General features: G+C 42.7%; 14 protein-coding genes across 18 annotated transcripts; 9 read left to right on the forward strand and 5 right to left on the reverse strand.

The window, feature by feature from the left end:
- Window positions 1-1,577: 1,577 nt before the first annotated feature.
- Window positions 1,578-5,224, reverse strand: LOC124468048 (guided entry of tail-anchored proteins factor 1-like). Its single transcript, XM_047020608.1, has 5 exons — window positions 4,805-5,224; window positions 4,004-4,169; window positions 2,628-2,695; window positions 2,344-2,458; window positions 1,578-1,876 (listed from the first exon to the last, which is right to left on the reverse strand). The coding sequence occupies exons 1-5, from the start codon at window positions 4,892-4,894 to the stop codon at window positions 1,800-1,802; spliced, it is 516 nt and encodes a 171-aa protein (XP_046876564.1). The 5' UTR covers window positions 4,895-5,224; the 3' UTR covers window positions 1,578-1,799.
- Window positions 5,225-5,367: 143 nt separating this feature from the next.
- si:ch73-1a9.3 (non-histone chromosomal protein HMG-like) lies at window positions 5,368-8,672 on the forward strand. The gene is made up of 6 exons (XM_047020609.1): window positions 5,368-5,560; window positions 6,884-6,910; window positions 7,090-7,119; window positions 7,239-7,280; window positions 7,380-7,487; window positions 7,657-8,672. The coding sequence occupies exons 1-6, from the start codon at window positions 5,543-5,545 to the stop codon at window positions 7,717-7,719; spliced, it is 288 nt and encodes a 95-aa protein (XP_046876565.1). The 5' UTR covers window positions 5,368-5,542; the 3' UTR covers window positions 7,720-8,672.
- A 777-nt stretch (window positions 8,673-9,449) lies between these two features.
- On the forward strand, window positions 9,450-16,886 carry mipepb (mitochondrial intermediate peptidase b). Its single transcript, XM_047020361.1, has 19 exons — window positions 9,450-9,832; window positions 10,031-10,204; window positions 10,306-10,394; window positions 10,495-10,581; window positions 10,705-10,768; window positions 10,969-11,151; window positions 11,359-11,515; window positions 11,659-11,707; window positions 11,795-11,855; window positions 11,952-12,004; window positions 12,250-12,403; window positions 12,559-12,636; window positions 12,781-12,985; window positions 13,177-13,286; window positions 13,759-13,833; window positions 13,948-14,064; window positions 14,564-14,685; window positions 15,198-15,271; window positions 16,189-16,886. Exons 1-19 carry the CDS (start codon window positions 9,695-9,697, stop codon window positions 16,278-16,280), a joined length of 2,082 nt encoding a protein of 693 aa, XP_046876317.1. The 5' UTR covers window positions 9,450-9,694; the 3' UTR covers window positions 16,281-16,886.
- Window positions 16,887-17,176: 290 nt separating this feature from the next.
- LOC124467875 (tumor necrosis factor receptor superfamily member 19-like) lies at window positions 17,177-25,894 on the reverse strand. Of its 4 annotated transcripts, XR_006956125.1 has the most exons (12): window positions 24,783-25,894; window positions 24,255-24,356; window positions 24,028-24,118; window positions 23,163-23,282; window positions 22,988-23,060; window positions 21,861-21,984; window positions 21,482-21,720; window positions 20,760-20,842; window positions 20,498-20,605; window positions 19,370-19,770; window positions 18,166-18,327; window positions 18,043-18,061 (listed from the first exon to the last, which is right to left on the reverse strand). XR_006956125.1 is itself a non-coding variant. In XM_047020362.1 (9 exons), the coding sequence occupies exons 1-9, from the start codon at window positions 21,486-21,488 to the stop codon at window positions 17,439-17,441; spliced, it is 1,002 nt and encodes a 333-aa protein (XP_046876318.1). In that variant the 5' UTR covers window position 21,489; the 3' UTR covers window positions 17,177-17,438. The 4 variants fall into 4 exon arrangements, 3 of the variants coding, with proteins under 3 accessions (XP_046876318.1, XP_046876319.1, XP_046876321.1); XM_047020362.1 differs by lacking the exons at window positions 21,861-21,984; window positions 22,988-23,060; window positions 23,163-23,282; ... (1 more) ...; window positions 24,255-24,356; window positions 24,783-25,894 and adding exons at window positions 17,177-17,595; window positions 17,690-17,783 and having other exon boundaries at window positions 17,936-18,061; window positions 19,370-19,455; window positions 19,592-19,770; window positions 21,482-21,489; XM_047020363.1 differs by lacking the exons at window positions 21,482-21,720; window positions 21,861-21,984; window positions 22,988-23,060; ... (2 more) ...; window positions 24,255-24,356; window positions 24,783-25,894 and adding exons at window positions 17,177-17,595; window positions 17,690-17,783; window positions 20,960-21,246 and having other exon boundaries at window positions 17,936-18,061; window positions 19,370-19,455; window positions 19,592-19,770.
- A 499-nt stretch (window positions 25,895-26,393) lies between these two features.
- Window positions 26,394-28,365, reverse strand: rps25 (ribosomal protein S25). The gene is made up of 5 exons (XM_047020366.1): window positions 28,276-28,365; window positions 27,851-27,940; window positions 27,502-27,685; window positions 27,309-27,404; window positions 26,394-26,880 (listed from the first exon to the last, which is right to left on the reverse strand). Exons 1-4 carry the CDS (start codon window positions 28,276-28,278, stop codon window positions 27,310-27,312), a joined length of 372 nt encoding a protein of 123 aa, XP_046876322.1. The 5' UTR covers window positions 28,279-28,365; the 3' UTR covers window positions 26,394-26,880; window position 27,309.
- A 163-nt stretch (window positions 28,366-28,528) lies between these two features.
- slc37a4b (solute carrier family 37 member 4b) lies at window positions 28,529-34,301 on the reverse strand. Its single transcript, XM_047020847.1, has 11 exons — window positions 34,224-34,301; window positions 33,220-33,430; window positions 32,846-33,016; window positions 32,494-32,726; window positions 30,957-31,203; window positions 30,661-30,816; window positions 30,481-30,566; window positions 30,239-30,352; window positions 30,053-30,118; window positions 29,768-29,906; window positions 28,529-29,666 (listed from the first exon to the last, which is right to left on the reverse strand). Exons 3-11 carry the CDS (start codon window positions 32,991-32,993, stop codon window positions 29,500-29,502), a joined length of 1,356 nt encoding a protein of 451 aa, XP_046876803.1. The 5' UTR covers window positions 32,994-33,016; window positions 33,220-33,430; window positions 34,224-34,301; the 3' UTR covers window positions 28,529-29,499.
- A 14,941-nt stretch (window positions 34,302-49,242) lies between these two features.
- b3gat1b (beta-1,3-glucuronyltransferase 1 (glucuronosyltransferase P) b) lies at window positions 49,243-63,124 on the forward strand. Its single transcript, XM_047020812.1, has 6 exons — window positions 49,243-49,494; window positions 53,848-54,102; window positions 59,888-60,030; window positions 60,411-60,922; window positions 61,071-61,367; window positions 61,680-63,124. The coding sequence occupies exons 3-6, from the start codon at window positions 59,919-59,921 to the stop codon at window positions 61,764-61,766; spliced, it is 1,008 nt and encodes a 335-aa protein (XP_046876768.1). The 5' UTR covers window positions 49,243-49,494; window positions 53,848-54,102; window positions 59,888-59,918; the 3' UTR covers window positions 61,767-63,124.
- A 191-nt stretch (window positions 63,125-63,315) lies between these two features.
- LOC124468192 (beta-galactosidase-1-like protein 2) lies at window positions 63,316-69,795 on the reverse strand. Its single transcript, XM_047020811.1, has 19 exons — window positions 68,800-69,795; window positions 68,186-68,371; window positions 68,019-68,087; window positions 67,336-67,431; window positions 66,786-66,894; window positions 66,603-66,695; window positions 66,414-66,495; window positions 66,214-66,278; window positions 66,003-66,087; window positions 65,767-65,904; window positions 65,567-65,647; window positions 65,334-65,443; window positions 65,063-65,209; window positions 64,905-64,976; window positions 64,685-64,763; window positions 64,507-64,594; window positions 64,311-64,422; window positions 64,038-64,154; window positions 63,316-63,826 (listed from the first exon to the last, which is right to left on the reverse strand). The coding sequence occupies exons 1-19, from the start codon at window positions 68,889-68,891 to the stop codon at window positions 63,740-63,742; spliced, it is 1,908 nt and encodes a 635-aa protein (XP_046876767.1). The 5' UTR covers window positions 68,892-69,795; the 3' UTR covers window positions 63,316-63,739.
- A 971-nt stretch (window positions 69,796-70,766) lies between these two features.
- Window positions 70,767-75,638, forward strand: ei24 (EI24 autophagy associated transmembrane protein). Its single transcript, XM_047020747.1, has 11 exons — window positions 70,767-70,925; window positions 71,770-71,903; window positions 72,219-72,364; window positions 72,471-72,531; window positions 72,659-72,725; window positions 72,832-72,956; window positions 73,088-73,207; window positions 73,325-73,436; window positions 73,544-73,655; window positions 73,771-73,845; window positions 73,942-75,638. Exons 2-11 carry the CDS (start codon window positions 71,862-71,864, stop codon window positions 74,102-74,104), a joined length of 1,023 nt encoding a protein of 340 aa, XP_046876703.1. The 5' UTR covers window positions 70,767-70,925; window positions 71,770-71,861; the 3' UTR covers window positions 74,105-75,638.
- Window positions 75,639-76,046: 408 nt separating this feature from the next.
- On the forward strand, window positions 76,047-82,039 carry stt3a (STT3 oligosaccharyltransferase complex catalytic subunit A). Its single transcript, XM_047020068.1, has 18 exons — window positions 76,047-76,129; window positions 76,954-77,076; window positions 77,265-77,325; window positions 77,421-77,542; window positions 77,782-77,927; window positions 78,078-78,168; window positions 78,267-78,373; window positions 78,475-78,639; window positions 78,889-79,069; window positions 79,348-79,503; window positions 79,657-79,748; window positions 79,916-80,071; window positions 80,262-80,450; window positions 80,548-80,664; window positions 80,790-80,892; window positions 81,015-81,203; window positions 81,338-81,453; window positions 81,698-82,039. The coding sequence occupies exons 2-18, from the start codon at window positions 76,989-76,991 to the stop codon at window positions 81,734-81,736; spliced, it is 2,118 nt and encodes a 705-aa protein (XP_046876024.1). The 5' UTR covers window positions 76,047-76,129; window positions 76,954-76,988; the 3' UTR covers window positions 81,737-82,039.
- A 4,242-nt stretch (window positions 82,040-86,281) lies between these two features.
- si:ch211-266i6.3 (cytoskeleton-associated protein 2) lies at window positions 86,282-90,495 on the forward strand. Of its 2 annotated transcripts, none has more exons than XM_047020069.1 (7): window positions 86,282-86,386; window positions 86,645-86,699; window positions 86,819-87,603; window positions 87,730-88,087; window positions 88,344-88,404; window positions 88,514-88,787; window positions 89,836-90,495. In XM_047020069.1, the coding sequence occupies exons 2-7, from the start codon at window positions 86,661-86,663 to the stop codon at window positions 90,110-90,112; spliced, it is 1,794 nt and encodes a 597-aa protein (XP_046876025.1). In that variant the 5' UTR covers window positions 86,282-86,386; window positions 86,645-86,660; the 3' UTR covers window positions 90,113-90,495. The 2 variants fall into 2 exon arrangements, with proteins under 2 accessions (XP_046876025.1, XP_046876026.1); XM_047020070.1 differs by having other exon boundaries at window positions 87,730-88,072.
- A 251-nt stretch (window positions 90,496-90,746) lies between these two features.
- thap12a (THAP domain containing 12a) lies at window positions 90,747-94,169 on the forward strand. The gene is made up of 5 exons (XM_047020067.1): window positions 90,747-91,245; window positions 91,503-91,623; window positions 91,756-91,857; window positions 91,948-91,984; window positions 92,072-94,169. Exons 1-5 carry the CDS (start codon window positions 91,151-91,153, stop codon window positions 93,859-93,861), a joined length of 2,145 nt encoding a protein of 714 aa, XP_046876023.1. The 5' UTR covers window positions 90,747-91,150; the 3' UTR covers window positions 93,862-94,169.
- A 587-nt stretch (window positions 94,170-94,756) lies between these two features.
- si:dkey-250d21.1 lies at window positions 94,757-106,318 on the forward strand. The gene is made up of 11 exons (XM_047020124.1): window positions 94,757-95,057; window positions 95,550-95,670; window positions 96,101-96,214; window positions 96,428-96,464; window positions 96,568-98,387; window positions 98,502-98,529; window positions 99,113-100,899; window positions 101,115-101,163; window positions 101,399-103,197; window positions 103,346-103,382; window positions 103,565-106,318. Exons 1-11 carry the CDS (start codon window positions 94,957-94,959, stop codon window positions 105,058-105,060), a joined length of 7,389 nt encoding a protein of 2,462 aa, XP_046876080.1. The 5' UTR covers window positions 94,757-94,956; the 3' UTR covers window positions 105,061-106,318.
- A 5,236-nt stretch (window positions 106,319-111,554) lies between these two features.
- Window positions 111,555-120,391, forward strand: wnt11 (wingless-type MMTV integration site family, member 11). The gene is made up of 6 exons (XM_047020752.1): window positions 111,555-111,766; window positions 113,043-113,227; window positions 114,342-114,586; window positions 115,849-116,126; window positions 116,273-116,565; window positions 119,284-120,391. The coding sequence occupies exons 2-6, from the start codon at window positions 113,145-113,147 to the stop codon at window positions 119,456-119,458; spliced, it is 1,074 nt and encodes a 357-aa protein (XP_046876708.1). The 5' UTR covers window positions 111,555-111,766; window positions 113,043-113,144; the 3' UTR covers window positions 119,459-120,391.
- Window positions 120,392-122,701: the final 2,310 nt, after the last annotated feature.

Consider the following 122,701-nt stretch of genomic DNA (forward strand, 5'->3'; position numbering starts at 1 on the left):
TTATTCTCTTCCAAATTAAAAGGAAAGGTTCTCCTTGAGATCATTTTTATACCTTACAGTTCAGAGCTTTTCCATCAGGGCGGTGTGTGGCAGGCCTCTTTCCCTCTTTTGAATTTAGGAAGGACCAAGCCAACCGAATGACATACCTCATCTTTCTCATGGATGATCTCTAGCACTACACATTGGCATGAAAGAGTACTACAACAGCCCTGGAGAAAACGCATGCATCCAATGCATAGACATACAGTCTATGATATAATGGCACATATTCAAATACAGTCTATGGTTAGGATATAAATATAAACGTATATATTTTTTAACACTACATGCATGACATAGTTAACCCCAATAACCCCCTCAGTTGAGAGAGTGAATGTCAATCCTATCTCAGTTTACATAAAAGACAAAGAAATAGGATGTTAAGTCTGTGAAATTCGAATGTGTGCTCATTTAAATAAAGGGTCTGCTGACCGCATCTGAATGGGCTTTGTCACACAACACAGGCACAAAAGGCTACAGTATGATGTTCGATATGATGTCACTAGACCACAAGAAGAAAACAAATTCAAAAAGCACAACGGCGGCCATCATGGAAGCGAGGCCCAGCCTACAGCCAGTCTGGCCCTTCAGACAGCCAACGTATAGAGCTGGAATGTCTCCAGACACAGCTGGTATTGTACGGGGAAAGGAGAGCAGACAACCATGAAAAACAGGAAGTAGATAGTGGGGGAGGGGCGGCAGTGGGAGTCCCCTCCATATGGCGTGTGCACAGGAGTAATGAGTCCTTTCCGCCATTAGACCTCCTGTGTCCTAGAGAGCATACGTTAGAAGCCTTAAAGCCTAGCTCTCCCATTGTCTCGTAAGGGTTGACTTTGTATCTTTGCTTTGCTGTTCTGTTGCCTCTATTGAGAGTTAGTCATTAAGAATCAGCTATGCTCTATCACCCTTCATTCACAGGCTAACGAAGCAACGGGAGTGGTCCTACTGCCAGACAATGATCTCAATAACAAAAGGAGAGACTATCAGGGAATGCGCTGTTGTGTTTTGTGTGTGTGTGCATTCATTTAATTGGAATAGTTATCATGCTGATCAATAGTTAGAAGCTAGTTATGCCCCGGGCTTAGCTGAGGGTCATTCAGCCTGCTGCAGGCCAGGACAGGGGCTTTCTAGTCTCTACTGAGGTTATTGTCCCCAGCTAACTGAACTGCAAAGGTCTGATTCTCTATGAGCTGTACTGCCATTTCAAAACTGCGACCATGCTCTTATCTGTATTGAACTAAAGGTTTTACAAATGTGCTTTTCATAGGTATGTTGAAATGAAGGCATGGAATGACATGGGTTAAAAAAAAATGCAAGGATATGGGCGCTGTAAATAAACATTCTAACCATAACATCACAAATAAAAGACTATAAACTTTCTTAAAAAAAACTCAGTTTAGTCATAGCAAAAATACTTAAATAGTTGGTGGCACATGGTGACACACAGAATCTTGTTAGTTTCTTCCATTTAGTCCAGAGACACAAAAAATTACTTAGTGAAACTTCAGATATTAGAAATCAAAACCAAAATACACATCTATGTATGAAAATACTTTATTTAAACACTTTCATATCAAATGACATACATGAGAACAATTGCAAATATTTATTTAGTGCATCATTTGGTCACAATAGACAGCAAAATGGCCCTTTACTCTCCAGTTTCTCCACAGGAAGTGCTCATCCACAGGAAGTGCTCATCCACAGAAAGTGCTCATCCACAGGAAGTGCTCATCCACAGGAAGTGCTGAGTCCTCAGCTCATCGCCCCACAGCTTGGAGCACAATGGCGACCACCTTGTTACATACAACGAGCCAGCAGGTGACTCCAACCCCACCTGAAAAACATGAGAAGAGGTTTCCACAACAGCCCCATTACAATGACACTAGCACATTTGAGACACAGCTAAATGTTCAAAGACAATACGGTATTTATAATATGGAGAACATCAATTAAGACCAATTTAATCCAAAACATGTTTTTTACCCAGCTCACAGAAAGAGATTTAATAAAAGGAACAAAAAAAACTCCCCGGATCTGGTAGTGTACGTAATATCGTTGTAAACCCTCATTTGAAGGTTAAAATACCTTTCAGCTCAGGCCAGGCACTGTCGTTTTCTTGCGAACAACATTGCATTTCTACCAATGATAATCCTTCACGTAAATAGCTACAGCCTAATAGTGTGTAGCGTAGAAATGGTAAGCATAAACACTTATGTCACTGTGTGTGTGTCCTTGAATGGTGACCCTGAGCCACTGGTGGTTCATACAGCCCCTCTCAAGGCAGGCAATAATCTGGCTTACCTGCCACTCCAGATGGGAAGGCCACCATTCGCTCCAGAGGAGAAATCCACTTACTGGGGAGCACAGTCACTGGGTCAGCACAGTAGTGCCAGATCAAAGAGATCATCAACACGGCCTGGGAAATAGAAAAATAAAGGGATTGTAGAGAGAGTAAGAGACATAGTCACACTCCCGCCCCTCTCCCCCACTATCTTCTCACGATCCTCATTGAGGAAGTAGTGTGTCGAATGAATGTTCAAATTACTTCCCACACATTCTTTATATTTCAGTGTGACATCGCATACCTGTAGTAGATAGTACACAATGTTAACAACCCCTTTTGTTTTTGCTTGCTGTGCTGTTCTGGACTTCACTGTAAACCAAAAGGGAGAAGACAACTTCAGCGTAATGTTTGTGTTAAGCTGTCACACGCACACACAGTAAGGCTGTTTATCACAGGAGTGCTGGAGGACCAACAGGTGAGACTGAATGACAGCTGGCTAAGAGGGTGGGGATAGAGAGAGATGGGAAAAGTTGCCCCTCCTCAAAAGAAGCTTTGGTCAAGCCACAGGAAATGTGTCATGTCAGAGGTCACCTTTGCCTTCATCCTCCTGGTGCTCTACAAAGGAAGATTATGGGAGGTCTTTCATCCAATCCCCTCCACAGATACGCCTTTCACTTAGTCACACCGCACCTCTTATAATGCAATAACTTTAAAAACACAAATTTCACACAGTGTCGTCTAACATTTCAACATTAATGCTAAGTGTTGGAAAAAACATGCAACTTGGCCCCTTTAGAGTTCTGCTTTTCATAGTGTTTGTATAACAGTGAGCTGAGTGTGGACTTGGATAAGTTATTAAACTGTGGCAGGGTAGGTAGTTTGTAAAGAATAGAGCGTTTCCTGAAATGGAGACCCCACTCCCTACTCCTTATGGTCCTGTCAATGCCCAAGAGTCTGGGCGGGAAAATTAACCAACGAGAGAGAAACAAGAGTGAGAGAGAGAGCGAAGGAGGGGTGGACTAGAAGCTGCAGCTGTAACGGTAGCCCCCCCATGTCAACGCGCCACTGTTATCTAAGGCCCGCCCACAAATCCCACTTTTTTCCTCTATTCTTCCCTCCTTCCTTCACATACATTTGCCGCCTAGTGACCCACAGACAGATGGTGCAATGTGTATGTTAACGCCGGACTTTTCCCGCCTACAAACCCTGACGAGAGAGGAGTAATAATCACAAAAACAAATATATTTCAGTCACTTAAACCTACAAGGAATATAAAAGGCAGGCTCGGGTAATATGATGATACATATTTACACAGTTATACAATTTGACACAACTACCCAAGCGGAATACAAATCTGTCTGGATGGACTCACTTTCACCCTATGGCATTAGGCAATATAAAGGCTAAACTGGTCCACTTGTTTATGACTATTAAGGACATTAAAGGGTCTGCTGGAGAGGATATTCCATGTAACACATGAGATGTGGGGTATACAACATCACAGAAGGAAAAGAACAAATATAAATCTATTCATTTAGCAGACACTTGCATCCAAAGTAAAGTAGGTGGGGGGGCGGGGGGATTACACTCTCTTGATCTGCAGTCAAATGCTCAACCACTGAGCTACACCTGTTTTGTGAAATAACATGGTTAGGCACAAAGACCTGTGTGTCTTACCAAACGTTGTCAACTGGTCGGTCATCTTGTTGATCTTGCGCTCGAGTCGCGCGTACCTAGCAAAGTCGTCCATCATACTGATCGATGAAAGCTCCTTCTTCATGTCCTGAATCTTGCCCCTCATCTCCACCTCCTGCTCTGCATTCCTCTGAAACACTCTGGATAACTGACATAAAAAGGGAACAGGGAAAAACATATTTAATAGTAAATATTTGTTGAAAGGAACAGTGAACTGCACAGAGGTGTGACATGCATAACATGAAGGTTAAGGATTGATTTATAGAGACTAGAGGGATTAGAATGGATCCTTTGCAGATTAAGAGGGATTAATATATGCTATAGTAATTGACCCAAGGGCAGCATATGCTACTTTTGTGTTTCTATGGACAGTTAACCTACACTATACACTAATCTTAGTCCATTAGGTATCCTAACCATGGTGTTTATAGGCTGGCTTTCAGACATCATCTTGAATGCATTTCCTGCACATGATTATCTTGCCTTTTAAAACAGCAACTAAATTAGGTTTTGGGGCTAAATATGTATGTTTAATGTATAACAATCGGACTATATAATGTCTACTAGTTAAGGGTGCAATACGCACTCAACATGGTACAACGACGACATTGCTATAAATAGTTGACATGTTTAAACCGAGAGACGTTGAAGTAATTCCCACACAAGCAGAAAAATGAACATAATGTCCTAATACAGACTGGCCGACATTGCAACTGAGCAGTCACGGATTTAAATGGTCAACGAGCTACATTAACCGTCTCGGTGTAAATATAGACTACTCACATGGGAGGAAATGGACGGCAACATTATTTTGACGAGGTTGCACAAGATCACAGATCCTAAAACCAGTAACCAGACATACCCGGTCGCCATTTTCCCCCGATTATTTACACCAGCCGTTGCTACTACAGCAGCACATCCCCTGTCTTAACCGGCATTTTAGCCATTTTCGTTTATGTCTTTAATGCCACGTCCATTATTTTTGTATGATAAATGCGCATCCAAGGCATGTTTGTGTCGCACTTTGAGCTGGATGTGTGATGTTATTTTAATTCTCAAATATAATAATAAACAGGTCGTTTACATCAAACAATTGGACACGGTTTGACGCAGTAGGTTACAATATCTCCCAAAAAATTATAAATGAGTCGGTCCGGTTCCCCATACACCCAAAGGTTGCACAGAAAGGACAAATAAATATAGATCTGATTGGCATGTAAGAATACCCACACAGGTATCTCGCTAAGATTTGAAAACGTGTTGACGACTCCTCAGACCAATCAATGGCTACCCAGGGGCGGAGAGAGCCTTGTCCATCAGGTTGGGGCTATAATGAAATGAATAGGGAGGGAGGGGGAGAATCCAATCCGGTTTGAGCTAGTTTTTGTTCCAATGGAACATTAACGTCTTGCTACGCCGTAATAGAACGTACTGTTTGAATCTTTTACTGAACATTGAACGGTATTTTCTTGCTTCTCTCTTTTGCATTTCTCTATTTTTTTATACAAACGCAAGCCAGCCATGCCTAAAAGGAGCAAAGTGAGTAAAATAAGATCGTTAAAATAATGCATCTATAGATTATAATAAATATTTCATGAAATACTGTATTTAAGCGACACGTAGGCTGTAGTTGTTCAAATGTAGCAACAATGTGGTCTATTTTGGTTTGCGCGCAATGGCAACATTGTTGCACTGCTCTATGCACGTATCGGTTTAAAACGTATCCCTCTGTTTTGATCCGGGAAGTGGCGGGTTCTTGTTCATGCAGTGATTTTATACTTTGATAAGTATGACATGTAAAATATATAAAAAATGTTTTACGGCAAGTGGATTTTTATAAACGTTTATTTTCCACTGGCAATGTCGTGGTTGTTTACAAATAAGACTTTAGCTTGTAACCAGACAAAGAGGCGTAGGTAGCCGCGTCGTGAGATGGCATTTCTGCAGAGAAAGTTGGAGGCAGCGATTATTTAGTGAAAAGAACGTCGCATGTATGTGTTCATGAGTTTAGTTTTTAGAATGCCCTTCTGCACAAACCTACATGTGGAATAGCCGTTCCAGATGCAATCTAATTTCTGGACAGTACTGATGTCCAATGCATAGTAGGCGGAGAACCAAGACTGACTCTAAGGCTCTTCTCAAAGGGCATGAAGTGTTGGTGTCATGGCCACCCTTTTGAGAAAGATGAACACCCGACGACTTATTTGTCAATAGGCTAACCATTGCAATTTTCAGATACATTTTAATGAATGCATGTCAATGCACAAGTGCACACATTTGCATTTATTTAAATCATAATATTATCCCGTGCTTTCATTAGAGTGCCTCTTCGTGTTTTTGTTTGCTCGTGCCAGTTCGGGGTTATGCAATGGCGAGTCTACGACATCACAGCGCCGCTCTTGTTGCTGGGGATTCTAGTCGATTCTGTAACCATTCGGAGAATCGCTGAGGGTGTCGGAGTGCGAAATTCGAATGAATGGCGGGAACAGATATCACACTGGTCGGTGTGGAGCTAGTCTGGCAAGTCCCATTTATTACAAGCGAACGAATGCGTCGGTAGGAGGCGGAGTCGGTGTTCCCCTCCTCTTCAAAGCGAGCAGGGAGGGCTTGTTGTAATCTAATCATTGGCGATTGGGTAAATTTTTATCTAGGAATAGCATATCCGTTTTTATTGTAAATGAGTGATATCTGTGGAACCACTTATGAATTTTTTAAATAATTTTCCTGGTATTTTCTGGTTACGTAGCCTGTTCATTATACGCGACCATTGGCATTTAAACGGCCCCTCCCCCTTCAGTAAACTCGCTGTTAAGATGCTGTAGTCTTACAATTATATTAATTGTATTTTTTTTATTATCACAGGCTAACAATGACGCTGAGGCAGTGGAGGTAAATAATCAAAACCGTTATTAAATTTAATTATTTGCATTACATCTGTGAAGACTGTACTTTGTTGTTACCAAGGAAGCTTTAACTTACGATACAATACAACAACAACTCCACTAGAGGTCAGCATCAGCCCACTTGATAACTAAACTTTCCAAATGTTTTTTTGAAATATTTTGCAGCCCAAAAGGAGATCGGAGAGGTTGGTAAATGTAAGTATATTCCCAACATCTAAGATTAATTTAGAATCAACTTCCTCTTCTTTCTCCTCATACTCAATGATGACTATGATGGAAGTCAACAAAACGTTTTTTTTATTTTTTTATTACAGAAACCCACAACCACAACCACAAAAGCAGAGCCAAAGCCAAAGGTAAAATAAGTCTTTGTATTAAAATAGTTACTCCTAAGAGATGGTTGAAAGTCAAAGGCCAAGATCGTGTTTCAACTTTTCAAACATGTACACTTGCAGAAGGCACCTGCTAAGCCCAAAAAAGCAAAGGAGGTAGAGAAAGCTAAGCCTGAGGAGAAGAAGGAGGACGTTCCCGCTGAGAATGGAGAAGCCAAAGCCGAAGAAGAGGTAAGGGGCTTCTGGGATTGTAGTTTTTAGTTTGTTATTGAAAATTTGTTTTTGTTAAAAGTTATTCTCAAACGTTAATTTGACAATACAAATCACAGATCTTGCACAAGATAGTCACGGTAAGGCACATAAACTGTTGCAGAAATGTCATCGATGTTTGTCATTTTAGGCACCAGCCACGGAAGAAGCTGAACAGAAAGAAGAGGAGGAGGAGGAGGAGGCAGCAGAATAGCATCTCTTAAACCACATCTTTTATCAGTGCTCCCTGTACCTCTTTTTCTTGTACAATTCAGGGGAATATTTTTATCAACTATTTTCTAAAAGCAGGTTTTTTAGTAGTTTGATTGTAGAAACACATTTTTTTATGAAACAAAAAGTACATTTGGAGACGGGGGATTTCATCGCATCCCACATTTTTTGCATCTCCAAAACAATTACGGTCATTGTAAATGTCAATGGTTTTATTTTCAATGTTGGGGAGGGAAGGGACTGGTTGATGCATTAAGAACAATGCAAGCCCATCGTTTACAGGAGTCTGAAACAACTGAGAGAGCTTGCCTGAGAGACTAACATTCCATAGGCTATATGAGGGACGGTAAATGTAACCTGTATTGTAGAGGGCGGGGCGGAATTACTCAAGGGGAAACGCATTGTTTTATTGTTTATAATGAGGACAAAAAGTGTTTTAGAATGTTTGTAAGCTGTGTTCCATATGTTAAATCTTGTACTCATGCAGTTTTTTCTTAACCATTCTGCAAAATAAACCTATTCCCTAGTACTGGATTTCTCCCTATATCAGGCCTGTGCATTGCGTGTATTAGTTTTGTCTCCGTTCTGTGATAGCATCGCAATAAATTTGTATAGCTGCTGTGAAAAGGGTTTTCAAACTTTCTAAATGCAGTGTGTAATGGTACATTATGAGGATGGTTAAAAAAAAAAAGATATGTGTTTTTAGCCAAGATAATGACGTACATAACAGTGTGAAACATACCGTGAGTTCCTCAGATTCCATGAGACAAACTGTACATCCACCTGACCTGTCAGATACACATACCAGCAGTAGCAATATTCATGTGGGTTTTTAGGTATAAAGTACAAGTGTACAGTTTTTCCTTTGTTTATAGATGTTTCTCTGTGTAATGATTGGTATGAACAAAACAATAAAATATTGTAATTGTTTGCTCATTGTGTGTCATACATGAATTGTGTTAATAGTATCTACAAAGGTTTCTGAGTGCTAACCCATAACTCAGAATATACCCTCTTGTGGAGATCGGAAATATAGTGTTAACTGAGTTGTTGATTAAAGAAATTGTATCTACACATTTTAAAATACAAAACTTGACTGTCTCAGCCTATAATTAATGGGATACCCTACCGAAGGGGATAGTTAACTTTAGCATTGTTTCAATCAGATCTGTTGACCATTTCCATAGCCTATTTTAGTTAATGTAAAGTCACACAATTCCCCTAAAAAAATGCATGTTTTTAGATCACCACTCTCGGATATCCACTAACATCAGCACCAAGGACAGCACCCCCAACTGCTTCAGCCAACTTAAGAAAGTTATAGCACAGTTTAGTTCAGGTTTGGGGGTTCTTGCTAATTTTCATTAAACGTCTTTAAATGTCAATTTATTTACGATGACACCGTTGCAGCTGTAAAGTGAACCTATATTTGTAAGCTTTTGTACATTTCGTCATGTGTTGGGGGCATTCCCGAGACAGCCTACGTCATATAAGTAAAATAATTTCCGCAGTTTTGTTGCTTTTGTACAAACTCGTTGTATGTATTTGTGACTAAAGAACAATGAACTGGTTTATGTTTTCATTTTATTTTAGGACTATGTTATATATATTTTTATCGTGACAACCAGCCGCATTGTCTTTAATGTTGTTGGCCAGGTTGAACTAGCGAAAGTACTGGCTAGAATAAGAAAATACCTTTATGTGGATGTAAACACGACTCGGTGACCTGCGTTAGCCAACCTTTAGTGTAGTAATGAATGGGACCTTAAATGTAAATAACTAAATACGCGTAACAGTCCACACTTTCTCATCATAGCTAGTTATCTAAGGGAACAACAGCACCAAGCGCAAGCGTGCATAATATGTGCACTGCATAGGCTATGCATAGCCTACAATGTTAGATCTTACCCATGAGAACCCAATGAGAGCCAGGGTCATCACGATTTGATATTTGAAAAATGTTGGTTTGTCAAAGCTTAGTTAGTATTCTGAGGAATAACACAAGGACATTATCACGACATGTCACAACGTGGTCCCCGGTCGGAGCTGCTTTCAATGCACAGCAGAGGAGATCCGAAGTGTCTCAGAAAAACGTGGTACGTTCTCTCTCAACACAGCGTCGGAGTTTCAAAAAGCTGACCAGCTACATGTTCCAGACAACAGTGCACTAGCCCACATAGACGTGGACCTGGGTTTCCCCATTTGTCGAGTAGGCTACATCACTCATTAGGTCGGACGAGGAAGTTATCATTGACCTTTATAATTTAATTTAGGCATGCATTTCCTTTGCTCAGGGATTGTTTGGTATACCAGAGTTGAGCACCCCTGAAGGTTTCCAGGTGGCCCAGCAGCGAGCACTCAAAGAAACGGAGAAACTGGTTGACAGAGCCTGCCGCTGTCCAACAGGTGTACTTACAGTGGAGTCCTTCGACCAGTTGTCAGACAGCTTGTGCAAAGTAGCAGACTTGGTAAACGCAACATTCGACATTCTCAAAAAGTACCACTTTTACCAATACATAACCTCCGTTACGACAAGTATATTGTAACCTGCTGTTTGTACTCCTTGCAGGCAGATTTTGTCAAAGTTGGGCATCCAGATCCTTCGTTTCGCGATGCTGCTGAGAAAGCATGCTTAAACATTGGTACAGTCGTAGAAAAGTATGATCCTGCCCCGCCCAGTCCAGTAGCCAAATCAGACTGATTACAAGCAACTTTTGCAAGTGTTTGTCATGATGTTTCATGTCTCCTCTCATGATAGGTTGAACACAAATGTTGAGCTGTGTAGAAGTCTCAAGAACCTATTGGATAACAACAAGGTTCTGGAGTCCTTGGATCCAGATACGAGGTGTGTAGGCCTACTATACGTTGCTAACTTGTCTTCATTGTAATACTTGTCTTGGGCATAAGTGGGCAAAAACATATTAAAAGGAACATCTAAAATGGTGTTTTGTCTTCTGATATTTTTCAGGCGAGTTGCAGAACTGTTCATGTTTGATTTTGAGATTAGTGGAATTCACCTGGATGAATCAAAGGTTTGTAACAATCACAAACAGTCACAACAGTGCACAGTATATTCTAATATACCATCGGAATACCTCATCATACACATGGATATGCAGTGGAATTCCTCTGAATACCAATGCTCTGCTGAACAGTAACTAACTCACCAAAGCTCATTTTGTCGCAGAACCTGAACATTACCTCCCATTGTTTTTTGTGTCTTTTTTAACAGAGAAGCAAGGCTGTCAATCTCAACGTCAAACTCCTGGATCTAAACAATGAGTTTTTGAATGGCTGTAATATGCCCAACAGGGTAGAGAAGAGTGTTCTTCCAGAGCATATCCGACACTGTTTCTCCATAGATGGCAACTGCATCCAGATAGGAGGATTCCATGCAGACTCTCCTGATGAACTGGCATGTGTCTCTCCATTGGGTTCCCATTCATTTAGCTGTTGTTGGTGCTAGGTTTGCATGTGGCAAATAATTGAAATTGCATCTAGTTATGCTTAATGGCCCATTAACTCACTGCATACTGGGTGTTTAAGACCTTCAGCCTTCACTTGTTAGTAGTTAACAAACGTTGTCCGAAGCTGCTATCTTTGTGCGTGTTCTTTTTCATAGGTCCGGGAAGCTGCATATAAGATCTTTCTGTACCCCAACCCCAGTCTGATGCTTTGCCTGGATGAGCTGCTAGCTTGTAGGGATGAGCTTGCCAAGCTAGTGGGTTATGAGTCATTTGCACATAGGGCCTTGAAGGGAACCATGGCTAAGAACCCAGGTAAATGGACCTCTGGGCATGTTTGTGAAGGTTCTGTCACTTGTAAAGGATGGAGATGGAAGTCAACAGCAAGTGGAGATGTGTATAACATTTTGGATATTTCAATGCTGACGAGTATTTTCCATTTTGTGTTTCGTTTTCAGAGACTGTAATGAAATTCCTTGAATTGCTGACAGACAAACTCTCAGACGGGTATGTTATTGTGTCACCAAGAAGCACTGACACAATCTCACTGAAAACCTGCACTCTCGTGTGACATGTTCAATTTCTCTGCCACAGAACTGCCAAAGATTTCAGTATGATGAGGCAGGTGAAGGTCAAAATGAACACCAGAAGTACGGTGAGTCTTCATCCCATGTAGACAGCTTTCAAAGTAATGTATTAGAAGATGTTGGACAACCAGGTTATTACAGTTTCTAAATATGCTTTTTCCCAGGAGCTAATGCCATGGGACCACCCCTACTTCAGTTGTGCTGTGCGAGCGGAAAGGTAAACGATCAGTGATGAGTTGTTCTGTTGTTTAGTTCGTTTCGTTTGTTTATCTGAGGTGAAAGGCAGTTTGTCAGAAAACTGAAGAGTATGTTGGAACCACCTGTCTTTGAACTCTAGAGGGGGCTGCGTTGCTTTAAGTCTCCGCTATGTTGTTAGGACTCCTTAGCAACCCTCTATCAACCCGTGTTACCAAATATTTGCTGACGTAGCATGACCTGGTGTAACGTCTAATGTCATTGCAGGTATAATATCGAGCCCAGTCAGTATAGTCCCTACTTTTCATTGGGGGCCTGTATGGAGGGTCTTAACGGCCTGTTCAGCCAGCTGCTGGGGGTCTCCTTCCAGACACAGCAGCCCATGACTGGGGAGGTGTGGAGCGAGGACGTCCGCAAGCTGGTGAGACCACATATCCGTCGAACAGCAACTCACTCACTACCACTCCCTGCCCAGTCCTGAAAAATATGCTTAAAATATGCTATGGACAGCAGACTCATTTCTACCCCACGACCAGTCGTCCACAGTGGTTTCATCCCATTGTCCAAACCCTACAGGCGGTGGTTCACCAGACAGAGGGAATCCTGGGATACATCTACTGTGACTTCTTCAGGAGGTCTGACAAACCAAATCAGGTAAGAGACAGGCTCCTGTCTTAAGGTTCTACAGGTGAAGGAAAGTTCCTTAAAACAAAAAAAAACATGCTTGGGACTGAGGGAGTGACATCTGTCTCCCTCTCTCTCCCCACATATCCCCCTGTCCCGGTGTTACCCCCCCAGGACTGCCACTTCACCATTCGAGGGGGGCGGTTGATGGAGGACGGGCAGTACCAGCTCCCCGTGGTGGTGCTGATGCTGAGCCTGCCCCCTCCCACTCGCAGCACCCCCACCCTGCTCACCCCGGGCATGATGGAGAACCTGTTCCATGAGATGGGCCACGCGATGCACTCCATGCTGGGACGCACACGCTACCAGCATGTCACAGGTCAGGACTTTGTCATATGACCGCGGAAGCTTGCACAGTCATTGGTTCACCAGAAATATTGGACGTTTTCATACATCATTTCTAACAGGAAATCATTAGATTTTTTTGGTTCATTAGATAACGTATGTGGTTTTGGTTATGTAACAATGAGCTACATTAATACCATCTGCTTTACCCACTTCTTCCTCCAGGGACTAGATGCTCCACTGACTTTGCGGAGGTTCCCTCCATCCTCATGGAGTACTTTGCCACAGACTATCGTGTTGTGAATCAGTTTGCACGCCACTATCAAACTGGACAGGTGGGACACGCACACATACACGGTTATAGGTATAGGAATACGGGGATAGGTATAGCTTGGTGGTAGCGATTTACCTGCAGTTCAGGAGGTTGCAGGTTTGAATCCCCCCTACCTGACTTTGAATAAATGCGTCCGCTTAAATATATACATTGTTATTATTATATGTTAGGCCCTCTCCCTGTCTTGTATCTCCTAAAACTCCCGTTAACTCACATTGTAATATCTGTTGGTGTGTTTACTGAATGTGTGTACTGTATGTGTGTTGGTTAGGGCTGGGGTTAGTTTATCCTAGTAGACTCACTTACAAACGTGTCCTTAGTTGTTCGAGGGCTCTGTTGTCTATGTCTCTGTCTATACGGCATCCACCTCAGCCCCCATCCAACCCACCAAGCCATCTCATGGAATGGTGTGTTCACAAAGATTTGACTGCACGTTAATGACAACATTTCCTGTTTCGTGCCATCTCTTCCAGCCACTGCCTGAAAGCATGGTGTCTCGCCTCTGTGATTCAAAGAGAATCTGTGGAGCTGCAGACACTCAACTTCAGGTAACTACATAATACAGTTATTACGTCAAGTAGACACACTAGCTTGCTACCAACTACAGCAAATGTAATGATGAACGTTCTAAGGTGAGGCAGAAATGTGTGTGGTTTTTGTAGGTTTTCTATGCAGCTTTGGATCAGGTGTACCATGGAAAACCCCAAAACAGGTCTACAACAGACCTCTTAAAAGAGGTGCAGAAGAAATTCTATGGACTTCCATATGTTCCAAACACTGTAAGTTGATAACACTGTATGTACAGCAAATACTCATAACACTTCTACTGATGAAGGCCTCTTGTGTTTTCCAAGCTAGGGGGACATAGTTACAGTGACTGGCAGGAGCCTCAAGGAGACTATCTTATGACTGTTGTTGCTCCTTCTTGTCTTAAGATCTAAAACCATTCCACTGCCCTGCTGTGAGATATCATGTCCACTGACAAACTGATAAAAAATGTTGGTCCCTTGACATTATTTAAAACCTCAACTGACCAAATAGTCCCAATGGACTAAATGATTTTCTTTATCGCCGTCCATTAGCTGGATGGAATACTATAGCTCACACAAAGGTATACTTTAGAACATAGCTCATATTTTCCTAGTAGAGGTAGAGAGAGCAGACTGGATAAACCAAACATAAAAAAAAAACCTTAAGTTAAAAAGTAATGATATATTAGACCATGTTGCTGTATGTACCAGTGTCGTGTTTTTCGATAATACCTTTTTTCCCCTGCAGGCCTGGCAACTGAGATTCAGCCACCTGATTGGCTACGGGGCTAAGTACTACTCCTACCTCATGTCCCGTGCTGTGGCCTCCATAGTGTGGAGGCAGTGCTTCAGCAAGGACCCCTTTAACCGGTAAGACAGGGTGACATGATTAAATACTTATGTTCCAGTGTTTGTCTCTCTTACTGGGCATGCAATACATCTGTTTGGGGGGCTGTCAGGTTGATCCCTGATTTAGACATAACACTGTCAGCATTTGTAGTCTGAAATCACACCAAAGATCAGTTCTGACAGGAAAAGGAGAACTGTGCATTAGAGGAATGCCAAATCACCTCAGATATCCCTGTGACTCGGACTTGGATTGCACGTCAGAGGATTTTTTATGTTTTAGATATCCAGGATTGATTTGCCTGGAGTGTTATGTCTGCCCCAGCACCGTGCTTTTTGTTTTGTTTGTTGTTCTTTTGCGGGAGCTTGACGCGTGAGGTTCCTATCACTGGCAGTGAAAGCTTAAGCCCGAGTTATCAGCCAAACCACTCTGCCGAGGACGTACGGATGTCTGTACTGGAGCTGACAGAGAGTGCAGGAGCCTTTCATCAACAAGCCTAAACTCTGGTTCCCACACCTTGTCTTTGTGCCTGAAGGGAAATGGGAGAGCGCTACCGCCAGGAGATGTTGGCTCATGGAGGCAGTAAGGAGCCCCTGCTGATGGTGCAAGGTAACACGCTCTCACTCTCATCCCTCCGGACACTTTGCTCCCTCCTTGCGCAATCTGTCGATGAGACACAGGGCATGTAGAGTCAAGTATCTTTTTGTTGTATACTTTTGACTTTCAAAGTCAGCAGAGCTTGGCTGACGCAACCAAATCTGTTGGACGCTCTCGCGTAGCACAGCCGGGGTAAAGTTGCCTTGCTTGTGAAGGGGTTGTATTTTCATAATGATCCTGATGCACAATATTAATTTTGCCAGTGCATTAAGATGAGGCCCAGGCATTGATTGCTTCATGATTACTGTGTTTTGATGGCAGTTGTTCTGCTCTTGATGGGTAAGAACATGTAATAGCTGTATCACTGCTGTAATACTGGTAATCACTATCTCCATATTCCCCCCCCGCCCGCCCCCTGTATTCAGTGTTGGTACTGAGTGACATAAATTACATTTCATAATTATGAAAGGGTAAGACAAGTTGCCAAACCCTCTCTCCCCCCCTAGGAGTCAGTTAAAGCTTTCGCAGTCAATCCTCTATTTAATGCAGTAATTCTCCATCTGTTTCTCAAAGTGGGAGTGAGATGGAGATTCAGCTGTACTTCTGTTCAGAATGGCACATAATACCAGTACTTTCCAGCACTATTTTACTGAAAGCATAAGGGGATTTGGCACCACACTCAGATTACAGTGTCCAATCTAAGTGGAAAGTCTGACCAATTACAACCACTCTAGTAAGACCTGTTGAACTCCTTTCATGACTTGTCCATCAAAGGTAGATATTTGTTCAGGAAAAAGTGTTTGAATCAAGAATAATAGACAGCTTTTCAGAGTAGTCTTTGTTCGTAGAAAATACTTTGCACTTCAAGTAGGTCTTTTGCATAATCTCCTTCTCCCATCTCTCCCTTTCTGTCTTGGGCTACCTTATAGGCATGTTGCAAAGGACCCCTACCATGGAGGAATTGGTAGATGCTTTGGTAGCAGACCTGGATACAACTGAAACCTTGACCGATTTGTCGTGACGTGATTAGACATGCTTTTTTTTTTTTTTTTACTGAACTCTGTCCTCTTTGACCTCATTACACAGATTAACCCCTTAGTGACCTTATCCTGTGTGGACATTTGAAGAGTTCTGAGACTCAATACTTAAGTGCTTGCTATTACTGTTTTTAACCTTTTGACCTCATCTGTAAGGGACACTTCTGTCAAGTATTCAGATACATCCTCAGGAGTGAAGATAACACATTGACATACAGTGGCTCATAGTTAGGCCTGAATGAAATATATTGACTACAAAAGTTTTTTTTTAGGTAAAATGTATTATGCATGGAGTGAGAATGAGGAAATTGGTTCATATAATTTAGTGTGAATGCAGTTCTATATGAAGTTCCTATCCACCAGAATATGAATACAATGGATTGAAATAAAACACATTTTATGTGAAATATAAGAAACTTCATTGACTCCGTTGACAACACTTGGAAACAGAAAACCCTATCAAGGAAGACAGAAGTAAAATGGGGGTATGTGGAGTGGCAGTTCCCAGACTGGCTGTCACCCTGCCAGTGTTTTTGACATGGAGGATAAGGAGGCATCTGTGTTGTGTCTGAGGGATCCTGGAGGGATGGCAGGTAATCAAGACTCACTGGAACGGAGATGAGAGGAAGCGGTTTGCCTCTGCACCTCAAAGAGCTTCACTCCACTGGGATAGAATCAAGCTTCACTCCAATCATTGATTCACCGAATGCAAAAGGTCATTATTGAAAACAGCCTCACAAGTGGGCCTGCATAAGGGGGAAATAATGCCAGGATAATGCTAAAACTGGGGGAAAAAGAAGATATACAATATGCGTCTGTGACATTAACCTTATTGCAGAATCTTTACCTTATCATAACCAATAAATTACACTACTCCAAGATGAGTTAAATGATTTATTGAAATGTATTTATCAAATTAAATGTACTGATTACTGTGAGTGCAGCGATATTTGCCAAAGCATTTACGTTTCCTGGTGACATTTTGGTCTGCTCTCAAGGTAGTCAAGGATCTTCAACTTTACCCTTTTAATCAAATACATCATCTCTGCCCATTTTAAATCCCCAGATCTCCGATACAGTAAGATCAAATCTACTAGTGTGTAACCTCCAGCACCTGACCTCACTAGCTGACGAATCATCCTCTAGTCTCTTAGCTCCTCTGTGGGAACATCTTCAGGCTCCTCCTGGGAATGGTGGTTCCCCTTACACAGTAGAGAAGTCTCCAGTAGTTCCATCTGTACCTCCTTGCCAGGGAATCTCTGACATCCAGAGAATGTCTCACTCCCTGGATTAGAGAGGCTTGAGACAAGAGGATGAGGTGAGGGCTAGACATGGTGCATCTACCAAACTTAACATTTGACATGAAATACACTGAAGACAGGTGACCTCTTACCTGTCGTCATGGCTGATCTGAGAACAGCAGAGACAGTAGCTATTGATATGACCCACACTGCAAGGCTCATCACAACACAGACAGTGCAACACTCCTTAACGAGACAGGAAAATAAGCACACAAAAGAATACTACCATGTTAATGTGGTTTTGAACTTGAATCAATGAGAAATTGAATCAAGGAAACTTGACAGTGTTGCCTATTGATGGATGAGGAAGTGTTGCCTAGGACAGAGAGTTATCCTACTGGAGGTATGGCCCCAGACATGGTAGCAGTTGCAGATGTTCTGTTGGTAAGAGTCTGGCAGGTGCTGGACCTGGATATGTTCCAAGCAGGAGAACTCTGCATCACAGTGTCCTTCCTGGCAGGGCTCTGAAGAAGAAGAAAAAAAAAGTGCACGCAAAAACAAATGTTCACTTAATCATCCTCGCACCATCTGGTTGGATGGTGAAGAATGAGGGAGGGGCCTGAGGTACCGTGAGGTTTCCTCTCCAGGTGTCTCTTGCAGTAGATGGCACAGAGCAGCAGCAGTGCCAGTAGGACCGAGGCCAGGGCGCTGCAGATGACCGCAGCCAGAGCGTTGTCATGGGGACTGGACACCACAGACGACAGGGGGACCAGGTTCATTCTGCTGGTGCCTGTGTATGCAGACACACACACACACACACACACACGGAAGATGATTCAAAAGTGTTATTTCTCTAAATAAATCTCAGGTGCAATATGAGGCACCACACTCCACCCACTATCAAAGTATATACTGTGTATGTATAGTTATAGATATATAGTAGATCCCACAGGAAGGTAGTGTAGGTTCAGTCTGTAGATGAAAGACATGCACAGGTAATTGTGTATTAATCAACACGTGAACTGAAATGCTGTGTCCCTTATGAACCATCTTGACAGTACAAAATGTAACTTTGTTCTGTGCTTCTGTGGAGACAAATTAGGTAAGTAGTTCTCAAGACTTTCCCACATTTCCACTATGAATCAAATACTGTCCAGGTATGTAGGGACACGCAGTGAGACTACAGCTCTGGAAGGCCCCTCAGCTCTGGGATATAACAACCTATTTGTTTCATAAGAATTTCACATTTCAACTGCAGGAGTACAGCGGGGCAAAGTGAAAGAATTGAAAGAACATTCAATTCTTTCAAGTGACATTGAAAGAATGTATCAACAGGAATCTCTCTTAACATAATTAATTGTATAAAAGTTATTGTTTACTGTGATGAGATGCCCGCATGAGTCCACTCTGAAAATAATAATAATAATACTTTTCAATAATACCTTAATTATTGATTGTTTTGAAGCAGTTGTAGGTGAAAATACTGAAGTCTAATTTTTGTATTCTAACACTAAGAATATCTATAGAAACTGGCACATTACACTAGCTTGTGAGATCTGAGAAATGCGTATGTTTTCCCATGTCCAATTATTGTGACTGCCAAGATACACAGAGGTTCAATTCCCAGCCAGTTCACACTCCATTACCAAACAGTCACTGAGTTTAGCATGAAGAATGAAGAATGTGAGCCTATACAAATATGATACACATACATATGTCACAAAAAATAACTGAAAGATGGTTTCATGAATCTTTGTACAATGTCCATCGAGTGTGGTGAGTATAGTCAAAGACAGAACATATGAGATTACGGATCCAAACACAGGACTCACATTGAGGCTCATTAGCAGGGGGGGGGTCTCCACAAGGTATACACTCCATGTCCTCAAACCCACTCAGCCTGGTTCTCCTATAGAACCTGGAGAACATGAGGAAAATACCAGCGCAGTTTCTGTGACGTGCGAGTACAAAAACATCTAGGATATAACACTGGCACATATCAACCCTCTACTGCGAGGACTGAGTTGATTTCATTGTCGCTGGTTGCCTCTCACCCAGACAGACAGTCGCCACACACAGCATTGATGGTGGCGCTGCAGTTGGAGGTCTGGAGGCGACTCGCACGGCCACATGCCAGGCAGGGTTTGCATTTCTGGACGCCAGAGTTGTCCTTAAAGCGCCCAGGTCTGCAGGGCACACAGCGGGCACCCTCTCCGAAGCCAAAGCCACATTCCTGGGGGGATTAACACAGAGGACCCAACAGTTGAGGATGGGCTACAGGGTGGGGGGTTAGGAGGGCACCGACAAGGAACTCAGGGTCCTTTGTTTGACAGGGACTGAAAGAAAACGAAATAAAAGATACAAAACAGATGTGCTACTAATGTTGGCTCTACTTGTGACGTGCGTTCTATCTCGCATCAAACCACATTGTTCCTCTCTCATACACACAGGATACCTTAGGATAAAATGTTGAGTGAGCAATCAAAAGAATGAATCAGCAGCTCAAAAATATGCTGGGCAGTTTTGACTTTTACAAGGTAAAAACATTTTTTTGAATGAGCCTCTACTTGTTGAAGCTGAAATCAGATAATAACGATCCCTTTCAGTGCTATCTTTACACTATAAAAACCTGTTAGGGGGTCTGAAACAGCCCCTATGACTGTTTGCAGGAGCTAGTCATCTGTGACAGATCTGACTAAATCTATGACAGGAACAAAAAACTATTATTCTTTTGGAGAAGTTTACAGTGGTACCCTAGACCTTCCTGTACTGGGCTATGTGCTGGGCTAAATAGTCTAGGATAGGGTTGGCAGTTTTGAAATGTTTAATAATCTGAAGACTTCCTAAGAGTTTATCAACTGACATTGATGGACAACAGAAATAATATGAAGTGTCACGGTTTGAAAATGATTGTTCAATAAGCCTTCACAAACACTTCAGCAATGTCATAAAGCAATTACCGTGGATAACTCCTGTCCTGGGTCACACTGTATGCAGGGTAGACAGTTCCTAGCTGTTCTGTACTCGTGCTCCTTACATTGTCTGGCCTCCTCTATTGCATCAAGATCCTGACCACAAGTAGAAAAAAACACTTGAGTAGCATACACACAAAGGTGCAGTCCAGTTATTAAAACCCAGCGTCTTTTGGATATGGTTTGTAGTGACAGTGAATGTGTTTGCTGGTATCTAAATGTGTACACGTTTATTTTGAAGAGCACTTACCATAAAGCAGTACCACAATATTGTCAGTTCCAGTAAACGGGCTCGATGGTTCCAAGGTTTCAAGTCCATGTGTCTAATGAGTTCTGAGAACGTGCAGAGACGAAACCAAATAAGAGTTGCGATAGCACTTTCATCGGACCCAAATACGCACCAGGTTTACCGAAAAACTGTATTGAAAACTGAAATGTGGATCGTTTTACCTTTAATATTAAAATAGAAAGTTACTTAAAATGTTCATATAACTGCCTTTAACCTACACGTAGTCCATATAAAAAATGTAATGGTCCATTTCTACAGAGCACCTACGCATATCTAGATACTACATATCTAACCCTTCTCACATGTGCCAACTATGAATACAATTCCGCAAATGCGCAACCACTATGTGGTGATATTCTCTGACGACTTGTCTAGCACAGCACTACCTCAACCTTCCAAATTATACGAAGTAGCCCAACTATTTTGCTCACAAACGACTCAAATGATCACCAGCAAAACATCTTGATAGAAACCCTTCTACAGTGAACGAATACGTTTCGGAATATTGTCTTCACAAATATCCAAGTAAACGATTTTTGGTGCATGTGACATTCACATTCAAGTAGTTAAACACAAAAAAGTAAATAACCCAATTCACTTACGAATTATTTTTTAGTTTTTTTGGGGAGGATAAGCTCTTTATTAAAATATTTTCATTCTTTTTTCCATTTATGGCAACTTACTGCTCATGAATGTCATCTTCATGCCACAGTGATACAGGCATGTTGTCCACAGTGTTGCTTTAACACTTCCCACTGTACTCATGGCAGGTGGAAGTGAGTCCAGCCTTAGAGGTATACAGCCTCCCATCCGGACAAACACACACTTCATAGAGCGGCTGCTCCTCCTCTTGTCCTGTTCCTTCTGCCTGTCCACTCACGGGCAGCCTTGGCAGTCGTACCCACTCAGCATCCAGAACCAACTGATGGAAACACGGAGAAGAGGTCGGTCACTATCAGTAGGCCAACTTATTCTATATGTCTTTAGTGAAAATAACATGGATTCTGGGTTGGATTGTATCGGTCGAACGTTTTGCAGTGCTACATTGAAACCTTTGCGTACCACTCCGTCCGTGGACAGTAGGGAGATGTCTGTGTTGGACAGGGCCTTGGTGCTACCGGACTCAGCATTGATGTGGACACCCTTAGGTGCATCCATGTAGAGGGACCGGGTGGGGGCTTCTAGACTGGACCATACAGGTGGAAGGGGGGGAGGGTAGTGATAATAGTGACATTGATGATGCAAAAGTCACAGCTATACAAAAATGAAACGAAACAAACAATGATCAGTGCTGTGTAGTGAATGGTCAGGAGAAACGATCTGAATCCACACACATTTACCTGTTGGTGGCAGCAAAGATAAACAGTACATGGAGTAAACATTTTGTTTCCTCTACTTGGCCTCGAGCTATTAGAATTTGGAACACGCTTGAATGACATTTCCATGGATTCTGGAACCTTCCGGCATACATTAAGCCACTGTGTGCTCTCACAGGGCTTCTTTACCTCTCGATATGAGCCAATGACATGGATATTTATGCCTGGCGCCTCCATGCAGTTGCTATGAGACCTCTGCCTCCATCTAAATTAAGAAAACAGCTTAACATCTCTTTGAGGGTTTATCTAAATTAAATATGTAAATTGGATTTCCTTTTTTTTTCTCATCAGCATTGGTGATATTTTACTTTGTCACTACAGCCAGCTTTTACATAACTCCTGGCTTGCATCCGCCTACCTGCATAGCCTGCCCACGACAACAGAGCACTTTGTTTTGTAATAGAATTAGGTAGACACACAACGTGTGCTATGGAAGAGTGAGCATGGTTAATTGTGAGGGCCGCACACTGCGAGAACAACAAGCTGGAGGAAGAGATAACATGCAGTCTGGGAAACAGGTGCTCAGGTCAGGGGACCGTGCGTATGTGGACTTCACTGCTGATCCTGCATGATGGCTCCATTTATATTCTGGACACAAGGCTCACAGAGACTGTGCTTCTGCTCTGTGTATACTGCTGTGAATATGAAATGGCCATCGATTTTTGATTGGGACAGTAAACGCTCCACGTACGGAACATTGAGAATGACTCAAATCACAGTATGACGTTAATCTAACCGCTCACGAATGAAATATGGTCTGCACTGTCCTCAAATGCTCGATAAGGAACAGGGTCGTTACATTTCCTTGTTTACCTGAGGTGTTTGAAACCTTCAGCCCTGACTAGTGGTGTCTCAATGGAGTGACCACACTCAGCACCATCTTCACCTGCAAAATACAGATAAGAATATTCATATGTACCAGATTTTCTTGGCGGACTTGGTGAGATATAAAACAAGGCCTGCATGGCTGACACTGTGGTGATAGTACCTGTAACTGTTAGCTTCCCTACTCCAACTACGGAATGTTCTGGACCGGCAGAAAACAGACGTGTCCCAGTGTTAGACATCACCTCAAAGCGTCTGCCTGTGATTTCTATGGACTGTGGACCTGAAAAAGGAAATACAGTAGAAATGTATTATTTTTCTGACCCCTTAGATATCCAGCTGTGTATCTAGGGTGGGGGGGGGGGGCACACACAGTGATCATTTGGATGTGATTGCAAAAACCTTATGGGGTTGTAATTTAACCACACAGAACATGAAGCTGAAAAAGCCAAAGGCTGCACTAGGACGGTTTCCATTGCGTTTGCTAATTAGGGAACAACATATTTAATTTCATTCAGACCCGAGAGGTGCACAAGGAGCAGTTGCAGACATTTAAAGAGCAGTGACCATGAATATATTAAACTTGGAGATAATTAATGTTAGCATCTGCTCCCACCATCGTTATCGTATGACATTGTGAGACCTAAAAGATGTGTAGACCTTACACACACACACACACACACACACATTTTCTATGTCTCTCTAACACACACACACACACACAAAACAATGGGAAACGTTTTCCTAAAATGCAATAGAATTGTTGAGTTATAACCTGAGAAAATATTTGATCCAGGACATTTCACAGATCTGATTGGAATACATTAAACTCATCCATTTAGATTTGTCCAGGAACGTCCCTTGTCTTATTGACGCATCAGTCTTTCCCATGAATCTAAATGGATCAGTCCCACGGGTCTAAATTGAATAAACCTATCAGATCATAAAATCAAAAACGGTTTTAACCATTTTTTATTCATTCAAATGTTATTCTCATTTTTATCCGGTCCTACCAAGAAGAATCTCACCCAGAGTTAGGCTGCTTGACACGCCTCCTCTTCGGTTAATGGACTTTATTGAGACATTGTGAGTCTCCGAGTGGACGAGAAGAGATGTCTCCTAAAAATTGACATACCGAGTGAGAGCTACATCCCTCTCCACAGTAGACACATGCAGTCATTTAGAATCAAATCAAGCTATTCCAACACAATCAACGAGTCAACACAATTATGCAAAATATGATACTTCAACATACCTGTTTTGAGCCAATCTCTTGAGCAAAGAGGGGGAAGAGAAACTCAGACACTCCATCAAGCCTCACCCTGCCTGCCCTTATCCTCAGTTGTCCCATTCCCTCCTGCAAATGGGCCAAATCAACATGTTTATCTTCCATACAAAACCCCACAAGCCATTATCTATTCTGATTGTGTGGAGCTGATGCTCTTTCAGACAATGTCTCTTTACCCTCTTTGAAAGGTTTTCTGAAATTGAGAGACTTTCAATTATAGAGGTATCCTCTTTATTTATTCAGTGTCTCTTTATAGATAAAAGCATTGCTGAATGCGTGATGGGAAAAAAGAAACCCTCAACCCCTTCCCAAGACAGCTCATCGAGGCAGTCAAGCTAGGTTTCCAACATTTAGTTTAGACATTGTGGGGTCATGTTTAGTTCAAGTTCATCTCATTTTCCCATACATAAAATCAAAGAATTGGTGGAAAGACTGTGTAGCAAGTCTTACTTTTTTTAATTTTTAAAAGGGATGAAGAACCAATCACACACTCACAGTATTGAGGCAGGTGACCCTGAGGATCCAGACAGTCAGAGCTAAGTTGATGACCAATATGGAAAGCAGTAGTATCACCAGCAGGTAGAGGCTGCGCTTCCTCCATCCATAGATCCCCAGTCTGTAGACATACTGCTCTTCTGTGCCCTCCCCATCGGCACCCCCTGCTGGCGAGGCAGATTGTGCCTGGACCATCAGCTAATGGATGGATATTACGGACGCCGCTGTTATATATCACAAATGTTCCTTGCCTGAATAGTTGAATTCAGCTATCAACTATGCATCCCAATCCCAAGTAAAGTGGTAAATCTTGAGATTAATCTTTCGTCTGGGGCTGAAAATACGATTTATGTTTGGTGTGTACTCCCAGTTCAGGATACAAAATTTGCAGGCAATGATGAGAGACGGATGGGATGATACCAAAACGAAAGATTTCAAGTAGAAATTCTAATGAAACATCCTGATGTACAGCTGAACTCCTATGAAGTTTTAATTATTCAGGTAAACTCCTTTGCGAATCTTGCCAACCATTCATATTTAAAACGTAGAATACATTCCAACTTGCCGTGTTGGCAGCCTGACTGACAGTTCGAGGAAAACAAGCTGTTTTTAAGATAATTTTTGAGATTTCAAAAGCGATCATTGTGGTGGGAGATTCTACGAAGGCTGTCTAATTATCAAATTAACTTTGTCTCCCACCCGAAAATATACAATATACACTATTAATAGGCTATAGGCTAATGCCAATAAATTAAGATGATTTCACAAATGTTCGCAGTTGTCATAGTTGAGGAGTCTCTCTTACCTAAGTCTTAGGACTCTTTCCTTCAGTTTCTTGTGATGCCGATTCCTCAGACCTGAGGTATTTGACATCAAGATGCAATGAATCGGCACAGGCTTGGAATCTTTCCTTTTTGGAGGATGTTCACTCTCTCTCCCTCGCTCATGAGCTACATCCCAACTCTGCCTACCCATTCTCCCCTTTTCAGCAAGACTTGCAAAGGCATCCATTGAAAACCGAGGTCATTACTCCTTGTAAAAAACTTTTTTGCAGTGGTAGAAAAATCTGATCAATTAGGAACAGGCTAAATGATTGACAAGGTTCTACAACAACTCGTAATCGTTTATAGGACAACCCATCAATTAGGTCTGAGTATGTTCTTAGATACAATTAATTGTATTAGTAAGTGCTGGTATGTGAAAGCCTACAGCCGAGCCATGTTGCATATCCCTTTTCAATACATAAGAACAATATAATGCATAACAAATTAGCCTAGTTGTCTGAGCGCAGCCGTTGTGGCCTATACCATTATAACCAGGTGTAAATCTAGCTACAATACTCCAAATCCCAGACTAAAATACTTAAATTTAACTTATTTAAAACCCACTGTCATATGTCCTGGCTCACTTCCTGTGTGACACAATTTCTCTTTATACTGAACAGTAATGAACAGGAATTGAATAACAATCACGATCGTTTACAAGTAAAGCTCCCCTCTCGTCTTCCTATGAATAATTGACAGAGTCAATATTTGTCCATTTGCAGCCTATTCTAATTGTTAAGCTCTTATCAAGACAGTATGCCACTCCAGGGAGGAGCGATGTCACGGATGGACAGGTACATTTGTTTTGTTTAGACGTTTCACAGAGCACACTTAAGACGTTACATTCATTTGAAGCGATTTGTCCAGTTCTACACACTCATTTTGACTCAATCTAGGTTACACACATTCTACTAGGCCTATAGGCTATTTCTTTATGTCATGATTTATCCAATTTGAAGTTACATACATAAAAACATTAAGTCAGTTTCCATGGGCTGCGCATTGGGTACATAATACTTGTTGAAATACCCAACCACAGCTACTTACAATATCAAAAGCTACTGTGTACATTAGTTTGTGTGATTATATCCACCGTAGAAATTACAGTATATACACATTTATAAACTTCAAGCCTAATGGCTAGTGTTTCCTTGGTTCGTTTATATAATTAACAGCAATTACTATGCACAAGATCTAAAAAATAAAATAAAAAGACCATATACAAGTGATTTCCTTGTTTATTTTACAAATAACTTGATTCCAACAAGCAGGACCTGGAAGACAAGAGAACTAAATCAGAATCAAACATTGACTTGCTTGTTGGATGTCTGATATGTTATTTCAATTGATCAGTTCAAACTACAGGACTGAAGCCAACTGGACGTGTAAAGGATATGTTCTATAGAGCTAGTAGGCCAAATATCCCACTGAGAATTTAAGGCAGGGGTGGGCAATCCTCGTCTTCAAGGGCCACTGTCCTGCATGTTTTGGCTGTTAACCTGCTCCAGCACACCTGTTTCAAATGAATGGGTTGTTATCAAGCTCTGTGGAGGCCGGGTAATAACCATTTATTGGAATCAGGTGTGCTGGAGCAGGGAACCATTTAAAACATGCAGGACAGCGGTTTGTGGACCAGGGTAGTCCACCCCTGATTTAAGGTGTCCAATAGCTTACATAGCAGCATAGCCAAGTAGGGGTTCACCTTATGCCTTCTCCTCTGGTGCACCCTCCTCTGTGCCCTTGGTGTTCCGCGTGTAGATCACCTGCGCTCTGTGCTTGGATACGAGCTTGATCATACCTGTTGAGTGGAAGGATGCAATCAAGAAATGCATATCTACTGGTGTGCATTTAAAGTTTAGCTGACTTGTTTACATCCAGGAAAACTAGGACTTTACCTTTCGATAGCAGTTCCTGGAGGGATGCCCTCGCTAGAGAGCCTCTGATCTTTAGCCTCTCAGAAACAACTGCAGGTGTGATGAGTTTATAGTTGGGCACTTCCTTGTACAGCTTTTCGTAGGTGGCCTTGTCGAAGAGGACCAGGTTGTTGAGCTTGTCCCTCACCTTTCCTTTGGACCACTTCTACTCGAGACAGATAATGTACTGGATATGAAAATTGCAGTGCTGGGAAACAAACTTGGCACATTAGAGTACGATGATCTTGGGAGTGAGTAAATAAACTTGAAACGATATCAAAAATAGTACATTGCCAACTTCATCATTGCCTTGCTAGCTAACGGTAGCTACCTTCTTCTTGGCTTTGCCTCCAGACTTGTTAGCGGGGTCCTTGTCCTTCTTAGCCTTCCCCGAATCCTTCTTCTTATCAGTCTTGGGAGGCTGCAAAAAACATAATGTAGTTTCTGATCAAATGCACTGCAAATATTGTTCACTAGCCAAGTACAATGCTGATCAACCCGGTTGTGGCTTGGACTGTACACATGCATAGTTCGCCGCTGTGGGAGCTAGTCAAGTACAACGCTAACAGCTAAGCTAGCAGGCCGCACCACATCATGACTGCATAAATATTATCATTTCCACGTTTAAACGTTTTGTACGTATTAACCGTTAAAAACATGTATTTGTATTTAAACATCATGTAACACAAACCCGTTGTGTATTTGCTGCATTTATGTGGCAAAAAGGGATCAATTCACTGTAGCACGCGTTTTTACCATGTTGAGGCCGCGCGAGCTGGTTCAGAGAGAACTCCCTGAAGCGCACGCTCTGCTAATTGCAAATGTGTAGTATCCGGTATATCTTCCATGTGATTCTGGGAAATTGAGTTTCTTGTTTGTATTATATATTTTTTTACTGTGCAGTATTAAATTGTCCGCTATAATGTTGTTCGTAGGATGTCTTAACATCTATAACAATTATCCGTGGGTATTCATAGTCATAATAAAATATTGATACTTGATTGATAGACCCAATTATTTATTTTTGATTCCAGTACATTAAAACATGCCCGAATTGTAATACAGAGTGAGATTATGATTACTTCCCTTGTTAAAACTAGCAAATTATTGGAGATGGTGTCAAATTAACACAAGAAAAAAGTACGCAGATTTAAGCCTCCAGTTCATTTCAAAATGTTCTAGCAACAATGACAATAACAAACTGAATGGTATTAAGTAACAAACAATACAGAATGTTTTCCTTCATATCATGTACACGTTTTTAAAACTGAGATGTTGAATTAGTTTTGATTAAACTAAATAAACCACATACAAATCTCATATTAGTCCAGTCTGATAGTGCTCTTTTAAGAAAATACCTAAAAATTTGATGTGCATAGTTACTGAAAACATGTAACACAGTGGCGTTTCCTTGAGACACTGAATAACTCCAAGACAATTGGCCTCCACTGAAGGCAAACTATGCAATAACTAGCACATATTTACAGTGTACTTATATTTCAGCTAGTTCATCATCTGTAATGTCTCTTGTTAAACACAGTAATAACAATAATTCTTCAATAAGCAGGAGGACAGAATGTCCTTCTCAAGCACCACTAGAGGAAATAATACAATAAAATATAACCTTTGTCCGTGCCAGTTAACAAACTTTACTTTCTTTAACTATTTACAAACAAAAACATTGCCTTGTGGCTTTTTAATACAACTGTGTGGTGTTCAATGTGTAGACTTCAAACTTAGTTTTCATGTGTATCAAAAGTGATTCAAAAGAGGAACATTTTGAACATCTACAAAGTTAACATTCTTACTCAAGTGACTTCTAGAGATTAAAACATTTACAATCGTGTCTTGAGATGAGATCACATTGACAGTGTTGTGCCTTGAGGAGCAAGAAGGGTTTCATACGGTAAACAAGTATACAGCCCCACTAGGCTGACCATCTCATAACATTGCCATGTCACCGGAGACAGTAAAATACAATCAGTCAATCTTCTCGGGTATCCGCCCCATTTTGGTTTGCATGTTGCGCAGGAAGAAGAAGCTGACAGTCATCAGGCCACAGGCCACCTCAGCCACCCAGAAGGCCATGTCCCAGCTGTGGTGTTTAGCAATGGTGCTGAATGGGAGTCCGGCCAGGAAAGCCCCAACTATGATCAACAGAGTTGCATCTGTTACTGAGTGTCATGCTAATGCCAAAGTTCACCCAGTATGTGCTTTAGACATGTAGGACGCCAAGCTAGAGACTCACCATTGGCCATGAGTGCTACAATGGCATGGGATGTTCCGCAGTAGTTTGATGGAGCACTCTCATTGGCTATAACACCAAACAAAGCTATTGGTCCATAGCAAGAGAATCCAAACATGGCACCCAAAGAGAGGATCCAGATCTAGATATGAGAGTAGGATAAAGTCGATAGATGAAGTAGATGTTTTCCTCTAACACCGGTCAGGATTAGAAACGTCCGTGTATACACAAAATCTAATGCACATCTAATACATTTGATCAAATCAAATCCCACATTTAATCAAGTACCTCTTTCTCTGACAGGCCAATGAGCACAGATATAGGATGAAGTACCTGGGCCCAAATAGGAGCTTCCTGTATGAACAAAAACTCACGCTTAAATAAAGATAACAATTGAACATTTAGTCAAAGTAAGCCTCAATTTGTCACTGTATAGTACTGACAGATATTTCAAATGAGTTTGACCTGTGTTACCTCAGGATCCTTTGTTGTGATTGTGACCCTGAACAGGTACATGGAGACAAACGTGCCAGCCATCATGGACAGCAACAGGCCATGGCGAGGGTTTCCATGGGCACTCAAACCTTTCTGTGGAGCATGATAGGGACAGCCCAGAAAATCATTAGACAGCATTAAGGAGACATGTTTTCAGGAAAATTAGGACATTTTTATATAGAAAAAAAAAGATGAAATGTGTGGTTTGTGTGATGGCTTACTTTAGCTACAGCCCTGTCAGACAATAGGCCGGCTGCAAGACTTCCCACGAGACCTCCCATCTCAAGGGCACTCATGTAAGAGCTGCCTGTGGAAGACATTTTGTCATGAGCATTGAATCACAAGGATAGGCTCCACCTGGACTTTCCCCAAGAAAGTTGTATTCAGTTCAACTCTCTTACTCATGAGGGCAGTCTGGCCCTTCTCCTGGATGAGGAAGAGCTGACCCCAGTCGGTGGCAGCCGTCTTTACCCCAAACACCACCAGGTAGCCCAGGGACAGAACCCACAAGTATGGAGAGAGCAGGAACTCTCTCAGGGTGCTTTCACTGTTGACCACTACAGGGAAGAAGATAAGGACATGGATGTATCTTCATACAGAGACACTACCAATGACTTTCCTGGAGTATGCTCACTGGTCGACATGTTATAACACACAAGCTAACATGAGGAGTTTACAGGCTCCACGTTCTCCTTACCCCCCTTGCCCCCCTTCTTGACAGCAGCCTCGATACTGGGCAGACCCACATCTTTGGGCTCGTTCTTAACAAACACCAAGCAGATGAATGAGAAGGCAGCACAGAAGGTGCCAGACATGGCCAAGATGGCCCTCCAGTCATAGTACTGCAGCAGGACTGTTGCAAGGAGAGGCCCCAGGCATCCCGCCAGGTTCATGCTGCAGGACAACACCGCCCACCACGTCCCAAACTGGGAAGGCTCAGACCACTGAGAACAAACAGAAACACAGCGAGAGGACACATGTTACCATTTAATGAACTTGAATTGTATTACTCAGCCTAGCTGATCATGTTAGGATGCAGAGTACGTGTGAGATGGGTTGTGATTCTGCCATAATGAGTGAGATGAAATTAAACAGAGTACTCTTGCCAGAAGATACGACTGAAGAGGATTTAAAGATCGGAACACACTCTACTTTTCATCATCATGATCAATAAAAAAGTCTAAAATGCGCTCACTCGATATAATGCCTACATATCATGCATAGATCAGGTTTTCTATACTAATCCCACTTCACTATTCCCCACTCATAATCCTGCATGGAAGTTGATTTAACACATTGATCCTAATTGATGAAAACAAATCACTTTCACTGCATCTCACTAGCATCTCATGTACTGTGTTGAAACAGTCACTCGTCATTGTTCCACTTCTTTCATACAAAATATACACCTTTGTGTGTCAGGGGCCTCTGAAAATACCATTACTTGTAACCCAATCCTACTCTCTTGCTCCAGGACACACAGTGAATGCCAACGCCTATTTTCTCTCCTATCTTTAAACACTTGCACTTTGACGGTCGTTTCTCAGGGACTGCAGCTGTCTCAGCTTGATCTGTAGCACAAAAGTTTGCACTGAATAGTTGTTAGTCGGAAGCCATGTATTCAGTCACTTGTTTCATTTTGAGCAATTCACAAGAGTTATTTCCTACTCTCTGAGTTATGTATTCTTCAAACCCAGACAACCCCTATATTTCAGTCATTTGGAATATGTTTTTGTGGGAAAGACAAATGGGCAGTATGACATGTGGACCTGTGTTCCTAAATATTAAAGTCTTGGAAAAACACCCACCGCTTTATTCCATACCAAAAAACATATAATGTAGGTAGCTAGAGCGGTCTAGAACTGACCATGGTAAACAGCTCAAGTTCTCTTGCCCAAAAGGTCAGGGACAGGGGTCAAAATTCCTGACCATTCTGGTACGGTCCCAAATGGTAAATGACAGGTGCACTCTCCCGTTATTGAAAAAGGCTCAGGCGCATAGCATAAACCTACGGATCGTAGGAGCCTGTTACACAAGGGGCCAATGCTGTGGCCATGCATCACCTTAAGAGGTGTCAGTATCTTCTCAGAATGTTTATGTGTATATTTCTAAAGTTACACTGGCACTGAAGGCTTTCTTTATGAGTGCCGGTGGAGGTTTTCTTTATCACAAAAGTGTAGCCCACACACTCCAGAACCTAGGGTTTCCATTTCTCCAGAGTGCAGCAATGTTACCTTTCGCAGCACCTTCCCACATGGAGGCCAGCCCAGGCCCTGGCCTAGACCATTGATGAACCACAGCACAGAAAACATGGCCACAGTAGAGGACCAGGAGAAAGCCACGTTGATTACTCCCACCACAAAGAGTCCAATGGAGAAGAGCCAGCGGGCACTGATCTGGTCTGACAGCACACCACTGATGAACTTGCTGATGGCATAGGCCATGGTTTGGCTACTTGCAATCAAGCCTAAAGAAACAGGAGTGAAAGTGTGTGCGGTTCAACAGGACACCAATACTGAAGAGATGGATGTTAACATAAATCCTTGACTTAGGTAAACACGTTTGGTAACATGACCGTGCTCTTACCCAGGTCATCCTTGTCCAGTTCGATCTCCTCCATCACAGAGGGCATGACGAAGGAAAAGGTCTTCCTGTTTAAGTAGTACAATGAGTAGCCAATAAACATAGAGAAGAAGATGACCGTGCGGTAGTATCCATAACCTGTGGCTCCCATATTTCCAGATGTAGAGGTAGTATCTGGGGTAAAAAATATATATATATAAAAAAAAATACTAAACAAAAAGGTTGTAGAAAATGTCCTTTCCTGATTTTGGGCCCAATTCTTCTTCAATGAGCTTCTGAAATAATTTGGTGCCTGGGGCTGGTTCAAGAAAAGAGTGATGCTCCATTAACATGAGCAATGGCTCAATGCAAACTTTTCTCTGAGTAGAGAAACATACATTTTTATAGTAAGATAAGTCTGAGGTTAAGGCATGAGGCTGACAGCTGATTGGAGCTCTTTGACAGCCAAGTCAGTCACACAGAAATGTGTTGGTGTTTCCGGTTTATTGTTGGTATTCTCCACTGTGGATGTTACTGGGTTTGGTAGAGTGTATTCTCTGCACAGACCAGTTCTTCATAGGCGCAGCAGGTCCAATTTGTGGAGATTCTCTGAAACAGAGGACAAAAGGTGAACCCTGACACCAAAGCCTAGATAATCAAACAAAACAATAAGAGTGTAATGAGCATTTTATTAGGCCTGCCTCATTTCTAATTGAAAGTAAAATACTTACTGGTCTTCTATTAGATTTTAGTTTAAAAACTATATATAGCTAACAGCTAATACCATTGATTTGATCTTCTGTATTATATCAATGGATTTGTCACCCTTCATAGAATATAAAGGAGCAGATCAACTGTGTGGCTCTTTAATTGCCCAGTCTATCTGTTGGTATGCTTCCCAGACGACCTTTTAAAATTGGAAACCCATCGAGAAACTTTAACCTTCATCACCAAGGCAAACGGCAAATCCCTGAAAGAATTTCTACAGCTACAATCCAATAAACGGAAACTTTACGTAATCCATGTTTAATCAACTGCAGCCCATTTCGCGATAATGTGGAATATTTGGCATCACATGTTATAAATACGATAAACATGAATACAATATGAATATAGTATTCCAAAACACTATGTATTTTCTCTTAAAACCAAGTATTAACAACAATTCTGGTTGATATTAACCTGACACTTAAAATCACGCATCTCCATCTGTTACAGCTGCTAAAGTCACTGCAGGCCTATGGAAGTACAATTTCGCATCTTCAATCAGGAAGCAACATCGTTCACTGCATCCTACATCATTTCTCCAATCACAATAGGAATAGATTACATTAGGTACATTTTTGGTAAATTGTTAAATTATCGTTAAAGTGTATCAAAACATTGGATATGTGGCTGATACCTTGTGAGTCGGACCCCAAATCCCCCTCAGCGTCCAGACAAAACCGCAACAGGAACTCCTGCTTTCTTCTGCACCTGGATTGGTCCGTTGAGATGCCATTCGCGTAGTCCGTGGCAAGAAGGCGTTCCTCACGCAGCTTTGATTTGGAAATGTGAGCTACGTCATGTAGAGAGCGTACATTCCCCATCTGTGCTCAGTGTCCAGCTACTGTTTCGAATAACTGAAGCCTACCCACAGGCCATTTGAGTGTATGAAGGACGAGGTTACATAGCCTACGTAAACACATTTAATGAGTACATTTTCGGGATGGAGGTTGTCCAGGTTGCATTGACATGGACACGTTCCAACATTTTGGCCGACTGAAACATTTGTGATTCAGTCTGCTGCCATTGTAGCAATTGATGCATAGTTTGAATATTTGCCAGCAGATGGCGTTAGAGGAACACAACTCGAACTTTAAGTAGGCCCAGTTACACACATGCAAATTGCTGAATTCCCAGGCTGTAGTTTTGTTAATTAACTTGATGTTGCTAGCATGAGCTATTCAAAGTAAATTAAGTAGGAAATATATCTCTTATAACAAATAGCATTCAGTTCCATCAAAACACGAACATGATAATAATAGAGGCAAGGACGCTGTGATGCTGTGAGACAGGCGTCCTGCAGCTGGCTCACCTCTGTCTCTTCACTGCACTGCAGATGGGAAGCCCAGAGCACAGACCAGATGGCAATGGGGCGGCTGGGACATGCTCAACATGAGTGGAACTCTCCACATCCCTACTTGTAAAACAGAGCAATTAAACCGTACGTGAGAGGGCGTTAGATTACAAAATCATGTTATGAATATTATGAAGTGTTGTGCAAAAGGATCTATTATTCTTATCTTCAGGAAAGACGCGAGAGCGACAACATTCTGATAGTGGCACGGTGTTCTTGTTCTGTTTCTTTCAACAATTTTACACTTGTTTGATCTCGCAGTGAATGTTATTATTTTCAAGTCTACATTTGTGTGGTTGGGCTCACAACAGTGTATGTTTTTCAACCCATATATGTACTAAAGTTCAGACTATAAAAACGACCTTGTCAACTCCTCTCCATCAAGAAACACAGAAACGACATTGAACTCTGAGGTTTGGGCTCAGTCGGTTACTTACTGTCCTGTCAAGCATGAATTCCATAGACATTTCTGTGGTCAGTAGTCTTCTTGTTCTTCACGACAAAAGAAGAATATGTACCGGGCAGTGCTGCCGAAAGCAGCCAGACAAGCCTTGGCAGGAGCAGCAGAGAGAGAGGCCAGGCCTGCCAGTCAGCACCCCGTGAGAGAGCACATCCACAGCATCTTTGCCCTCTCTCAGAGAGCACAAGCCCAGTGATGCCAGGCCACTGACGGAGATGTGGATTCTACCAATACATACGGTTGGCAGTTTGACAGCTTAAGTGCCAAACAGCATTGATTATTAACATAATATGCAGCCAAGTAGATAGTTGCCCATCTGGATGAATGGCACAAAGCTGCTGTCTTCCATCCAAAAGTGGTGGACTCCAATGTCTGAATATAGTTTTTGATTCCAACTCAATTTAACTTAATTAATTAAACCAAAATAGAGGCTTCTATTATTTAAAGTCACACTGTGCTCATACTTCAGTGCATCATGTAATATTCAGTCTTCCGAGGTCTTTTTAAAATTCATAGACAACTGTGATTACCCATTAAATAATCCTCTGACAAGGAATACAAGCAGTATCATGCATGATTGCATACAAACGCATTTCCTTTGTGACACACTATGCGTTGATTTGTGGGTTTCCTATTGGGTGTCTTTATTATATGGCATAAGCCTTTTCTTCTTTCTTACCTTCATGTTGGTTTCCTGTGTTTCTCCCACAATAAACATGTTGCTCATCTTAGGAACGGTACCCATCTGTGAGTGAATGAACAAGCCCATAATCACACCTTAAGCCTATAAAGAACATTTGTTGTGTGGCCCAAAAGCTGCTGGGACTCTTTGAATAAATGCAAACAAATTGCTAGGCTAGTACTCCGATTTAGGGAAATCGGAAATAAATTAGAAAACCAATTTGGTTATCAATGGCCCTCAGCTCTACTGGCAAACATCCTTGTTGAAGACAAAGAAAATCTGAATCAATTTGAATCACTTGAATCAAAATATTCATGCAAGTAAGCAGAATACATCCATGCTTGGTGTGTGAGTGTGTTTGTATACATGTGTGTATGTGTGTGTATGTGTGTGTGTGTATGTGTGTGTATGTGTGTGTATGTGTGTGGGGGGAGGTGTCAGGGAAGGTGGGAGGTCAAGTCAAGAACTGTTGGTATAGTGAGAATCAAATATTGAGTTTTTTTAATTTCTCTCATCACTGGCTTCCATCCTTGATAGCCCTTGAGCCTCTGAGGAGAACCCAATTAAAACAGGGTGACAACAGGGTAAGTAGACAGGCCATGGTGTCCTCTCTGTGTTAGCAAAGCATCTGAAGTGCTCTCTAATTGCATCTGTTGTGATGCGAAAAGACAAGGTTGAGGGTTACCGCCAGATCTCATTACCACTGTTCAACGCTCTGCAGCAGTCATAATGTACCACAGTGGGTTGCGCATGGAAATGTGCGGGGATGCATTCCGTTTCATGGCATCAGCGGAACGCTGATGATGAATCATTGAGGCACTCGGATCATAAGGGTTTAAGTTGAATAAAGGAATAATAAAAACACTGAGGGGCCTTCGTTTCTCATCGGAAAGCTCCAAGGCAGACATTTTTGCTGATGTTGTTTTCTGTTTTAGCATCAGCTTTCATTATGTAAAGTCCATGACAGATTGACATTTTCCTCGTTCTAAAAGCTTTATTCATGACAGAACAGGCTTTATGATGTCTGTTTTAAACATCAGAATGACAACATGGATCAGTTTCCATGGATTTGACATGTATATGTCACATGGAATTAGTCAGATGAGCTGATGAGATCCAGGTTTAATCCTTGGATGGTGAACTCTGTGTTCCATTTCAGGTTGAATCTTCATGTGGAGAAGTAACTGAAGTGTGCACTTCAGACACTTTACATATCCAGAGGACTCAGCTAGATGCAGGGTACACAAACTGAGCAGGAAACCTTGTTTTTATTCTCGTTTAATATTTCCTCCTTCTTCTGTCAGGCACTGCCTGACTGAGTGTTCAAGTGTTCAGACACTTGTGGTAGGCAGCACACAAAAACACCAGTTTGGATGGTTGAAGGGGTGCAAAATCTCCCAGAATCCCACTGCCTTGGCATACACGTACAGCATTCTTTGTCACACTCCATATCACTAGTCACTGCAGCACCAGCCTGTTATCAAGTCATAGGATGCTTCCTGTCCTTCTTCATTACTGGGTATTATTGGTATTGGTATATTATTATGTGGGTTCATTGTGTTCCGTTCATTGTATTCTAACCTAAAGGTTTGACAAATGTGTCAGCCATGCCAAAATAGACAGGAAGCCAATCCAATTATTTTTTCAAGCGAGATGTTTTATTTTATCTGCTTTATCTATAGTTCTGTTGCCAGGCAACTCAGTGGCTGCGCTGCTCTGGGGAGTGGTGGGGAAGGTGGGATTGGTGTGGCAGACAGTGTCAGGTAGATAATTACCTCAGAGAAAGGCTGGAGGAGGTAACGCAGGGGGAGGTCTCAGGAAGCCTTGCTACACCCCCTTCCCCCTCGACTGCTGTTTCACCCAATACCTCTGTCAACGAAATGACGCCACAACTGAATTAACCTTGTGTTTTAACACAAGCAAAAATACATTTGCAGTTAATGTCTTTGGTGCCAGTGTGCCAGAAGAGAGAATGTTGCTATCACAAGTATGCCATGAGGAACAGGGTAAATGGGTTTTCTCTGGCAGCTGTTTGTTTTCCCTTCCTAAGCCATAAAAAGATGCTTAGTTAGTAGGATATTTCATAGTGTAGTGCCAGTGGGATATTAATTGTATATGACTAAAACTAATAAAAGGTTTACATGACAGTGATATTTTTGGCAATGTGTACAGAATTGAAACATGAAAGTCTATGAAGATGTGTTTTGAGATTACAGCCCAAAAGTGATGTTGGCTCACAGCTTACAACAAGGTTGGTATAGGAAAGATTTCTCTGCTGTGGCACAGACTCAGTCCCTCTTCTGAACGTCCAATGGGAGGGCGCCTAAACTGACACAGCACAGCTAGCCGACAGGACAGTCTATCCATCATGGCCCACACTGCGGCTCCAACGTGTCCAATAACAGATTGGACAGGAAGAGAAAAATGACAACGATATAGGGATGAGTCAGGGAGCATCATGACGATGGAGATAGGACACTGGGTAATTACCCTCGCTAATTCCCCATCGGCTCACCAGTGGCAACAAAGCTGGGCCGCCAGGGGAGCCATGGGAGTGGAGGCAGTGTACGGCGGAATGAGCTCCAAATTTCAATTAATGCATCTGATTCAACCCCCTGCTGTTGGAACTTGGCAGGCTATTACAACTTCCTTTTCCCCTCCAGCGCCTTCTTTCTTTTGAATGAACGAGAGCCCCCAAGGTTTTGAGACAGATTTCCTGCAGATCCAATTTCACCTGTGTGGAGCACTGTGTCATTCTGTCAGCAAAATTCCCCCCCCCGTTTTCACCCCTGGACTCGTTTCTCTTGTAATCAACGTCTTGTTTGATGGATGGAATGCTGCAGTCCTCAGAAGTTATACATGTTTATGCATAAGACTTGGGTACAAAGTGTAGCCTACATTCAAGAGGGTTTCAGTAGTGAGGAGGGTGTCTGTTGTGTGTGTTTGTGTGTGTCTGTTGTGTGTGTGTGTGTGTGTGTGTGTGTGTGTGTGTGTGTGTGTGTGTGTGTGTGTATGTGTGTGTGTGTGTTTATATGAAGGGACACTAGGTCATATGAGCTGTCCTTCCCTCCTTCCTTTATACAAAAGCTTTCTGTCCTCAAATCAAGCTTGCGGCTTCTATTTGAGAACTTTTTGCTAATACAATTTCTCAATTTACTCTGTATCACAGTCTACCACCAACCAGGAAATCATATAAATATGTAAAGAGTTAAAACAGACAATTAAAAAATGTGTTTAATGACATTTGCTTTTGTAGGATTGTACAAGCAGTGAGCATCAAGGTTTATTCATTGTTTGTTAAGCAAGGGCAAAGAGCTGTTGGGATTCCAAAGTTATTTAACTCCAGTGTGTTTACATATGAATGCCTCCCAATTCTAGTGACACAAAGATGGATACTTACATCCATGCTACACCAATTTCCATTAACAAAGGGTGGCCAACCATCCAGTGATAAGCTATATAAATATGGCCGCCAGAAAGAGCCAATAGACTGGAGGCTCAGAGTGAGTTGACCATTAAGACTACATATTGGTGTCCTCTTTTAAACTGATTTGGCATACATGTTATTACAAGTCAGCGACTAGATTTTTGTAATAGGGCACAGGCACAAGCTAAGTTAAACCGTGCTTAGGAATCGTTGGTCTGCAAGTTTAAGGTTAAAAGAGAACGCGAGAGAGCCAGAATAAAGTGAAAGAGAGAGAAAGAGTGAGTGCTCCTTTCCTAAATAAACCATATATATTCCAATTTTTTAAAGTAGTTTCACAGTTGTCTCACGGACTAATGGAAATGCATGAAAGTAGAACCCATTAGTGTAACTGTACTAAATAGTCAGGTCAACTCCAAGCCCCTCGACATCCTCTAAACCTCTCAGCTTCCATTCACCAGCACTGAAGTACCACAACTCCCCTTAAATCTCTCGTCCCCTCCCCCTGAAAAAGAGGTATTATCTATCACACTTATCTATCCTCCATGGCACTACTTGTTACGTGTGTCTTTGTATTAATCTGACCCCCTTTTGTCTCCCTGTCTGGGCTGGATTTGAATAAATGAATGAAACTGTTGATAAGAGACAACAATCACACTTTGCTACCTCCTAGCTCAAGAAAGGGAAAATTCCATAACCTCCTTGAGTGAGGCTCAGTTCAACATCCCAGGCAATCCTGTTGAACGCCTACATTAAGGTTTTCCACCCGTCTTCCCTCTGCTCATTCAGCTAGAACATGAGCGGTACAGAAAGCAGCCATACAATCATACTTTGGCCTGGTGTCACGAGGAGGTCTGAGGAGCCACAGCAGGTTATGTCACGCATCAGAGAGACTGTTTACCAGGCGTTTTACCAGCTAAAACCTTCCGTAAAGATTTTCCTTCAGACCATTCTCTCTTAACCTACGGTTTATCATCAAGAGGTAATGGAGGTGAATGAGTCAAGACAGTTTTCTGGTTAGAGTAGATAGATAGATAGAGTGACAGGTAAAATTGATGTAAAAGTGGCTGATGTTGCCACATTAGCGTGCCCTAAAGTGTGTGGACTACTCCATCACGGATCCATCTGAAATACATTTCATGTGGCTTCGGGGAAATTGCATAATCATGGTATGATTTGAGAAAACAACACAGCCTCAGAACCGGTAACACCTGATTCAACAGACAGCTACTGCTTTGTACAGCCATCTGCTTATGCCACAGACGGCCATTTGAGCTGTGTTTCCCAAGCCCAAGATGAGGCCAGTGCACAGTCAATGGGGTCCAGGTGGTGCAATGTGGTGGTGTCTTCCATCACAGATCATGACAGGTCGTACAGTCACCTCTGGCAGGGACTCTGGCTCTCTGAAGATGGATGGGAGGGCAGATCATGTGTAAAAAAACATGTCCCAACATGACATACGAGTGGGGAATGGAATGCTACCTTTCTCATGGATCTGGACAGTATTCCCCCAGGGCTGTCACTTTTCTTGGAGACAATATCTAGTAGATCTCCTCCCTCAGTCACCTGACTGTTCTCTCAAAATACATGGAGCAGACCTATGAAAAATACACCAGGCTGATGGCAGGTTTAAAAAAAAACATCTAAAATAACATAGAAATGTCCATACTTCGACTGTCTACAAGAATGTAATTTCTTCTCCATCTCTGGTTATGTTCCGAGGAAAGTCGTCCTCCACAGTCAAGACAGGTTATCTTTCCAGGTTGATTCTGATGCCAAGCACCACACTGACTGCATATGAATGGGACAGATGATAATGAAGCAGTGGATCTAGGGACATACAAATTAACATTGTGATAGATAAGAGCTCAAATTTACATAGCCTCTAGGCAGTCAGTCAAAGAATATCTGTATGCATTACTCATTGTATGGAAGGGCATCAAATCCACCGATGGCTACAGTGCCAAGGGCAAAATGTACATGGAGAAGCATTCCTGACGAATTTGACATTGGCAGGTCGTTTCTGCATTTTGGACTCTTGAGGGAACCTGACATGTTTTCTTGCCCTGGAGCTCACAAGAATGTATAGTATTGAAGTAATTATCATGAGAGGAAAGATTCCTGTCTCCTGTGTTTCTGAATGAAGACCAGAAGGTGCAGGACTTCTGTGAGACAACGTGTGTGCATGTGTGGGTGTATGTGTGAGTGAATGTTAATATGATTGCCGACCCTGTCCTATGTACCGCGCTCCACATCTCCAGCGCGTCCTCTTTCTTGACCTTCTGCGCTCTTTACATTTACATGTATTCATTTAGCAGACGCTTTTATCCAAAGCGACTTCCAAGAGAGAGCTTTACAAAGTGCATAAGTCACTGATCATAACAACAAGATAGCCCCAAAGCATTGTGGGTAGCCAAAACAAGAAGCACACATTGTGAACAACCAAAAAATAAGTGCCAAAGGGAGGAACCATCAGAGCATGTAGTTGGGCAAGTTACAATTAAACAACATGAATCTCCAAGTGCAAGTGTGCCTGTAGAAAAGCAAGCAACAGTAAACAAAAATATGTATAATAAACTAAAATAGAATATTTCGCAGAGAATACAACAGTTTAAATCAGTTACCAACAGGAGCAACAAGACTCTAAGCAAGAGTCATTGTGATCCTTGAGGAAACCAGCATAGGGTCTGTGTCTCTGATGGATCTATCTAAACTCTGAATTTAGTGTGGTCAGGGCCCTCCCCATCCTGGATGTATAAAGAAATTACAAATCAAATATGACAAGGGGATGAAACCAACCCACTGCTTTTGAGAGCTGGTAAAGAAGTTAGGAAGTCAGAAACAGGGCTTTTCCGCGGAGCTGAGGGCTATTCTGTTTTTGCAATTTTCTGGCCTAACTATAAACCTAAATACTCATGATCTAAAGCCACTTACACGTCTTCCAACATTCTCTTGAACTGAGATCAGAAAGAAAGGAAAGTGAGGAATCCAGAGCATGTACAGACATGGACCGATTCATAAAAGCTAAAAGAACAAAAAGGATTGATCCAGTCAACATAAGATAACTGCTATTGTATGACCGTGTGTTTATAAATAGATATGATCAATAAATCCTGCTTTGCAAGGCTTCTATGCAATACCATACTCTGACCTGTCCATGGTCCTGAATGTGCTATTGTAGAACTGGCTGTTGTCCATGGTGCTGCTGTAGCTTTGCTTCCACACAAACTCTTCCAGAACAATCCTTAGTCTTTATAAATTGGATTCATGAATATGTCAAGTTCACTGTTTAATAAACCTTTTTGACATTGAAATCCTTTTGGCACTGACATCTGTAATGCATAGCTTTTCCCTGTCAGCTGCTCACCAGACATCCGTTGTTGATCACAGTGTAAAGTGAGACGTGTGCTGACTAGAGGAGTCAGAGAAGTGCAACAGCGTTGAAGACAGCACCACAATGGGAGAAGCAGAAAGAGCTTGAAAATGTTATTGTGAGGCTGTGACAGGAGATTCAGAAGGAAAGGGTAACTAAAGTATGATTTCCATCCAGTAGCAAATCAGTCATTGCAGGGTCACCTTTGTGGCTGCTGTGAAAAATAATGGCTTTTTTCCCTCCACTAGCTTGTGTGAGGAAGCACACCAAATTCAGGGCAGCTTTAGGGGCACCCCGGTGGCACACTGGATGAATGTTTGTACCATGTCAACAGAAGCCTGAGTTTATATCCAGCCTTGGCCCTTTTCTGCATGTGTTTTCTCTCTGCCAGCCTTCCTAGTCACACTTCACTTGAAAAACTGTCCATTAAAGCATGAAAATGCCCAAAAATGTAGCTCACATTTCTTTTACAGCAATTCTTTTGAGCTATCGTCTCTGTAGAACAGTGACATTGACTTTCTGAAACATTCTTTATTTTCTCTTACCTTGGAGATAATTCTGCAATATAAATATAACCATACCATGTGTTCACTTCTCACCTGAGACCCATCTACTACTATGTTTTATTGATATTTGAACGGAGAGCTTCATATCCACCTCATTATGCAACTCCCTTCAGACTTCAATACGAGAGAATGATGGACAAAGAGCCCACAATTCAGGCTTTTCTTTTACCTCCGTTGTACCATAAATGTCCATGTCAGAATAATGCATGGTTAACTAAATAGGTGAGCTGTATAACTTAAGGATTTGTTCAGCCCTTGGAGCTGTGCTCCTTCTTCAAGGTCAGTGCATTATCATCACAGGGACCTGAGCTTAGGGTAAATCAATCCCAGAGTTCTTCACGTTTTTATTCAACGCTTTCTCACATTTCTCACAAGGAATTTTTGATATGGTAGATAAATGGACAAAGGGTTTGTTTGATGGCAATAAATGAGCCTTCAAAATGTAACTCTTTTATTCAACATCTTATAACCTTGTTGAAAATATACTTCACATTTGTGTAATAGGTATTCTTGCAACTGCTTAGAGGAATCTCCTTCATCAACCTTTAAATGAAATCAGCATTTTAACACTACACAAAGGTTAACACCAAATCTGACCGTAGTCATAACTGCATTTAATCACATTCCTTAATTATTCGGTGATGACATGACAGTGTCCTTGAAGAACAGCCGCCTTACAATTTTCCAAAGCAAGATGTATTTTTATGATTTTCTGTAAGACCATCATTCCCCCATTTGGTACCCTTACCCTCAAAATGAAAGTGTTATTTGTCATGTCGACTTGTGCTGACTTAGAGCGATTGGTCTTGCAGGCAGACAGAGAAGAATGGATCTCATATGTGAGAGCTGGAGATAATCGAATTCCCTTTCAGAGACCCAGATGCTTATATCAGATCACCGACCAAAAATATGAACTGAGCTCGTTTCATCCAGCTCCGTGTGAAGGCACTCCAGGCTACAGGAATCACAACAGCAGTGAGATTTGTTTTGCAGTGACCTCAGGTGAGCTGTTAAGAAGACAGGCTTCTCATACCAGCTGACATACCAATATACCCACAGACAAACAATACCCCACTCGGCATCATTACAATGGGAGGGATTGGTGTTCTGTCAGTGCTCTGTCTTCTTGCTAGCCTAATGAGACGGTGAAAGTGGGCCTCTCAGGGGGGGTTCAATCTCGACGCAGCAACAGCTGTGCCAGAAGAAGTCCATCCTGTTCTTTTATTAACGTTTGCTCGCATTGGCCCGTTGAACTGGCATTGATCAATACCAATGATGGTAGCCCAATATCGGTAATTTGCTCGAAAGACGAGACCGAAGTTCTTTTTCTATGGATCTTTAAGGTGAACAGAGTGGTCGGAGCCCTCAGAGAATAGGGAAAACCTTCATACAACCCTGCGCTGGTCTGGACTGCTGGCAGAGCTGATCTCACTCAGTTATCCTCCCTTCTCTGACTTCACACAGAGCAGAGATCAATCCAGCAAGTTGCACAATGTTACAGTGTGAGACAGAGTCTCTTATCGACCCTGGCTCACCCAGACTCTCTGGCAGAATTCAAAAAGTTGAGGAAAACCATACTGTAGCACTGGAATGTTCTACAAGGGAGGTTAAGGCTATGATGTTTTTCTGATATGCATACTGATGAAAGTAGATAGGGAAATGTTTGGAATATAAATGTAGCAGAGGAAACATTGACTGCAGTTGGTGTATATACAGTACATTGATTTCCTTCATGAGCAACTGGATTCTGAGGGATCGATTGTAAGTCAAACCCTTCAAGCAGAACTCAGTAGGACCTCCTATTTTGGTCGTAGAAAAGATACACCAGAGAAATAAATTGCAGGATCTTTTTACATTTGCATTGATAATCCTAAAGCGTTCCTTGTGCTGGTCAATAGTTACCTTACAGAGCATAATGAGGCTCCTATCTGAGCAGATCCTGTTCTGAGACCCGTTGCATTGAAACAAAAACAATATCCCTGATATCCAAAGCCTTGCAGCTGGGTAATTTGTCATGACAAACCATCAGACATAAATGAGGCTGGCCTGCCTTGGTTAATGCATGTGTTGTGAGAGTTCTCTACATGAGCCCATCAGAGCATAATGATCAGATCTCCCTCGCTGTCATAAATTATCGGGGCATAATGATTTATTGTAACCTGCCAAGGCAGCCTGATTGCACACTGTGGCTGCATGTGGAACACAGATTTTAACAAGACTCACCGTGCACTAAATGTCATGTCCATATGGAGCCTTAAATTATAAACCTTGAACGTCTGAAAGACGTTTCATACATGGAGTGAAAGGTGTTTGTCTTTCATATGAGCAATAACTACCGCATGGGTGCATTGGTGACCCGAAAATAATTAAGCGTCCCATGTGAATATAACGTGAAAACAAGCGGTTGCAGCGTCTCCGAAGCGCGCCAGGTCAGACAGAAACATTGGTTAAAGCAGAGAGGAAGTGCGGTACACAAGCAGGGCAGTAATGACTGCAGGAGCTCTCAAGAGGTCTCGCTGAGAAGAAACGTTCAGTTAATTACTCCCATTATTTCCCCAGTCTCTTCGCAAGATAAAGGCCTTCTTGCTTGAGATCTCATTATTAAAGACTAGGCTAGTATCTCCGCCTGTCTGGTGGGAGGACATTGAAAGGATGTTCTCTTTTTTGTTGTTGCTTTCACTGGAGACCTCCGTGCCTTGAGAGGGTGTACAGCATCAGAGGGCTGAGAGAGTTTTGAGTGACTGGTTCTCTCTGCTGTCTGCAGGGAAGGTCAGTTCAGTGAGATGACCTCGGTACCGTGTCCATGTCGCATGTTCTGTATTTCCGTCTCATCAATATTCCTGCCATAACACATGAGGCATTATACCTATCAAAACAGCAGTGTTGTTCGCAATCAAAACAAAGAATGCCATGTAACAGCTTCAGTATAGAACTAGTCCTTGGAAATGTAATTTCCGACTGTATATGTGAACTTTAGTAGGTTGAGGAGAACTAATTTAAAACTCCTCTGGAATCCTCTGGAGAGAATTGACAGCTTCTCTTATAAGTATTGTTTCATCATAAGGCATCACCCACACAATATAATCCTCTACTGTTCCTTCTTACTGATGCTTCTTAATGTGCACACTTGTTCCATTGATGTTTGTCAACAATTAATGAAAGATTCATACTGCACATCAGCATCCATACAATGTAGTGTAATCGATGTTGTGTGATCATGTTCTGTTAGAGGGCATGACTTTAGCACTATAGTACAGTATATCACATATATACAGTATACAGTATATCATGATACAAAGTCTATCTTTGCCTTATTCTTCACATTTGTGTCTTAAAGTATATGAAGCCCTTGTAAGGTCTGGGTAATCGACAGCCCACATGGTCCAAGGTTGACACAAGACAGTGAATACATGACTCTTGATCGTTTTCCTATTTGCCATCATTTTCAGTAATCCTCTGTCCTTTTCATTGTCTTTTCGTTCCATAATTAGTACATCCTGAGCTTGGAGAAAGGTCAGAATGGACCCACCACCTCATGCTCACACAGATGTAGTCATGTGACACCCCCCTCACTGTTGTAATCATGTACTGTAGATCTTGTTTTCTATCAAATATTACTGTAATTGGTCCCAGTAAACACCCCTGCAGGAACTCTCACATTACCAACAATCTGCAACAACCGTGATGCTTCCCTGCTATTCACAATCTTTGAATAATGAAGAAGGCCATTTGGTTGGTCAATAATTTAAAAGAAGATATGAATTTAGCTTGGACTGACAGCTGTTATTCAGAAAAGGAAAAAAAAACACTTTCATATTGTAAAGAAAATTAGAAATTATTTAAATTTAAATGCAAATAATTTATTTAATGATTAAAAGAAAAATCAAGAATATCCTTTGAAGTGTAATTTGGGTTGGCTCACTATTTCTAAAATGTACCCTATCTTTTCTCCATAATATGGAAAAAATGGATCTAGCAAGCATCTTAAAGTGTTGCAGGTTCAAATGGGATTTTCTCATCTGCAAAAGTACAGTAGTACGTATTGAAATTTGAGACATTGTCTCAAAACTGCAGTATTTCATCACCACAGTGGTGTTTTGGGTTAGTTGTTTTGGGTATAATGTGTGGGTCCATGTGAATGCACATTCATAAGCAACAGGAGATGGTTTGTGAAAACGTCTTTGCGTAACAGACTAGATGCTGCAACCTTGAATCTGTGGTTAGAATTGTTACATCCGGTGTACAAAACATAAAGACCAGAGACTCACCCTCTGAGCATACCAATTGAGCTTGAAAAGCGATTTGTTGGCTGGTTGGGAAGTGCCTTGCCTCAAGGCCCTTTGTGAAGGGTGAATTAACACACACTGTAGGTTACCCCTGAGACAACCAGAGACAAAATACAACAGTATTCAGCTTGGCTGAGTCATTGATTCCTCAATTCAACTTTCATCTCTGTCTCATTCCGTCTCACAAACTCACATATGGCACAAACTGTCCTTTAGTCTCCCATGGTAACAGGGAGGTAACCTGGTGCATGATGGGTCTCCTATAAAGCCTTGGGTAGCAGCCAAATACTTTTACAGGCAGTTGAAATAAACATGTGCTCCAGAAGCACCTCCCACAGTGCCTACATCCAAATAATAAGATCTCAAACATTAGGATTGTGAGGTTATAAAAGTTAGTAGATCTCAGCCATCATGGCAATAACAGTCTGACCAAGTCTGGAGAAGAAGTGTCCCTGCTCCCAAACACTCCCAAGTGTCAGCTGCTGCTTGTGGCAGTCTGAAACCCAGACTGTGGAGTACACTCATTGTGTATGGCCTTGCCCTAATTATTCCTATAACCTCTCTGGAGACTCACTTCCAGGGGATCTGTGAGTATGTTGGCCCAAAACACTTACAAGATCCCTGTGTGCATTGACCTACTTGTGCTGCGAGCAGGCTGTTAAACTATCCACTATACTCAAAACATTCATCATCTTAGTAGCATCTGAAAGCATAGATAATATCTTAATTAGGCCAAGAAAAGTTGATTTGCTTGTATTGATAATAAACTGCTGGCCCCCCAAAAGCAATTCTCCAAACCAACCTAAAGCTGACACGTCTAAACAAGACAGGCTTGCTATGATATGTAAACTTTAATTAGTTGCTGCTTCTTTCATCAAAGACAATTTACATATTGGATGTTTGTCGTTTCACAACCGCGACAATTCTGTGTGCAATGTGAACGCGTTGAAATTATGTCTCACAAAAAATTTTTTTTTTCCATTTTCCAATTATTTTACTTGACATAGTGGTCTCTCCTCAATAGTATGTAAAGGTTAGGTTAGAATTTATTTTTAACTACAGTGAACTGCCTTTCGCCTTTCCTTCAAATTCCGTTCTTTCCCTATCTGTTTGTCAATATTTATTACTGTAATGTGGGGCCACCCACCCTGCTCTGCGTGGGAATGGTACATGCCAGTAGCTAACACGTGTCTGCCAGGGTTGGGGGGGTCCTTGGTTCAGAGCAGAGACTCCCTCAGTCCCTTCAAAACACACTCACAGATGTCTCGCTCCGAGCTGTGCCTGCCTCCCTCTCTCTGCCAGGCTCATCACCAGCACCAGCACTGACACAGAGGGAGAAAAGAGAGAGAGAGAGAGAGAGAGAGAGAGAGGGAGAGAGAGAGAGAGAGAGAGAGAGAGAGAGAGAGAGAGAGAGAGAGAGAGAGAGAGGGAGAGGGAGAGAGGGGAGAAAGGGGGAGGGATGATCTACTACAGAATACGCTGCCTTCACTATTCCCATAGCTACGTGCATGTGCACTGGAGCACGGAGTGAACACCGAGTATTTTCCATGCTCGTCTCCTCTAAGCTTTTTGTGTTTGGGAGGTTTGAACAGAAATGTCAGCTCTGGTGTGGGCATAGAGGGAAATGAAAGAACGCTTTGAGGCGATCTTGAAGAGAGGAAAGCGCTCAGAAAATGTTGTAAGTAAAGTGGAATTTATGGACGATACAGCACTCCACACACATGTGGCCATGGGAAAGCTGTAAAACAGGGCTCAACATAAAGGTACATTTTTTACTATATCTGTATTATGGATGTTTGTTCTGTATTTCTGATGTCTGTTCTAAACCACTTCAACACTTTGTTCTGTTTGTGGAGAGGACTGTACACGTATCAGGTGTTTGAGTTTCCTCTGTTCGTCTGTGAGGTTTTTCACTTTCTGAGGACACATCTGTGTTCATCGGGGTCATTCACCAGTCACCAGTCATTCACCAGTCGGGGTCATTCATCAGTCATTCACACGTACACAGCGTTTCTGTTCCACACGAGAATCAGTTGAAATCACTGCCATGCACAATGTATTTGCTTCCATAGAGTTATTAGTCTCTTTGTGTGTCAGTGTCTGAGGTTACAGTCAAATGATAGATTCTGTGTACTGCTGTGTGCAGCTGAAACGCAACACCCTAAGCCATTCATTAGAGGTGATATGAAAGAAGATTGGTCATTTTTGAACCGAGTACAAGCTTCTGTGATCGATAAACCCTGCAATGATTGATCAGGTGAAAAAAGTAAATGAGAGACCCACATTTTTTTTCCACTGTACTGGTATGCTGGTGCAGTCTTACTAATCACCCTACTCTGTTCTCCGGACATGTAAGCCTTTAAATTAAAGCTGGGAGTCTTTGAAGGAAAAGTCTCTTGTACTATTAGCAGTTTCGCTTCTAGTACCACATGGAATTATGGCTGTTAAGGATTGTTTGGGAATGAACAGTTCCAGACTGTGATATGATACCCCCCTGCACTGTGTGTGTTTGTGTGTGTGTGTGTGTGTGTGTGTGTGTGTGTGTGTGTGTGTGTGTGTGTGTGTGTGTGTGTGTGTGTGTGTGTGTGTGTGTGTGTGTGTGTGTGCGTGCGTGTGTGTGTGCGTGTGTGCTGAGTCAGTTGGATGAGATGGTTTCATTCTCAAAGTATTGGGTTAAAATAAAATTAGGCATTAGGAATGACAAAGTCAAAAGAAACAAAGCAAACTGTAATAATATGAATTGTACTTTGTATACCTATTTGTAAAGATGCCCAGGAAGTCTTTAAATCAGGATCCATTTGTGGCAAGCAGCACTGTCACAATATAATGACCCTACATTCCTGAACATAGCATTGTGTTTTGAGCTGCTATTTTATATACTTTGGAATTAATGAGAGATAAGTGAGGCAAAGGGAGATTTGACATCAAGTAGCCTAATTTAGTGGCTGCTGAGGATTCAAAAAAAGTGTCTTTGATTCAGATATTCTTTTGCTGAAGTTGAAAGTCCAGAGATCTGAGGATGATGTCAGAATATCTTGCCACCAGTGATGGAAGCACAGTATGGGCAGATCAATGCTCCAAAACTGTTCGGTCATTATAATCGTCTCAGGGAAGAGCATTTGAAGAGCATTGCTTACCATCCAGCCTCCTACACACACTAATATATTTAGACTATGTGTCTTTCATAGAAGGTAGTCTCATCATGCTGCGAATGGCATGGGAAAATACAATCGCTTTAGGTCCTTTAGGCTTCAATATCTCCCACTCCTCATGTTCCATGCGGCTGGTAGAAATCACACGTACACTCTTCAAAAGCAGAATTCAGATACTCTCCTCAGTGACAACTCTTTCGGTGAATACAGCTGTGCACTGACAGCTGATTTCATTAGTGTGAAGGTGACGCTACACTAATTGTCGAATCACTTTAACTTATCTTGATAACCAATCGTTGCATGACAGCTTACACAAACCCTCAGCTGTCACGATGTTAGCTACACACTACCATGGTGGGGGTGTGCTCTACTCAACCTTGGTGTTGTCACCTAGATGCCTAGCGTTGATCCTGATGACATTCAATACAAGCTCACATGCACTTCAGTATTGATTCATAGCCCCAGGCCGGCCCACACTGCCCCCAGCCTCTGGATGTTATTGCTGAGTTCATACAGTATGTTCGCACGTGCGTGCGTCTGTGTGCGTACATGCATTTGTGCATGCGCATGGAGCCTGCCAGCTCTTGGTGAGGGAAAATAAATGTTTGCTCGGAATGATTGTGTTTGTATGGGAATACATGTTCTCTTCAGCATTCACTGTGCTACCAATAGTCTGAGAGAGGACAGGTTGAGATAAAAAAATGTGTTTGTATCTTAATGACCAGTTTTCACACTTGGATAGGAAATGTTTCATTTCAGAATGGTGCTCTTGCACAAGTGGAATATGTATAATATATAATTGTACACAGAATTGATCTAATATGTAAACAGTTGATTCAAATCCAAGTCTTTTAAATTGTCGTATGGTAGCAAATGCTGACTACATAAGTCTTAGTATCCATGTATTTAGCTGTTTCACTGGTGTCAGGGCACAGTGTGATATCACATCAGCAAGGAATCACAGGTGCAGAAATGGGAGAACATGCCCATGAATGAACAGTATTGTTGATTACAGGAATGCAGAGTCGAAATAGTTTAGAGCTAAGCGCGTCGTTGCCATAGAGCTACCAGTGTCATTGTTTCCTAGGTCCTTGAAGCACATTTAGCATTTCAATCCCTTGAGGAAAGGATGAGAAGTTTACTCACTAAGGACATACAATAAGCTGGGGAATTTGGAATCAATTTTGATTAACAATAGCCGGTTATATTTAAGAGTTACACAGTGCAGGGTATCAGACTACAGCACCATGCATAATCCCCTATCCCAACAATGCTCTGTTGGTGCAATTGAACCAGACGTTAGACGAATTTCCACTCTTTCACACTAATTGACATTTTTACAGATTTATTCCTTACACTTTTATTTGCAGTTTTATCAATTTATAGGTACGACGGCAGATTATGAATATTCTGGTTTAGGTCGGACACCGACACCACTCCCAAAACAGCACACACATGCCCAGAACCTCGTCTCTCTCCCTATCTCTTTCTCTCTTTCTGTCTACAAGTGTGTTCCCTCTGTTGCCATGGCAACGGTCGTTAAGCATGGTCGTGGGAGTTCAGAGTCATCGAGCACAAGTCTGTTTCTTTGTCTGTCTGTGGCCTGCTTTGTCACATCTACAAGGGCTGATAATCAGTCCCAGAGCAACAGAGGAAACAGGCAGATCCCAGTCAAACTACTGTAAAAGTGTCTGACGAAAAGATGTTAACCTAATGAATGATGTTCATGTGGCTTTTTTTTGGTGCTATTTACTGTTTTCTCATCTCTTTCATCTGACAGAACATGTGGTCATGTGTGCAGTCCGGCCATTCTGCTTCTGTGTAAGAATGCAGTCATGTGAATGTAAAGGAATATATCAGTTGAAGATTTAAGATTATATATACAATATTGTTTTGTAGTCAGGAGGCGAGAACTCGCTTGTATTTCTTGGTTTGGTGCACCTGACATGATTCCTTGTAACCTGTGAGATCAGCCTTTTCGAGGGTGAATGGATGTCTGGAGGTGTGTTCTCTTCACCGACAGATTCCCTTCAACAGAAATGGCAGTGCACGACTCGTCAAGAGATTTATGTCAGTTTTAGTCCAATTAAAATAGCTCATGTGATTTCCAGTGTCACATTGTTCATTTGGTTGACAGGTTCTGAGTATTTCTGTCTTGTCTTGATCTTTGCTATAGTTATCATCTGGTACAGTGAAGCTGGTATGGTAGTTACTCATCCATAATGTGTTCAGTTGACGGCGTTTGTGTTTCATTCCAAATATTCAGTTCCAGAGATGTGTATCTGTAGATTGATTCAGCCTCTCCCATACGGTAATACAGTACCTCTGATCTCCTCTGTTCTAATCTTTCAAAGGACAGCAAGGTCACACACACACACAGACATCCAAAACACCTTCTGTAAGCACAATTCAAGATTTAGTTTGACCAATGTCAGAAGAATTTTCCAATATCAGCAAGTAATATGATCCCATCGATTTAGGAATTATTGATGTGTAAGGAGTCTTACTCTTATAGCCTTTTCCCCCTCTGTGAATCTCCTTTGAGTAGCAAGCACATTTTTATCACGTCAAGTATGTGACTGTTCAGGAAGTCCGTTCAGAATGTGGTCCTTTGTCAGGAAATGAAAGAACATGAAGAAGTGGCACTACTGTCTGACTGACTGGACCATGTGACAGGCTGCTTATGGCGCAGCGAAACGACCCAGGGACATCATGCATCGTTCTCTCCATTTGTCAAACCCAGATTCATCCCCGAGCTACATTCCACTGGGAGGAGCTGGAACATTTTTGATGTGATTTATTCCATTGTCCCTGGTCCCCCCATCCCTCGTCATCCCCCCCTTCCCCCCCACCCCCCCACTCCTCCATCTCCTCTCTCTCCGTCAGCTTTGACAATCCCAGCCTTTGTTTTAGCGAATGAGAAGCAGCATTCTTCCAGAGCGATGACCTCCTCTGTCTCCACAGGGGCTGACACTGAGGACGTGACCCTGCCCACCCTGCCCGTGGATTGGCCAGTGCCCGGACGCTGTGTCCAGAGCAGGCAGCAGCCTGTCTAGTCGTCCTCAGTGGGCTGACCACTCTGCACTGTTCACTGGTGAGGAGGATGCAGACCTGATGGACCTCTGTGACCGGACGCGGTAACACAACAAACATATCATCACAACAACAACAAAAGACTTGGACTTTTGGACTCTGCATGGGAAGAGTGGAGGACCCTGTGTGAGTACAGTGTGCTGTGTAGATTCATGGCTGCTCTGAAGTCCAGGTTATCTGACAGGGCCTGAACCTAGTATGTACCCTACCTAGTATCCCAAACCCTCTGTCACGCAAAAGTAGTGTAAGGCAAAAATTGTTAAATGTAATTTAAGTATACAATTAGACTTCAGAGTGAAGCCAAAGGCATCAGTACAAAGAACAGACCATGCATTCATAACACAACACATAGCTAAGTAACTCAACTACAGAGCAATCAAAAACTGTTAAAATTAGCCCCAGGTCAAGGTCTTTCCAAACTTCATGTCTGAACAGAGATCAACTCTGTCGTGATCGTGATTCTCTGTGGCCCGATGCAGATTATAATAATAATGACAGCTGTCTATTGTGACTAGACTGACGAGCAGGCATAGGTTTGATGAAATAATGATAGACATCATTAGGATTTGACTGGCTTTGACGAGGGTTAATCCTGGATGAGAGAAAGCTTTTTTTCTGTCTAAGCAGATTCATCTTTATTATAGAGGGGACAAGTGCAGATGTGTTTGGGTATGGCTGTACAGTTCAACAGCACGGTAATCCTGTTGACTACTCTGACACTAGGCCTCCACAGAACCTAGTTGAGGTGCAGGGAGAGTATGTCTCTGAGTTTTCAACTACTTTCTAACCAATAGAACAGTTATCTCTCCTCCTCCCACTACACTGATAGGTTGATACCTATGTGGACCCAATGCAACTATGTGACGGTTATTAGAACAGACTACGTTCGGATGGATTTCCCTACAGAGGCGGGATTTAACAGACCCTGACTGAGAGGTCGGCTATGAGAGGGCTAGCTATTTATAGTTGTGGTGAGCTGTGCGCTTCATGAAATACATGGTAAGGAGCTTTCAATCTTTTTAAGTGCTAAATGTGCCTGGCAGTCTGCTCTTTTCCCCGCTCTCCTGGCCTTTGATCTAGTCTGGCTGTTTGGGTCGTGACTGGAGGATGGACTGATGCTCACACTCTGCCTCCCGTGATACCTGTCACGGAAGCCATACATGCCAGACAGTCAATGACATTAGTCCGATTGGTTTTGTTTACATTCATTGTAACATCCCTGTCGTTGTGGTGATCTATACCGCTCTTCCTTTCCGATTCAGCGTTTTTCTCAGATGTGTACTTTGATGTTTTCGTGGATGGGGTCTCTCCATGCCTTTGTCATACAGCAGAGAGTTTAGAACATGCAGCATCACGAGCATGATGACACTGCTTTCTGTGCTTTATTGCACTCTCATTACAGTTAGCTGTACATTCATCTTATACTGTAAGCTAAAGATTGTTCTGCCACCAGTGGTGAAGCATGAGAGGCTCTAGTAAATATATGGAAATGGATTTCTTTCTTTATGATTATTTCTTTTGCCCAGGGGTCCCATTTTGCCACATCTATTGATGAAAGGAATTTGACTTCATGGCTCAGAGCCTGCATATAGAAACCACATACAGCGCAATTCACAGCTGACCTAATATGCTTGGATGTGCTGCCTGGATGTGCTGTGTGTGTCCGATGGATCAAAATAAACGGATTCGTATGTGACTTTTGTATGTATGAGTTAAACTGAAATAAATATGCCAAGCCATTCCCCATCTTAGAAATCTCATCTTATTTTATGTATCTGAGAATCATTCCATTTGGTGAGGCGGGAATATGAGGGCAAGAATCAATCTGGGTGTTTCAATTGGATGTCAAGGTTCAGGTGATGGTAAAGCTCTTTGGTAACCTATATCCAGGCTTCCACGCAGAAGTCATTATTCCAAAGAGGTTGCAGTATTTGGGGAGCACAACAACAGACTAAGGGTTAGTGAAAACATTGACAGCTGATATGTGACATACAACACTTTATATAAATAACCATGTGAAGTAATTATATTGTAGCTCAGTCTTCGTAAGTCTAAGGAAAATCTATTGTATAATATAAGCCCCCGACGAGAACAATGGCTAGGTGATAGGAATTAACAGGCAGCAACAAGTGTTAGTCGAGACTGATGACTTGGAAAAGAGAAATAGTGTGTCCGTTCCGTGGTAAGGAAAGAATTCTTTTGTGTTGCTTTTCTAGGTCTGTGTAAATCAATGGCATTGTTCTTGATTTATGAGTCTCTTGTCTGTGTTTGTGCATTCTCAGCTGATGCAGTTTGATTAAAAGGCCCGCAAATGTTTAGACAACCCACTCAGCCCACCGAAGTTTATGGCTGGGCTGCTTAATTGGAACCATTTCCACATGTAATGCTGCATCCCCAGTGGTACCCATTAGTTGGTCGTCCTGCTTCCTCAGTGCGGTTAATGGTTTGGTTCCTGTCCAGCTTTCTGTGTGTGTGTGTGTGTGTGTGTGTGTGTATTTCTGTGTGTGTTTGTGTGGGTGTGTGTGTGTATGCGTGCCCTAGTATTGGGTCTTTCTGAGACGCCTCAGTCACCACAGAGCTTGAATCTGTCAGTCCCCTAAATAAATGGCCCTAACAGAGCAAAAACTCCAGCGCTGCCAAGTCCAAACAAGAGCTACAGCTGCCAAGCTTTCGATCAAGTTTGAATGATCTTCATCATATAAATCATCCAATGAGAAATCAGGGAAGATGATCTGTCACATACGATCCAATTTACCAACCCAAGTGAGTAGCATCATACAGTACTATATTGGAAGACGTCTAACCTTCAAACACCCAGGAAGTGAGCACATGGTAACACTTCATGATGCAACCCAGAACTCATCTGCATTAACATACTGATACCTTCTCTGGCCAGTTGCCATGGAGGAGAGGAGAAATGCTTGAATTTCAAAGGCATGTGACACTTTGAAGTCAAACGGGAGATGATCTCTCTGTGCTTGCTGTTGAGTAGGGAAAGCCAACTTTCCAGTATATAATTGAATTCATGCTCATTAATCCATGGCTCCAACCACCCGAGATGCAGTATGTAGACAGAGTATTTATACAGAAGGATTGTGTGAGAATCAACCCACATCTTTGCCAGAAATACCAGACATCTTAGTGATCATGGATAAGAGCACATTTTTCCTGATGGACAGCACAGAAAATATACATTTGACACATTATTCATTAAGCAGAAGCTTTTCTCCGAAAGGGATACAAAACAAAAACTGTGCATGTGGTCAGAACAGCAAATAATCAAGTGTCACAAGTCCATATTTCTAACAGTATTTCAGTGGTTAATGCCAAAGAAAGGTCTATATTAAAATGTTTGGAAATGTTGAGTGTTTTTTCATTTCGATGCTCTCTACTATCTTTGGCCATTTTCATTGAAAATCTTGCCTTCAAAAAGCAACAACCCTTTGAAAGATTGGTTAAAGAAATACTGAATATATTAGTCCCGGTTGCGCTTTTGATTGTGTTATCTCCACACACAGCCAGTCTGCGGAGTGTGTGTGCATCCTTCTGGGAGGCTTATGGATTGAATAATACACAGCTACTGGCTGATTTGTGGGCTATTGTGTTGCAGTGGCATTTACTGCAGAGGTATTGTCCCTAGAGTCCCATTCTGCTGTTGACAGTTTTCAGTCTCCAAGGATAAACATAGGCAGCTGAAAAAGCCGTCGTTCAACATTTCGGTTCACTTCGGGATGTGTCTGTTCACATTCTTGGCGGCTACGAGCAGAGGAAGAAACACTGGATCAAAGAATGACATTTTATTACACCACCACTAAGACCACGGTACGATTACACAAGATTCCATAGAATATCAGGCTGGGGGAACCGTGGTTTCCAATAAACACTGATTTACCTGCATGGTAATCGTGTTCTGCATAATGTAGGCTGTAATAATTATTTGCATGAGGGAGCTGTATTTTTTTGGCATAATAATGTGCTTTGACAGTGTTATGAGCTGTCCTATACAGTGGATCGGTACCCCACACTGGGTTACACTGATGGACACTTATATATGAGTCTCACAGCAATCAGTAGACTGCTGGGAGGCTGAGGGTCTGTGATTGGAACAGCTTTCCTCTCCATTGTAGAGTAACTGCTGGTAGCCTGAAGCTTCCTATGGCTTTCTTTTGTCTGCATGCCAGGTAAAGAAAGTACTCTCCTTGTACTGACCAGATGGATCCGTCTACAACGCAGGTCATGCAGCGTTCCGTTTATTACAGCACTGGCCTGCAGGTGCAGCCGTCTTGTGAAATAAGTCATATGGACTGGGGGTTCTAAACTGCTGATTGCTACCATATTCTGCATTGTCATTACCTTGCCAATATTAATGACACCTCATTAACACAGCAACCCCATTAAGACCGGCATGATGGGATAATTACCCACCATGCCAATGGATCTTTTACACTGGGGTTTGTCTCCTCTAATCAAGGATTAATTATATCTTAGTGGCTGTGATTAATGAGAAGACAATTGATCTTGATCACATGCTAAAGGTGAAGTAGGTGATTAGCTGTGCTCTGAATTACTTCTTTCCACTGCTGGTCAGAGACATGTACTGAATGTGGCGTGGAAGGCAAAATCAATGTCATGTTGTGGTTCCAGCAATCAACCAGCTCTGAGATCATTAGATGAGTTTGATTGTTGAGTTTGTTTATCGCTTGTGTTTCACTCCGGGGAGCCCAGCAATCTCGTGCAGTGGTTCAGGCACCCTTTTGTGGTGTCACAAAAGCCTTTACTCACAGGAAATCAGCTCAAGTCAAACCTACACTTGATATAATTCAACAATACTCTAACAACGTCAACAGCAAAGAAATAATCACAGGTTTAGATACATTAATATTTACCACCATAGCCCTAACTCTTATGAAGGTACATCAGAAAACATACCACATCTTCTGGCTGGTTGCACCTGTGGAGTCCACTAGCAGGTCATGTGTTGTGCCTCAGCGGATTTGAAAGCTTCGTGTCATCACCTCTCGTCTGCAGTGAACCTTTAGATAGCCTTTGCCTTCATGATATCTGCTTCAGGCCGGGGGATTTTGTGACAGATGTAGTCCACATTCACAGTTTGCAAATCAACCCAACATTATGGACTCCAAACACTCCTTTTCAGCCTGCTGTCACAGACCCATCGCCTTAGATCATATGCAAACAGAGGAATTTTGTTGTGTTTCAGATTGCTTTTTCATGAGGCGATGAAAGGACCGCTTGCAGCCTTTCCTGACCTATTTTTCTGGTGTGTAGTGGCTCCACTGGGGGCAGAGGGATCCTTTGCAAATGTTTTTTCTGCAGAGCTGACCCTGTGAGCCAGATCCTCGTATGGTGAATCGAACTGACTTTTCATGGTGGCACAAAGATGGTTCATTAGAAGGCAGCTTTTCTACTCCCTGGGCCAGCTCGTCAAGGCTCTGGCTGTGAGGGGGGGATGCACTGTCTTGTATTGTATGAAGCATTTTAGGAAGTCAGTGATCACCCTCACTCCCTTGAGTGTTGACTCTCTGGAGACGTCTTTCAGCAAGTGTGAAGGTTGCAACTTGTTGTCTTTGAACTGTTAATAAACTGCTAATAACATCCATGAATAAATAAAAATGTCCTCCATCCTTGATCATACCATAGACTCAGTTCAACTCAACAGCTGAGTGTTTCGATTAATCTCTATGTTCTGACAAATGACTTTACTGTTGGGTACACGGTGAACTTAACCTCCTTCGTACCAAGCGTTACAATACAGCGGCAGGGAGAAATTAGCACAAACCCACTTCCTGTATTTTAGCAAAGGGTTTTCAAGTTAACGTCTTAATTTGAGCTTTTGCATTTAGTGGCGTTCAGTCTGACTTTGAAGCACCCTCTGTGATGTGTGCCACCGCAGGTAATGACGTGGCTCAGGTCCGACCCCGGAGATGCCGAAGAGACGGGACATATTGGCCATCGTGTTGATTGTGTTGCCTTGGACTCTACTGATCACCGTCTGGCACCAGAGTACCATCGCCCCCCTTCTGGCTGCTCGAAAGGGTAATGGTCCTTGTTGGCAGCTTCTTGTGAGAATTCATGGTTTCACAAAATAGTGCTTCCCAGATCCAGACTATTTTATGAAAATAATTTTTGGGAACATTCTCACCAATTGCATCTTGCCAACCGTGCAATTCTTTCAGATACCGAAAATGTAGAACTGCAGTTTTGAATATCTCAAATTCCAACAAACCAATAGCTGAGCCATGATGGGTGGAGAACTTAATATCAAATCTATTTGGGGGCAAGCCTTCAGTCAATGATGGATTTCTTATATTTACATTTGATATAGCAGCTAAACTCATTTGACCCGTCTATAAGAGAAACATGATGAAGAATAGGTGGGTTTTGCAGCAATTACATCATGTTCTTCCTTGCCTTAGACGACAGACATGAGAGTCGGCGAGACTCCAGGAACACCTTCGGCCTTAAGGAGCCCTGCTCCATGGAGAACCGAGACATCGTGGAAGTTGTACGCACAGAGTACGTCTACAGCCGGCCTCCGCCCTGGTCCGACGTGCTGCCCACCATCCACATCATCACCCCCACCTACAGCCGACCCGTCCAGAAAGCGGAGCTCACCCGGCTGGCCAACACCTTCCTCCACGTCCCCAACCTGCACTGGATCCTGGTGGAGGACTCCCAGAGGAGGACGCCCCTGGTCACCCGGCTGCTCCGGGACACGGGGCTCAACTACACCCACCTCAACGTGGAGACCCCCAGGAACTATAAGTTGCGCGGGGACATGAGGGACCCGCGGATCCCCCGGGGAACCATGCAGAGGAACCTGGCGCTGCGGTGGCTCCGGGAGACGTTCAGCGTAAATAGCAGTCAACCTGGCATTGTTTACTTTGCGGACGACGACAACACCTACAGCCTGGAGCTGTTTGAGGAGGTGAGGTGTCGCGCTCATTCCCGCTCATTATCACCAACCACTAGATAGGCGCTATTTGTACTTTCCATTGAAGTGCTAAATGAAGAAAATGGAAACATGGAAATGTCGTTCTCAGTGACGTAGCTCATGCTCTCTGTCTCCATTCTAGATGCGTTCGACCAAAAAGGTGTCGGTGTGGCCTGTGGCCTTCGTGGGAGGCCTGCGCTACGAGTCCCCTAAAGTCAACACCCTGGGGAAAGTGTATGGTTGGAAAACTGTATTTGATCCACACCGGCCCTTTGCCATCGACATGGCTGGCTTTGCGGTCAACCTGCAGCTTATTCTGTATAAGCCTCAGGCCTACTTCAAGTTGCGAGGAGTTAAGGGAGGCTACCAGGAGAGCAGCTTACTGAAGGAACTGGTCACACTCAATGACCTGGAGCCCAAGGCTGCTAATTGCACTAAGGTGAGGATTGTTTTTTTGGGGTGTTAATTTTGAGAAGCAACAATATACAGGCATTTCACAATCTTTCTTGATTAGTTTAGTATAGAGACTGGGAGCTTATGACTCTGGGCACATGCAGTACACTTGTAACGTACTATATGCAGCCTTAAAATAACCTTTCCTGAAACTTAACAGCTGTAGTGTTCAGAATGGAGTGCAAATTCAATTTAAGCCTAACACATCTCTAACTTGCTCTCAGAGTGCGAGTGTAATAGTAACTGAGAAATCGATTTAAGCAGAACAATCCTCTAATGTCCTCTCTGTTTTGAGCAGGTACTTGTATGGCACACGAGGACAGAGAAGCCTGTTCTGGTGAATGAAGGCAAGAAAGGATTCACTGACTCTAACGTAGAGATATGATACTTGGTCTGATACCAGCTGATGAAAGAGATATGTAAATGACTGACCCCTGGAGGGCTGGCAGGGGGGCCGACACGCTCTCCTAGGCCCCCCAGGGACTTGACATGAACCTGGAAACCTACTGTAGAATCCAAGCTTGTCCTGCTGAATATGTATTGCACATTTGTTATTCAAAATGTAAGAATACTGGATAGAAAATGTGTTCGCTACCCACTTAGCACATTGGCTTTTCAGGTACCTCATCTGGCTGGGACAGTGGACTATTCTGGCTGAGTGAGGGAGTCAGTGGTATTGTACAGTTCTTTAGGTCCACCCCTGGCTGCTATGCTAACAGTTCAAAGAGGGGAGCCAACCTGTCCACAAATACAGTACTGTAGCACACAGCCTCAAACACGGGCATCACATATCAAAGCACAAACTCACAGAGGAGAGCAATATTCAGCTGAGCGCTTTGGCACCCTGATGATAGGAAGGCTGCCAAGATGAGCTGGCCAGAGAGCAAGGAATGCAGTCAGGCAATGCAGAGCGCAGGACTCATAGATGCTGGATCCAATTGGAAGCATCCTCCAACCAGCCAAAACAAGCCAACCATCCCATCAGTGTTCTCGAACCACACATTGGACCAATCAGTGGCCTGGTGGTCTCTCCTCTCTGTTGGGGGAGCTGGCCCCGGTTGTCTAGGCCTGGCCTGTTGTGGGGTGTGAAGCAGGAAAGAAGAATGGGGGACTTGTCTGGTGGGAATCAGCAGTGACTGACAGACTGGTCAAAGAGGACATGAACCCATCCCGTGTTCACTGTAAAACACTAAGCTATTCAGACAGTGCCCTCAACTTCGTTGCTAATTAGACACACGCATGCAGACACTCAAATGCAGACACACACACACATACACACACACATACATCCAAACACAAAGCAGGGAGAAAAATAGCTAGTCTAACACTACGCTACTGTAATCCCAGCTTCATTTTTTCCCTTCCATTCATATGCACACATTTCCTGATCATGCAACACTACTGATTTTGTTTCAGCACTCTCATGTTCAGATCAGGGTCTTCTGTACAGATTACATTATATATCACAGAGTTCTCCGACAGAAATGATTGATCTCTAAAGGTATGTGACACTGCTGAATTTAATTGTAGTGTTAGTTACTAAAGTATTATATCACAATGGACAAAGCATTGTGTAGTCACTGGACATCGGCCAACTGAGATTCTTCTTTGATTTCCATGTTTCTATTTTCTTTCAAATGTGGTGCCAAGGGGCCATTATACCCTTTTTGATTGGATATTCAAAGGTTACTGTAAGTTGTCAAAGAATCTGCCTGCAATATAAATGAGCCACTGTAATTATGTACATATAAATAAATAAAAATAAAAAACACTCTACTCCATCTGCCAGGTTCTTTCTCTTTGTTGGAAGGGACTGTGATATCTTATTTTTCCTTTGTTAATAATCACAGCATTGTTTTTTATTGCTAGGCTCTGACAGCTTTCATATAGTATTAGTCTCTAGGGAACCAAGTACTGAAAATCCCCCATACTGTAGCAACAGACAGAACAGTAGGTATTTTCACCAGCTGTCTAGACAATTTGACACTTTGGGACTGGGATGAAAATAACAATCAGTCCGATTTTACTCACAATTGTATTCCAACCATGTTCGATTACAGCCATAATTAATACATTAAAAACTGGGAAAAGGGAAAAATTCAACGAGCACAGTTGTCGGCCAGCCAACATGATCACCACAGCTAAAGAGAAATGGCATTTAGGTTTTGGAGTCTGTTCCAATTAATTAAGTCAGAGTGGCATTTTCTTTAAGCACAACTGATATTCACCCAGGGACTGAGATGAGCTCCAGTAGTCACCCCAGCAAAATGTCAAGCCCTTTTATGTTACAGCAAAACGCACATTCACAGGTTGAATCCATATTCAGCCTGGTCCACCTGTAGCAGTGCGTGGTTTGAGTCACTGGATGTCCACAGCCATGCCCAGGTCAGGAACATCCTCAAAATGGACCTTATAGTCTGCCTCCTGCTCTTCAAACATGATGACCTGGGAGACAGCCCACAAAGGTCAACACCAGAATATCAAAGTGACAGGAGTAGAAGAATGTGCAGGGTTGAAAGGTTGGAGAAGTGCATATGATAGTAGAATGTGTAGTAGTAATACCTCTACACATTTGTTAAAGATTCCACTAGCTTTATATTGTTTCATTAATAACTGTGTTCATGTACATTTGACAATAACTTTGAACCTGAACTACCTGGTTGACACCACTGTTGAGGAAAGGCCCAGGGAGGTAGAGAGTTTGCTGGGGGCCGATGGACCAGTACCGACCCAGGTTCAGTCCATTAACAAATAACACACCCTTTCCCCAGCCCTAAAGACATTAAAATCATTCATAAGATTAAATAACTATCAAACTGCCACTTCACTTATTTATAATTGACCTGAATATTCAACTAAATTGGTACACAGGCAGTGTAGTGTAGTCAGCCTAGACAATACATAGTAGAGCTGGTTTGTATTTACTCACCGGAAGCTTAACAAAGGTGTCGCTAGGATAGCCATATGTAAACAATCTGCCCATGAAAAACCCTGGGAAGCTGGGAATGTGGGGAAGAGATTTCCATGGCGCCAGGTAGAGGCTGAAATGTATAAAGTAGAAGGTGTTAGGTGTCTGCTGCATGCAGTGCTTTGGAACAGAAAGTGACAGCTGAAAAAGTGCAAACCTGTCAATGAAACTTTCTTTCATTTCCAAACTGTAGATTGTAAAATCCCGCAATGGAACATTGTTCAAGAAAATGTCTCCTACTAGACCTACAAAACAAAATAAAAAATGGTTGAATTCTCAAAATAAACTAATTTATCACAATTTCTATGATTGTGTGATATATAATTGGTTTTCACCTTTGCGTTGATTATCAAGAGCTTTCCCATTTTGCACTCGTCCACAGTTCTCTACCAGCAGACTTAATATCCTTTTCCCCTGCAGGGTGAACATGACTTTAGTATTGGGCTGAGTTTTTATCAGTTCAACCATTCATCTCTGCCATTAAATTAGATATTGACTTCGAAAAACTCATATCAGATTTTAAAGCAGATTCCACAGCCCACCTTGTTGTCGTACCTTACCATCAGGAACTGCTAGCTCGAGACTTTGGTGCTTAAAGATGCCAATGTAGTGCCTGTCCACAAACACCTAGACATAAATATCCCACCTGTCAATAACCTGCCCAGGGGATTCCTGTTCTTCTCAGTTATCAGAATAGGTTTCTTGACACTTACCAGAGCTCTGTCACGCACATGGTCTTCAGACTTGAGTAGACCTCCACTTGTGATAGTTGTCTCATACAGGACGTAGCCGTAGGACTGGCCATTCCCATTGTTGAGCGGAAGATTCTCCATGTTTACAGGCGTTGGGGATTTAAAAGGCTTGGGGACAAGAAAGGGATGCACCGATCTTTATTGCCCTCCAGAGGAATAATCTGCTAACACGGAGCATGCGTGCCCATCCACGTATGCCCCTACACGCACACATAAACATACACACACATACCTCTTCCGTGAAGCTCAATGCGTCCCACAAGGACAGATGGTGGTACATGATGGCTGGCTCGTAGGCCTCCTTCCAGCGCAGGGCTGGCATGTCTGGGAGCTTTTCAACTCCTGCAGGTAAAGGTGAAAAGAGTCACCAGGCAACAGGGTCTAAACAGGGCCTCCTCTCTCTCCGATTCTCATCCTAGTCCTTGACACAGGCGGCGTTCCTATTTACCTCTGTTATGGACTTACTGTGGTAGCGGCTGAAGAGTTCCCTTAGGAGGTGATACTTTGGAGTGTATTCCCCTGCTTCCGACAGGGGAGCATCATAATCTAGAAGAGGACAACGACGAAAGGTTCACTTTGGGTGAGTTAATGAACACTGCCACTTAGTGGTGACTTGATGGAATGGAATATTACCGGATGGAAAACAGAGGGACAGGGTGACCCACCGTAGCTTGTGATCAAGGCCTTGTAGGAGGGATTGGCCAGCGCTCCACTCTGGAAGCCAAAGCTTGTCCCTCCATGGAACATGTACAGGTTGACGGACATGCCTCGTCTCAGCATTTCCCGCACCGACGACACCATGTCTGCACAACAGTGACATCGTCAAAGCTAGCTAGATAGACAATTAACTTAGCGTCACACGCTACATACCAGCAGATTTGAATCATGCAAGGTATCTTACCCTCAGGGGCGAGAACATGATGAAGATCTCCCCATACGTCAAACCAACCGGTCCAGTACTCCATCACCATCACGGGGCTGTTAGGCTGTCATCAATGACAACATAAACAACCAAAGGCATTCTCTTTGACTCCAGGGAGCTGTCAATCATAAATGCTTATTGATTGCATATGCGACTAGTGTTGGAAATCCCCAACATGATTTGTGCATACCTGAACAGCATTCAGATATTCTATGTTTCCCTGATTTAATTTCCGAAGATTTACAGCTCGAAGAGCTGGAAACATAATAAAACATGATGATGTGTCTTTGATCATGATATACAGTGTGCCAAAATGATACTTAAAATATGAGTAAACCTCACACATTGTTATGATGATCTGTGAATATATTAACGTTATTTATACAATACCTCCCGTTACACCCCCTGCCTGTAAGCCCTGGGGGGTGTCTGATGTAAGAAGGAGCTCACTGATCCCTCTTGACAGAATTGCCTTTTTTAAAGGAATGCAGACTTTAGGCACTAAAGACTTCACCAACAAATCATAACCATAACGTGTGTGGGTTTGAATGTGCTTGTATACAGTATGTCTGCGTTTACCTCCTTGATGAAAGGCATGTAACTGTCATCGCCTTTGAAGGATCCATATTTACTCTCTAATTGAACTGCAATGATGGGACCTCCCTTTTTGAACTTTGAACAAAATAAGTGATTTACAGGGCTAAGTTTACAATTCGGCCATGACAACAACTGCAAAGGAGATCTGTGGTTAGCGAAATATACCTGTAGGGGAACCATCTTTGGAATGAGCTTGTCAAAGAATGTGTTGACTGCGTCAATGAATCCTGGGTAAGTAGTCCTCAACCTCATGTTACCATCCCGGAGAAGCCAACTAGAGAGAAGGAGACATAGTGTAAGGGTACAAGGATAAAGTAAGTACTGTGTATGTATTGAAAACTATTTGTTCAAAAAATACCAAATGTAAGTAGTTCACACACACAGAGATGGGTTTTGTTGCGTAATGTGAATCATAACCCCCACCAGTCCCACCTCTTGTCTCTATCCCGCTTTCCTTCCCTAGAGCATCCAACTTGTTTATAATGGTTCCCATGGACACACATTACAATTAAAATAGAACGTTGTGCAGCGAGTTCAAGTGGCCTTTGTGTGAACAGATTCACAAACCCCCTAATTGTGTTAACTAAGGAATGCTGCAAGGATAAGATACTCCACTCTAAAGCACAGAACATTTGGGATTTTATCCCATACACAATACACACCATATTCTCTGTAAAGAGTTACAGATTATTGATTGTTTTATAAGACACATTACCTTGGCAGCCCTCCTAGGTCTAACTCTGAGGAACTGTAAGGGCCTGGACATAGAATCACCCACAGTCCCAGATCTGCAGCCAGGTTTATATAGGCTCTGGGAACACAAGAAAGTGACATGCAAACGTACAACAAAACATACACTGTATTACACAGTCAGTGAGGCCAACTATTTACAGATGCACAGTAAAGCAGAGATTGTCTCCAAATGGGAAATGCCCTTGATGCATAAGCCACTCTTGAAATATTGTTAATTACAAACTACATACACATCATATTTCCAACTGTTTGTGGTGCGCAACCTTTACTTAGCAACTACTCCTGTCTCCTGAGGATCCTCACAGTTATTGCATCTCAAACTGTTGTTGTGAAAATGTTGCGGTCGTCAGGTGAGGGGCATCTGCTACCTCCTCCCCACAGTATTGTAGCCCAATAAATGAAAATGCCTGATACCTAGTCTCAGAAGGGGCTGCTCTAACTGCACTTTGTACCAGGTATTCACATCAGGGGACTGAGGAGAGAGCAGCAGGTGTTTGCCTTTGCACCCAACAGATACAGCTGCAGCAAATTTGCATTCAGTGTTGTTTCATTTGCCTGATTCATTTGTGGTGGTGGAGAGGGTGGGGGGGGAGGTGGGGGGGGGGGGGTTATCAGAGTGTGACAAAAGCAGAAAGCTTTCCTTACTCTATGTCCAAATCTGTTTGAAACTGGAAAACGCCTCTCGCCGGCTCATGTAAACTCCAGGGTACATATCTATAGAGGAGAGACGGGTCGCTTTTAACGTTCAACAAGTGGAATGATGATTGAGACATTAGTGAGGGTTTGAAAATATGTGTAGACAGAATACGTACGTGGTGAGTGTGTTGATGCCACACGCCCTCATCTTCATCATCCGGTCCCTCCAATAGGCTCTGGGCACCCGGAAATAGTGAATGGACCCCCCCAGGATGCGGAAGGGTTCGCCCTCCAGAGTGAACTGGGATGAGTTGGCACGCAAGCCAACCTTCCTACTCATTGTCCTTCCCCCAGACAGGAGACTGGAAAATGGGTTGTAATAATGATTTGCTTCATACACATTCAAGTAAAGAACTCACATACATTCAAGTCAAATGGAATTGACAGTAAAGGATTGGAATTCCTGACGGAGCATGTTCAGTATAGGCTATTGTGAATGGGTGACACAGGCTGTTTGTATATTTGGGATGAAAATACTGGTATGAGGATAGGCTATGCGTCACATCACACTTAACTTTTTTCACGTGGACCGCATTTACAACCAGTTCTTATTCAATATAAAGCTCACAGATTTTTCCCGCGAGATCAATACGGTTATAAAAACAGACAATTGATTTGCATGTTTCACCCATTTAACGCTGCCAACTTCACAATTACAACATTACAACATAAACACTGTTTACGAGAATTCAGATGAAAGAAGTTTTAGAAAACTATGGGATCGACTTACCCGATGCACCGGTACATGAGAAAAGCAAAGATGCTCAAACAGAGAAGTGCATAACGTCTTTTATGGGTATTCCTTATTCTTAGAACAAACATTTATCTGCTCAGGTTTGATTTAACAAAACCAAAATCAACTCACAGATTGGATGTGAGAAAGGCACTTATTTCGCGTTGCAATTTCAGGGTTTATTCCACAAAGTGAGAGGACCACACAGAATTGCCGCCAACATACAATGAACCGATAGTCCCAACGATCATCGGACCGCCCAATGGGTAGCTCTTATTAGATCGTTTGCATAATAAAGAAAACACTGACAAAATGTTGAGGAAGTTTTGTGGTTTGTGGGTGCAGTCTAGCTTTGTGAGCTTCTGCAAACAGTATTAGCCTATGCTTCTTATGATTACTGAGGATTAGAAGTGTTATGTGGAAGTTAACTAGACGTACATTTTGTTTGTGTTTGTGAGATACAAAAAAGTGACCTTGACATACTAGGCCCCGTTTCTTGATATAGCTTAGGTGTTATGAACCCGGCTGCCTGGGAAGTGACAGGTGAACCCAAATGCAACACTCAGATGCTGATGTCATATGAACCAGGTTTATGGTAGCCACACATGCAGAGGGTGATGATGGTGAGGTCCGTGTAAGCCAGACAGGAGGGAATGAGGAGGGAGCCGTAGGTTGTAGGTGATGGAATAGGTAGCCGATGATGGTTGGGAGGTGAACTGGAAGATGTGGACCGGAGTATTGGTGTATGTGACCTGGAACACAGACTGGACAGACACACACAAAACCAGGACTGGACTACACAGAAACATTGACAACAAAACAGAGACACTGTCTGAAGAGTTAGTTTAGTTTGGCCATTCTTGCATGAACCCAAAAGTGAAAGAATAACTTCTCTAAATGCATCTTTATTAGTCTGCTTTCAATTTAAACAATCTACAGTGGTGTGAATCAATGCCGTTGGGGTTAAAAAGGTAACACTACCTCATTTTAAACAATAAATAACAGTCAAGGGGGTAGAAATAGGCCAGACATTATTAGAATAATTTGGTGTATATTTTAGATTTTTCAGTGCAATTTTGAAAAAGTTATTGAGCTTTGCGAGGATCAGAGATTAGCGATTTTCTAAAGTTTTGTTTGAAATGTAATTGCAAAAGTAAAGGTTGTGGAAGTAGGCCAGACATTATTAGAATAATCTGGTGACATTTTTTGTTTTATATCCAAAAAATATATAATTTAAAAAAAATACAAAAAAATTGTAGGCCTACAGTTAGTTTTCACCCAGTCCCCAAAACGCAACGCTGCAAAGTAGCGTCTTCCGAATGTGAGACGAATGTCGAATATGAAACTAAATTCACCTCAACATTAATTTTTTATGGCCCTATAGGCTACAGGTGCCCTCCCAGCCAAGACACATAGGTGGGCCTTACCATGCATCTGTGGCAGTATTTTGAATGTAAAATTACATGAGCAGACCTAAGGAAATACACCCTATTAGTCCTAATGCTTCACCACTAGACGTAGACATTTTGTGAATTATTGAACTTTTATTTAATGTAGCCTAATATTATCAACAGTAGGTGGTCATCAGCCCAACATTGTAGTCAGGGGCGAATCTAGGTTCCCACTTTTGGGGTGGCTAAGCCCCTAGATAAAACCTATTATTTATCCTGTGACCCAGCAAAACTAGGGGGATCTGGGAGCATGTTCCCTTAGAAGAATTTTTTGAAAATATCCTTTTAAATTGTGGGATTTAGGAAGAGAAATTAACAATTTTCAATTTAAAATATGAAAGAAAAAAATCAAAAAGTTATTTTAGATTTGTTTTTATAAAAAGCATTGGGGGGGGCTAATGAAACTTGAGGGGGGGGAGGGGGGGGCTCCAGCTAGATACGCCCATGATTGGAGTAAAATAAAATATCATAGGCAACTTAGTCTGGAAAGAAACAGCGCGTTTCCCATTTGTTACACAAACGCCGTTTGAAACGACTACACCTCCGTCCCATCACTACATATCCCACAATTATTTTACTGAGGCTGAGCTTGCGCAATACACAAGTTACGGCCCTGCGTTAGCTGGTTTAGGTTTTGTTGTTGTTCCTAAAAAGGTGAAACCGTAAGAAGAGGTAAGGAGAACATTTTTGTTTAGTTGTTGCATGAGGTAAGAGTAGTTGAATATGTGTTTAACTATCTGACTTGCCTACGATCTTACTTATTAAATCAGCATATACTGTTGATGGTCAGCAAGGGACGGGTACTGTAGCTAAGTTAGCTAGTCTAGCTAGCTCTGTCTAGCTAATGAAAAACATTTGTGGCCAGCTAGCTAGCCCTACTGCTAGTCGTAAGTTCCTTGTCTTTTTATATGGATATTTAATTACCCTGTTGTATAATAAGGCAACTTTCAACTGATACTGTATAATTTAGTAACGATTCATCGAAGTTTGTGGTGGAATTAATAATATTGTCTTGTGTAGCTGGCTATTTTCTGTCGAACTGAAAGCTTTCTTTAGACTACATTACAGCTGTACTGGGATATGTTGTCAGACATCAGAATAACTCGTTAACGTTGGATATTAATGCACGCTATCTAGTATCAGTCTAGTGCATTTATATAAGACAAAGGTCCATCTGCATCTTCTAGGACCTAGAAGAGGGAAACAAAACCCTGGTGCTCGGGACCCACTGTCCTGCATGGTTTTTGTTTCCCTGCTCCAACACACCTGATTCAATTGATGTTGGTTATCAGGCTTCTAATGAGCTTCATAACGACCTATTCATTAAAGTAGTCTGAACTATTACACCATGGCTATAACCAGCAAGTATTTAACTATCAAATGTTACCACACTAGTCTTAATAACATGTTTCTTCTTGAAAATCAGCAGGTTGTTAGAACTTCATTTGAACAGTAATTTACGGCATGCGACCAAGTCGAATGGTAAGTTGTTCAACTTTCTTCTGTGTTCAAACAGGTTGCAGGGTGAGCCCCTCCGTGCCATGATAGTTGAAAAGGTCCCCAGCCCCCCCTCCTTCTGCAGTTGATGGATCTGCAGCTGGCTTGGAGATGACCGACAGCGTCAGAGCCTTCCTCCGCAATGTTGCGACGGTCAGCAATGCACTCTGCCTTCGCACACAAGTGACAACAAACGAGGACACAACCATGCAGCTGTCAATAACATTGTCCCAAATGTCATTTAAGTCCTCATACTTTAGAACTCAAAAACAGCACTATATAACAGTGGCTTTGACCAAATATTGCCATTTTATCTTTTGTTATTTACTTTAAACCTTATCAACCCCAGGTTGCATGGTAACCATGAGTTTTCAACTATGTTAAAACATTTAAATAATAATCTTTATACGGTATATAATGGTTTATAACGGTTTATAATATATAAGATTTACTACCTGTTTTTTTCAGGGGATCAAGGACTCGATTTGGGGAATTGGCACCATCTGCAAGCTGGATGCCCGCATTCAGCTGAAGAGGGAAGAGCAGCGCCGGCGGAGAGCCAGCGGAGTACTGGCACAGAGACGGGCCCAGAGCGAGGAGCGCAAACCAGACAGGTGGGCTTCTTCAGCAGCAGCACAAACACATGCGAGCCCCGTGGCAGCATGATTGGCTGTGGGGGGGGGGGTTCGTTTCATGAACACAGTTGCTCTCTTGTTTCAGTGAACCCAAACTAGCCAGTAGGATTTTTCAGTGCTGTGCATGGAACGGGGGAGTGTTCTGGGTAAGACTTATCACCAAGCAAACAAACATCAAAACAATATATCTGCGGTTGCGGAATATACTGTATAAGTACAGAGCAGTTTACTGCTATGACATTCTGTGCAGCTTATTTGATCTGTCTTCCACAGCTCAGTCTGTTTCTTTTCTACCGAGTGTTTATTCCTCTGCTGCAGACTCTCACAGCAAGAATCATCGGTATGTATGACAGCTAAGATTTGTGGGTGGGTTCTTTCCGTAACTTATCTGTGCTGTGATTATTTGGGAAAAACATGTAACTCAAAAGTGTGCTGTGTCCTATCAGGTGACCCCTCTCTCCATGGCAACGTATGGTCTTGGCTGGAGTTTACTTTGACTTCAGTGTTCAGTGCTCTCTGGGTGCTCCCTCTGTTTGTACTCAGCAAGATAGTCAATGCCATCTGGTTTCAGGTGAGGCCTTTGGCAGTACAGTGATTTTGTGGTGGATAATTAGAACAGAATTGTGGGCCGTGGAGTGCGTTCATACTGCAGGGCCGATCTAAAGAGGTAGAAAATCAAAATTATTTTATTGTGTGCTGCAGGACATAGCCGACCTGGCATTTGAGGTTTCAGGTCGAAAGGCACAACCCTTCCCTAGCGTCAGCAAGATCATCGCAGACATGCTCTTCAACCTCCTCCTCCAGGCCCTCTTCCTTATTCAGGTACGGTTGTCCCTATATGACCTTGTGCCATGTACTCTGGGCCCCTGCTGATTGACGTCTATCAATTTGGAGTTCAGTGTTTAAACTCATCTACCTCTATTTTTCATGACTCCCCAGGGAATGATTGTCAGTCTCTTTCCCATCGATGCCATTGGACAGATGGTCAGCCTGCTCCACATGTCTCTGCTCTACTCCCTCTACTGCTTTGAGTATCGCTGGTTCAACCACGGTGAGTGGCAGATCGCTGCGTCTGAAAGAGGTTGCCCTTGACAAAGAATTGCCATCGTCCTTAAGCAAAGAAAATTGTGTTTTCAACCTAATTACTTTTACTTAAAGGAATTGAGATGCACCAACGGCTGTCCAACATTGAAAGAAACTGGCCCTACTACTTTGGCTTTGGTCTTCCCATGGCCCTGTTGACTGCCCTCCCATCTTCATATATAATTAGGTAAGACTGGTTGTCCCCCTCCGGACTCCACTACCCTCCACACACACTTTCAGTACAGGGATTTATGTCCACTCATATTTGAGTCTGAATGTCAATGTTTCCCCCTCTTCAACAGTGGCTGTCTGTTCTCCATCCTCTTCCCTCTCTTCATCATCAGCGCTAACGAGGCCAAGACCCCAACGAAGCTGTAGTGAGTACAGTGACAAGTTAATGACCCGAAATTGGAAAAAGACTAGATCCATCATCCACCCTCACACTTGACTTTCCCCCCTCATGTATCCAACAGCCACTTCCAGCTGCGCCTCTTTTCCCTGGTGGTCCTGATCAGCAACAAGCTGTTCCACAAGACGGTCCACCTCCAGTCCTCCCTGACCTCCTCCACATCCACTGAGAAGCAGCCGTCCCCTCACACCTCGCCCACCCGCCAGAGACCCTTGTCTTCCCAGTGATGATCCCTAGAGGGCGACAGAGAGCCGCCTATCAGTTCTAGTCAGTAAAAAAAAGTGTGCGATTCTGGGAGAAGAATCACTCATCAGAAGGAGAAATTACGTTTGTGTGGTTCAAGGGAGAGTTTTTAGTGTTTTTATTGAGTCTGTGGCCCTTTCATATTCTTTAGGTGCACCTATCAGGTGTGTTTTTAATGTGAATAACTTTTTGGGGATTTGACTGCCCTGTGCCTCACCCTTAAACAACACTAATGTGATAATTTTTCATTTCCTTTATGTTTAATTGCTTTTTTTATGTATGATGTGCCATTTGAGTGCTTTGGGCTTTTTCAAATACAGCACAGAGTTGCATAAATCTTTCTCAACTTTTTTGCCCCAATGCTTACAATTGCAATGTTTACCATGTTTATTGCAGTTGATCAACCAATAGGTGATATGGAGGAGTACAAGGAATAGGTTACATTTTTACCAAACCCCAAGCTACATTAATTAAAGTTAGAGCCAGCTTTTTACACTGGTCAGGTGATTCTTGGTGTTCTTTATACAAAAGAATGAACGGACACATGAATCATCCCAAGTGTGGGACAAAAAGAAAACGCAGGGTCTCCATGTTCTCCATGTTCTCCATGTTCTCCATCCCCATTGAAGGAGAATATGTTCATTGATACGAGAAGCACATGGTGTTGTCTTGTGACGTTCTTCTGGGTTGCAAGTGACCTTCTCTCCCAGACTGGTTGTATTCTTGCACGTGGATTGCTTTTTGTCTGTGTAGTCAAGTTTTCACAGCCAGGTCTTTGGTCTAACAGCCAGAAATAATATTGTGCAGTAAAAACAAAGGGAGACTTTTCTTTTAACTATAAGTGCTTTTTTTTGTTGAGGAATCATATTTTACATTTCAGCAGGGGAGTTGGTCTAAATATCCCATCAAAAGGAAAGAGCATCCTTACTAACCAAATTCAAAAACGAGAGTTTTTCAGTTGTAGAGTGTTAATAGGTGACGCAAACTGTTTTGAACAAGTGGTTTTCTATGGGTGTGTAGATGGTTGACAAAGCTACATGGCCCTGCTGCTGGGTCAGAAGACACTGCCAAACTGCTTGATCTTCTCTGTTTGGATTCATTTTTACTTTTATCAATGCGACACAAAGCACTGCAGTACACTGTAGGAAGGCATCACAGATCACCGATCTAACAGGGTTTTGTATGAAGGATGGTGCACACCTTATGATAGAGAATCCCTCCACTGATTGTTATATGTTCTCCACTGGTAAATCCATACAGACTGTGGGCTTCTTGTCACTTGTACTGTACATGATGTCACTAGGCTCCGAATGTTTAACCAAAACTACCGTGGGGGTATCATCCCCATCAAGCTTTCTTACTGTCATATTATGGGTTGGTGGGAGGGGAAGTGTTTTTGAAACGGTATGTAATTATTGTAAGAAGTGCATAGTGTTTATGTATGCAGATTGATATTTGTGAGTGAAGTTTTGTAAAAGTATTATGCCTAATTTCAATAAAATTGGTCCGTATACATTACATTGTTGACTCCTTCACTTGTTTTTCATTGGAGTTCTAGTGGTGCAGTCCATTAACCATTTTTCATATTTACTGCAAGTGATTTTGTAGATCTTTGACTTTATAAACCGTGAGACCTATGTGATGGGAACTTAGTGTCAGATCTTATGTAATTAGACACTAACTGTAGGTCCAACAGTAACTAAATGCATAGCACATTTCTAGTGTCATTTGCAGTCTAATTATGGATACACCCACTAAAATATACATAAAAATTGTTTTATATCATAAATGTATTCTCAGAGCCTCCGCACTCACTAGGTAGCAAGGACACGTCACTATTCAGGCCCAAGAAGAGAAAATAATGACAACGTATTGGCGAATCAGAAAAGAGCAAGGCTACTGAGGACCGATGTTAAGCCAATAATCATGTCGTATGGGCTTATTGGGCGGGATTGACATACAAAGCAGGGTTGTATGTGAAAAGTGTTTGTGATACAGGAACGGAGTGGGTAAGTGCAGGTCTAAGATTTGCAAAGGAATTTGTTACTACACTTATAACGTTATTGTTGTACTGTCCTCCTGTATGTACTGAAATCAACTTAAGGGGAATAAGAAAAAAAGAAGGGTTCCCTTTCCTTGCTATACACCGTAGTTCACTAGCTAGCTGCATAGCATTAGCATGTCGGCTTGAATTGAATGAAATCATCAGCAGTACTGCACTGGTTTTCGGCCACGTACCCGAGAAAACCCGAACAGACGTATAATCCATAATTCGCAAGCCCACAACTGTTTCACGAAAGTTATTGCATGCGTGTCTCGTTAACATTTTGTAACACTGTTACTACTGTCAGAGTAAGTTTACTTTACCGCTTTCTTTAAGACAGTTGGAAGCGTTTGCTAGCCCCATTATTTTGGCTAAAGCTAACTAATCAGATTGACATGTTGCTCAGTGAATTAATCAGACAACTAGTTGTGTTTTGACTAAAGGGTCAGTGTCATGTCGTTAATGCAATGAAAGCAGCGCGAAAATGACAGCTCATGTTAGCTAACTAGCTAGCTCATATAGCTGTAGTTTCTCAAATACAAAGGCGTTGCAGCTAGCCAAGTATTTCCTGGTGTTGGTCCACGCCACACAAACCCTGCGTGTCCTTATCTGGTTGGTACAGGAGTCAGTTACCATGTCTGTGACCTCAATGATTTATTTTTGTTTGGGACATTTCTATCAGTTCAGGTTTTCGTGAGTGTTCATTGCATTCTTATATTTCTTATAGTATATCTTATATACATGCATGACTAACCTTAACTCATGCATTGTTTTTTAAACTTGATTTAGGATACTAAGGGTTAGTCGTCCCACCCTGTTTGAAGATGACCAAGCTAGGCTTCTTACGGCTGTCCTATGAGAAACAGGACACGCTGTTGAAGCTGCTCATCCTGTCTATGGCCGCTATCCTCTGTGAGTCTCCTCATTCTACATCTCTGTGCTTATACACAAACTCCAAATGAGGCGCACCTATGCAGTCTGTAAACAGTTCCTCCCCTGCAGTATCACTCTTGTAACATTCAAACATAAATGTCCTTGGCTGTTATGATACTGTGAGCAGCACATTGTTGAGACGTGATCTCTTTTTTTTTTTTCTTCAGCATTTTCTACTAGACTATTTTCCGTGTTGAGGTTTGAGAGTGTCATCCATGAGTTTGATCCGTAAGTCGAGTAGGCTATTCAATCATTTAAATTCCCTCATTTGTGACCGAGACAACACCCAGTATGGTGCCCGCTCATACTTTGTTTCAACCCAGATACTTCAACTACCGTACCACCCGCTTCCTGACTGAGGAGGGTTTCTACAAGTTCCATAACTGGTTTGATGACCGGGCATGGTATCCTCTGGGGAGAATCATCGGCGGTACCATTTACCCAGGTGAGGATGAGATTGGGTTGAAATTGAATAAAGATGTCAAATATTCTAGCGCCGTTAATAGGGTTGCTATGAGACAGTATGGGGTGGGCTTCATAGGGGGGGAGGGAAGCTGTTCCACTGCCACACACGGACACTTTCCTTTGATTCGAGTGGGTTTCAATGCACTTTTATGCGGTCACTATAATGGCCACTTCAGCCAATTAGACACCGATGCACCTTGACTTGTTCCCTCCCCGTAGGTCTGATGGTCACCTCTGCAGCCTTGTACCATGCCCTCCACTTCTTCCACATCACCATCGACATCCGCAACGTCTGCGTCTTTCTGGCTCCTCTCTTTTCTTCCTTCACGACCATCGTGACCTACCACTTCACCAAGGAGCTCAAGGTACTCCATCACACGCGCCCTGTATGCGTAAACATTCGGTGATTTGATAAAGGCCACAAGCATGTTGACAGAATGTATTTTGAGCTAACGCGGTCGAAATAGTTGGTGGTGGTTTTGGCACAGTAACTCAAGACTTCTTTCTTTCTGTAGGATGCAGGCGCCGGGCTCCTCGCGGCCGCCATGATTGCCGTGGTGCCCGGGTACATCTCTCGATCTGTTGCCGGCTCCTACGATAATGAAGGTACGGGCCTCAACCACACGGCGGCGCTCAGTTCAAAGTTTCCCCTGTTCACAATTGTTAGCTGAGCGTGCTTTCCCCTCCCCCCTCTCTCTACCCAGGGATTGCCATCTTCTGCATGCTGTTGACATACTACATGTGGATCAAGGCAGTGAAGACAGGCTCAGTATACTGGTCTTCCATCTGCGCTCTGGCCTACTTCTACATGGTGGGTTGAACAGAGTTGGACGTTCGGTATCGGTATCGCTAACCTCGGCTCTTTTGGGTGGTGATCTGGTCCCGGTTTAACCCGGTGTCCCGCTTGTGCAGGTGTCGTCCTGGGGAGGCTACGTGTTCCTTATCAACCTCATCCCGCTGCACGTGCTGGTCCTCATGCTCACCGGACGCTTCTCCCACCGCATCTACGTGGCCTACTGCACCGTCTACTGCCTGGGAACCATCCTCTCCATGCAGATCTCCTTCGTGGGCTTCCAGGTACCCCTCCACGACCCTCCACATGTATTCGTCCTCTGGTGAAATTGCTAATCATCTAGGACAGGACTGGGATTAGTGTTGTATGCTCCTGTCAACATTTTGAATAAAAACCTAATTCAATGATGGGTATCCATCCAATATTTGGATTTGGTTAGAAGTTAACCTCTGTGTTTCTGTGAACGGAACAGCCTAAGTTTGATTCTATTCAGATGATTTACCACCATGTCTCTCCCCCCGTGGCCCCTCTAGCCAGTGCAGTCGTCTGAGCACATGGCGGCCTTTGGGGTGTTTGGCCTGTGCCAGATCCATGCGTTTGTGGACTACCTGCGCAGCAAGCTCAACACCCAGCAGTTTGAGGTCCTCTTCAAGAGCGTCATCTCCCTGGTGGGCTTCGTCCTGCTGTCTGTGGGCACCGTCCTCATGCTCACCGGTAAGACCGCGCACTGCGCCTCAGCCGTCCCAAGAGGGCGCTGTCTCTGCCTACACATGACAACGTGCATGTACAGTGTGGCGACTGTAGCAGTTGGATTGCTATTGAAGATTTGAAACGGTTGCGGATCCGAAAACACCGCAGTATCTCGGAAAGTGTTTGCTGTGGCGGCAAATGCATATGCGATCGTTGTCTCAGACGTGGTGAGAGGTTTAGAGATGGCAAAACCGGGTCACATATAACTGAAGCTGCTACTGCTACGCTGTGGTGTGTTCTAGGTAAGATCTCCCCCTGGACGGGACGTTTCTACTCTCTGCTGGACCCCTCGTACGCCAAGAACAACATCCCCATCATCGCCTCTGTGTCAGAGCACCAGCCCACCACCTGGTCCTCCTACTACTTTGACCTGCAGCTGCTTGTCTTCATGTTCCCAGGTAAACACACTGGACTCTCGCACTCGCTCTCTGTCTCGTCATACATCAGGGATATGGGCCTTCCGCAATACACAATGGCCCCATGTATATTATGAAAGGTGGCGTGGTGTGGTCATGGTTGCATTAATGGTCGTGTCACGGTTCTCTTCACAGTGGGTCTGTATTACTGTTTCAACAACCTGTCCGATGCCAGGATTTTTATCATCATGTACGGAGTCACCAGCATGTACTTCTCAGCTGTCATGGTATGTCCTAAAAAAAAAAAAACACAATTCCTAAAAAGGTTTCTAATTTGTAGGGTCAGCGTTCAATTCTCAATGCCAATGACCGAGCATATGCTTTGACTAACTATTGTTCTTGGTTAGGCATACGCCAAGTTCCTATGTTTTGATTGTGCTCTGTTGTCCACAAGGTGCGTCTGATGCTGGTGCTGGCCCCGGTCATGTGCATCCTGTCAGGCATCGGCGTGTCCCAGGTGCTGACCACCTACATGAAGAACCTGGACGTCAGCCGGCCCGACAAGAAGAGCAAGAAGCAGGCGGACGCCACCTACCCCATCAAGAACGAGGTGAGCACCACCATCGCAACTGTTGTGACTTGACGAGGTGTTCCCCCCTTTTTCCTAGGATAGGGGGTTAATGAGTAACTCAGTGCTTTACTGGTAGTCCCATTCATTCGAAAGGATGTTGACAAGTCTGGTGGTTTTATGTCTGTTCCTGGATGTGGAAATGACTCTTATCTCGTATCCCTCTGTCAAGGTGGCCAGTGGGATGATTCTCGTCATGGCCTTCTTCCTCATCACGTACACCTTCCACTCCACCTGGGTGACCAGCGAAGCCTACTCCTCCCCCTCCATTGTGCTGTCAGCCCGTGGCGGCGACGGCAGCCGCATCATCTTCGACGACTTCAGAGAGGCCTACTACTGGCTTCGCCACAACACCCCCGAGGTCAGAGCCAGGGCTCCATCTCTGTCTGTTCCCACCTAACCACCGGCTTAACCTGACTCACTGAGGAACTCCTTGTATTTTCTGCTGTGTTTTCCAGGACGCTAAAGTGATGTCATGGTGGGATTACGGTTACCAGATTACGGCCATGGCTAATCGAACCATTCTAGTGGACAACAACACGTGGAATAACACACACATCTCCAGAGTTGGACAGGTAGCGATCTTGTTGTTTCGCTCTTTTCTCCCTTCCTTTGTACAGAAGGATGTGAGTGTGTTTTACCTGGGTTCAGCTGTTTGGTCCCAGTCATGGAAGGGTAATGTGGTCTTTGTCATATGTAGGCCATGGCCTCTACGGAGGAGAAGGCCTATGAGATCATGCGGGAGCTTGATGTCAGCTATGTCCTTGTCATCTTCGGTGGACTGACTGGTTATTCCTCAGACGGTATGTTCACACAGCGGTGTCAAGACTTCCTCTCTCCCTGCTGGATTTGCATAAATTCAGACCTTGACTACAGCAAGTTATTTGAACTTGAAACGCGTTATGACTCCGTCTCTGTCTTATAGACATCAACAAGTTCCTGTGGATGGTGCGTATCGGGGGCAGCACGGACACAGGGAAGCACATCAAAGAGCACGACTACTACACCCCCACCGGGGAGTTCCGTGTGGACCGCGAGGGCTCTCCTGTCCTGCTCAACTGCCTCATGTACAAGATGTGCTACTACCGCTTTGGCCAGGTCTACACAGAGGCCAGTGAGTAACTCCACAGGTTTCCTGTATGGCAGGTCTACACAAGGGATTGCTGGGATCATTTATTAGGTGTCCACAGTGTCATGTCATTGTCAGTGTATATATAAAATAATTTCCTTTCTAATCCCTTCTTCTAGAGCGTCCCCCTGGCTATGACAGAGTGAGAAATGCCGAGATTGGGAACAAGGACTTTGAGCTGGATGTGCTGGAGGAGGCCTATACAACAGAGCATTGGCTGGTCAGAATATACAAGGTACACAAGTTCCTGTTTTTATCAACTGGATCTTTCCAAAAATCAAATAAGGGTGCGGTGCACCAACTAAACGGTCTGTCACACCACTGTACGTGTCATATGTGCTGCTCTACTTGCTTATCGTGAGAACATTAGCTTGCAATAGCTTCAGTGTGGTTATGGCACGGAATGTGTAAACCACATCCCGTGAATTTTACTGTGTGACCTAAAAAAAGCCTTGTGTTTAAACCTTTCACCTTTTCAGGTGAAAGATCTGGACAACCGAGGACTGTCACGGACGTAGAGCCTCCCTACCTGTCCACGTTCACACACCTGTTAACACACAGCACTGAAGCCTTCCCCTGTGGTCAGCAGACGAGTGTGAAATTCAAACTTTTTATACTTTTTGTTGGGAATTCCAGAATGAGATTTGTTTTGATTTTGTTTTACCTACCAGTGTGGTGTTTTGTCTGGATAACAGAGGGATGTGGTGTCATAACGTCCAATTCAATGTCAAGAGGTGATTTCTGCAATCAGTGGCCAAAAGATACATTTGTCAGTGAGCTTTGAATTTTTACAATGTGGTCAATTAAAGAGGGATAAACAAGTTGTTGTTAAATGTTTCTTGTTTTTAATATGCTTTGCCAACGGTTAAAGGAGAACTTAAGTTGCGATGCTTTTCAGTAAAAAAATAAATACTTGCATAACACAATTGTTAAGATGTCAGACATCTAACATCTCACTATAATTACAGTGAAGAAGAAAATGATTTGTGACTAGGCCATCATACGTTTATAAAGTACCACATACATCCGTACACGATAGAGAAAAACATTTAGAGATCACTTTAGTGGATCTCATCACAGCATAGCTAAATAAAATAATAAAATTACCAGTATAATGGCATCTACACACATCTGTATCTAGATATTATTATGTTGATGATCAAATTAAGTATGTTTTTTTACTAAAGAACAGTAGGATCTGTCTAATCATTTAGAGACCTATTGCACTATTTCTGCAGCTTTAGGGGTACCTACGTTGTGGGTTTTGTGGCCACATTTCCAGTGACAACTTAAAAAAAGTAGTTTCTTCAAGTAGGTCACCGCATGGAAAGTTTGCAATTTCAAAAGCCATTATAATGGACTTTGTGCTGGAGGAGGCCTATACAACAGAGCATTGGCTGGTCAGAATATACAAGGTACACAAGTTCCTGTTTTTATCAACTGGATCTTTCCAAAAATCAAATAAGGGTGCGGTGCACCAACTAAACGGTCTGTCACACCACTGTACGTGTCATATGTGCTGCTCTACTTGCTTATCGTGAGAACATTAGCTTGCAATAGCTTCAGTGTGGTTATGGCACGGAATGTGTAAACCACGTCCCGTGAATTTTACTGTGTGACTTAAAAAAAGCCTTGTGTTTAAACCTTTCACCTTTTCAGGTGAAAGATCTGGACAACCGAGGACTGTCACGGACGTAGAGCCTCCCTACCTGTCCACGTTCACACACCTGTTAGCACACAGCACTGAAGCCTTCCCCTGTGGTCAGCAGACAAGTGTGAAATTCAAACTTTTTATACTTTTTGTTGGGAATTCCAGAATGAGATTTGTTTTGATTTTGTTTTACCTACCAGTGTGGTGTTTTGTCTGGATAACAGAGGGATGTGGTGTCATAACGTCCAATTCAATGTCAAGAGGTGATTTCTGCAATCAGTGGCCAAAAGATACATTTGTCAGTGAGCTTTGAATTTTTACAATGTGGTCAATTAAAGAGGGATAAACAAGTTGTTGTTAAATGTTTCTTGTTTTTAATATGCTTTGCCAACGGTTAAAGGACAACTTAAGTTGCGATGCTTTTCAGTAAAAAAATAAATACTTGCATAACACAATTGTTAAGATGTCAGACATCTAACATCTAACAACTGTATACAGTTTCTCAAGAATTGGATGCAAGACATCTTGCCATAAAAGTAATTAAAGTTCAAGAGTTACTTATTATATCAAATGTTACAAGACATGGAGAAACAATTTACCTTTACATTTAATTTTTTGTTATTTCTTTATTACCATGTTCTTTTCAGAGAGGATCTACATATTTTACAGAATTGTGCCTTTCTTACTGACAGGATAATGAATACAACTAGATTAATACTCTTTCTATGAACATCTCAAGTTTTAGTCAACCCTTTAAATGAAGTCAAAATATGATTCTTGTTTTGACAGGTCTAGTCAGTCAAATTTGTGTATTTCATTGGGAGAATCAAATTAATTCAGTATTGATTTTTTTTTATGTGGAAAACATTCTGTTAAGCCTTGTTCATTTACTGCTCCCAAAATACTTTGATTTAGCTATCTGTTTACTGCATGTCATATAGAAACTGGTACGTTTGGGGGTGGTCCTTTTTCCAACAGGTATAAATGATTGTGCTGAAGTTCATTTTTGACCTTCCTGCATCAAACAATCTCATCAGGCTGCTGATATGCCATCCCAAGATGTTGAGTTGCAGATGCAAAGACGAGTGTTGGAACATGTCCTGTTGGAACATGTCCTGTTGGAACATGTCCTGTTGGAACATGTCCTGTTGGAACATGTCCTGTTGGAACATGTCCAACACTCTGTGCCCGACTACTGGTGCTGGTCTGTGCTCAATATGATCTTCTGCTGCCTCCCATTTGGTGTTGTGGCTCTCAGATTCTCCAGAAGGGTGAGTCTTGTTGTCTTTGTGTGATATGAGCAGTCTACTTTAAAAAGCCTGAAGTCTATCTCAAATCTAAATCTGTTGGCATTTTAGGTGTCCAAAAAAATGGTCCAGAGAGATGTGGAGTTTGCTGGAGCAAAGACTGCATCAGAATGGGCCCTTGCATGCAACGTGCTGTCACTAATTACAGGAATTGGCTGTTGGATTTATATTGTTAATACCTATAGTAATACATTTAATCAACAAGAAATGGTCCTATAAACTTAATTTGTAACTGCAATTTGCTATGACCATTTGCTAATTTGAACAAGAAACGGTGTTCACAAAAGATGTTATTGTAATTTGACTTCCAAACATTTATAATAAACACCATTTCAGCATTTGATTAAAAAGAATAAGTAAATATTGTCATTTGTCTTTTTAAACTATAGGATATTATCATGACTATGATCACATGAAGAGAAAAATGCGATTTCTCCACAATTACCTAATACCGTCCACAAAATCGTGGTCGGAAACACAGGCAATGGATACAAAAATAAGAAGGTTGGGGGGTACTTAAGTGTTTGGGATTGGCTAATAAACAATTTTTAAGGAGAAAATATTCCAACATAGTTTTCATTTGTTGTAGTTAGGGTTTCCCGCAGAACATTTGTTAGTTAATGGGAGATAGCTGTTACAGGTGAATAGGAACTTAAAGGTGGATGAGCGGTTATAGGGAATCGGGCTAGTAAACAGAAGTTGTCCACTACAGGGGCCATACATTACATGGGTCAGTAGATAAATTACATTTTTGTAATATGTCAGTGGTAAGACAAACATTAGGCCCTACTCCTTCAAATCAGTATACTGAAACATTGACATAGGGTGACCAGACGGGGGGGAGCCTCCCGTGTCATGCCCTCCCGTGTCATGCCCTCCCGTCTCATGCCCTCCCGTCTCATGCCCTCCCGTCTCGTCTCATGCCCTCCCGTCTCATCTCATGCCCTCCCGTCTCATGCCCTCCCGTCTTATCTCATGCCCTCCCGTCGGTCTCATCTCATGCCCTCCCCGAGCTTCTACTTTTCAAAGTAAAAGGAAAGAGTGTAACATGTTTATTTTTGTATTCTTGTGTGTTCAGATCCTCGTTATACCTCCTCAGGATTATTTTTTTGTAAAGACACTGATGTGTACCTTAAGGAAAATCACAGAAAGAAACCATCAAAGTCTGCAAACTTAAATTGCTCTGGGAAACGTTGGCTAATATTCGAATATTTGCTAACAAATGTCAAAATAAAACGCTGATGCAGTTTTAAATGGAAGTCATCACAGGTTTCATCAAATATAGGCTACGTTAACTTCAGGGACACAACAATAACATAAAAAAATCAGCAAACTATATGTATGGATAAAATTGTTAATTTAACAGTTTAAACTTTTTCAATTAAATGCAACAAACGTGCACAAACTTACCCGTGACTCCATCTGGAAAATAATTCGCGATTTCGTATTTTTGACCTTCTGAATTTACAGTTGGACACGCCTGAGCATGAGACGGGAAGCTCATCTCTCTTTTTGAGATAGGGTGACCTTCTTGCGCGAGCTCTGACTGTAGAGAGAACTGTCATTTTGATCATTTTGACCGGGTAAAAGAGGACGTCTGGTCACCCTAATTAATTAACACACCTGGGATCAGTCTGTGTCCTACGTAGACTGGGACATTCGAGACAGAACGTTTTTGTTTTCATCCCTTGGGTGTGTACATTATGTTTAGAGATTTCGTGATTTGTAGGGGTTCCGGTCAATGATGCAACCAACTGACAGCTACATTCCAGAAACATTCCCTCACTTTTTTTATATTGCTGGAATCATGTAACTAGGTGAGATATAGGACAACATGAAAGACATTTGTGAATCAGTGGGATGCACATCAAGCTGTCAGTCAGCTCGATGTCTATTTGGGTGTAGGCAACTTGAACGATGAATTATCTTGCATGTTTCAAACATTCAAACACACAGTAGTCCTTATTCAGAAACAGAGCCCGCCTCCCAGATATCTAATGCCCAATACATTCAGTCAGTTGCTTTAAGAAAAGGCATTCAATTGGCTAAACGAACCGTCTACCAACATCGTGTTGACCAATGCGAAAGAAGCATTTCGTATCTAATGCAGCGCCAATCTTAAATGCGAATAAGACCGTACGAAGACGTTGTTGCGACCTGGACCTAGGATATCTGACAAATCCTCAGTTTTTGAAAGTGAAGTTGCACAGGTAAGTCGTATACATAAATCTGGTGTATTTATGAACAAATTACTTAAGTTGTGATGTAATGAATACTCGCTGTTTACGCAAGTCAGTTATTTCAAGTGTTAGCTACAGTAGATAATATGTTCGTGCACATGGACTGACATAATTTCTGTAAGCTACTGTATACGAGATATAACTCAGTTAACTGTAGCTGTGGCAAGCTAGTTTCGCTTTGTAGAATTGTTGTTTTAACTAGCATGCTAATGGATGGCTTTTTATTAGGGACGTCGAAAACGCAATGGAGACCATTTCAAAAGCAAAGGTCAACCTTAAAAAGGTACAGTACGGAAAAAGGCGAAACTACAGAGATTCTTGAGTTACATTGGCACCGTATTGCTCGTTGGTTTTTTAAAAATGTATCCTAACCTGTAGCTTTGTCCATTTTGTCTACATTAGCGTAACAAAGAGAACACGAGACCAGCAAGTGGTCTCACTAAGACCTTAAATAAAAGGGAGGTCTCCAAAACAGTGACAACTTCATCTGCTCCTTTGCATTCAAAGCTTGATGAAAAGGAAATTATTCTGGGACAGGAAGCAGATGTGGTGAAAAAGGTCAAGACAGGGCAGGGGGCAGCAAGTGACGCTAAATCACGCCACACACTCAGCCAGGCTTTCCTGACCAAACAGGCTGTCAGACAGAGAAAGATTGTCACAGAGGCTCCAAAGCTACAGGCTTCCATACCCCTTAAGCCTGCACCAGGCACCTACAAAGGCAGAGTTGTCCAGTCCAAAATTGGGGCTATCTGGAAGTCTAGTTGTAGCTTGGATGGAGGAGCAGAAAACAAAGCATCCACAAAACCATCAGTGCCCAAGGTTGAAACACAGAAGACGAGAAATTTGACCAAATCCTTCTCTGACTTGCATGGGCGTGGCACACAGAAGCCTCCTCAAGGTCAACCCTCCAAATCCAAGTCTGTTACGGACGGGCCAAATCTGGTCCCCAAACGCCCTGCTGCCAGCGGGCCTGCAGCCTCTCGCGATGCAGGTCCCCCTGCCCGACATGCTCCATGTGGATACCCGCCTCGTGCCAGCTCCACTAAGCCTGCCATGGCATCCAAGGGAACAGAGTCACGGAGCACCAAGCCTAAGATGCCTGTTCAAAATCCGAAGGTCAACAAGCCTGCTGTATCAAGCACCCTCAGTCAGTACCGAGTACACACTGACACTGCTGAAGAGAGGAAGTGGGTGCCCTTTTCATTACCACAATTCAAAAACATTTGTCAGTGAAAACGTCTTAATTGTGTAAATTCCTTTTGTAAGTGATCTGTTCTGAGTTAACAACTATCTTTTATATTCTTGACCACCAGAGTAAAGCTGGCAGAGTGGTTAGCATCCAAAGGGAAGACTTTGAAAAGACCCCCGATGACATCGCGGGCAGCCCCAATAACCAGACTGGTTGAGGTGATTGAAGTCCAGGCCCCATCCCAAATAATCCCTGAGCCAAAGTCCAGTGGTGAGCCTCAACCTCCTGCCCAGACTGAGACTAAACCACAGCCTGGTCTGCAAGCTCCAGATCCCAACATCGCTCCTCCACCTGATAACAACCAGGGACCAGAGCTGCTGACTGCATGTTCCTCAAGTCCACTGATCATGAACACAACTTTAGACCTGCTTGACAACTCTGATATGGACCTCCCGGTTGACCCAGAGGTCAGAATTGATGATGTAAGAACTTTGTTTTTATATATATATATTAATAATTAAAAAAATGTTGGGGGTGGGGCTACAGTTTAAGGTTCCTGTTTCATAGTTTGTCACACGGTAATGTAGAATGTGTGCTGCTAGGGGGCAGTCTGGTCACTGACTGACCCAAGGCAGAAATTACATCCCTGGCGTGGGACCACATGTTTACTACTTGCTCTTTTTATTGATGATGGTGCCAGATGGTATCCTAACTTTCTCTTGTCCATTTTTACCTTAGGTTGTAGTAAACCTTTGTAGTGTTTTGGAGGCCATGGAGGCGCCCTCTCAGTGTGTAGATGGTAAGAGTTGGGGTTGTTTGTTTCTTGAAGTAATACATTCATGTTATTAAATTGACTATAATCAGGTGGTTGACATTTCATCTATAACTTTTTTGCCCCTCCATATTAGAACCAGAAGAGACCCAGGATGAATTTGTGGAGGAGAATGTGGTACATGATGAGCCAAATAACAAGGAGAACGAATTGCCTGAGACTGTTTTAGACGTCGTCAAGTCAGAGGATGATGTAAAGAGTGTGGCTGAAGAGAGGGCCTCAAAGAAGATAAACGAGTCCTGTAGCGAGGAAGGGGAATCTGATTGTGAGGACCTGACGGGGACCACGCCAGAGACTCAAGGAGCATCTCTGGTGAAATACAGCGTGAGGACGACTCCGTACCTGCAAAGGTGAGTCTTGTCTCCTCTGAAAACGAAAACCATCGACTGGGTAGATTCCCATGCAAGTGTTACTAGCCCTCAATCCATTTGTTATGCACGCCTCCCGAAAGAGGGAACGCAATGCCCCGCTGCACACAAGAACCCTGGGACTGGACGAATTGAGATATGGAGTCGTGGTGCGAAACAAGGCCAACAGTATTTAGTGAAATAAACGTGCAGGGGAAAAGGGGCTAGGCACGACCAAAACAAAGAAAGCAAAATAATAATCTCTATCCCTACCTTATCACAGTAATCCCCTAACTAGCACCGTAATTCTGGCACTCTACCCAAAATACAGGGGTTGGTCGGCCCAGGTCTTACCTAGTGTATATAGACAATAAGGTTATCCTGCGGGTGGTGTAAGCCCTGGGGCCTCTTGCCTAAAGCACGTGGCTTTCCCCTTCCCCCTGGGAACAAAAGCAGAAGGGTGTTATCCCAAATAATAATGAACAATGTTACCACAGATACAAATGACCGATACAGACCCCCAAATGTCAGAAAGCAGCACACAGAACAATAGAGTCAGCAGTCAGCCAAGCTTCCTAGCTGGTCAAACACTGGGGCTTATATGAGGCATAGCACAGGTGCAGCCACCGATGAGGGGGGGGGCGGAGCGGAGTCCTGATCAGGGACTTCGACCTATCAGCCGCTGCATCTAAAGCTATCCTGCCCAGGATGACAAACCTGAAGGAAAAAGAGCCCCCCCACACACACACACACAAACCACAAACAAACAGACATACGGACAGAGAACCACATTGGAACACTGGGGACGTAACATTTTACATTTACATTTAGTCATTTAGCAGACGCTCTTATCCAGAGCGACTTACAGTAAGTACAGGGACATTCCCCCCGAAGCAAGTAGGGTGAAGTGCCTTGCCCAAGGACACAACGTCAGTTGGCACGGCAGGGAATCGATCCGGCAACCTTCTGATTACTAGCCAGACTCCCTCACCGCTCAGCCATCTGACTCCCGCTAACACATTTCTCATACTTATTTAATATTTGTTCTTAGTGTCAAGAAAACCATGGAGGGTGAAGCAAGTGCTACTGGCTCGAGTAGGAAGAACACCATAAAGGACCTCAAGTTCCTGACACCAGTGCGCCGTTCCTGTCGCATCCAACGCAAGTCGTCTCGTCTGCCTGGCATGCTGACCGACCACGACCCCTGTGTGTCGTCGCTGGCTGAACTGGTTCAACTGGATGATGATGCCAATGCCTACATTTACAGGAAGAACCCAGCTCTCCTGGAGGAGCTTCCAGACCATGCAAAAGACCTTGGGAAGATCTGAGTGCTGTGCTGCTTAGGTTTGGGAATGCTCTGTAATGCATGAGATGGGTACCAATGAAAGCTCATGGTAACTTAAGGGCACCTTACATCATTGATTTTGGTTAATTGATGGAAAAAAGCTAACTGCAGTAATTACATACACATACGCTAAGAGGAGCAAAAGTCACTACATATGTAGCCTACTAATCCCTATATGACTCATGGATGTTGTCAAGGAAGTCAGACTATCTAGACCTTTCACTTTTTCTAAAGTTTCTAATCTTATATTATTATGTTTTGTATTCTACCTTTTTTGTTTTAGTAAATCTGTTTTATGAATGTTTGTAATTGGTGTTCGGTGTTGACAACTTTCATTAATAAAGATGGAAGAGGCTTTGTAAAGAATTGTGTTGCAGTTCAAATAAGACAATATAATCTCAGTTTTGCATTGTCCGTATTTAACCGCTGGCCTTATACTCCTAAACAGTAGGTGGCGGCAATGCCCATCTCAATGTTGACTTAAGTCTGCCATTAAAACCAAAGAGTTTTTTGTTGTTGTTTAAAACAAAAGTGACTCATCTGGTAGGAGGCTCATTAGAAAACAGCACAAAATGTAACTTTAATTATAACGTAAGGCAAAACAATATTGAACAAAATAAAATTGCCAAGGGGGCCTTTCAAGCTGTTTGCTTTATCATACAGTGATTTGCAGGACAATGCACTTTCTCATGAAAACCACCAATAACGGTTTTGTCTTACACATTAACATTTGTGAATTAAACCTTTACCTAAAATAAATGCATTTTTCAACAGAAATGTTCCTAGGGTTAGGGTTTCCTATTTTCCTCCTTAATGATTCTGGCATTTGGTGACAGAATGCGACGTGACTTTTGAGACATCGGCATGCGCGCTTTTTCCATGTTATGCATGCAAAGGCTCATGGGATACTACGGCAGTTGTCGCTTCCTGCACACTGGCTTGCACCGAATTGTGGTAGTTTGATTATATAGTTAGCTAAAGCAAATGTTGTACGTATGAAGTTGCGATACATTTGACAGCAATGGCGAACAACTGTGCTTTTTCCAGTTGCACAAGTAACAACTGCAGTCTGCCCAGCCTTCCCCCCCTCTTCAGGTTCCCAAGAAACAGCGAAAGGTAACAACAAGTTAGCTATATATCTAGCTAGTTAGCCTAATACTAATAATAATTGTCTAGCCTTTTAGCTAGTTAGCTGGTAGTAATACTAGATACTACATCTTAGGTAACTAACTACATGGACATAATAATAGGTAAGCCGGCAAGGGCTTTATGTTATTTCCGGGGCCTTACACCACTTATGTAGTGAGCCTACCCAGCTCTGACTATTGCATTATCTGTCTAATGTCCAATGCTGTTGTTTCTCCCCTTCTCAGATGCAAGAAGTGGATTGAAAACTGCAATCGTATTGATCTTGATGACAAAACCCCAGACGAGTTGTACAGACAGCACAGACTTTGTGCAAAACACTTCGAAGATTCAGTGATGGAAACAACTGTAAGTGAAATCATTCTCAATATAAATATTAAACTATTATAATATTATTAAACTATTAAACTGCTATCTTTATTCAGACTGCTGGAGTAGTCAAAATACTATGATTAACTTAGCTGCTTACTTGTTTTTCAGCTTCACAACACCGCATTGAAGGAGGATGCTATACCAACCATATTTGATTCATCAAGCCAGCCCACTAACCCCACAAGTGGACAGTGCAAGCGGAAGGGAGAAGTAAGGATTTGCTGCATTAAACTTCTAAATTCATACACTTATACTTCAAACACTTTGTCTGTTTAATATTTTAAATGTTTTATTTTCCAGATTCAAGATGGTCCACAGGACAGTAAAGTGAAGAAAGGTGAGTTTTAGATGTGTAATTTACCTGATTGTCAACTTCACTGTAAATACCAAAAGGCACTGTATTTTGTTCTGCCTTGTCTTCCAGAGGACTTAACAGAGAAAACCAAAGATGACTCCCAAATAACTATGGAAGAGACAGACCCGAGAGATATCCTAAAATCAATTTTTGAAGTTCTTCTGGTGCTAAGCAAACAAAATATTCCCTTGAACAGGCATGCTGTAGATGTACAGGAAAGCCTCACTCTGAGTAATGTCCAGGCATTGTTAGAATATAGAATGAGTGTTGGGAATCAAGTGTTGACTCCTGGAAAAGAGCTCTGCTCCTCCACACAACTGAGTCAAATGTTGGAGGTGTGTGAGAATGGCGTTCGTGATGAGTTCCTGCAGGAGGTCAGAGAAAGTCGCTTCTTCTCACTTGTCACAGATGATTTGGTGGACATAGAAGAGCAATGCCACCTCCCTGTTTTTTTGCGATTTGTGGACCAGTCTAACTGCTTGCGGGAGGAGTTTGCCGGACTGCTTCCTTTTCAGGGAGATGAGGAGACCCTAACAGAGCAACTGCTGTCTATGGTAACTGACAAGTGGGGCTTGAATATGGAAAACTGCAGAGGGCAAGCCCACTTGTGCTCTGGTGTGCATGCCAGCAAAATGAAAGCCATCTCTACCAGGTTAACAGAGAAGTATCCTCTGATACTGCATTCGACATTGTCCACATTTGCTTTGAACACCTTTCTGGTAAATAGTATGTCACTGTCAGGGCCACAGATTGTCATGTCTACTTTTAAGAAGATTGAGTCCTTTTTCAAGGACGCCCCTTCACTGAAATTAGAGTTAGAAAATGCCATCTCGATATTCTATCAAGGCAGGGAAGAGAAAACCAATGAGTTGAAAGAGGCTTGTCGCACCAGCTGGACATTAAGGCACGATGCGTTTGAGGTGGCGGTTGATATCATAGAATCTCTTTTGCTCTGTGTGGATAGTGTTCATGACAATGAAGACATGAGGTGGAGTGATGAAGTCACTCACAACGCATTAGAAATATCTACAGCACTGGCTGATTTTGAGTTCATTATAGCTTTGGTTGTGCTGAAAAACACCCTGTCATTCACCCGTGCCTTTGGTAAGAACTTGCAAGGGCAAGCAACAGACACCTACTTTGCTGCAAATAATTTGACAGCGGTGTTTCACTCGCTGAATGAGGTCTCTGACAACATTGATGTGTATCACGAGTTCTGGTTTGAGGAAGCCATCAACCTAGCATCTGCAATGGAGATCCAGGTTAAGGTTCCCAGGCTGTACCTGAGAAAGCATCGCTCTGAGTCTGGAACCGAGGTGCAGCCAGAGAATTACTACAAGGAACACCTGTCTGTCCCCGTCGTGACCCATGTCCTCAACGAAATGAAGGATCTGTTTACTGAAAGTCACGTCAAGGCCATGAAATGTCTGTTGCTGGTCCCTGCCGTCATGGGTCAACTGAAGTTCAACGCGTCCGAGGAAAACATGGATGTGTTTAAAAATGACCTTCAGAATGCAGAGACGCTCCCTGCAGAGCTACACTGCTGGTGGGTGAAGTGGAAGCACAGGGTCAAGGATGTCACCACGCTGCCCTCCAGTGTCCCTGAAACCCTGCTGCTGGCTGAAGTGAAATTCTTCCCCAATGTGCTTGCCTTCCTGAAGGTGCTTGCCACCTTGCCGTTTTTGACGGCTGAGAGCAGTTGTGATGCCGCCCGCAAACGGCTTAAACTGTACGTGGAAAATACACCTGGCCACCACAGATCCAAGAGTATTATCTTTTTGAACATGCATTATAATGCTACACACAACTTAGACTTCATTGTAGATACCTACGTGGAGAAGTACCCTGAGAAAGAATGATATGACTTGAGAAAGTTGCATCTTTTATTAAAGTCAATGTAAATATTGTTTGACTACAATGTGTGCAGTATACATAGATGAGTCTGTTTTACGTTGTAAACATTTTTTTTCAAAATAGATTGAATGGATGATGATTAAATGTTTTAGGCCAACATGGTGCTGTAAAATGTAACAAATACTGTTTAATAGTCTTACAATCATACAAAATCATTTGATTGATGCATTTATCATTTTCTAACCCAAGCTGTTAAAGTGATTACAGTATTTTTACACATTTTTGTTCAATAAATAAGTATATATAGCTTCTGTTTATCTGTTTTTTTGCATTTATCAATTGTTGATTTAAGAAAAGACAATGAAACCTTACTTCGTTTGATTAAATAATGAAAGGGTACGATAAGTAAAGATTAGCGTTATTAATGGATTAGTAAACTATAGAATTATGATTCTGGCACTTATTCATTATTTACCACAAACATTTTAAGTGAACAGATGAGAATGACAATTCAGATTCAAAACACATCTCGTGTACAAAAAAGAAAAGGAAAAACTTCCATCTGAAGTGAATGCCGATCAGACGGCCTATTTTCAGCACAAAGACTCGTTCTATCTAGTCCACAGATGGAACCACGTCTCATAGCATACGATAGAGCTCTGAATGTCACGTGATAAATGCACCGTTCGGCGATAGAGGCCTCGTGGTGGGATTATAATATATATTCTGTAAACTCCACCTGTAATTCACGTACAGTCTTAATATGAAATAAGCAGAATTGTAATGTGTATACATTGTACTTATAGATGAGTAAATGCACGATAATTACATTATTCTAGAGCAGAACACATGGTACTAAGATCGGAGATCAGTGCGCCATTCAAGCTCTGCATAGAACCATTTCCGTCCCTCGGTAGACTTCTTCCTGGTTGAAACACTCGAGAGAGCCCCACGCATCTCATCAACTTTTTAAGAATGAAATAAGTTATTTCAACGCAGAGTTAATTCTAGCAGTCCGTTAGAATTCGTAACTACAAACTCGACACGTAGGGTTTCGGATTTTTATGAGAGGCATGGTTTATTCTGATCTACAGTAGTACATGCAGCCCAAAATGCCCGACTGCTGTGCCGCACCAAATTGTGATCTACACAGAGAGGGATCCAACGTCCTCTTTTTTCGATTTCCTTTGGATGAAGAAAGGTAAATAGCTAATAAAAATAAGTCTACCTTGCTGATAATTTGTGTTCAAGTACTACTGCATCAGTTTAGAAAGTTCTGCGTATCCCCTAGCTAACAACATAAATAAGCTATTCAATGCTAGCTAGCTAGTTTAATTGAAAATGGCCAGTCTAATTCCTGGAACCAAAGCATTGCATGCAGGTTTCGTTGCATAATACGTCAATATAATGCCCGATGCTTTCACTAGGAGTCCGTTGGAGTTTGTAGACTGTTTTGTTTCTGTTGCATGTAATGCATGTTCAATTTTGTTCCAGGAATTATACAGGGCCTACAGTGCTTAGCATGCTATTTAGGGCTAGGTACAGTAAGCTAAATGTTAACTTGTTTTAGCCACTAGCTCAACTCGAAGTTGAATTGTTTTGAATTTATAAAGGCATAGTTGGTGTGATTGCATTGTATACAGTTCATGTGTGGTTACTTTTTGTAATCTTGTGTTCTATGGTTACATTACAGATGCAAACAATGGCTAAATAATTGTCGTCGACAAGATCTGGCATCAAAGACCCCTGAACAACTGCACAAGCTTTACAGACTATGTGCTAATCACTTTGAGCCATCCCTGATTTGTCCTCTTGTAAGTATTACGACAATAACAGTTTGTGTAAATTCCTGAAATTAATTTATTCCGGATAATACACATGAACGTTTTTTGAGGTTGTGTTTCACAGATCATACAAAATTGGGATTTATTTAAAATTATAATCTGGTCGTGAATCAATAATGATGGAATGGAGGTTATGTTTAAATAAATAATGATGACCAAACAATCCTGCCATAATTTCCCATGTTAATTGGTATTAATAATGATAAAAAGTAGTGGTAGTGGTAGGTACTTTTGATCCCCAGTGGGCTAAAAAGTTGCCCTTTATAATAAAAGGGCACCATCAAAGAAGACAACTTGATTACAATATCAGCAACACCAATACATTAGGTTTAGATGGGTAATAATGAGCCACTAGGAGATATTAGTCAATTCGTTAAATTAGGAATTTTGTTTTTTATAGGGCACGGACAGCACTGAGCAGGTGCTGAAGGAGGATGCCATTCCAACAATATTCATCTTCTCAAGCCATTCAAACAATCCGTTGACCCACACTAGGAAAAGAACAATTGTTCCAGTAAGTATTTGGAATTCACACTACTATACCAATCCTCTTAATTAATGCCATGCAAAGAATGCGTGTCACAAAATGCTTTAAATCCTGTATTGCCTTAATATTCAGACCGCTTGGTTATTAAATCCTGTATCACCAGTCATTAATTATAACCACACTGCAAGTAATGAAAATATTGTTTCATTGCCTCTATATTGAAATAATTTCAACCCTCAGGCTGAAGAAGAGCTTGCTTCCTTGAAGAAGTCTAAAGGTAACCGACATGTATTTGCCAACTGTGCCTAGTTTTTCATATCAGTGTATAATCTTACATGGTCTGCTATGTATATATCAACCAACTTTATCTATTTCCTTAGATGACGAGGTCACACCTGATTTAAGTGCTGAATTGAAAGAGGAGCCTGGAGAGAGCATTGTATGTGAATCACAGGAAGAGGACCAAAAGACTGAAGAGACACCCAACTCCAAAGAAAAGGAAATCCTTAAAGTTTATTTCAAGGAAACTCTTGCCTTTTCTGGTTTCAGCATTAGGAATGATGCCAACCCCAACCCTGATGAACCTTTGGGAGGCCACCGAGGACAGCAGTCTCTTAACCCTATCTGTGTGGAAAAAATTGACCAGAAAGAAGTGCTTCAGTTCACTGAAGATCTCATGCAAGAGGAGATCCGGAACAGTTTGAGATTGGCACGTTATTTCTCAATATTGCTTCAAGATGTCACAAATATCGAGGGGAAGGAACAGATCCCAGTGTTCATTAGATCAGTCACCGTGGCCGGTTTCCCTCAGAAACACCTCATGGGTTTCCTGCCTTGTGATGCGGATGCTGAGAGTCTGTTTTACATGCTACTCTCAGAGATTCGAAACAAGTGGGAATTGAGGATGGAGCATTGTCGTGGACTCACATACATAACCACAGGTAGCATGTGTCAGAAGATGAGAGATCTCACGAGCAGGATCCTTCAGGAGTTTCCTCAGGTAGTACTAGCTCCAAGTGACCCGTATGCATTCAATATTTGGCTAATTCGCTCCATGCCCATACCTTCCATTCAGAAGGTTGTGAATTCAGTTGAGGAGGTAGCCCAGATTCTTAGAAAAACACCTGACCTTAGGAAAAGATTGGAAATAAAGATCAGGTCAACATATGGCCACCTTAAAGGGGAAGCAGATAGGATCACAGAGGGTTGCCAGGACAACTGGGAGTATGGTATTGATGCATTTCAGGTCATGCTGGAGATCCTTGAGCCATTCCTAAGTTGCATCAATGAGATGACCACGTCCTCGACAACAGATGCAGACACTGCAGAGCAGATGGCTAATCTCAAGCCTTTCCTGAAGAATTTCAACTTCATCATGACCCTAGTTGTTCTGAAAAACACTCTTTGTTGTGTCAGCATACTCAACTCAAGTCTCAGAGGAGCCATTAGCATCAGCAGCACTCTGCAGTATACAATCTCCAATGCCTTAAAGCTGGTCAACAAGTATATGCAGGAGATTGCAATACTCCACAGGAAGTGGTTTTCTGACGCTGTGGGCCGGGCTAAGAAGCTGGGTGTGGCAGTGTGTGTGCCAGAGACCTTACCTGAGACAGATAAAGGATCAGTTACTGACACCCCCCTGGAAGACTTGTACAGAGAAACTCTAAGCAGGCATGTGTTGCAGTATCTCACTGATGAGGTGAAGAGAGTGTTTAGCACTGAGATGGTACGGATTCTCCGATGGCTTTCATTGGTTCCTTCTTACATGGCTGATCACAATTTTAGTATCCGCAGGGATAAAGTGGCAGACGCCAATCTGAATAACCTTGCAAGGCCCGACACATTTTATGATGAGCTTGGTTTTTGGGAGGTGAAGTGGAGACATGCTAGCAAGCGCAGGATCCTGCCGACAACAGCATTTGCCACTTTGAAGATTCCAGACATTGGGTTTTATCCTAATGTGCAGAGCCTGCTCAGGGTTCTGGGCACAATTCCCTGTGTGAATGCACAGGCGGATGTGTACGGGCAGTACAATATGGTGTTGGAAAGATTCCAGTCCTACCTAATGGCCACACCAGATGACCAGAGACTGTGCAACATGGCATTTGTCTTTGTAAATCAAGATGTGCACTTCAATGTGGAAGACGTGGTGGAGACCTATGTCCAGAAGCACCCTGAAATATTGGCGTTGCTGCATATGGTAAGCTATCCATTTGATATCTCAGCAATTGCTCATTGGAATTATAAGGGGTTTAAATTATTTGCATATGATAGATATATGATATATTTAATGAGAATAATGTTTGTTTTGTAGGAGGATGTGATAGAAGTGCAGCCCACAGGTAAGACAATTATTCTATTTTGTTTGTGATGTTGTCTAACAATGGACATGTCAAGTAATTCAGTGTTCGAGTACTCACATTTATTATCAGATGCTTGCAAATGTAAGATTAGAGTCCAAAATGAACACCCTATCAAAAATGGGGGTAGGTATTTACCTACCTTTCTGCGCTGCACCGACTGTTTACCTACATGAAGAAAAACCACATCCACAACCATTTAAATGTTGCAGTGAATAAAAATAAAATCTAGTTGGCATGTAAAAAAAAAAAAAAGTAATGTTCCTTTAACTTAATCTTTTTTTATTTATTTTTATCTGCATCTGGCTATCATTTTTGCTGCATGAACCAATGCAGATATTTATGGATAGCAGTTGCATCTCTGCATCATCCGCTACTAAAAATGTTAACTTTGAATATAGAACAGGGCTAAATGTACTTTTATCATAGGTGATTTACTTTTGATGTTTAACCAATATTGGTGTCCCAATTGAGTACTCGAGTACACATGCCTCTCCCCTAATGTTTTCACGTGGTGCCACCAGCAAATGAATCAATAAAATGTTCCCTCTTTTCTCTATTGCAGCCTCAGTCCCTGAGGAGAATGATGGAAACCACACTGAAAAGACCACACAGGAAGAAGAAACAGAAGTCATGACCATTGAGATGGAAGCCGAAAGAGTCGTGCAACCAAAGTGTGCCGAGACTGATAAGGAGGCCCTTAAATCTGCTTTGCAAGCTGCTGTGACAGCTGCTTACAACAGCCAAATGAGGCAGGGTAGTGAGGCGCCATTGGAACAAGATGGAGAAGTTGAATATGTGTCCAAGTCTGAGATGAAAGAAGTGCTCACGGTATGCGAAGATTCAGTACGCGAAGGCATTCTGCTGGAGGTGGGGAGTTCGTTCTTCTCCCTGTTCATTGACAGCGTTGTAAGGCTCGGAGAGACCGATTATCTACCACTTTTCCTCAGGTTCGTAGACAGTTTTGATGTCATGCGATTGGAGCTAATGGGATTCATTGATGTGGATCTCGACTGTGATGCAATGTCTGAGCGCCTTTTTGAGACTGTCACCAAAGAATGGCGCCTAGATTTACGCTATTGTAGAGGGCAAGCCTACCTCGGATCCGGTGAAGTGTCCTATAAGCTGAAGGCCTTTGCCTGCAAAATCCAGGAGAAGTACCCTCTTGCTATATGCACTCACAGCTCTTGTTACTCCTTCAATACATGGTGGTCAAAAACCATCCCCGTGCCCTCTGTAAAACGAGCACTGGATACCTTTGAGGAAGTGCTGATGTTTTTTAGCAGCTTGCCTACACTTGAGAAACAGTTAGACCATGTTATTGCATTTGGCCTCAGGGAAAGCTTTGAGAAAATCCAAGAGTTACAGGGAAAGTTCTGTACCATCTGGCAAGAGAAGCATGACTCCTATGAGGTTTTTGTGCAGATGCTGGAACCCCTAGTTGAATGTCTGGAGAAAATCAAAGACAACCCACAGAGATGGAAACCATCCATCTCAGAACAAGCTGGCAGTCTGCTACGTAGAATAAGGGACTTTGAGTTCATTGTACCCATGGTAGCCTTGAAGAATTCCTCCTCGTTCACCAGAGAGCTCAGTGCTGGCCTGCAGAAGGATCATTTCAGTGCCGCCTCCCAGCTCTGCCAGATCAGTGGCATTGTGGCTACCCTAAATAGGGTGAAGACTAACATCAAGGTGTTTCACCAGAATTGGTTTGATGAAGCTTGTGCCCTGGCACAGAGTCTAGGTGTGCAGATTAAAGTGCCTGATAATTCGACCTTGCCCAGGGATAGCATGTTGAAGCCAGCTATGTACTACAAAGATGCTCTGAGTGTGCCACTCGTGGACAACCTCATCAATGCTGTGAAAGACCATTTCTCTGAAGACCACAAGGAAGCCCTGAACTTCCTCTCCCTAGTTCCATGCTCTGTGACCGTGAGCTACATGTTTGAGATCCTGAAGTCCAAGCCTCCTCTCTACAGCAGCGACCTTCCCGATGCCGACAACTTCTTCACCGAGTTGTGCTGTTGGAGAGTGAAGTGGAAGACCAAAGTTGCATCCTTGACTATCCCAGAGAGCATCTTTCAGACTCTCCGTTTGCCAGTCATGCAGTACTTTGGCAACATCAATACCCTGCTGAGGATCATGTCTGTGTTGCCCAGCACTGTGCTGGAGGACTGTGGTGTGACGATGCGCCACAAGAAGTATCAAGAATACTTGAGGAACACCTGCCCCAAAGACCGGGCCCCATGTTTGGCTATGCTACAGGTGGGAACCAACTTCAGCAGAGATCTGGACCGGATGGTTTCCCAGTGCTTAAAGGTCACTCCCCAGACATTGGAGGGGATCTGCTTGGTAGGTTATTTTCATGGCTATTGTTTGTGTGACTTTGTATTTGATTTTGTTAAGAAGCTTGCATGCCAGGGAGCCAGCATGCCCTGTATGTCCTCCCCCCGCTCTTTCCTCTTCATTTCCTATCTCGCTTCACTAAAGAAGAAATGCAGTAAAAATATATATCTTTAAAAAAGGTACTTAACAAGCATGCTATTTGTTCATTTTTGTTTTCTCAGGATAAAGAATCCAAATGTCTATTGAAGAGCTCTGAAAGTAACATGGAAGGTAAGTTTCACAAACCATTGTGTATAATATGGTAGTTTACATTTGTAGGAGGTAAAGTAGGCACATGCAATGAGTACATTTAGATTGAATGTATTAAATTGGCCTCAAATTATTTTAAGTTTTGTAAAATAAATTATGCTTTGTGTTTTCCCAAAATGTTTTGACACCTTATTAAAATGTTTTTAATGAATGCATAGGTAACCCTAACCCTCTTCTGATCTGTCTGTCTTTGCAGTGGATGACAAAGATGGAGTAGAGGAACATGAAATGCCACAATCTACTGAGAAGAAAGAGGAACAGGAAATCAAACCCGTGGATGAGAATGGACACAGTGGAGATAATCGGCAAAGTTTGGAAACTGTGTTCAGACTGGCTGCCCGCTTAGGAAAGAAGAACTGCTCTCTCTCAGAACTTTCCAAAGAAGAACAAGAGCTTGTCATTCAAGAGCTCGGCATGTGTCACTGGTTTCCAAGTGATGGCAAGTGCTCACTTAACATTGGTGAAGAGGAAATGGTAAAACTACTCACAAAATCAATCAGGGAAGTGATACTCCAAGAAATCCAGGAGTCCCCTTTCTTTTCATTGATCACTGACAGACCAGTGTCAATCACTGGTAAAAAGTATCTGCCTGTGTTTGTCAGGTATGTTGGTGGTGAAGGTTCCCCAAAAGTGGAGCTCATTGGGTATCTACCTTTTGATGAAAGCTGTGACGTTGACGTACAAGCAAAGTCTCTTGCTGTGACTCTGACCGAAGACTGGGGGTTGCAGATGGCTCAGTGTCGTGGACAAGCATTCATGCGCATGGGCTCTGGCTGTCAGAGCCTAAAGAAAATGTCTCTGGATTTTCTCAAGAGCTATCCACTGTCAGTGATCACACCCAGTGAGTCTTGCGGTCTTGCCTGCTGGCTTGCCGGTAGTTTGGCTATTCCCTCTGTCACGAATATGCTGGATGTTGTGGAAGATCTGCTACTCTTATTTGACTCGTCCCCCGGACTGGAGGGAGCGTTGGCACAGGCTGTGGACGGGCTACTGAATACACCTAGTGAGGCCCTGGAAGAGTTTCCAGAAACCTGTTGCTCCCGATGGAAAAAGAGGGAGGACTTCTTTGATATCCTGGTCGACACCTTTGAAGGAATCTTGAGTTGCTTGGATTCACTCAGTTCCAGTGCCACAGGTGCAATTTCATTACATGCACAGGTCCTGTCCTCTGCTTTGAAAAGCTTGGACTTCATTATAAATCTGGTGATCCTTAAGAATGCCTGTGCTCCCCTTCGAAACTGCAGTACCGTCTTTCGATGTGGCAATCCAGCTGACATCATCTGCGAGGTGGAGAAGATCCCCGCGATCATAGAGACACTGGGTAACATGCAGAAGAACATTGACACAATACACTCCCCTTGGTTTGAGGAGGCGTTCCAACTCGCATCCAAAGTGGCCCCTGAACAAGTCTGCTTCCCGGAAGAAACCAACAACTATTCTTCTCCGGAGACGTACTACAAGGAGAAACTGAGTGTTCCCCTCCTCAGCTGTCTTGTAGAAGAAATGAAGTACAGCTTTTCAGAGAGCCATTTGAAGGCCCTCAAGGTCCTGTCTTTACTTCCCTCATGTAACCCTCAGCCCATCCTCCAGGACTCCACTGACAAGCTCTACAGCCTGTACCTGAGTGATTTACCTGACTCTGACACTGCAGAGCAGGAAATCAGTAACTGGGCCACAGTGTGGATCGAGAAATATCAGGATGTGGCACCACCGGCGTCCATCTCCGAGACCCTGCTCCACTCCGAGTCAAAAAGCAGCCCTGCTGTCACAACGCTGCTCAGGCTGGTGGCTGTCCTGCCCAGCGTGAGCATGGAATGGGACCTCATGAAGACGACACTGAACTCCATGAAGGATATCCTGAAGAACACTATCTGCAAAGGAGGCAAAACCGACATTTTGATGCTCCGCATGCATCACCTGACTATTCAAAGCCTGCAAGAGGTCATCGATAAGTGCATCGAGGTTGATTCCGAGAGCAGTGTATGCCTGTCACAGGTAACAACAACTTGAATTTTTTTTTTTTTTTTTTACAACAAAGCCACCATGTTGTAGTAATAATAATAATAATAATTGGTAATGTTGTGGTAAATTGTCATATGCATTCAAAAGAAAATTCTAATCTGAGGTCTGTTATGTTTTACAGGTGAAGATGATAACTGGGGGACTGAGACTGGAAACTGGTATGTAAAAGTGAAAAGTATATCACATAATGTTAATGCATAGAAATATTTGTTTTCCATTACTTCCCTGGCTAGGTTAAGATTGGATAGTTTAGGTTGGTCTAAATTTGATTTTAAGATAACTTGAGTGACAAGGGGGGAAAGGGGTATTAACAACGTCTTGTTTCATGCATTTCAATCAGAAGTTGGATCTGCAACCTGCCCTGGAAGACCTCAACATCCAATGGATGTGAAACCTACAGTCGGAAATCTGACTGTAGGGGACAGTGATACGGAACAGAGACAAACAATGTCTTTCTATGAGCCACCCGTTCGAGAGGAAATCCTCAAGGAACTCTGGGACTCGCAGTTCTTTACAATAATAACTGAACGGGAAGTAGATATCGAGGACAATTTGTATGTCCCACTTTGCATCCGATACCTGGACAAGCAGGACACTCAGTGCGAGGAGACTGTGGCTTTTGTCCCATTCGTCAAGGACACAGCTGTCCTGGCCGACTATATTGAGACAGCCCTGTCAGAGAAATGGGGACTCAACATGGAATACTGTAGAGGTCAAGCCTTTTTGAGTGTTGGAGAAGTAGGGGCTCAGATGAAGGCAGTTACAACAGTAATCTCCCAGAAATACCCCCTGGCCGTGCGCACGGTCAGCTCTGCTGTGTCTTTGAACGTGTGGCTGGCCAGGTCCTCTCCAGCAGGGGAGACAGCGGAGGGGGCGGCCTCCATCGAAGACGTGCTCCAGTGGCTTACTGAGGACACAGAGAGACAGACCAAACTGGACAACATGATCATTCATATGTTCCAGCATGACGAAGGGAAAGGGAATGAGCTGAGGGACAAGCTGATCAAAAATTGGGAGAAGAGCCACGATATGCATGAGGTTATGGTAGAGCTTCTAGAAGTGATCATGCTCTGTTTGAACGAGCTGAAAGGTGAAGCGAATAGCCCAGCGTCACAGTACCTTAATGCAGTCCGAAGTTTCGAGTTCATCTTCTCCACAATTGTGCTGAAGAACATTCTGAGCTTGACCCGAAAGTTCAGTCAGTCTCTCCAGGGAAAGCCCCTGGATGTGTTGATAGCTGTGAGTAACTTGCCCGACCTCCAGACTTCCCTCAGCGAATTGATGAGTGATATTGACAACCATCATCAGGCCTGGTTTGAGGAGGCTGTTGCTTTAGCTTCCAAGTTGCAGATAACCATGCTACACCCACCACTTCTAGAACCCCTGAGCGAGTTTTACAAAAGAGCAGTGAGTGAAAGATTGGTAGAGCATGTCATTGCTGAGGTCACAGAGCTATTCACCGAGCAAGTTTTGAGCACCTTGAGTTGCCTGGTGATTGTGCCTTATGCAATGTCAAAGCTAGAAAGCAACAGCGTTGCTGTGCACATGCTCCGCATGTACAAGGATGACTTGCCAGATGTGGCCTCGCTCCACACCGAGTTGAAGTCTTGGAAGGAGAAGTGGTTGGATCCCATGGCAGGCTATCTCCCTGCCACAGTCCTCGACACCCTGAAGGTGTCGCATATACGGAGCTTCAGTAACTTTGAAACTCTCCTTCGTCTCCTAGTCATCTTGCCCTTCTCGAGGAAAGAAAGTACCTTTAGACAGGGAAAGAGAAGTCTACAGGGCTTTGTACAGCAGGAGAGAAGGTGCATTGCCGAACTTCATCCTCTGTAATAGTTAATGGTCTGCCCTTCAAGCTCGTGAGTATAAACCTGGCTTCTAAGAGGGTGTCATATACTGCTGACCCATTGTATCCTTACTCTTTATTTAGGTCTCAGTCCCTTTTTTTAACTTACTAGGTGATATTTCTATGTATACATGAATGATTGAAGATTTTATTGTTTTCCTGCAAGCATATATTCTTTTTGTTGAAACACTTGTACTGCCTATTGGGACCAATGTCTTGCCAAAAAAAAGCAATGCTCACCTGAGGGGTTACCAATGCTTGTGTGCCTTTATGCAAAACTTAGTCTACTCCATGCATCATGATAATACTGATGTCAACAAATAATTCAGTCCCATCAGGCATTTGGAATAACTGTTTTACTATTATTAAAACATGATCTAATTAATTTTCTCTCAATTAAAGAATCACTTGCATCAATTCACTTAATTTGTATCATTCCCTCCCATGGCACAAATAGATGGTAAGTTATTTCATGTTTGTGTTTTGTGATGATTGCCTAGGATTCCATTCTAGAGGGGTCTAGAGGGGTTAATTTGCTGCAATGTCTCCAAATACTGTCTCCTTAAGAGGACAGCCTTCATATATATTTGTCAAAAAATTAATAAAAACTTGTGGAAAAAAATGTATATAGTTTTTATTTTAACACTGGTACAGTGGCAGTTGAAGTTGAATGCCACAAGAGGGTGTTGTGAGTCTTCTGATTGCACTGAATGAGGGGTCTAGTCTTTCAGTTTGGATCAAAGTTGTGTTTTTTAATGATTCAAATGATTTTACTTACTAAAACAATCTTAATATTTTTTGTTTCTTAATTGTTAACTCAAGTAACTGTAGATTTAAGATTATGGAGATGTGTATATATTTGATTATATCGATAAACGATCCAATAGGGAGCTATACAAATGCAATCTCTAAAGTGTTCCATTCAGTTAAAATAATTTGTTTTTTTTTATAAGAAGGTATGTAGTTGTAGGCATAAACTCTTACTAAAGACTGTTTTAATATTAAGAAAAGAGGACCCTGATAGCTGAGGGATTTCCTGCTTGAGGTTTGGTGAACAGAGGGTTGTGCAGGACTGCAAAATCCTTTTTCCTATGGATTTTTGTGCCGATTTCTTGTCTTTGGTTCTTGCTGTTAAATCGAGGGAGTAGCTTGGACTGTGGACAATATGTCTGCATTTGAGATACACAACTGAAATTGACTGGTTTTTCTCTAAACCAGATATTCACTCCAGACATTGTTTATGGTGTAGAGAAACACTTTTCTTTGTAGCATGTCCAAATAAAAAATTTGAAACATCTTGTCCCTCCGTTTTAAGTAAGCCATGTTTTAGACATTTAGGATGTAGTATATAAAACTACATCCTAAACGCAGTATATAAAACTCAGGGTCCCTGAAAACGGTTTCACTCCATCTTGATAGAAAGCATCCCCTCCTCAAAGGCTGATGACCTCACCTTGTGTTGAAGGGGCATGTATTCTTCCTGTAGGCTGTAACACCAGAGGGCCCTTTCTAACAATGGGTTGATTGTTGGTGCTCAGTTTAGTGTGAAAGGTGCATCTCTGTGTCCTCAGTCAGCTGCTGAGCAAACGGATCTGTCTGACTTCTGTGAGCCCCAAACAGCCTTGTTTACCTACAGATTTAAAGCTCAGCCCATGCGGTTTCCACATCCAGAACTAGAAACTCCTGTTACTCAATCTTAAACCCTTGGTTAGACCCCTCCACACGGGAACATAGAGGTGGGCTTTATTGCAGAGGTTATGTGTCCTTTCTTGTTCCAAAGGTGAACATTCTTAGATTGGGAAGATACTATGACAAGTTGAGCCGTTTTGGTTATTGGTGACTTTTTATACAGCGGGCAAAGAAGGCCTCCTTGTTTCAGCAAAATGAGCAAATACCATAATTGAACTTCGGCGCTGGTTTCCTGCTGGAAGTCAAGGTTCTGCACTGATCTAAGACCTGTGGCAGTCTGTAATCATGTCCATACACAGCTCGGATTTAACTACTCTGGAGGGAAAGGCAGAGGGCTTAAGTGGATTTTATTTCAAGGTTTCTTTGCAGGGGAAAAAATGGCGGCCTGGGTCAGGATATGTACAACCACCAACGAATGGTTTGAGTTATTGCAATATGGACTTGCCGATCAGACACAGAAAACACTCATTTTTATTCTCTCGCTATGTAACACACTTCTGTATAGAATTTCCAGAATATCAATGATGAACCTGTTGCTCAAGAGCAGAGCGTTGTGTATCTAACCGTCAGGTTATCAATACTTTACAACTTGAAGACATTTGGGCTGCACAGTGATTTTCTCAAAGCTGGGGTGTCAGTGATTGGTCACTGATTGCTTGTGCACTGAGGTTGGCCCAGCAAAAATATGCTCCTGCTCCAGCAGAGGGCAAGTAGGATTACCTGGCGATATGAAGTGATTAGGTTACTGCTTTGGTAACCCCATTTCTTCTGCTCCACTTTCAGGTTGAAGTATCACTCATTTATGTTCAGTTCTCCGGTTCTCTGTTGCCTCCTGGCATTTCTAAAAAGGGAGGAAAATTATACGAAACAGATGCGTCAACACAATTTATCTATTGTGCTGCTCAGAAGCTTGTGGTGGTGACACTTGCCCCTGAAATGGTGTGAGCTAGTGTTCGTGGGGGTGTTAGAAGAGAGGATTGTTGATAGGAGTTCCTACCCCACCATGATCCTGTCGCTGCTCTGTAACCAGCTCCTTTTTTATTCCTCTTTCAATTACACTTGGAAGTCCTACTGATACCAACCAAGAAAAATTTTACCTTTGAAGATGAACAGAATTGTGATCTAAGATTTTGGAGTACAGCATGTGAAGAATATAGGCTTCACTGTCTTGTGGATTTGATTGAGTTATCTCTTGTTCAGCTTTTGTGTAACTCTTCTGCTGATTCAAATTTTATTTTTTATTACAACTGTACAAAGACACTACTGTCTTGAATAATTCAGACCATTTGTGTTAAATCTGACCTTTTATAAACCTAAGTAAAATCAATCTTACATTTTAAAAACTGATTGTTGGTTACTTTACTATTGAAAGCAAATGTTCAGGATTCTTAGGAAAAAATGTCACATGAATCAAATGACTTTTTGAAATCAGATCCACTGTAAATATTATTTGGTCATGCTTCATTGAATGTGAATAAATCATTCTGTTATAGCAATCATTAGCCACTAATTTAACCATAATTTGAACCAGTATTCGTACTGGATTCTCAGTGCATGTACACAGAGCATCCTGTGAGAGAAAATGCCATTCATAAATTATGCAGACAACAATTCACCTCAATGAGTGAATGTAATATCATTCAAATAAATAAGCAAATATTAAGTTCAATCAGCATTTGTTTGGTACTGAATAAACACTTCAAAAGTAGCATACAGATGGCAATAATATTGATGCCATACCAACAGCAAATAATTGTTTACCAGCAAAAACTAAACATTACAGGACAGTGATGAACAGGACTGTTCATGAACTGTTTTATGTGATTTATAATAAGTTTGTAATCAGAAAAACACGACACATTCCTAATCAATTAATGGTGAAGAAATGCTACATCAATGGTCCTCTTTGGAGTTCCGTTCAGCAATGTGAAAAAGTAATTTTGCTTTACATTCTCAGGTGTCGCCCTTGGGTAAACAGACAAGAGTGTATGTCACAGCAGGAACCACTACAGAAACAACAATCCCATCCAATTCCCGTTCTACAAGAGAAGATTGGACCAAATACTCTATGAACCATTTGTGTATAACCTTTCTTCAACTCTGCTTGAGGATCCAGATCCCTTTCAAGTGACAGATGGGTGGCACTTTCAAAACAGTTAATGCAGTCTTAAAGAAGCCCCCACACTCATACCTACATAATATATGGCAGTAGAGGGTTATTTATCCATTCATGAACCCTTTCGCAAAAGTTCTTACTGAATACAGAGTTTAACCGTTGAAACATATGTTTCTAACTTAACATCTGTAAGGGGACATTTGATTAAATTGTATTGTTTGTCAAGTTTCTGATCTTTCGAACAAAATTGTTTTTTTGTCTTTCTACTGTAACTATGACATGGGTTAATTTTGGTTCCTTCATTGAACTGACAACATTCCTATGTGCCAGTTGATGGGAGCATGACTAATGAATGCCTAAACAAATTGTCCTCAAATGTCACCAGTCCTATATAGCAGAAATAGAGACTATGCGTCGGTCGCCCACCGCTCTCCATCTCACATTCTCAGTCTGTCATCGCGACTCATGTTTAAAGCTGATTTGATAAAGATTCCCCTTACTAAGAAGGGGATCTGCAAGATGCATCAACCAGCAGCGTCCCGACCAAGCTGAAGAATGGGGGAGAGGAGGAAGAGAGGACTGAAAGGCTGGTCCTCAGAAAGTCCTAAATGCTTGCCAGACAGTTAGAGGGGTTTTTAAAAGTAGAAAGGGCTTGGGAGGCTGCATCTCAGGGCCTATTCAGGTCCAGATCCCAGAGGGGAAAGGTGAGTGGCCTTATCTTCTCCTGGCGAGCCTCCATACTCTTGATATAACTCTGATCCTCTTAAGATAGGAGAGACAATGGGCCAACATTGTAGGCAGTAAGAGCCGTTCCCTCCAAACCTTTCATCATTATATTCAAACCAGTTTTGCCTTTCTGGAAGACTGGGTGTTTTGTCAGTAGAACTGCCCAGATGCCTTGTCTATCTTCAGTTGTATTTTAACACTGAAGTGTGATGATTTACAAAACTATTTGTGGCAATGTTTTTGGTAAAGGGTCAGTCTTTAATAGTGCCTACAGAGCTAACAGTTATTTAAATTCTACAGAACTGTGTGGTTTTCTGGTCCCTCTATTAACAGCAAGAAGATTTCCTCTCCCTCAGTGTATTGGTTGAAAGGTGAGATGGGGGATCAAAGTCCTGTGTGTTGATCCTGGCTTAGACAGGAATGGAGAGCCTGTGTGTAAAACGTTCAGGTTTGAGACGCCGGTGGTTCTACAGTAAGCTCTGCGACCCTTAAACTCCATACACTACAATCCATGCCCATTCACAGTTGACTTCTATAAAACATGTTTCACCCACTCTAGAATCAGAAAACAAGGCACAGCACTGTGACAGGATAAAGACATACATAACCTTACAGTTCACTACAAACCCACACTGGGCTGTGGGGCTCACTCTGTTTGCCAAATATTTTTGGACACAGTATCCCCATGCTCCTGAGAGGAAGTGGCTTCTTCCCTCTGGGGAAGCCAGATGAGTATTTGTAGGCATGCAGGGCACAGGTAGGAAACGTTAATGCATATGTAAAATAATGCCTCTGGATAAGTATCGGTGCACAGCCCACTCAAGGCAGGATCCTACAGGTGGAGCTAGAGGTAGAGCTGGAGATGGAGGGAGAGAAAGAGGCTCTTCACATGCATACAGTTGGTCTCCACCACCTCCTTGTCTTTGATTTCGTATGACAACTGAAATGCCTCTCTAGATTTCTCGCTTGGAAATTGTTTGTTCATTTTTGGTAAATGTATAAAAGAGAGGGGGAAAGACTATCACTGTAGGCCATGTATGAATATTTCTCAATACTAAAAAAGATTTGTTGTTGTGGAAAAATATCATACAGTAGTAGAGTAGAATGTTGCTTTTGCAACAGTCTTTTCTTGTAAAGTTTTCCACTGTAAAGAGGCAAATCTGAAAAGGAAAAACCCCACAATTACCGGAGTTCCCTCTCGTTTAAAATAACGTTAAGACTGTGGAAACAGTCTTAATGAAGGTATCTTAATTACATGGTAATTTAGCAACGTAGGCGTGTGGCTGCAGTTAGCATTGTGTAGTTCAAATCACTAGGAGGCCCAAATTAAAAATAATCCCAAAACCAACACCAAATCCTCGTGGCAATGAATGTACTAGGGCCAAAATTGATCGCTAATACATATTATAACAATTCTGGCAGTATAGGTCTATTATTTTATTCACATAAGAAATGTGCCCACTCCAATACTTACAGGATAGCCTATCCTAGATTTTGGAAACTCTAGGATTATTACATTTTAATCAGTAGCTCGTGACTGCGATTTTAGAGCAGCTTGAAACAGGTTAAAACAGATTACCTCATTCAGTTAACTGAAAAAGTTTACATGGAAAACAATTGATGTGAAATGGATTGAAGATAAATCTACGATGGGACAATGTTAACTGATATGTAGCCAGCAGTATTCATGTCATGATTATAAAATTGCTAAATGATCATCATTAGGATCATCACACAATAATCCTATTAATATTGCCAATAGCCTAAGGTAAAAAAGGGACAATTATATTTAATAAATTACTTTTGTTGTTTTATATGTTAAACAGGAACAGATAATCCAGCAAAACTGTATGTCAAACTGTCCTTGAAATCCAGTCTGCTTTGTTATGCTTATTGTGCCTGACATCACCAGGGAGATCAAAGCGGGGCAGGAGTACTTATAAAGTGAGGCTGTTCCGCTGCAGAGAGTCCGACAAATTCCGCAACGCGAAAGACCATTGAGGAACCTGCGAGAGATAAGCGCTGTTGGGGAGTTAAAGGATGCGGTCTACTTCGCACTTGGAATCACTTTTATTGCGATCCTGTGGATTTACAAATATATTTGGTGGATATTGAATGAAAAGGATATTACACGGAATTTATAAATCGACACTAAAACAAAGGTAAGGCACGATTATAGAATGATAGGCTTGTCTTATTTCGAGTGTATGGCAGATAATGAAACCGTGAATTAAGTAGTGTCTTTATGTTATATATATATAAAGAGTTGGAAAACTTTGTGAAGGTTGTATTTCCACGATTTAAAACATAGGCTATTTGCGTAGGTCTTCAAAAGGGGGCAACGCTTCTTGTATAAATTGGGAAACATCTCTAAAGTGAAATATTTTTTGCAAAACATTATCACCTGTATGAAGTTAACAAAGTTGGATGTGTAGAGCCTATATGATTTTCTTAACTACATTTGATTTTAAATGTACATTATTGGGGTAAAGATAAATAAAAGTATTTACAGCAGTGATACTGGCTATAGCAATTTACTATTCCTGTCTATCCTAATTCAACATTAAAAACTTGATATTAATTTGCCTTAAAATAATAGGCGTAACCTTTACAATATTTGTACATAGGCCTACATGTTCAACTAGCATGACTAGCTGTAGGCAAACTGAAATGTTGTAACCGACTTATGTACAGTAGTAGGTAGGCTATAACACTAATGTTTAAGGGACTTCCAATGAACAATATATTTGCCTATAGATTCCACAAAGAAGAATAGCCACGATGACGCTTGAATCTCAAGCTTGTCACTTGGTCCCTACTTCTTATCACCTCAAATTTAAAAACAGTAGTCTGTGTGTTTTACTAAATAGATTTAGGGGGACTCTTCAAGCAGATTGCTTATCATCAGACGCCCAAATAAAAAGCTATCTGATAGAGGTAACGTCAGATATAGCCTACAGTCCTGCCCACGGGAGGGTAGAATGCTGGTTTGTGGAAATTTTGTAGTGATCAGAGATCCTCAAATTCCAGAGATATTTCCGCTCGAAATGGACTAGTGTTGTTAATTCTACTAGAATATATCACGGTTGAGTATATGGTTCAGCGCAATGGCCAACAATGTTGGACAGTGGCTGGTGTTTGACATTTTTGGAAATGAAAATACGTTTGAGAAATAACAGGCTGAAAGTTGGTTTAGGTTACTTAATCTCAAGGGGGTCATGATTTAATTCTTTATAGTGATTATTCTCCAATGTGTTTTCAAAATGATGTGTTTAACCCATTTAACATTTGTGTAGGACTATTTGGTGTAGATCGTACAATAATTGCTGAAAGTATGTTCGGACAACTGTATTCGGGTAGAATATTTGGGCGTGATAGTGCAAAATGAGTTTTTGTCATGTCGCCTGATGCTGAGATTTCTTTAATTTTGTTAAACAGGGGATAGGCGTTGCCATGACAGTTGACTTTTGATTGCACCTCCGAGCCAAGAAGCCAACAGCCACCTGTGTCTCGTGCCGTCTAAACTGGAACACAAGCACCATGAAGAGCACCTCTCAAATCCTCTCCCTGTGTTTGCTCACAGTTCTGCTGCTGCCGCATATCTGCTCTGGCATCAAATGGCTGTAAGGACCCTCCTCTCTCTTCTTTCTGCAGATTGAGGAATGTTTGTTTCACTCTTTAAATGTTTAATGAATGTGTGTAAATTGCTTTGGCAATACAAATGACATTCTCCAAGGACATTCCTTTGAATAACTTGACTGAATCACAATGAACGTTGAAGTGAAGTCTACGTGGGTTATTTTAGCAATATGAATTCTATGAATAATTACCTATTAGCACTATGACTTTGCAGAATGTGCTGCATGCGTTTTACCTTAAATTGGAAGTGAGCGATTAGGCCTACTTATATTTTTTTATTGTCTAAGTTTTCCGTAATTCATAGACTGACACAGGCTACAGCACATTGTGAATCTACACGATTCTTGATGGAACGCATCCGTGCTCGTAGCGTACTGAAACTTTTGAGAGTATTGTTGTCAAATTTCCCTTTTACACTTGACCAAATGCTCCTCGGGGACATGGGAGAGCATGTGCTAAATCCAAAGGCAGGCTCCTCTAGCCTTGATAATGCACGGCCCGCGATGCAAAACAGATGCGGCCGTAAACACCTGCGAGCAGGGCGAGAGCTGGGTTACCACGAGCACTGGGGAGTCACAGCTTATCATTGGGCACGGAGCAGTGGCCAACCTCTCTCTTAATGCGAAACAGGCCAAGGTGTAGGAGGAATGAGCTGGTTCTCACGAACTCTCACAGAAGCAAAGACGTTTCCAAAACAGAGTTCAGAGCCTGACCAGCTTTGCTTGTAGTATCTCTACCAGCTAATCCTCTGTAAGTGCAAAGACGGTGTCTATTTTATATGTCTATAAACATATGATTCACGTCATAACTGGATCTCAGAGTAGGTTAAACCCTTTGACAGGAGAATGTTGATGGTGACAGATTGATGCTGTGTGTGGTTTGTCAGCTAAATATGGGTCAAGGTGCACGCGTTCTGTAAAGAAACAAATTGCCGACTTGACTTTAAGACCCCACCATACTTTTCCAAGTTCCAAGTTATCTACTTTTTTGTTTTGGCCGGCATGTAGGAATACATTTTCTGTTTTGTTAATGTTAAGAGCATGCATTGTCCATGTACAGTGCCTGTATATTGATGTGTGGTTGTTTTTCCTGTTGTAGAGCTTTGTCACACACGCCTGGGTCTTTACACATCAACCAAACCCAGCACTGCAAGATACTGCCTGGCCTGGTGTCCTCCCAGGCCCAGCTCTGTCGCAGCAACCTGGAGCTGATGCACACCATCATCCAGGCGGCGCGGGAGGTTAAGAAGACCTGCCAGAAGACATTCTCCGACATGCGCTGGAACTGCTCCACCATAGACATCCCTAGTGACTCCCCAAAGTACAGTCCAGACTTGGACAGAGGTACAACTGGTCCAGAAACACAAGTTCATTGAGTTTAAAACATGCAATTATTGCTGTGATGTGTTTTCTTTTACAGGAAATCATTGAAAGATTATTGACATTTTTACCAGTGTGCGTTTCTGTCTTAAGTAAAAGCACGGAAGCAACTCAGTGACCTTGGTGAGGTTTAAGGCCTACTCAAAGTGTTTTATTAGCAAAAGAAAGAGAGAAAGCCTTAATAGTCGTCCGCGGTGGTCCTTCTTGTCTATGGGCTTGGAGAATGTGCCAAAGACCTTCATTGTGTCCTGTTCAAAGAAAGAATATGTCCTCTATCACCCGTACCTCCCACCTCCAAAATATTTGTGCCACAATGTCCTTCTCAGTTGCAGAAGTCTATTTGGCTTGACGGTTCCTGAGCTGAATTTCTATAGCACGTCACAATAGATTCCATTCATGTGAGAGATGGAGCTGGAAATGAGACAGGATCTAAACATCTTTTTTACGGAATCCTTTCTTCATGTCTGGTTCAAATCTCTTATTTATGTTGTATGGATAGACCTGCCCAGCATCTGGATTTTATATTGCCAACCAACTAACTCTGTGATACGCAGAGGAAAAGAGAAGCCCTATAATACTTATAGTTGAAAATACTCCCTGTTGAAATAATTATTACTAATGTAGCAATGCCACAGTCTTTGATTAATCATCCGAGTCTGTATTCCCAAACTTCCACCTGTCATGTGAATGCACCTCTTCCCATACGTTTTCCCGGACTTGCACTTTGATAAGTTGATCTCCATCGCCTTAAAAAGCACTTGCCAGGCTAGAGAACACCAATGCAAGAAGGGTTCATTGAATTTGGGTAAAGATATAAACCTTCCCACAACAAAGAACTGGCTCTTAATCAAATGTTTGAGGAGAGAGCTGGATGATGTGCCTTAGAAGATAGAGCCCATCTGCCCAGAGTTAGAGAAGTCTATGGGAACAGAGAACACTGGCTTCTTCAGACAATTATGTCTTTGATGTAGTTATACTTTGTCCAGGCATGGTTCTCCTTTCACAGCCATTATTCAGTCTTGACTTAAACTGATGGGCCCTTTGTGTACACATTTCATCACCAATTACATCAATTTTCTGTGAGGGCTCAACATTACATATCATGGTCCACACGTTTTCTATCTTTGTATATGTTTGTATAAATAAAGCTGAGGGAATATATAAACATTGAACTGGAAAATATCTGTGGCCATGCTAACAACAATTGTCTCTGACCACCCCACCAGGCACAAGGGAGTCAGCGTTCGTCTACGCACTTTCGGCAGCTGCCATTAGCCACACCATTGCGCGGGCGTGCACCTCAGGGGACCTGCGTGTGTGCTCGTGCGGGCCCATCCCTGGGGAGATCCCCGAGCCGGGCTACCGCTGGGGGGGCTGTGCCGACAACCTGCACTACGGCCTGGTGATGGGCTCCAAGTTCTCCGACGCCCCCATGAAGATGAAGAGGGCGGGCTCGCACGCCAACAAGCTCATGCACCTGCACAACAGCGAAGTGGGGAGACAGGTGGGTTCATAAGACATTGATGCTATCAGGCTAATCAGGCAATGAGGCACACACACACAAGCACACACACACATTCATGGACACACACACACAGTATATTTTCTTGTTGCTAAGCACCATGTCGGATTGGCCTCCCCTCCACCCAGGCCCTGAGAGACGCCCTGGTGATGAAGTGCAAGTGTCACGGTGTGTCCGGCTCCTGCTCCATAAGGACCTGCTGGAGGGGTCTCCAGGACCTGAGAGACGTGGCCATGGACCTGAAGACCAAGTACCTGTCTGCCACCAAGGTGGTTCACCGGCCCATGGGCACGCGCAAGCAGCTGGTCCCCAAGGACATCGACATTAGGCCCGTGAGGGACAACGAGCTGGTATACCTACAGAGCTCCCCAGACTTCTGCTCTAAGAACGACAAGCTTGGCTCCGTCGGAACCCAGGACAGGTAAGACTGCTGGGAATACCGCTGTGTGTGTGTGTATGTGTGTGACAGAGAGAGAGAGAGAGAGAGAGAGAGAGAGAGAGAGAGAGAGAGAGAGAGAGAGAGAGAGAGAGAGAGAGAGAGAGAGAGAGAGAGAGAGAGAGAGAGAGAGAGAGAGAGAGAGAGCAGGAGAGAGAGACTTGCGCACACTGGGATGTGTGAATACGTGTGTTCTCAGTCCATAAAACATTTCCCCTGTTTTGATGTCACAGCTAACCCCTATTAACCACCTCACGGGGGCACAGTCCCCTATCGCTGGCAGTTAGGAAGTGACCCACGATGTTTGTTTGTCGGAGTGGGCTCGTCAGGATGTTGACCTAATGAGCTGTGGGCCTCCCTGGTGGCTCCACTGTGCTAGGAGCAGGCCCGATAACGCCGGTGGCCCCTGAGATTGGCCTGTCTGTGGCCTGTCTGAGCACGTGTCACTGACAGGGCCTTTGTGACTGGGGCCCTTGTGTTGCTATCAGAACCAGTGAGTAATGCAGTTATTCTTAGGGCCTGAGTCCACTCAGCTGATATCAATATGAGAGCATGACAGTAAGGGGAAATGGGTAATGGACCCCACCTCTCAACACACAACCCCCCCCCCAAACCCCCCCTCACGCCCATAGATAAAGAAAGACTCCAAGGCTTTCGTTGTGGTGTTTTTATTAGTCAATATATGATGCATGCTGTTGGTTGGAACACCGTGAGAACCCAGTGAGAAGTTTGGGTTGTCTTTGTCTGAACAAAGTGCCAAACGGTGTAACGTCTGACCGGTCTTACAAATACGCTACTGTTGGTTTCCATGTTGTCAGCCTATTGAATGTCTGTTTTTCTGTGAGTACTGGAGCAAAGCTTTTGAAGCTGGATCATTTACTTGCAGCGTCTGGCAGTTGTTGGTTCACTAACTTAGGTACAGTCAATTATAAGCTAAAACAATAGTCAGATAAATAAAGAGCTTGCTGTGCTTGTGTTTGATGTCTGCCACATGCTAACTGCAGCACAGTCACTCCACTGTGGAGGGGGCCGTGCCCCCCGAAGGGGCCCTGGAGGCAGCCAGTCTAAGTGACTAACCTGGTCAAGGCCCCCCAGACCCTCATCTCCTACTGTCTTCCCAGATAACCTGCAGACATGCTCCAGATCAGATGCACTCCCCACGCCCCATGCATGCCCTGTCCCCGGGCCTGATAAGATCCCATCACGCACGCTATACACCGCGTGAATATTTAGTGCTCTGCGCCAAGTCACGAGGCGTCACCCCCTCCATCGTCGCTGTCCGTCGGCGAGGGGACGTGTGACACTGACATGCCGCGTGTGTTTCCGTGAGGGGGGGGGGGGGATCTGGAGGATGTTCCGACGGTCTGTCCCACACCTCCTGGCCTCGTCACGCTGCCCTCGCGTCCTACGGCCCTCCCACGACCCTCTGCTGACTCTGGGACGGACCCCGGCGCTCTGCAGTGTCCACTTCAGGATGGTGTTATCTGGCTTTACCCTTGAAGTGACTTCTAATCTCGCCACTCCTCGCCATGGGTTACTTTGACCCCTATTTTTATTACCCGAAGTGGGGAAGCAAACATGTCTTTCTGAGCTAGAAACAGAAATGTTTAGCTCGTTCAAAGATGGCCTTATCTGCCTTGAGATATATGCTCGTGTAAGGATGCTTTGTATTGATGTGTTTGAGGTGGGCGGCTGCCAGTGGTGAACACATAACTGCCGCATGCCGAACCTCAGTACCATCCAGAGCTGAGCGGTGAAGAGACTCTCTGAAGCAGGTCTTGTGAGAGAGCGATCTGATACGTTCATGGCACTAGAAGGTCAAAGTTCCCCAGACAAAGCATATCTAGTCCACAGCCATTGTTAATCGGCCGCTCCCAAAAGCTGCCATTGTAATGACCCTGGGCTACTCTTCCCAGTGCCAGTCCTGCTCCTCCACCCCTCCTACCCCACGTCCTCCTTCACTCCTCTTCTCCGGCCGCCATCCGTCCGGTCTCACTCACCGACTGACCATTAACACTCAAGCCATTATGAAACAATGCAGTTATGTGGAGCGAGCTTAAGAGCAGGCATTTCTGAGTATTCACTGTGATTTAGGGCCGTGGCTGTTCTGTGTCCTCTCGGGATGCACCAGGCGGTAGGGGTGAATGAGTCCCAAGTGTCCTTTAGCCCCAAAGACACAGCAACACTAAGGGGGTGTTGCTGTTTTTGGGTGAACGCACAAAGCATTCATCAAGCTTCGTTTTAGGGGACTATTGTGGGCCTTCTCAGTGACTCTCATTGGATAATGTGGCTCAGAGAGAGACTGAGGCAGACTAGTGATAGACTTTTGTTTGTATGAGGGAGGAAGTCGTTTGGGAGAATTGTGTATGAATAAATGGGAATATGGTGGTGACTCTGGGGGTCAGGTTGCTGGAACACAAGATTTGTTGCAGTTTGAGTAATAGTTGGAATGTCTAACTCAGAACTCCCTCTCTTTCTCTCTCTTTCTCTCTCACCCCCCCCCCCCCCCCCACACTCTCTTTGTCTCCCCTCACTTTCCCACCTCTCTTTCACCCCTGCCCCCCTCTCCCCCTTCCCCCCTCTCCCCCTGCCCCCCTCTCCCCCTTCCCCCCTCTCCCCCTGCCCCCTTCTCCCCCTCTCCCCCTGCCCCCCTCTCCCCCTTCCCCCCTCTCCCCCTGCCCCCCTCTCCCGGCGCACTGGCAGGCAGTGCAACAAGACCTCGGTGGGCAGCGACAGCTGCGACCTGATGTGCTGCGGCCGTGGCTACAACCCCTACACAGAGAAGCTGGTGGAGCGCTGCCACTGCAAGTACCACTGGTGCTGCTACGTCACCTGCAAGAAGTGCGAGAGGATTGTGGAGAGATACGTCTGCAAATGAGTCCCTTCCGCCTTCACTTATAAACACACACCCTCCCTCCCACCCATTCCACCAACCCCGGTATCTATGGGAGAGGGTGGGGCACAGATAACCAAAGCACTACGTTACCCAGAAGGCTTACTTTTGTCTTAAGCTTCAGCATGTATATTTTGACAAGAAACGTTTTATTTTTGTTTAATTATTATATTTCGACAAAACTCCAACCGGTAAGTTGGGACGTTTTTTCTCTCTCTGGTTTTTTCGTGAACTTTGGCTCTGAGCTGTTGTGACAAGGCCTGTCAGTTCACGTTCAAGACCACCGTCCTCCAGGGGTTTTCCTCTTGTTTCTTGTTACACTCGCCCTACTCGGATGTTGAAAATCTATTTTCTTATACGTTTATTAAAAAGAAGTGATATTGGATCATGTGTTTGGATGACAGAAACCAAAGTCTCAGCACTCTCTTGAGTGTCTCTCAAGTTCTGAGGGTGACATTTCAGAGAATTCTCCGGAATTCAAAAGGGGGGTCTGGAGCTTCCAGGGGGGCGTTTGTTCTAATGGTACTCAGAGAACGAGGTGAACCAAGAAGAAGCAGAAGAAACACACAAAAGGGAACTTCAAGTACTTTCAGTCGTGGAACTTTCTGGTGACTTTTGTTTGACTGGACACTTAAGCACTGGTACTCGATAGTGGAGATGCCTTCATCGCTGTGCATTTGCAGAAAAGGACAAAGAACTCTTAGTGTTTAAAGCAGTGCATAATGTTTGACACCCACACTAACAAATACACACACAAGTTGTCCACAAGTGAACACATTCAAAGCATGTCAACTGTATGGGTCTGCTTCAATGCCATTTTGTAAACCACTTTTGTGTGGATGTACATATTGTCTTTTTGTATGCTGAATTAAAGAAAGAAATATTTATAAACAAATTAAAGAATCTTTAAGCTCTGTATATGGAATTGAAACGTTTTTTATTTTCCCAAAACAACACGTCGACCTCCTAATGAATACATAGCTGATTCTGATGGTTCTTGGCAAGGACAAACCTTTAAATCATACCAGGATTGTTTTTGGAATCAACAATGCTTTTTCCTCTCTAAGCATTACTGTAATTGATTACACCTCCAAGTGTTAAAAAAATATCAAATGAACACTGTACTGACAGTAAAGAAAATGAACACTACTGATTACAACTAAGGATCAACCTCACATCCTGGGAAAGTGTTTGTTTGGACATTCCATCTCTTTACAAGGATCACATCTATCATTGCCTTAGGCAATCTTTAGGGGGACCTCCGTATGGCCAAATAACCAATTAAAAGACTCAAAATTGAATTTATTCCAAAACAAAGGGTTAGATTGTTTGCCGAGGGAACATACTTGGCACTCTGTCGAGCGGAGGTATTGCCCTCTGACCAGTCTTGTGTTGGCTGAAGTGGTTCTCATGATTTTAAACAGACAGAAATAGCTTTCGAGTAGGTTGCTGGTTCGGCATCTTGGCCCGTATTACGTAAAAGCTCTCACACGCTGGAGCTCCAAACTACACCAGACATACGAACCGCCGCTTGTTGCCAAGATAGCAACAAACACTATGGAACTGCAGGGGAGGGACAGTATTATTTATGGAATGCAATCATTGTTATATTAGCTTTATAGAGAGGCCTTTTATGACCCCTAGGTTTGTTTGCAGTAGTCACTTAATCCTTACAAATTGGTTGAGAAGTGGGTTGTGTGTTTAACTGTCTTTTTATGTTAGGGAGTGTAACGGTGAAAAAATATACCACAGAGAAAGTTCCAGATTGAATCTTAGCCAGTAGTCAAGCCAAACCTCTGTCAGTGATACCAAACCATTTTCAGGCTGTGATAACACATGGGGCCAATGAAACAGAAGGTTGTTCACACAAACCTGCAAATCTTCAGCATGCTCTCACACCAAGCATTGTCTATAGGCCCGCTGTAGGTTTGTGTGTAAATACAGAATGGGATAGGGAAACCTAGGGTAAAGGTAAAATAGGTAAGCTAAAAAGAAAGGCTGTGTCCCCTTATAAACATATTGTGTAAGCTAATGAAGCCCCCTGAGTGTTGCTTAGTAACACAGTGATACAGGTCAGTGCAAGTGGAATGTACATTTCAGATTTTTGGAGGGGCCGGCTACTTTCCAGTCAATTGTGTTTCAGCAATCCTGTTCCAGGCAATCGCCTTTGGTGAGGCGGAACCACTGTCAGTCAAACTTGAGCAAGAGGAAAGTGACAAAGTTCAGACAAGAATTGAAGGGGGGCTGTTTGTCATATTTGAATGTGTTACCTATTGCAGCTTTATATGAGAATAGAGAATAGAGAGCCAGGTCTATGTGCAGGCTTGCTCTCCACACAACCCTCTCTGTCGACAGACTCAAGGATTCCTCAGTCATTGGCATCCCTCCGACTGGCAGCTGGGCTGAAGGATATGTGTGTGTATGTGTGTGTGTATGTGTGTGTGTATGTGTGTGTGTATGTGTGTGTGTGTGTGCATTCCCTCTGTCTGCTGTCTGTCGGTGGGGCCATTGTCGCCACTTGCGAGTAGGTGAACCTAACCTGTTGAGTGACTTGTCACAAGTTGCCCTCTATGTTGCTGCCCAGCCCAAGGGCCACTGACAGGACCAGAGTTGGAAACCTTGTTTCTGACAACTTGGTCTGTCAAAGAGCTTATGAGGTGAGTAGAACCATGCTGCCCCCTCAGCCATGCTTGTATGAGCTGGACTATGCAGTATAGTATGGATTTACTGTGAAACCTGACTTCAGTCATTTCATATCAAGCAACATCTCCATTCATTTTCCTCAATGCGAAAGCCAGAGCAGCTGTAACAGCAAAATGAAACGGTAAAAAACATGGTTGAGTAAGATTAACTTGTTTAGTTCGTCTTAATTAAATCCTGTGAAAGCTGAACGTAGAATGAACATGGAGCATGTATTGTAAATAGTAGAGTCTTGAATCTGAACTATTCACCCAACAAAGTAATATGTAAAGCTTAATCCGGATTCTTTCAATTTTCACAGTACTTTAGTAAAAATATAATATCAAATTCACCCCCTTTGAACAGTTCCATTAATGTTAGCAGTTAACTATTTACCAATGGTCAAAAATGCTTATTGTTTATGCTTAAGTTTATTTGAAAATCTCTCAGTATATATATACATATATTATATATCAACTCAATCCGTCTGAAAGGTTAGTTGAAAGAGTAAGCTTATCTACTCTATGCATGTCACATCTCAGTGACCTC

The sequence above is a fragment of the Hypomesus transpacificus genome, chromosome 5 (assembly GCF_021917145.1).
Source record: "Hypomesus transpacificus isolate Combined female chromosome 5, fHypTra1, whole genome shotgun sequence".
NCBI classification, from domain to species: Eukaryota; Metazoa; Chordata; class Actinopteri; order Osmeriformes; family Osmeridae; genus Hypomesus; species Hypomesus transpacificus.

Bases quoted from the DNA above. Each gene is read 5' to 3' on its own strand.
- rps25 (XM_047020366.1), bottom strand. The intron at 27,686-27,850 runs GTAGCTACCGTT...TGTCTCGAGTAG, and splicing joins GAGGCAAAGCCAAGAAGAAG to AAGTGGTCCAAAGGAAAGGT. The intron at 27,405-27,501 runs GTAAAGTCCTAG...TCCACTCAACAG, and splicing joins CCAGGAACTGCTATCGAAAG to GTATGATCAAGCTCGTATCC.
- thap12a (XM_047020067.1), top strand. From the start codon at position 91,151: ATGGCGAACAACTGTGCTTTTTCCAGTTGCACAAGTAACAACTGCAGT. The intron at 91,246-91,502 runs GTAACAACAAGT...TCCCCTTCTCAG, and splicing joins TTCCCAAGAAACAGCGAAAG to ATGCAAGAAGTGGATTGAAA. The intron at 91,624-91,755 runs GTAAGTGAAATC...CTTGTTTTTCAG, and splicing joins ATTCAGTGATGGAAACAACT to CTTCACAACACCGCATTGAA.
- wnt11 (XM_047020752.1), top strand. From the start codon at position 113,145: ATGAAGAGCACCTCTCAAATCCTCTCCCTGTGTTTGCTCACAGTTCTG. The intron at 114,587-115,848 runs GTACAACTGGTC...CCACCCCACCAG, and splicing joins CAGTCCAGACTTGGACAGAG to GCACAAGGGAGTCAGCGTTC. The intron at 116,127-116,272 runs GTGGGTTCATAA...CCCTCCACCCAG, and splicing joins ACAGCGAAGTGGGGAGACAG to GCCCTGAGAGACGCCCTGGT.
- mipepb (XM_047020361.1), top strand. From the start codon at position 9,695: ATGTTGGTTTGTCAAAGCTTAGTTAGTATTCTGAGGAATAACACAAGG. The intron at 12,404-12,558 runs GTGAGACCACAT...CAAACCCTACAG, and splicing joins GCGAGGACGTCCGCAAGCTG to GCGGTGGTTCACCAGACAGA. The intron at 14,065-14,563 runs GTAAGTTGATAA...TTTCCCCTGCAG, and splicing joins TTCCATATGTTCCAAACACT to GCCTGGCAACTGAGATTCAG.
- LOC124468192 (XM_047020811.1), bottom strand. From the start codon at position 68,891: ATGTTTGTTCTAAGAATAAGGAATACCCATAAAAGACGTTATGCACTT. The intron at 66,496-66,602 runs GTAAACGCAGAC...CCTTTAAAAAAG, and splicing joins ACATGCCTTTCATCAAGGAG to GCAATTCTGTCAAGAGGGAT. The intron at 65,210-65,333 runs GTATGTGTGTGT...CTTGTCCCCAAG, and splicing joins CATTGAGCTTCACGGAAGAG to CCTTTTAAATCCCCAACGCC.
- LOC124467875 (XM_047020362.1), bottom strand. The intron at 20,606-20,759 runs GTAAGTGCTCTT...ACTTGTGGTCAG, and splicing joins TATTGTGGTACTGCTTTATG to GATCTTGATGCAATAGAGGA. The intron at 18,328-19,369 runs GTGAGTCCTGTG...CTGCATACACAG, and splicing joins CCCTGCTAATGAGCCTCAAT to GCACCAGCAGAATGAACCTG.
- stt3a (XM_047020068.1), top strand. From the start codon at position 76,989: ATGACCAAGCTAGGCTTCTTACGGCTGTCCTATGAGAAACAGGACACG. The intron at 77,077-77,264 runs GTGAGTCTCCTC...TTTTTTCTTCAG, and splicing joins GTCTATGGCCGCTATCCTCT to CATTTTCTACTAGACTATTT. The intron at 80,451-80,547 runs GTCAGAGCCAGG...TGTGTTTTCCAG, and splicing joins TTCGCCACAACACCCCCGAG to GACGCTAAAGTGATGTCATG.
- slc37a4b (XM_047020847.1), bottom strand. From the start codon at position 32,993: ATGGGAGCCACAGGTTATGGATACTACCGCACGGTCATCTTCTTCTCT. The intron at 30,567-30,660 runs GTAAGAGAGTTG...TGTCTTCCACAG, and splicing joins GGGCCAGACTGCCCTCATGA to GCAGCTCTTACATGAGTGCC. The intron at 29,907-30,052 runs GTACTTGATTAA...TCTCATATCTAG, and splicing joins TTGGCCTGTCAGAGAAAGAG to ATCTGGATCCTCTCTTTGGG.
- b3gat1b (XM_047020812.1), top strand. From the start codon at position 59,919: ATGCCGAAGAGACGGGACATATTGGCCATCGTGTTGATTGTGTTGCCT. The intron at 60,031-60,410 runs GTAATGGTCCTT...TCCTTGCCTTAG, and splicing joins CCTTCTGGCTGCTCGAAAGG to ACGACAGACATGAGAGTCGG. The intron at 60,923-61,070 runs GTGAGGTGTCGC...TCTCCATTCTAG, and splicing joins GCCTGGAGCTGTTTGAGGAG to ATGCGTTCGACCAAAAAGGT.
- si:ch73-1a9.3 (XM_047020609.1), top strand. The intron at 6,911-7,089 runs GTAAATAATCAA...AATATTTTGCAG, and splicing joins ATGACGCTGAGGCAGTGGAG to CCCAAAAGGAGATCGGAGAG. The intron at 7,281-7,379 runs GTAAAATAAGTC...GTACACTTGCAG, and splicing joins AAGCAGAGCCAAAGCCAAAG to AAGGCACCTGCTAAGCCCAA.
- ei24 (XM_047020747.1), top strand. From the start codon at position 71,862: ATGACCGACAGCGTCAGAGCCTTCCTCCGCAATGTTGCGACG. The intron at 73,208-73,324 runs GTACGGTTGTCC...ATGACTCCCCAG, and splicing joins AGGCCCTCTTCCTTATTCAG to GGAATGATTGTCAGTCTCTT. The intron at 73,846-73,941 runs GTGAGTACAGTG...TGTATCCAACAG, and splicing joins AAGACCCCAACGAAGCTGTA to CCACTTCCAGCTGCGCCTCT.
- LOC124468048 (XM_047020608.1), bottom strand. From the start codon at position 4,894: ATGGCGACCGGGTATGTCTGGTTACTGGTTTTAGGATCTGTGATCTTG. The intron at 2,696-4,003 runs GTAAGACACACA...TTTGGTTTACAG, and splicing joins CGACCAGTTGACAACGTTTG to TGAAGTCCAGAACAGCACAG. The intron at 2,459-2,627 runs GTATGCGATGTC...TCTATTTCCCAG, and splicing joins TTGTGTACTATCTACTACAG to GCCGTGTTGATGATCTCTTT.
- si:ch211-266i6.3 (XM_047020069.1), top strand. From the start codon at position 86,661: ATGGAGACCATTTCAAAAGCAAAGGTCAACCTTAAAAAG. The intron at 86,700-86,818 runs GTACAGTACGGA...TGTCTACATTAG, and splicing joins CAAAGGTCAACCTTAAAAAG to CGTAACAAAGAGAACACGAG. The intron at 88,088-88,343 runs GTAAGAACTTTG...TTTTTACCTTAG, and splicing joins CAGAGGTCAGAATTGATGAT to GTTGTAGTAAACCTTTGTAG.
- si:dkey-250d21.1 (XM_047020124.1), top strand. From the start codon at position 94,957: ATGCAGCCCAAAATGCCCGACTGCTGTGCCGCACCAAATTGTGATCTA. The intron at 98,388-98,501 runs GTAAGCTATCCA...TTTGTTTTGTAG, and splicing joins TATTGGCGTTGCTGCATATG to GAGGATGTGATAGAAGTGCA. The intron at 101,164-101,398 runs GTAAGTTTCACA...CTGTCTTTGCAG, and splicing joins CTCTGAAAGTAACATGGAAG to TGGATGACAAAGATGGAGTA.